The following is a 144179-nucleotide window of genomic DNA, read 5'->3' on the forward strand; positions in this document are numbered from 1 at the left end:
GGATTTAAACTGCTGGCCTTTCATCATTTAGTCATGTTCGACTCTTTCTGACCCCATTGACCAGAGCACACCAGGCACTCCTGTCTTCCACTGCCTCCCGCAGTTTGGTCAAACTCATGCTCGTAGCTTCGAGAACACTGTCCAACCATCTCGTCCTCTGTCGTCCCCTTCTCCTTGTGCCCTCCATCTTTCCCAACATCAGGGTCTTTTCCAGGGAGTCTTCTCTTCTCATGAGGTGGCCAAAGTATTGGAGCCTCAGCTTCACAATCTGTCCTTCCAATGAGCACTCAGGGCTGATTTCCTTAAGAATGGATATGTTTGATCTTCTTGCAGTCCATACGACTTTCAAGTATCTCCTCCATTACCATAATTCAAAATTCATCAATTCTTTGGTAATCAGCCTTCTTTATGGTCCAGCTCTCACTTCTATGCATCACTACTGGGAAAACCATAGCTTTTACTATACGGACCTTTGTTGGTAAGGTGATGTCTCTACTTTTTAAGATGCTGTCTAGGTTTGTCTTTGCTTTTCCCCCAAGAAGCAGGTGTCTTTTAATTTCGTGACTGCTGTCACCATCTGCAGTGGTCATGGAACCCAAGAAAGTAAAATCTCTCACTGCCTCCATTTCTTCCCCTTCTATTTGCCAGGAGGTGATGGGACCAGTGGCCATGATCTTCGTTTTTTTGATGTTGAGCCTCAGACCATATTTTGCGCTCTCCTCTTTCACCCTCATTAAAAGGTTCTTTAATTCCTCCTCACTTTCTGCCATCAAGGTTGTGTCATCTGCATATCTGAGGTTGTTGATATTTCTTCCGGCAATCTTAATTCCAGCTTGGGATTCATCCAGCCCAGCCTTTCGCATGATGTATTCTGCGTATAAATTAAATAAGCAGGGAGACAAAATACAGCCTTGTCGTACGCCTTTCCCAATTTTGAACCAATCAGTTGTTCCATATCCAGTTCTAACTGTAGCTTCTTGTCCCACATAGAGATTTCTCAGGAGACAGATGAGGTGATCAGGCACTCCCATTTCTTTAAGAACTTGCCATAGTTTGCTGTGGTCGACACAGTCAAAGGCTTTTGCATAGTCAATGAAGCAGAAGTAGATGTCTTTCTGGAACTCTCTAGCTTTCTCCATAATCCAGCGCATGTTTGCAATTTGGTCTCTGGTTCCTCTGCCTCTTCTAAATCCAGCTTGCACTTCTGGGAGTTCTCGATCCACATACTGTTTGAGCCTTCCTTGTAGAATTTTAAGCATAACCTTGCTAGCGTGTGAAATGAGTGCAATTGTGCTGTAGTTGGAGCATTCTTTGGCACTGCCCTTCTTTGGGATTGGGATGTAGACTGATCTTCTCCAATCCTCTGGCCACTGCTGAGTTTTCCAGACTTGCTGGCATATTGAGTGTAGTACCTTAAGAGCATCATCTTTTAAAATTTTAAATAGTTCAGCTGGAACATCATCACTTCCACTGGCCTTGTTATTAGCAGTGCTTTCTATTTTTTTTTAAAAGAATATTTATTAAGTTTTCCATTTTTTAAACAAACAAACAAAAACAGAACAAACAAAAGCATTAAAAAAAACATGCAGTTCATAAATCATACTTTTCAATAACAAATTTCTCAGACCTCCTCGTACTTCTCCTCGTATCCCAATTAAAATTATTTGTTCAGCAAATCCTTCACTTAAAGCATTACAGCTTATAACATTACCTTGTTTTTCAAACACTTTTTTCCCATCTATATTCCTTTATATCATTACAGCTAGAAACCACTCAATTTCAATCCAAAACCATTTAATTTTCCTTAATTTTGCAATATTTCTGTAAATAGTCCTTAAATTTCTCCCAATCTTCTTTCTAAGGCCCATTTGACTTCACTCTCCAGGATGTCTGGCTCAAGGTCAGTAACCACGCTACCTGGGGGTGTATGAAACATCCATATCTTTCTGGTATAATTCCTCTGTGTATTCTTGCCACCTCTTCTTGACGTCTTCTGCTTCTGTTAGGTCCTTACCACTTTTGTCCTTTATTATGGTTATCTTTGTACGAAACGTTCCTTTCATATCTCCAATTTTCTTGAACAGATCTCTGGTTTTTTTCCATTCTATTGAAGAAGGGGACAACAGAGGACGAGATGGCAGTGGAAGACAGAAGTGCCTGGCGTGCTCTGGTCCATGGGGTCACGAAGAGTCGGACATGACTAAACGACTAAACAACGACAACAATTGTTTTCCTCTATTTCTTTGCATTGCTCCTTTAAGAAGGCCCTCTTGTCTCTCCTTGCTATTCTTTGGAAATCTGCATTCAATTTCCTGTATCTTTCACTATCTCCCTTGCATTTTGCTTGCCTTCTCTCCCCTGCTATTTGTAAGACCTCGGTGGACAGCCACTTTGCTTTCTTGCATTTCTTTTTCATTGGGATGGTTTTCGTTGCTGCTCCAGCAAATCTAAATCCTTAAACCTGTTCCTCACTTCCACTGTGTATTCATAAGGGATTTGATTTAGATTGTATCTTACTGGCCCAGTGGTTTTTCCTATTTTCTCCAGTTTAAGCTTGAATTTTCCTATAAGAAGCTGATGATCTGAGCCACAGTCAGCTCCAGGTCTTGTTTTTGCTGACTGTATAGAGCTTCTCCATCTTTGGCTGCAGAGAATATATTCAATCTGATTTCTATGCTGCCCATCTGGTGATGTACATGTGTAGAGTCGTCTCTTGTGTTGTTGGAAAAGAGTGTTTGTGATGACCAGCTTGTTCTCTAGGCAGAACTCTATTAGCCTTTGCCCTGCTTCGTTTTGAACTCCAAGGCCAAATTTGCCAGTTGTTCCTTTTATCTCTTGATTCCCTACTTTAGCATTCCAATCCCCTATAATGAGAGGAACATCCTTCTTTGTGTCATTTCTAGAAAGTGTTGTAAGTCTTTGTAGAACTGGTCAATTTCAGTTTCTTCAGCACCAGTAGTTAGTGTATAAACTTGGATTACTGTGATGTTAAAAGGTCTGCATGGGGTTCGTATCAAGATCATTCTATCATTTTTGAGATTGCATCCCAGTACAGCTTTTACCACTCTTTTGTTGACTATGAGGGCCACTCCATTTCTTTTATGGGATTCTTGCCCACAGTAGTAGATATGATGGTCATTCAAACTGAATTCGCCCATTCCTGTCCATTTTAGTTCACTGATGCCCAGGATGTCAATATTTATTCTTGCCATCTCATTTTTGACCACATCCAGCTTACCAAGGTTCATGGTTCTTACATTCCAGGTTCCTATGCAATATTTTTCTTTACAGCATTGGACTTTTCTTTCGTTTCCAGGCATATCCCCAACTGAGCGACCTTTCGGCTTTGGCCCAGCCATTTCATCAGCTCTGAATCTACTTGTACTTGTCCTCCGCTCTTCCTCAGTAGCATGTAGGACGCCTTCCAACCAGAGGGGCTCATCTTCCAGCTTCATAACTTTTATATGTCTGTTGTCTTTGTCCATGGAGTTTTCTTGGCAGGGATACTGGAGTGGCTTGCCGGTTCCTGCTCCAGGTGGATCATGTTTAGTCAAAACTCTCCACTATGACCTGTCCATCTTGGATGGCCCTGCACAGCATAGCTCATAGCTTCTCTGAGTTGTTCAAGCCCCTTCACTATGGCAAGGCATTGATCCATGAAGGAGCTGCTCTAATTAGCTCATTTAAATACCCCAAATCATGGGACTGGTGGCACTTAACTGAGAGATACATGAGGTGAGGGGATTAAATAGGATTTGGAGAACCAATAGAAACTGTGTGAGGACACAGGCAAATCATTTTAAATGAACTCGTGTAAATAGTATAAATGAACTGTGCTTAAACCTTACCCTTCATTTATGATATAATGGTGGCAAAACAAAGTGAGACTTTAATTCTTTCTCCTTATTAGTTGTTCTTTGTTGTTGAGCTCAGGCCGCAGAATGATAATGTAGCATTTCGGGGCAAAGATGCAGCTCAGTAACCCAGCACTGGAGGCCAAGATGGAGAAGATCTCCACCATCACCATGTATTTCCCTTTGGTGCTCAGGTAGGTAGGGATAAAGCACAGCCAAACACTGCAAAACAGTAACATACTGAAAGTAATGAACTTGGCTTCATTGAAACTGTCAGGTAATTTGCGGGCCAGGAATGCTGACAGGAAACTGAAGAAAGCCAGGAGGCCCAAGTAGCCCAGGGCACAAGAAAAAAGGGTCACAGACCCTTCATTGCATTGCACAGTGATTTCTTTCATTAGTGAGTGCATGTCTAAATCTGGGAATGGAGGACTAGTGGCCAACCAGAGAGTGCAAAGACCTGCTTGAATGAAGGAGCAGGAAAGGACAATGAAGTTGGCCAATCTTTTCCCCACCCACTTCCTCAGTCTCGACCCTGGTTTGGTGGCCATGAAAGCTACAACTACGGTAATAGTTTTGGCCAACACACAAGAAACAGCCATGGAGAAGATGATGCCAAAAGCAGGTTGTCTGAGAAAGCAAGCCATTTCCCCTGGTTTGCCAATGAATAGCAAAGTAGATTGAAAGCAGAGCAGAAGAGAGATGAGGAGAGTGTAGGTGAGATCTCGGTTGTTGGCTTTGACAATTGGGGTATCTCTGTGTTTCACAAAAGCTAATAACACTAAAGTTGTGACAATGGAGAAAGAAAGAGCAATTGAGGCTAAGCTGATCCCCAATGGTTCTTCATAAGAAAGAAAGGTGATTGTTTTGGAGATGCATCCATTTTTGTTCCTGTTTGGATAGTGGTCTTCTGGGCATCTGAAACAGTCATTCATATCTGAAAAACAGAAACGGGTCACATTCCAAATGCAAGGCTGTTTGTGTGTGTGTTGTCCAACTCATTTCAGTTGATAGGAGGCAGGCATTGTACCAGAACTGTAGGTGTTAATCTCCTTCTAGAGTGCCCATATGTGTGCTGTTATAATGTATATATACTCAAAGGTAAGCTTGAGCATATAGACTGGCACCTTCCCCCTATCAATCTATATGAGTATGGGTAAAATATAAAGAATTATTAGAAACAAAGACACCCTGGTGGATTTCACCCTTAGAAGGTAAAAAAGAAAAACATGGAATTAAATTGGGCCACATTTAAGGATCTACCAAAAGAAAAGATAACTTTTAAATATTAATTTTAAAAATATTAAAATTTTACGAGGAAATAAGACATCATCTAACAGGGTAGATTCATTAACCAATGAGGTTGATGATACTCAGTCTACCCTGGAGTATCTAACTGGAGTGTGAGGTGAAAGACGAACAAGTTAAATAGGTAATGATTAGATGGGCTATGGATATAGCTCAAACTATCGAATTAGCATCATGGGAAAAGCTATAGAAAGAGAGTTGGAAATTTACGCCTTGTGAAGTGATAAAGGAAAATTTAATAGAGATGTTTTATGGATGGTATTTAACACCAACCAAAATATGTAAAATGTATAAAACAAAATCAAATCTGTGTTGGAGGTGTAACAAAGTAGAAGGGACACTCATACGTATGTGGTGGACATGTAATAAAATAAAAGGCTTCTGTGATACGGTATACGAAGAGCTAAAGAAAATGTGCAAACAAAATTTTGTTAAGAAAACAGAATCTTTTGTATTGGGGATATTAGACACAGCTATTGCCAGAGAAAATAAGAAAATATTCCTTCACGCTACAGGGGCTATGAGAACACTAACTGATAAAAATTGGAAAAAAGAAACAATACCAACAAAAAAAGAATGGCAAGACAAATTATTTGATTACATGGAACTGGCTAGATTGACAGAGGCAATTGCGGGCCAGACCAAACAAAAATATGAAAAGAATGGCAAAAATTCCAAAAAGATTATTTTAAAAAGCAGTGCCCTCAAATTAATACTTGGACTTGTTTCGATTAATTTCTGCAAAATAATTTATGGTACTTACCGGTAAGTTAAAAACAGAAAGAATAAGGGATAATATAAAAACTAAAAAGGAGACAGTTTACTAAAAATTGGAAAGAGAACCGTATTGAGGATGAAGGAAGTCAATTAGAAGAAAAGAAGAGTTGAAATATGGTGTGTGTGTGCATATATATATATATATATATATATATATATATATATATCGTGGACGAGTTGTTTTATATAAGTTTCTGTTGGTTATTATGTTTTATTTGTGTTTATTTCTTTTTTGTTTTGTTGCTTTTTGTTTGTTTTTTTGATGGGGCGTTATTGTTTTTATGTTTAGTTTGATAAGTGTGTTTGTATGGGTTGTGAAATAAACTCCATAAAAATATATATGAAGTGACTGACAAATTTAATAATAAAAAGATGAATAAATCCCAGTGCAGCACAGTGAAATTTATTTACCTGGGAACCAATGGTTGACCAGACATACATTCCTGGTACATCATCACTTCACTAGTTCCTATCTGTAACTTTCTGCATCTCCAGTTATAAAATTATAAGCTTTACAGAAGGATATAGCTGAGTAGGCATAATTATTCTAAAACTTTGAATTTCCCAGACTCAATCAATGAACACCATTTAAAAAATGAACCAAAAAATCCAGCCGCCTACATAACAGTAAAAGGAGGTACACATTCTTGACTCAAATTTTCCATGTGCTGTATCAGAGGGGAACTATCTTTCCTCCCTAACATGCCATCTGTTGAACTGTAACTGCATCTACTAATTATATTCACACTTTGTCCCTCCCCACCAAAAAATCCCCCAGAATTTTGTTAACATTTTCATGGTCATCATCATGAGCATCATGAGTTTTGTTGACATATGTCTGCCAACTTTGTAACAGTTTTGTTTTGGCCATATTAATATTCTTCTGTTTCAGATATTTTAAAATAGGTGTGCAACTAGATTGTTTTGACTATATTAAGGCTTACACTCAAATCAATGTAGAATGTATTGCATGAGACTCATTCGTTTTTCTAAATGTGAAACTGGTGGAGCTTACATTTTGAACCATGCCCAGTTTGAACTATGTGTGTTTGCTTAGTTGGATCCTCCTAACAGAGGGTCCATGTTGTGCTCGGCCCTGAAACTCTTCCCTAACCGGCTTGTGGGCAGGGCTTGCCCCGCTCCAAACCGGTGGTGCCACAGTTATGCCAATGGCCTGTAGCCAATAAGCAGCATGGCAAGGTTGGGGGTTGGGGGTATTTATTTGGCAGCGTGACATAGGGACCTTCTTTTGCTTTGCGCTGCCGAACACCCGTCCACCCACCCGTTAATTAGGTCGTGTTTGGCCTTGCTTTGGACTTCGGTTTGTCGCCTGTTTTGGAATGGGGGCCTGGTAGGAATTTTTTCCAATGTGGCAGATTGGCTGTGGCCACTTGGTTTTTGCCTACCTCTTAGCAATCAACACAACTTTGTAAGGTTTGGTGGTTAGGCATTGGTTTATGGGAATGTGGAGAGGGGAGATGTGGCCATCACCTGCCCCTCCAATGAATAGTGTATTCTCTTAAAGGAATCTGGGGGTCTGGATCTTGTCCGAAGCCCGGAGAGGGGTTAGCGCCATGCCAGGACCCTTGTGAACCCCAGGGGTGAGAACCAGTCAATATACACTGACGGAGAGCCCCCTGCTGGTTGTTTACTCTTCCAGACTTCCTGCAGGGTGGGGCAGGAGCCAGATATAGTTTGATACCAATGCCTAAGCCAATACCAGTCACATTTGTGTAGATTAATAAAGTTGTGGCCAAAATTTGTATAATGTATTGCTTGAGGCTCATTCATTTTTCAAAATGTTCTTTGGAAGATAATGCAAGTCAACAAAGAAACATTCCAAACAGCATGTAATCAAAGATTAATAAGTATATCTTAGGTCACAAAGAAGTTCTTTTATGAAAATAAAAATGAATTCTTTGTCACACACCATTCTGGTCTGAAATTTTCCCTTCTGGACATGGAGCACAATCATAGCAGCAAAATTTTTCCCCTTCCTTCCTTTTCTTCTGATGACCAGGGGAGCAGCAGTCGTTACACACTGAAATAGGCAACACCTACCCATAACCAAGAAAAAATTAATTTTTAAATCACAAATTATTTAATTTCCTTGTTTTATTTTTGCTTGTGAACTTGAAATCAACTCATCCCAGGAACTTTAAACATAATTTTAGAGTCCTAATCATTGATTTATCTGGCTCTTTATTATTACAGGCCAGGAATATTTTCAATTCCTACTTGGAAATGCAGAGGATTGAACCTGAGGGCTTTGTATATCAAAAGCATTTTGCTATACAAATGAGCTTTGGTTTCTGTTCAATGGAATAGAGAGAGAGAGCAGGGCCCACAGTAATACTCCAGGACTCATACCTTGTTAAAACCCTTGTGCCATGTTATCAAGTCCTCCTGAATGATGATTTTTCTTGATTCAAGAGCATCGTCATCCGCCTGTCCAACTTTCACTCGAAGGAAGGACTTGTTGGGGAATGTAACTATGTTCATGATGTCAAATGCACGCCCCATTTGCTTTTTCCCATTGAAGCTCAGAGTTTCTCCAACAGAGTTGTTGAATGTAATCTCAGGAAGATAAGAGTGGAGCTAATTGAGTCATAACAACAAGCCATAAATGGGTTAAAAATTGATATATGATCATATAGGCAGCGATTTAGAACATCCCTCGTTTTCAAATAAGGTTTAGGTATTATAAAGTGATCTAAATGATAGGAAACCAACACAATTCATACCCATTTAAGTTTAACCAATATAAATACCACAACACTGCTTTACAACACAATTTGACTTATACCACCATTTCATCTGAGTGTAGGTTCTGCCGGGTTTGTGGGTCATGTGAAATAACTGAAAGGGTTTGTCAGTGGGGATAATTTTGACCCTGCCTTGCATCACCTCAACAAGACCCCTCTTTTGTAACCTATCATACCCTTGGCTCAGCCAGTGAGGCAAAGATAACCTGGGGTGTAGAGAATAAAACATTGTATTTGCCCTTATCCCAGCAGATCTTGGGTTTAGATTGCTCCCTATGTGTGCAAAATTAGCTCTTGTTTCCTTGGATGATAATCTGGGTGGTCTCCTTTTGGACTACTAAAGCCATTGAATTAAGAAGAATTTGATTTCAACACATTACCTGCAAAGACGGTTGGTCTCGAAGTTTAAATTTCTTATCCCATACCATTGCTTTCTGCTTCAATCTGCTAGAGTACATGGCATGCAAAGCATGAGCCACAACATAGACAGCATTGTAGATACTGTAGCTTTGGCCAGTCATGCCCATCTCAAACTGAGTCGTAGGAAGGCTCTCCAGCCTCTCTTCCCCAGTACATGGTTCATTGCCTTCCACTGGCACACTGGAGTTTGGGAATGTACAGTCAAATGCTTCCTCCCAGAACTCTTGCAGAAAACCATCTCCTTCTGTTTTATCAGGTTTTAAATTCTGAAGAAATTCATTGAATTTTAGAACCTCTTTTGAGTGAATTGTGAAAGAAATTGCACCTTGAAAGAGCTCAAGATCCTTTACTATGAAATCAATTTGGGTTGTTATGATCCATACCTTCCTAAATGATGAGCTTTCCTTATTTTCAAACTCTCGTATAAATATAATACCTCTCATCCATAGCATGGTCAAAGATTCTCCAAAGAGTATACATGCACTGACTTTATAATCTGTTAAAGACAAATTAATATCCGAGAACACACCAAATGTACCACTCAGATTATCTATACGGCCTACTTGTGGTACTTTTTGGATGAAGGCTGAACAGATTCCATGTTCGGAAAGCAATGGTTCCAGGGTCTGCAAGAATTTTTCTCCACCGTCACCCTCTGCAACAAAAAATCCAACCCATGTCCATCCAAAATGCTTTAGTAAGTTGATGATCCCCATATACTGTTGGCTGTCATTGGGTACCATGTTGTAAAAAGAAAGGAACTGATCTGCATCACCCTCCTCAGGAGGAAAAGATCCATATGTGAGCTAAAAACAAATGGACAGAAATGATAGATTTATGTCAGGATAAAACTTAATTTTGAGTATGTGCCTTTTCATTCAACAAAGATAAGGGTTTAGGACAGTTCAATCCAAGGACTTTTCAAGCTTAATGTTCTATAGTTATTGTGAATTATTATTGTTGTTCTTCCTTTTATTATTATTATTTTCTGATAATTTTCCTTCATTCTGCATATGATTTCTGGGAATCTAGCATAGCTTGTAAGGATAGCTTCATTACTACTACTACTACTACTACTACTACTACTACTACTACTAAAATGAATATTCTAAATGGAACCCCATTCAGTAATCTGACTGCAATATTGATGTTTCATAGTTTTCTTCCTAGGAAGCCTCAGTGACAGCCTTATTGGCAAAGGAAGAATGTAAATTATAAAAATCCACATACCTCCCCCATTCATAGCTCCTACCTGTGGAATTTTGTAGCGGCCTATAGTATCGGCAATAAAGAAGGAGGTAACAGAGCTAAGGCCCCCAATGAGGGCTATGAGGGTTTTTTGAGTGTCACATATATAGTTGGGGACAAATCTACGTGATTTGAAAAGTAGGTCTAGAGTAGTCCGGTAGGTCATCATTGCATCGTAATAACTATCATAGATGTGGAATCCAAGGGTGAGATTAGGCAAGATCTTTTGATTCTTGTTGATTTCTTTTACAGCAAATGCCAAGGCCAGGGTATGCTGATAGAATTTTGTCACCATGCTGCAAATAAAGTTAAATTTTCAAAATTTCCAGTGGAAATTGGGGATTTCTTCACTGAGTCTGCCATTGTAAGTCTCAGAATGCAAGCGCTTAAGTGGCTTACTTCCACTAACTTGATTTAAATTAGATTTTTTAAAAGAAAAGAAAAGAAAAGAAAAGAAAAGAAAAGAAAAGAAAAGAAAGGACACTGTAACAGAAACCGTGAAGTATCTACTGCAAACTGCCAGGACAGGAAGGAGAGCTTCAGCTATGATAGAAGTTGAAAAGGTAAAGGTAAAGGTACCCCTGAGCATTAGGTCCAGTCGTGACCGACTCTGGGGTTGTGCGCTCATCTCACTCTACAGGCCAAGGGAGCTGGCGTTTGTCCGCAGACAGCTTTTGGGTCATGTGGCCAGCATGACTAAGCTGCTTCTGGTGAACCAGAGCAGCGCACGGAAATGCCGTTTACCTTCCCGCCAGAGCGGTACCTATTTATCTACTTGCACTTTTGACGTGCTTCCAAACTGCTAGGTTGGCAGGAGCAGGGACCGAGCAACGGGAGCTCACCCCGTCGCGGGGATTCGAACCGCCGACCATTTGATCAGCATGTCCTAGGCTCTGGGGTTTAACCCACAGTGCCACCCGCGTCCCAATTTAAATGAGACTCTAACATCATTGAAAACGATCCTGGGGACTAACACCAGTGCCCTGCCTCAGCTTTCTATAAATATACAGGAGTTAACGAAAATAACAGTCTCTGTTGTGGAGACAGTCAAACAATTGGATTCTTCCATATTAAGTCAGCATATGCCAAAGCAAATAAAGGATATTGTTTGATACTGTTAACGTTAACATCTATAAAGGATAGAATTTTACAAACTCACTTTACAAACAACCTACACCTTGAAGGAAACAGGATTACAATTCTGAAATAAATTCCATGAAGGATTTTTAAAGAAAGAGAAGGATTATTATGTCCGGCAACTGCTCTCAAAAATAAAGGATTGGTCTGTTAATCAGTCACTGTCAATATATATAATGTTATAGAATCTCCATACATGTGATTTTTTTAGTTGATTTAAATGCAGAAAATAACTTTTTCTCCCCACTTAAATCATATACAATACATTATCACACTTCAGCAAATCATTTTCAACACATTCCTAGAATCAAGAGATGTGCCCAGCAGTGCTCAGAAATGCCCCCAGCTCTGAACACTAGTTCCAAAGAACCAGCTTTGATTGAGTATACACATTTTAAATCTGCAATTATTTCTCTGAGTTCTGCTTAAAACCTAATGTGAGAATAATTGAATGAATGAATGAATGAATGAATACAATTCTGGTTGGAATATCCAGAAGGAATATCATTTACCTACATAGTCAAGAGGCATTGGTGTAGTGAATTGCCTGAATCACAAGAATTCTGAAGAAAGTACAAAAAGGAGCTTGACACAGCTGCCCTGGAAGCATTGGCTGAGGGACTGTAAAATTTGGTGGCCTTGGATATAAAATGTAACACGGTTGACCCTTGTCTCTGTTATTGTTAATATTGGTGTTAAAAGTTAAGAAAGATAAGGGAAAGTGATGAGATACAAAGTATCAAAGTGGGACAGCAAACCTATAAATTAAAGCATTTTCAGATGATGTAGTTTTTGTTTGCAGAATACCCCTTGGTGACTGTCTCCTTGTCCATTCCTCTGTTGCTTTACAGAATAGAAAGATTTTTAGTATGGGAGAACGAAAGTCTCTTTAATGTCTGTCTGCTTAGAAGACTCAGACAGTGACTGAGAATGAGAAGCACTCATGGTTGGCCCTATTGGCCCTATTTTAGGCAGAAAAGGTCACCAAAGCAGTTTATATACATCAGTGGTCAAAACTCACTACTTTAAGACTTAAAATCAGTAAGACATGATACGGAAGAAAAGGGGATTTGAAGGGATATGTGGGGAGACACTTACTATGGAAGTTTGAACATATTCTGTGAAGGCTCTTCTTTGAAGAAAACTTCATCAAATACATAAAAGATTTGAGAAGAAATCCCACCAATGATGAGGTCACCTGGCTGGTACCACTCATGGGGAACAGGAACAGGATAACTGGTTGGACACCTGCTAGTATTTGCTTTGTAGACAAAAGCCACTTGCAAAAGCAGCAACAGAAATAGATCAAGCATCCTTGCAGTGCAGCTTATTTCCTCTTCCCACAAGCCTCTTAAGAAGTGGATACTGGAAAACCACCTGAGTTTTGATTAATGGAACAAATTATAATAATTTGGATAATTGCATGGAGAGATAATAACCTTTTCAGAGTTTTAACGCATAGTGACACTTTTAAAAAATCATCATAATCATAATGACTCCATGTTACCTCTGCCCCTGAGTGGCCCACAAAGTGGCAATTGGCATGAAATCTTCTGTGGTAAGTGAAAATCAGTCAAAAAAATAAGAGTGAAGCCATTTGTGGATGCAATGCAACAAATCCATTTTTTATGTTAACATTATTGCCATACACTCAAATTTTTTTCCGTACGTACAATATTGGGATTATACAACTCGCTTGGACTTGCCCCCGTCCCACCCTGGTTTCCATATTTTACCTTCTTTTCTTGCATATAATTTTAATTTTATAATTTTAATTATACCTTCTATTTCATCTCCACATTTACTAATCTAATTCATTTTACTTCATAAATGCAAAATCAATCCTGCTAATGTTTCTAAATAGCTATAAAATTTTCCCATTCTTGTTTTAAAATTTCATCATCTTGATGTTTGATCTTCACAGTATAATCCATCATTTTGGTAATCCACTCTTATTTTGTTGGGACCTTGATTCCCATGTTGTGTTTTGAAGGGAGATGGTTCAATGTTTCCATGACATTCTCTAATCTTCAGATTAGAGAAATCTGTCAAATGGTTTTCAACAATCACCTCTCAAGATTTCCCACAGAGACCAGAAGAAAGAACCTTCATGTCTCTTCTGCAACCATCTGTCTTTTTCAAAATAATGTAGCAACCATAGTTTTTCCAATTTCCTCCTCCATTTTCATTCAGCCCATGGAAATGAGTTTTTAACATTTATAATGCAATGATGATAGAAAAGTTTGATTATTTTCATTATTGATGTGGAGAAATATTACGTCCCCCTCAATTGCTCTGTGCTTTGATCTGGACTAGTCAATGGGATGCAAAGCATGTGCCACAACATAGACAGCCTTGTAGATCTTCTGTCTGTGAACAGTCATGAGCTGTTCACACAGAGGTCCAGTAAAGCTTTCCAGCCTCTTCTCTCCAGTACACACTTTATTGTTTTGTAATATATGACACAATAAAAATGAAACATGTTTCATACAAATTACTAAAGAAAATACTACAAAGAGAGAGAAGGAGTAACAGGAATGCAAGAAAAAGAAGAAGGAGAAAAATAAGGAAAAAGAAAAAATAATATACATAAGTATATAAACCACATGTCTGAAATAATAATAATAATAATAATAATAATAATAATAATAATAATAATAATTTATTTATACCCCATCCTCCTCAGCCAAGACCGGCCTCAGGGCGGCTAACAACCAATAATAAAAACAAGTTGATTAAAATATAATTTAAAAAAGATTAAAATACAACATTAAAACATTAGGATGCAGCCTCTTCACAGGAGGAGAAAGGAAAAAGAAAGAAGGGGAGGGAATTAAACTGATTCTAAGCCAAAGGCCAGGTGGAACAACTCTGTCTTACAGGCGCTGCGGAAAGAAATCAGATCCCACAGGGCCCTGGTCTCATGAGATAGAGCATTCCACCAGGCCGGAGCCAGTGTTAAGAAGGCCCTGGCTCTGGCTGAGGCTGATCTAACTTCCTTAGGGCCCGGGACCTCTAGGGTGTTGCTATATATGGACCTTAAGGTTCTCCATGGGGCATATGGCTTCCATCACTTTTCCATCTTGATCATTGATTGACATACCAAGAAAGGAATCTTACTGGCTCTCATCTAGTAAGGCCTCCTCCTTTCTCAGCCTCCCACCCTGAGGAATAATACACAATAAATTTGTGACAGGATCCAGATGTGTCATCCAGAAGGGGGAGATTATACTATTGCAACAATTACCATGAAAGAAAGAGGTGGGACAAAAGAGAAGTCAGGGTGAAACATTGGGCCCTTTTCATTTGAAGTGTGCAAATTATTTTCACTGTGGTTAGCTGTTAACCACATATGTAAGTTGCACACTGCCACCTATTTCCATCAGCCCCACATCTTATGGGGGAAGAAGGCCTTCTTGACTATGGTTGCCATATTCCCCAAAGTGAAAAGTGAAAAGATTGTTGAACTTTGCTCAAAGTTATTCAGCTTTTTTGAGGGGTGGGAGCATATCCCCCTCAAAAAATGGGTTTTTGCCATGCATCTGGGTTTCCCCAAACATTTTGCCCAATGTATGACAGCCCTATTGTTGACCTAGCCCCTCTTGGGTTCCCACAGCTTTAAGAAGGTGTTACATGTCAGCTCCAAATGTGATCTGTACAGATGCCAGAACTCAGAAGAAAATAATAGGATCTCACCAAACACTTACCTCCAAAAGTACTGCCCATATCAGCCACATAAGAGGACAAGCCATAGAATAATGCAAACATACAATTGTAAAGTTGGACTTCCAAGAAGTCCAACATGCTGCAGTGCAGGTTTCTCAACTTAATATTGCCCAGGCAATATTATATTAATCACATATATTTAATTAAAGTCATCTACTAGTCTCTCCAGAAAGTTTCTGGGGTTCTTCCCATTTACCCTCTGCTGCTGCACCAATTGTCTGCATCACATAACTGTCACTAGAATAAATATTTTACTTCTAATTTAGGGACTCAAGATACAATTTACTGTGGGAGAATTCCCAGTTCCCAGTTTAATGCCCTTCTCAGCTTAATCACCCAAAGCAAATTCATGCATCTTAATATAGTTATTGAATGCCAACTGTAACATATACTTCCTTTCCTTCTGGCAACGTAAGTGTGGGGGAAATTAGGAAATCACATGTGATGGATCTCTGTAATATGTGGGTCTTAGTAAGGGAAATAAACTGCACTGATCCCCCTTCTACAATTGTAGAGAAGCAGAAATTAGACACAACCACAGCCATACCCAACCTTTGTCTCATTACACATTTGTCCCTTGTAGACAAACCCTTCATTGTCATTGAAAGGCCTAACTCCCTTCCAATTGGTCACCTGTTTCTAATGCATTTAAATGATATTTTGGTGTTGGTCTTTGTATTTAGTTACATATTATTATTATTATTATTATTATTATTTGCAAAAACCTCTTTGAATTGTGCTCGCACTTCTTTTCAAGATGTGTTTCATTTCATTTTTCTCATTTCAACAAGATTATCTTTTTTTATGAAGGAAGCTTTCTTGGGGCTTATAGCTTCCTTGACACTTGCATACTGTTGGCCCTGAACTGTGGCATGCAGTTCAATAAAACTGAAGTTCAAATATATTACTAAAAATCCAACAGATTATACAGAATCTGAGTTGAAGGAATCCTGAGGATCATCTAGTCTAGGCATAGGCAAACTCCGGCCCTCCAGATGTTTGGGCCTAAACATTTAATGGGTCGGAGTTTGCCTATGCCTGATCTAGTCCAACCCCTGCAGTGCAGGCCTGTGCAGCTCTCCTTTACATGAATCAAACCTGCAGCCTTGGCATTATCAGCACCACGCTCAAACCAACCGAGCTATCCGATTGCCTTATCCTCTGTGGAAGTCAAGGTGATGTACATGCTTCTCCCCATCCTCATTCTCAGTCATCCCAAGAACATAGAGCAGAGCTTTCTGAACTTTGTGTCGTAACATGTTAGTGATCAGCTGCAGTGTGTAGGTGTGTCACACAAAAGGTCCCCGCACACTCCTCCCAGGGCTAAAAAGGGGTTGTTTTAACATTCAGTTTGGAAGTAAAACTGAATTATTATGTTGGAAAATGATGCATGTTTAAAAAATGAGTCACCAAATCGAATGTTTGGAAAACTCTGATATTGAGTCTGCTTCATGACATGAGGATTCAAGCCACAGTCTGAATCACAACCATAATGGGTCAAAATGGGGACCACCCACATCCCATCCCAGATGTAGTCCTGAATACGTTTTGGGACATGGCTAATCTTTAATTTTGCTTTTAAAATAAATAATTCACATTCCACAATGTGGGTGTTCTTTTCAAATATTTTTAATGAATTTTAGTAACCAGAAACAGGCTACATAAAAAAACAAAAGAAAAGGAAATTAGTTTTTAAAGAAAAAGAGGGGGGAAGAATAAGCTGTCATTAATTGGCAGTAAAGAGATTTGTACATAGCTATGAGATATTCGAAGTCAATAATAAAACATATCAAGAAGAAAACAATGTGCTATCTGTAATTACAAAGGGTTTCATGTTTGAAAGAATAATTATTACAAATGTTTATTTAAAAAAAGGACTTAAAAGGCAACCTTGAACTAGTCTAAAGTGAAATACTCACATATAGCTGTGGTACATCACACTCCTCAAAAATCTGACTATCTGAATACAATGCATTCTCAGGAAATGGGTTTTTAGGTGTCCATTTACATAATGAGTCCATTTACATAATGAGTTAGGTGTCCATTTACATAATGGGAATATTTCTAATGGGTTGTCAGTCTCAAAAAATTTTTACCCCCACAAAGGGTAAAAAAAACCCCAGGAAAACCCTCTGAAACCTTGTAAAAGAAGGAAGAAAACTCTGCTTATTTGTTCACAGTACTAAACACAGGCCCAACAGTTTGGAGAGCTGAATCTACAGTGTATATAACAAGATTTGGGTACTAATTACTCACGGTAGAGTAAGTGAATTTTTTTGTATAAAAAGCAATTGGATACTGAGACTTGCGTGTATAAAATAAAATTAAACAAGTGGCAAAAAAGTAATCTCAAGTATGTTCGCTACTGTAATATATGGGGGGGGGGCATGTGGAGAGAATGTATGGTACTGAACTCTTACTTATCACCTAGGTAAAGGTTAAGGGACCCCTGACCATTAGGTCCAGTCATGAACGACTCTGGGGTTGCAGCGCTCATCTCGCTTTATTGGCCGAGGGAGTCGGCATATAGCTTCCGGGTCATGTGGCCAGCATGACTAAGCTGCTTCTGGCGAAGCAGAGCAGCGTACGGAAACGCCGTTTACCTTCCCGCCAGAGCGATACCTATTTATCTACTTGCACTTTTGACATGCTTTCAAATTGCTAGGTTGGCAGGAGCAGGGACTGAGCAACGGGAGCTCACCCCTTCGCGGGGATTTGAACCGCCGACCATCTGATTGGCATGTCCTAGGCTCTGTGGTTTAACCCACAGTGCCACCCGCGTCCCTTACTTATCACATATTTAAAATTTACCAGAGTGAGGGGAAAAACAATTGTTTAATACCTTTTTTTTATAAGTTGTTCTCTGTTGTTCAGCTCGGGCCTCAGAATAATGATGTAGCATTTAGGGGCAAAGATGCAGCCCAGTAACCCAGCACTAGAGGACAAGATAGAGAAGATCTCCACAGCCACCATGTGTTTCCCTTTGGTGCTCAGGTAGGCTGGAAAAAAAGACAGCCAAACACTGCAAAAGAGTAACATGCTGAAGGTAATGAACTTGGCTTCATTAAAACTGTCAGGTAACTTGCGGGCCGCAAATGCGGCAACAAAGCTGGCAATGGCCAAGAGGCCCATGTAGCCCAGCACACAATAAAACATGGTGACTGACCCTTCATTACACTGCACAATGATTTCTTCTGCTGAAGAATGTATGTCCAAATCTGGGAATGGGGGACATGTCATCAACCACACAGTACAGATAGTTGATTGAATAAGAGAACAGGGAATGACAACTGAGTAGGCCAGTCTTTTCCCTACCCACTTCCTCATGCTGGACCCTGGCTTGGTGGCCATGAAAGCTAGAACTACAGTGACAGTTTTGGCCAGCACACAAGAAATGGCTACAGAGAAGATGATGCCAAATGTTGGTTGCCGGAGGAGGCAGGAGACTTTGCTAGGTTCAGCCAGGAATAACAAGGAAGAGAGGAAGCAGAGCAGGAGAGAGACAAGCAGAGAGTAGGTGAGGTCTCGGTTGTTGGCTTTGACTATGGGAGTGTCTCTGTACTTAATGAATATTCCAAGCACCAAAGCTGTGATGAGGAAGAGAGAAAGGGCGACTGATGCTAAACTGATCCCTAAAGGTTCTTTATAAGAAAGGAAGGTTATAATTTTCTCAATGCAGGCAGTTTTGTTCTTGTTTGGATACTGAGCTTTTGGGCATTTGAAGCAGTTATCCATATCTGAAAAATAAACAAGGTCAAATTTCAGTATTGATTCAACAGTACTTTGTCTTCCATGTGACCACTTTGCTGACATGAATTTCAATCTATTGTATCCACGTGTTTTAGTGTTTATATAAGAATGCTTTGTTCTCACTTATTCTTAAGGTTATTATAAGTTGTCTGCTAAGTTGATAATATCTGAGTAGAAATCCTTCAAATGGTCTTTGGAATAAGTACATAAGATTCAATGACCCATCTCATCCAGCTTCCTGATCTCTCAGTGGACAATCAGATGTCTATGGAAATCCTGCAAGCAGGACCTGAGTGAAACAGAAATCTTTCCCGACCCTGACACTTCCCAGAAACTGGTATTTGGAAAAATACAGCCTTTGAGCATGAAGGCCTGGCAAAGTAATCTGAGTTCATAGCCACTGATAGCCTTATCCTACATGAGTTTGTCTAATCCTCCTTTGAAGCCTTCAAAATTTGTGCCCATCACTGACTCTTGAGGGAACAAATTCCATAGCTTTATCAAGTACTTCATGAAGAAGTTACGTTTCTTTTGCCCGTTCTGTATCATCCGACATTCAAATTCCTTAGATGCACCCAAGTCCTGAGGTTATGAGAACTTCTTTTTTATCTGATTTCTCAATGCCTTGCATTGTTTTATGCATTTTTATCATGTGCCCCAACTCACACAAACCCCTCCGGCCAGTGTCCTCATAGGATAAAAAATATGATTTCTACATAACTCACCGTCCTGGTTTGAAATTTCCCCTTCTGGACATGGAGCACAACCATAGCAGCAAAACTTTTCCCCTTCTTTCTTTTTCTTCTGATTCCCAGGGTGGCAGTGGTCATTACACAGAGAAATGGGAATCACCTATCCATAGCAGAAAAGCAGTTAAGGAGATCGGAGAAGCTAATTGCTTATTAGACTTCTCTTAATGAAGTTCACTACACAGCAAACAAAGGTTTCCCCAAATAGTGTCTGACTTCCCCAAGACTTCACCCCTCAGCATAAAAAAGGTTTAATATAAGTAGCTGCCATACACAGCTGCATTAACTATGAACCCCATTATTTGGGATCCCCTAAAAAATCTAAAAAATGAGTGCACAATTGCACTCATTTCACAAGCTCGCAAAGTTATGCTTAAAATTCTACAAGGCAGGCTTAAGCAGTATGTGGACCGAGAACTCCCAGAAGTGCAAGCTGGATTTCAAAGGGGCAGAGGAACCAGAGACCAAATTGCAAACATGCCCTGGATTATGGAGAAAGCTAGTTTCAGAAAGACATCTACTTCTGCTTCATTGACTATGCAAAAGCCTTTGACTAGGCGAAAGGCTGGGCTGGATGAATCCCAAGCCAGAATTAAGATCGCCGGAAGAAATATCAACAATCTCAGATATGCAGATGACACAACCTTGATGGCAGAAAATGAGGAGGAATTAAAGAACCTTTTAATGAGGATGAAAGAGGAGAGCACAAAATATGGTCTGAAGCTCAACATCAAAAAAATGAAGATCATGGCCACTGGGCCCATCACCTCCTGGCAAATAGAAGGGGAAGAAATGGAGGCAGTGAGAGATTTTACTTTCTTGTGCTCCATGATCACTGCAGATGGTGACAGCAGCCACGAAATTAAAAGACGCCTGCTCCTTGGGAGAAAGGCAATGGCAAACCTAGACAGCATCTTAAAAAGTAGAGACATCACCTTGCCAACAAAGGTCCGTATAGTTAAAGCCATGGTTTTCCCAATAATGATGTATGGAAGTGAGAGCTGGACCATAAAGAAGGCTGATCGTCGAAGAATTGATGCTTTTGAATTATGGTGCTGGAGGAGACTCTTGAGAGTCCCATGGACTGCAAGAAGATCAAACGTATCCATTCTTAAGGAAATCAGCCCTGAGTGCTCACTGGAAGGACAGATCGTGAAGCTGAGACTCCAATACTTTGGCCACCTCATGAGAAGAGAAGACTCCCTGGGAAAGACCCTGATGTTGGGAAAGATGGAGGGCACAAGGAGAAGGGGACGACAGAGGATGAGATGGTTGGACAGTGTTCTCGAAGCTACAAACATGAGTCTGACCAAACTGTGGGAGGCAGTGGAAGACAGGAGTGCCTGGCGTGCTCTGGTCCATGGGGTCACGAAGAGTCGGACACGACTAAACGACTAAACAACAACAACAAAAATCTATGACAAACTTTGCAATCATTTTGCAGAACAAACTCCACTTTTTGCGGTGCCCTCCTAACACTGCCTGAATTCCCCAACAAGGTGCTACACTGGTCACCCCAAAGGCAATACTGTCCAATCTACTTCAAACCTGTGCCAAAGTTTTGCATTCGTGGATTTGGGTGACCAGTAATGCCCCTGATTTGGCAGGTAAGCCTCACTGTTTGAGGGCTCACCAAAATGCAGTTTGTTCTGCAAAATGCTGCAAAACAATTGAAAAACAGCTCTCCAGGACTTCATTTTAACCCTGCCGGGAGATGCAAGGGATTGAACCGGGACCTTTCACCAGAAATATGGGATCTCTTACTGAGTTATTATCTCTATACGATAGAAAAAGAGATTAGCGAATGGGCGGCTATGAAGCAATTTCATTTGGATATGCCAAAGCTTTGCTTTTTTATATATGGAAGGAATAGTAAATATAAATTAAAAAAGTACTTCTACAGAAATTCAGGGTCCACTCTTCCCATGGTGAATTCAGACCTGATTAAAACCTCTGTGCCATACAAGCATATCTTCATGAATGATGAATGCTTCTCCTTCAAGAGCTTCAGGATCCACACATCCAACTTTCATTTGAAAGATAGACTTGTTTGGGAATGTGATCATGTTCGTGATGTCAAATCCACCTCTCATTTCCCTTTTATCATTAAAGGACATTGTTTCCCCTGCTGAGTTGTTAAATAAAATGTCTTGCAGAAAATAGTGGAGCTGATTCAAAGGGGGGAAAGGGAAAAAAGAAACATATATATACATATAGTGAAGACCAAATATAAAAAATGAGCTATTTCAGTCTAGTTGATGGAAAAGTTATAACAAAGCAACAGAAGGCTAAAATACATGCTAAACATACAGGAAAAGGGGCACTCACAAAATGTTATCACTTTAAAACTATCGCATTTCGTGATGTGTGGCTTTGGAGTAATTGGCTAACTGAAATACTATCTTGTTTGCATTGTGTTACTCCCTTATTTATGAATATTGCTTATGGATCCGCCCCTAACACAGAACAAGTATGAAAAAGGAGCTATTTTCATGTAGCAGATAGAAAAGTTACAAAATGGTATCACTCTAAAAATGTCCTATTTCATAAAGTTCGGGCTTAGGGTAATTGTCTCATTGAAATAATATTTTGCAACGTGTTACCTGCCAAGGCTGCAGGTCTTGATGTTCAAACATTTTGTCTCTCGCCATTGTTCTGTGCTTTGATCTGTATGAATAAATAGCATGTAAAGCATGAGCCACAACAAAGACAGCATTGTAGACATTGTAGCTGTGGCCAGTCATGCCCATTTCAAACAGATGCCCAGGAAGACTTTCTAACTTCTCCTCCCCTGTACATGTTTCACTAAGTTGCAGGTGGAGTTCTGGAAATGTACAGTCAAATGCTTGCTCCCAGAAGTCCTTGAGAAAACCATCTGCTGGGTTCCAGTAAGGTTTTATGATCTGAAGAAATTCATGGAAATTGAGAAGCTCTTTTGAGTGAATGGTGAAGGAAATGGCACCTTGAAAGAGATCAAGATCCCAAGACTTTTGAAAACTCAATAATACGAAATCAATCTGTGTTGTCATGATCCACACCTTTCTAAATGATGTGCTTTTCTTATTTTCAGGATCTCGTAGAAATATAACAGATCTCAGCCAGGTCAATGTCAGAGAGTCTCCATAGACAACGAATGTATTGGCTTTATCATTTGTGACATCCACATAATATTCATCGAGGATGTTGAAAATTTCAGCCACCAAATCAAAATGAGCTACTTTTTCCATTCTTCTTTTGAAGGCTGAACAGATTCCATGTTGGTGAAGCAACGGCTCCATAGTCTGCAAGAAATTTTCTCCTCCATTGTCATCTGTAACAAAGAGTCCAACCCACGTCCATCCAAAATGCTGAAGCAAGCTGATAATTGCCATATGCTGATGAGCTTCATTGGGCACCATGCGGTAAAGGGAAAGGAAGTGATCTATATCATTCTCCTCTGCGGGAAATGATCCATATGCAAGCTACAAGGAAAAGAACAGACATAATAAGGGTACCTAAGTATAAACAATTATTTTGAGCATGTGGGTCTTCATTCAAGAAATGTTTGTTGAAGCAATTTTGTGGTTTCCAGACAGTTAAACTGAAGGATGCTTCCAGCAGAATATTCTAGAGTTGTGGTGACATTTTCCAGTTTCTGGATATTTTATTTCATAAAGTATGTCTTGTCAGAAATGTCCCTTTGTTTCATTTGTAGAGTGCAATCCTATTGTGTAATTACTCTGTGGAAATTTAGGATTTGGGAGAAACCGCACTAGTTGGATTAACCCTAGATATATCTTTCCCATGTCAGATAGGCTGGCAAAATTCTTCAGTGCACCAGCAGAATGCTACTCTAGTTCAACTGTTGGAAATCATGTATAAGATGCACATAGCAGAGGAAGATATAACAGTTATCTTTGATCTGCATGGGTTGAAAACTGTGGTTCACATACTCAAAGTGCTGTATTTATGTGTGGCAGATATTTTGTGGATGCCACTGTATGTTGGTATGTTGGTGCCCTGTGCTCCTTCCAGGCAGTCTCTCCGGGGTCTCTTCTAAGTTGGAGAGTTGTCATGACCTATGACTGCTGCAATGGAATGCATGGCGGGGGACAGACTATTGCTTGAGCACAGACTATTTCCTTGGCAAGAGAACTACTATTGTCTAATTTAGAGCCACATTGGTTGGAGGATACATCTCCCTGTAGTCCTCAGAGTCAGATGATGATTACTGTGCAAAAATGTCTGGCTCTCCAGACTTGCAGAACTCAAATAGTACAAGATAAATTAGGGCCCTTTTATCAGTCATCCAGGCTCTCCAGGGAGGCAGAGCCTAAGGTCAACTTGGTAAGTCTTCAGGTGGTCCTGGCTCCTTGCAAAGACAACTTCACTTGCAGTTGATGGCTGGTACAGGATGGTTGTGTTGGAAGTGTCCAAGGTGCTGAATGCTCTCTGCTTTCACTGGTCTAGCAATCTCTACTGTTAAGGAGTAATCTATGTTTCTGATAGACATTCTAGCTTGTAATGCTTCAGCATCAGTCATATTCACATTCTGAATCTCAAAATCATTTTTGGAATGGTAATAGAAAAGTGAGATTTGTGAGATAAAAATTCATGTCCCCATGCATAAAACCTACCTGTGGAATTTTGTAGAGCCTTAAGGTATCAGCCATATGAAAAGAGGTATCAGAGGTAAGACCTCCGATTACGGCTATGAGGTTTTTCTGCGAGTCACATTTGTAGTTGGGAGCAAATCTATGCATTTTAAAGAGCAGGTTCAGAGCGTTACGATAAGTAATCCTTGCATCATAATAGCTGTCATAGATGTGGAACCCCAGTGTGACATTGGGCAAGATGTTGGGATTCTCATTTATCACTTTTACAGCAAATGCCAAGGCCAGGATGTGCTGGTAGAATTTTGTTATCATGCTGCAAATGAGATTAGCTTAAAATTTCAGAGGAGAATTCTACAATGCAAGAAGTAGACAAAACAAAGTGCCATTTCTGTCTCAAACAGATACATACTGAACTAACCTTGTCTTTTATGGTGGTTCTAAAATAATAAATATTAAACTCCTCAGCCCAAATAAAATATATATCATTCATCGTGCCATCTGTGTATTATGTCTTGTTTGACCTTTAATCTCAGTTGACTGCCCCCCTCAAAAGACAACAAAAATCTCCCCCTCTTTCTCTTTGTACTCAAACTCGCTATACAGGTGACCATTCTATGCATGTAGCCCAGGAAAGCAACAATATTTCAAATAAATTCATTCAAACATTCCCTGATTCATGATATATGTTTTAGGAAGATTAAACAGTCTGTGCCCCAAGACTAGGTACAGCAGTATCATCTCCATCCTCCTCTTGTTGGTCCTTATTACACATCCATTTGGTGCAATTAAAACTAAGCAAACGAACTACATCTACATATTGCTTTTCAAAATAGAAAGGATTCTCATTCTCACAAAGGACAAAGCCATCATTTACCGCCTGCCAGCTTAGTATGGTGCACAATACTAAATAAAGTACTGGGAAGGATTAATCCCAAAAATGAAGGGGGAGGGGGAGTCTCTTACTGTGGATTATCATCAAACAGATTCTGTGAAGGGTTTTCCTTGAATAAATCTTCAATGATGGAATAATAGAACTGAGAAGCTATCCCACCGATGATGAGGCTCCCTGACTGGTACCACTCATGTGGAACAGGAAATGTATCAATCCCAGGGCACCTCATAGTTGCTTTGCACACAACAGGAGGAAGCAGAAAAAGCAAAGTGAACGACCACAGCATACTTGTAGTCAAGCATCTGTGAAAACGTGGTTGCTCTTGTGCCCATCAGCACCTGCAGAATGACTTCAGCAAACTAGAGTGCATGGTGCCTGGCTCTGTTAATACAGCACAACAAGAAAGATAGGCACACCTTATTTTAGAATCAGAACAGTATAACCACATGCTTTGGCCGATAGGTGAGATTTCCAACACTCTGATTTCATGTCTGACCAATAATATAAAAAATATAGAATGGGAGGAAGAAAATTGAAAGTCATCCCTGCCTCTTACCACTACTCCTATCTATTGATTGTACAGAGTTTCATCAAATATAACCACTTTCATAGCTGTTCATTGTCAGCTTTCTAGTGCCTTCTGAAATGCTTCTGGAGTTCCGACCAAGTGAACAAATTATAGTGATTTGAATAATTGTAAAGTTATTAAAAGGTTTAATTTGCGTTCCAATGGATGTTCTTTTTTTTAACATGTTGAGTTGTGTGTTTATTCTCAAATCTTCCTATGGGCTTGTTCTACTCCTTAGTGGCACAAAAAGTGGCAATTAGCTTGAAGTCGTCCATGGTAAGTGAAGACCAGCAGGAAAGTAAAAGTGAATATGTTTTGTTTTGTGACTCAAAGCAGCAAATGTTAAAAGATAGGTCACTACTCAGTGCCCGTTTTACCACATGACCTGACAAGTATTATGTCTCTCCACAAAATTTTTGTGGCAAAAAATCAGGTGCATCGTACATAAGAGGGAAATTATACTATTGCAACAATAAACCTGAAATGAAATTATGTCAAGTCAGTGTGTTTGTGTAAACTGTGCAAATAATCTTTGATTTGATTGTGTTGGAACTTAGCTGCTAAAAACTCAGTCAAATTACACAGTCCCACCAAGACAGGGTTAGTTTGTCCACAGACAGTTTTTCCAGGTCATATGGCCAGCATGACTAAGCAGCATCTGGCAAAACCAGAGCTGTGCACGGAAACTCCATTTACCTTCCCGCCGGAGAGATACCTATTTATCTACTTGCACTTTGACGTGTTTTCGAACTGCTAGGTTGGCAGGAGCAGGGACCGAGCAACGGGAACATAAGCCATTGCGGGGATTCAAACTGCCGACCTTGCAATTGGAAAGCCCTAGGCTCAGTGGTTTAGACTACAGCGCCACCAGTGTCCCTTTAAGTCATTAAGAGTTGCTAAATACAAACGCAACGGGGGAGAAAGAAAGAATTCCAACTGTAAGGCTGAGGAGGGAACGTGTGGCCAGCTTAATAAGGCGTTATTTGCCCTCTCACTCAGCAGCCAGTTACCCACACAACTACAAAATGGGTGGAAATATTTTTTAATTCATCATTTTCTTTTCATTTTTAAATTTATTTTATTGAATGGTTGCCTTTTTCACAGGGGAAGCCACCTTACACTGAATCAGACCTAGCTGTCTTTCTAGCTCTGTATTTCCTTCTACTTAGTTGGCAGCAACACTCCAGGGCTTCAGATAAGGTCCCACCTAACCCTACCCTGGGATGCCAGGGACTGAACCTGGTGCCTTCTGCATTCAGAGCAGATGTTCTACCCCTGAATTATGGCCTTACAGTGGTGGGGGTGTAGCATACCAAAGAATGAGGAAGAGTCTGCCTGGAGCTCTCTGGCCTGAGCTCTAGGGGAAACAGCCATATACAGCCCCCCCCCCCCGCACCCTTTGCATTTGACTGTATATCCAAATCTCCATGTGCCAATGGAAGACAATAAAGTGTGTACTGGAGAGAAAAGGCTGGAGAGCACTTAGCGGCACCCATAGAGGAGGTGATGATGATTACGAATGAGGAAGTGGGAGAGATGGGGGGGGAGGGGAGATTCACATGGAGCAACACCATTATCCAAGAGGCTGGGTTCTATAGCCTCTCTCTGTAAAGTTTGAAATAAAAAAATACTCTAAGAAAGTCTAAACAATAACATAAATAAATATTTAAAAAAATCACTTTCAAAGCCGTTTATTGGCTGTTTTCTGGTGCCTTCTGGTGTCTTCTGAAATGCCTCTGGAGTTCTGACCTGGTGAACAAATCATAGTGATTTTGATCATTGTAGGGTAATTTAATAACATTTTAAAAGTTTTTGTTCCAAGGGGAGTCCTTTATAGCTGACATGTCACACCTTTTTAAAGTTGTGGGGCTGGCAGTGGTGCTACAATAGGGCTGCCGTACATCCGGCAAAATGTCAGAGCAAACTTTGAGCAAAAAGGTTGAATAAGTTTGGCTTCTAAAATAAATAATTCACATTCCAAAATGTGTTTGTCTTTTTCAAAAAAAATTTTTTATTAAACTTTAGTAACATGAAAAAGATACATAAAAACAAAACAAAAGAAAAAGAAATTAGCTTTTAAAGAAAAAAAGGGGGAGAGAATAAACTGTCACAATTGGCAATAAAGAAATTTGGATATAGCTATGTGATAGTCTAACTCAATAATAAAACATACAAAAAGAAAAGAATGTGCTGTCTGAAATTACAAAGGGTTTCATGTTGGAAGAAAAACAATTAAGAATGTTTTTTTTTAAAAAAAAAGTAACTTAAAGGGTAACTTTGAACTAAACTAAAGCCAAATACACACACACAACAGTGGTACTTAACACTCCTGAGCTATTTCATTTGTATCCTCACAAATATCACTATCCGAACACAATGCATTCCTAGAAAATCATTTGTTAGGTGGCCATTTGAATAACAAGTCAACAATTTCCATTAATTCCTATGGAAATATTTCCAATGTGTTCTCAGCCTCAAAATTTTGATGCCCCAAAGAGTGGAAAACCCAGGAAAACCCTCTAAAGACTTGTAAAAGGCAAACAATGAAAAAACTCTGCTTATTTGTTTACAGTATTAAACACAGTTCCAACGGTTTAGCTATCTGAATCTGTGGTGTATACAACAAGGTTTGGGTACTAATTACCCACGTTAGAGTAAGTGAATTTTCATATAAAAACTTTTGGATACTGGGACTTGCATGTATAAAATAAAATTAAACAAATGGCAAAAAGTACTTATGCTTCTGGAAGAGAGAGAGAGAGAGAGAGAGAGAGAGAGAGAGAGAGAGAGAGATATTTTGGTTTTCAACTCTTACCTATAACACATTTAATATTTACCAGAGTGTGTGGGGATGGTTTAATTCTTTTTTCTTATAAGTTGTTCCCTGTTGTTCAGTTCTGGCCTCAGAATAATGATGTAGCATTTAGGGGCAAAGATGCAGCCCAATAAGCCAGCACTGGAGGCCAAGATGGAGAAGATCTCCACAGCCACCATGTATTTTCCACTTGTGCTCAGGTAGGCTGGAAAAAAAGACAGCCAAACACTGCAAAAGAGCAACATGCTGAATGTAATGTATTTGGCTTCATTAAAACTGTCAGGTAACTTGCGGGCCGCAAATGCGGCAATGAAGCTGGCAATGGCCAGGAGGCCCATGTAGCCCAGGACACAGTAGAACATGGTGACCGAGCCTTCATTACATTGCACAATGATTTCTTCTGTTAAAGAGTGCATGTCCAAATCAGGGAATGGTGGACATGTCATTAACCACACAGTACAAATAATTGTTTGAATAAGAGAACAGGAAAGTACAATGGAATTTGTCAGTCTTTTTCTTATCCACTTTCTCATGCTAGACCCTGGCTTGGTGGCCAAGAAAGCTAGAACTACAGTGATAGTTTTGGCCAACACACAAGAAACGGCTACAGAGAAGATGATGCCAAAAGTTGGTTGTCGGAGGAGGCAGGAGACTGTGCTAGGTTCACCCAGAAATAACAATGAAGAAAGGAAGCAGAGCAGGAGAGAGACAAGGAGAGAGTAGGTGAGGTCCCGGTTGTTCGCTTTGACTATGGGAGTGTCTCTGTACTTAATGAATATTCCTAACACCAAAGCTGTGAGGAGGAAGAAAGAAAGGGCAACTGATGCTAAAGTGATCCCCAAAGGTTCTTCGTAAGAAAGGAAGGTCATTGTTTTCTCAATGCAGGCAGTTTTGTTCTTGGTTGGATACTGAGCTTTTGGGCATCTGAAGCAGTCATTCATATCTGAAAAATAAACAAGATCAAATTTCAGTATTGATTCAACAGTACTTTGTCTTCTATGTGAATGCTTCACTGACATGAAATTAAACCTATTATTTCCATGTGTTTTAGTGTTCAGATATAAATCCTTTATTTCACTTATTCTGAAAGCCATTATACTTATTCACTTCTTACTTTTCAACAGTATTTTGCCTTCTAATTTATTTCCTCTTTCATATAAGAACATAAGAGCCAGCTGGATCTGGCCAATCACCCATCTCATTCAGCTTCCTGATTTCACAGTGGCCAACCAGATACCTATGGGAAGCCTGCAAGCAGGACCTGAGTGAAACAGAAGTCTCCCCCGACCCCCACACTTCTCAGCAACTTGTATTTGGAAGAATTCAGCTTCTGTCCATGGAGGCACAGCAAAGCCATCAGAGATCATAGCCATTAATATTCTCCATGAGTTTGTCTAATCCTCCTTTGAAGGCTTCAAAAGCTGTGCCCACCATTGCCTCTTGAGGGAACAAATTCCATAGATTAATCCTGTAATTCATGAAGATGTTAGTTTTCTTTTACCTGTTTTGAATCATCCGACACTCACTTTCATCTGATGTCCCTAAGATCTTGTATTATGTTTACCCTATTTTCCAATGCATTGAATAATTTTATCAATTTTTTTATCATGTCGCTCCTTACTCCTTTTTGCACTAAAAGAACTCCCTCAAATGCTACCATCTAGCCTTACCAGTTTCCTCACAGGATGACAAATATGAGCGCTACATAACTCACCATCCTGGTTTGAAATTTCCCCTTCTGGACATGGAGCACAACCATAGCAGCAAAACTTTTCCCCTTCTTTCTTTTTCTTCTGATTCCCAGGGTGGCAGTGGTCATTACACAGAGAAAGGGGAATCACCTATCCATAGCAGAAAAGCAGTTTAGGAGATCAGAGAAACTAATTGCTTATTTGACTTCTATTAATGAAGTTCACTACACAGCAAACAAAGGTTTAATATAAAAAGTTGCGTTATGCAGCTGCATTAACTATGAGTCACATTACTTGGGATCCCCTCCAAACCTATTACGAAGTTTACAATCATTAAAAAACCCCACATTCCGAGGTGTCCCAAAATAGTGTCTGAGTTCCCCAAAATGGTGCTATACGGGTCACCCCAATTCAAACATTGTTCAATTCACACCAGACCTGTGCCAAAATATTGTATTAGTTGATTGGGGGTGACTGTAGGGCCCTCGGTTTGGCAGGTCAGCCACACAGTTTTAGGGCTCAACAAAATGCAAAGTTGGTTTTGCAAAATGCTGCAAAACAATTGAAAAACAGCTCACTTCGTTTTAACCCTGTCTGGAGATGCAATTGATTGAATCTGAGACCTTTTGCAAGCTTTATGTGTTCTATTACTGAGTTTTTGTCTCCATACATTATAAAAAGAAGTTACCGAATGGGCGTCTACTCCAATGCTTTGCTTTATGTATATGGAAGATATACAGTGGAACCTCAGGTTATAGACGCTTCAGGTTACAGACGCTTCAGGTTACAGCCTCTGCTAACCCAGAAATAGTACCTCAGGTTATGATCTTTGCTTCAGGATGAAAACATAAATTGAATGGTGGTTGCGGGAGGCCCCATTAGCTAAAGTGGTACCTCAGGTTAAGAACAGTTTCAGGTTAAGAACCTCCAGAATGAATTAAGTTCTTAAGGAGAAGTACCACTGTACAAAAATGTAGTGTTTTCCCCCCTTGACATTTCTAAGAGGCATCAATTTTGAATGTGCTAGGCAGCCACATTTTTCCTTAGCCATATCAAATGGAAACAACAGTTTTATACAAAATGGAGTTTCCGACATCTAAAGAAAACGTCATAAGAACAGTGAGTAACAGAAGGATTCCAAGGATGCAGACCTCATTAAAACCTCTGTGCCATACAAGCAAATCTTCATGAATGACAAATGCTTCTCCTTCAAGAGCATCAGGATCAACTCGTCCAACTTTCATTTGAAGGAAGGACTTGTTTGGGAATGTGATCATGTTTGTGATGTCAAATTCACCTCTCATTTCCCTTTTATCATTAAAGGACACTCTTTCTCCTTCTGAGTTGTTAAATAAAATGCCTTGCAGAAAATAGTGGAGCTGATTCAAAGAGAAAAAGGAAAAATAAGAAAAATATATATAATGAAGACCAATTCTAAACAATGTGCTATTTTCATATAGCAGATAGAAAAGTTATAACACAGCAACAGATAATAATTTAAACCCCATCCACCAGGCTGTGTTTCCCTAGGCACTCTGGGCAGCTTCCAGCAAAATATTAAAATACAATTTTATGATATTAAAATATTAAAATACGTGTTACCTGCCAAGGCTGCAGATCTTGAAGTTCAAACCTTTCGTCTCCTGCTCTGTACTTTGATCTGTATGAATAAATAGAGTGCAACGAATGAGCCACAACAAAGACAGCATTGTAGATACTGTAGCTGTGGCCAGTCATGCCCATTTCAAACAGAAACCCAGGAAGACACTCTAACTTTTCCTTCCCTGTACATGTTTCAGTATCTTGCATGAGCAGATCTGGAAATGTACATTCAAATGCTTGCTCCCAGAAGTCTTTGAGAAAACCATCTGCTGGGTTCCAGTAAGGTTTTATGATCTGAAGAAAGTCATTGAACTTGAGAAGCTCTTTTGAGTGAATGGTGAAGGAAATGGCACCTTCAAAGAGCCCAAGACCCCAAACCTTTTGATAACTCAGCAATACAAAATCAATTTGTGTGGTCATGATCCACACCTTTCTAAATGATGTGCTTTCCTTATTTGCAGGATCTCGTAGAAATATAACACATCTCAGCCAGGTCAATGTCTGAGAATCTCCATAGACAATGAATGCATTGGCTTTGTCATTTGTGAGACCCACATAATAACTTTCAAGTATGTCATAAAGTTCAATGAACATATCGGAATGAGCTGCTTTTTCCATTCTTTGTGTGAAGGCTGAACAGATCCCATGCTGGTAGAACAAGTGCTCCAGGGCCTGCAAGAATTTTTCTCCTCCTTCATCATCCGTAACAAAGAGTCCAACCCATGTCCATCCAAAATGCTGAAGCAAGCTGATAATTGCCATATACTGATGAGCTTCATTGGGCACCATGTGGTAAAAGGAAAGCAAGTGATCTATATCACTCTCCTCTGGCGGAAATGAGCCATATGCAAGCTAACAGGAAAAGAACAGACATTATAAAGATAAGTATAAAAAATTACTTTTAGCATTTGGCTGTTCATTCAAGAAATGTTTCTTGACACAATTGGTAGTTTTCCAGACAGTTAATTTGATGGATACTTCAAGTTTCAGGATGCTTCCAGTTTCTGGAGTTGTGGTGATACTTATCTATGGAAGACCTGTGGTTTGCATGTTTAAGGTGTTGTGTGTGTGCTTGTGGTGGTTGTTTTGTGGATGCCAGGGTACATGCTGGCTCTCTGGGGTCTCTTCAAAGGAGAATGATTTGACATGATCTATCAATGGGGCAATAGAGTGCATGGCAGGAAACTTAAAATGTATTATTTTCATGGCAGGAGAACTACCAACATCTCCTGGTAATTCAGAGCTACATTGGCGGGAGGATACATCTCCTTATAGCCATCTGAGTCAGATGTTGAATAACATACAGAACCTGTCTAGCCCTGCAGATGTCCAATTGTGCAAAATAAATTAGGACCCTTTAATCAGTTATCCAGGCTCTCCAAAGAGGTAGTCTATGGTGAGCTTTGTAAGTCTTCAGGTCAACCTGGCTCCTTGCAGAGACAACTTCTCTTGCAGTTGATGTGAGGCACCTGGTGTTGGAAATGTCCAAGGTGCTGAATGCTTGACTCAGACTTGCACTGGTGTAACAATCTCTACTGGTAAGGAGTAATCTACGTTTCTGATATACATTCCAGCTTGTAATGCTTAAACATCAGTCATATGCACTTTCTGAGTCTCAAAATTATTTTCAGAATGGAGAGAGAAGAGTGTGATTTGTGCGACAAATATGCATGTCCCTACTCATAAAACCTACCTGTGGAATCTTGTAGAGGCTTAAGGTATCAGCCATATGGAAGGAGGTATCAGAGCTAAGTCCTCCGATTATGGCTATGAGGTTTTTCTGCCAGTCACATTTGTAGTTCGGAGCAAATCTATGCATTTTAAAGAGCAGGTTCAGAGCGTTACGATAAGTAATCCTTGCATCATAATAGCTGTCATAGATGTGGAATCCCAGTGTGACATTGGGCAAGATGTTGGGATTCTCATTTATCACTTTTACAGCAAATGCCAGGGCCAGGATGTGCTGGTAGAATTTCGTTATCATGCTGCAAATGAGATTAGTTTAAAATTTCAGAGGAGAATTCTACAATGCAGAAAGTAGACAAAGCAAATTGCCTTGGATGTCTCAAACTGATACATATTGAACTACAACTTTGTTATCTTTTATGGTGGCTCTGAAATAATAAATATCAAACTCTTCCGCCTAAATGAAATTAATTACTCATCATGCCATTTCTATATTACTTTGACCATCTTTTAGTTAATCCTTGTATGATCTTTAATATTCAATCCCCCCTAAAAAAAGACTACAACAATGTCTACATCTTTCTCTTTCTACTCAAACTGGCCATGAAGACGACTATTCTATTCATCTAACCCAGGAATTCAATAATATTTCATTGAATTAGTTACAGTTACTACCATCCTTATACAAGGCAATTTCTGGTATTCATTTATTGGATTGAGGTACGATTCCAACAGATTCCATATGAAAAGCCCTTATCTCCTTGCGGAGATGGCAACACCAAATCATTTGTGCATGTCCTCCTGGCTTGCACTCTTTACAAAGGCCTGAGGAATGACATTATCACCCTCTTTTATTGTCTATTCCAGGCCGCCCACCCCTGCCACAGTCTCTTTTCTACTGGCAGATCAAGAGGAGCAGATGACAGCAAAGGTTGCAAGGTTTTTAGCTGGGGGATTTAAGAATAAGCTCCACTATTTGACTGCTGATTGAGGACTCTAAACTGTGTTTTATATAACTGACTTTTTATTTTGTTCTCTCTATACCACAGTATTCTTTTGTTGCTATAGCCGATGGCTGACACAAATAAAGTTTCATTCATTCATTCATTTCTACTCAAATGCAAGTCGAAATGAGTTCAATGGAAATAACTTCAAATATTTTTGTATAAGATTGCAGACTTGGTTTAGGTGCAATCAATCACTTTTAATATACCAGAAGTCACCTCTTAGATTGTTATGTAAGTCAGGCATAGAAAAATGGAGTGAAATGTTTTCTTTTACTCTCAGTTTTAAGGTTCTTTAGCTTTCCATCACAACTATCAAATATATTCAGTTCTAAACTTCATAGAAGAATAAACTAACTCCTCTAGACTTAACTTATCTTCACTTCTCTATCACTATACCATGGTCAGAAATGCATACAGAGCATATTGCTCTATATTTTACTAATTTAATGGCTGAGTTGTTAAACCCCCAAAACTCCACAGGGTTAAATGATTTTTGCAGCTTGCATTTGCAGTTCAAGGAAGATGGAGAAAACAAATGTTTTTGAATACAAATTCATGTCATTAAAGCATTTTAATTCAAACAAAAAATGGGAATTCTGGGTTTTAAAAAAGGTGAAGGTAAATGTATTAGAGTATTAGAATGGGTATTAGAATGAAGGAAACATCCATATTAGTGCATGCAAATAATTGCAAGTAGCATGATCGAAGAGCATATTTTGATGATTTATTCTTTGTACATCATGCTGTCTACAGCAAAGCTCATACCTTTTTCTCACTCATGCCTTGGGAAAGGAATTGATTTCCCATAAACTTGCTGCTGCTACAATCAGTTTAACAGACTCACAATACACACTACATTTTGTTAAAATTTCTAGATTTCTCTATTTCACTTATCAGCCAGTGCCAGGTGTCACTTTATAGATGAGTGATATATATTGAACCAGGTTTATATCTCACAAAGCAGACTCAAACAGTGTCTGATTCATGACATTTGTTGTAGGAAGATTAGACACTTTCAGATTAGGTGCCCCAAGAACATGTAAAGCACTAACCCCTCCATAACCCTCTTGTTGGTCCTTGTGGTGGAGTTAAAACAAGGTATACCTCCCACCCTTTCTCCACATTGTTTTTCAAAATTGAATGTATTATTATCACAGAGAGCAAAGCCATTATTTATTGCTAGTCAGCTTAGTAGAATACACAATACTATAAAAAAATGCTGGAATGATTAAGCCCAAAAATGAAAGGGGAGGGAGAGTCTCTTACTGTGGATCATCATCAAAAAGCTTATGTGAAGGGTTTTCCTTGAATAAATCTTCAGAGAAGGAATAATAGAACTGAGAAGCAATCCCACCAATGATGAGGCCACCTGACTGGTACCACTCATGTGGAACAGGAAATTGATCAGTCTCAGGGCAACTCATAGCTGCTTTGCACAAAGCAGGAGGCAGCAGAAAAAGCAAAGTGAATGACCACAGCATCCTTGTAGGCAAGCTTCTTTGCAATCTTGGATGCTCTTTGCCTATCAGTCCCTGCAGAATGACTTAAGCAAACTAGATTTCATGATACCTGTCTCTGTCAATAGAGCACAACAAGAGAGATAGGCACACCTTATTTAAAAAGCAAAGCAGTATAAACACATGCTTTGCATGCTAAGTGAGATTTCCAACACTCAGATTTCAAAACAGACCAATAATATGAAGAAAATACAAAATGGGAGAAAAGAAATTGAGAGCCCTGGCTGCTTCTTGCCACTATTTCTATCTCCTTATGATACAGAGGTACATTATTATAATACCTTTTATGGTTGTTTATTGACAGTTTTCTTATTTCTCTGGTGTTCTGACCAGGTGCACAAATTATGTTGATTTGGATAATTGTACAGTGACTTAATAACTTTTAAAATGTTTGAATTCCAATGAGGGTTTTTTTTTAATCATGTTGAGTTCTGTGTTTATTCTCAAATCTTCCTACATGCTACCTCTGCCCCTTTGTGGCACAAAAAAGTGGCATTTAGCTAAAAGTCTTCCATGATATGTGAGTAAGATAAGATAAGTGAATAAAATAAGAATGATTGGCACACCTTATTTTAGAATCAAAACAGTATAACCACATGCTTTGGCCAATAGGTGAGATTTCCAACACTCTGATTGCTAATCTAAGCAATATTATAAATATATATATATATAATGGGAGAAAGAAATGCCTTTAGAGTTCTGACCAGGTGCACAAATTATAGCGATTTGAACTATTGTAGGTTGAAAAAATAGTAAAAGATTTAGTTTTAGTTCCAAGGGTCATTTAAAAAAAAAAAACATGTTGAGTTGTGAGTTTATTCTCAAAAAGACCTACATATTACCTCTACCCATTAGAGGCACAAAAAGTGGCATTTAGCTTGACGTCTTCCATGATAAGTGGACACCAGCAAGAAAGTCAAAGTGAATCTATTTTGTTTTGTAACTCAAAGCAGCAAAAGTTGAAAGAAAGATCACTACCCAACGCCCGTTTCAGCACATGACCTGACAGCTATTATTTCTCTCCATAATAAATTTGCGACAAAGAAACAGATGCGTCATCCATGAGGAGAATTATACTATTGCAACATTAAACATGAAATAAAGGCATGTGACACAAGTGAAGTCAGGGAGTTTTTATGTAAATTGTTTAAATTATCTTCAATTTGATTGTGTTGGAATTCAGCTGCTAACCACTCAGTCAAGTCACACACTGCCACCTAGACAGGGTTGTATTTAAGGCCACCTATTTCCATCTGTTTTCACCTAAGGGGGCAGGGAGGCCTTGCTGGCCCACCCCATCATGGGGCCCCGCAACTCTAAGAAGGTGTTACATGTTAGCTCCAAAGGTAATCTGCATTCAGTCAACAGGCCACAGAACCCAGAAGAAAAGAATTGGGTCTGACCTTTCACTTTAAATGTGTATCAGACTGCTTACAGCCCCCTATACTATGCTGACCCTGCCCAATTCTATTTCTTCCTTTTTTTGTTAGACAACAATATCCACCATGACAAGCGGTTAACAAGAGAAGCCACCTTACACTGAAACAGATCTGTTTTTTCTTCTAGCTCTGTATTTCCTTCTCTTGAGTTGGCAGCAAAACTCCAAGGCCTCAGACAAGGTCCCACCTAACCCTACCTGGGGATTCCTGGGATTGAACCTGGGGCTTCTGCTTGCAGAGCAGATGTTCTACCACTGAATTATGGCCTTGCAGTGGTGGCTGGGGTAGCATACCAAAGAATAAGGAAGAGTCAGTCTGGAGCTCTCAAGGCAAAAATGGCCCTGAGCTCCAGGGAAACAGCCATATACAAGCTTTCCCCTCCCCTTTCCATTTGACTGTATATCCAAATCTTCATGTGCCAATGGAAGATAATAAAGTATGTTCTGCAGAGAGAGGCTGGAAAGCCTTCCTGTTACTCCTTCTCACTCATTGTAGTATTTTCTCTAGTAATTTGTATGAAACATGTTTCATTTTTATTGTGACATATATTGCAAAACAATAAAGTGTGTGCTGGAGAGAAGAGGATGGAAAGCCTTACTGGACTTCAGTTTGAACAGCTCATGACTGGCCACAGATAGAATATCTACAAGGCTGTCTATGTTGCGGCACATGCTTTGCATCCCATTTACTTTGTTGTTTAGTCGTTTAGTCGTGTCCGACTCTTCGTGACCCCATGGACCAGAGCACGCCAGGCACTTCTGTCTTCCACTGCCTCCCGCAGTTTGGTCAGACTCATGTTTGTAGCTTCGAAGACACTATCCAACCATCTCGTCCTCTGTCGTCCCCTTCTCCTTGTGCCCTCCATCTTTCCCAACATCAGGGTCTTTTCCAGGGAGTCTTCTCTTCTCATGAGGTGGCCAAAGTATTGGAGCCTCAGCTTCACGATCTGTCCTTCCAGTGAGCACTCAGGGCTGATTTCCTTAAGAATGGATACGTTTGATCTTCTTGCAGTCTATGGGACTCTCAAGAGTCTCCTCCAGCACCATAATTCAAAAGCATCAATTCTTCGGCGATCAGCCTTCTTTATGGTCCAGCTCTCACTTCTATACATCACTACTGGGAAAACCATAGCTTTTACTATACGGACTTTTGTTGGCAAGGTGATGTCTCTACTTTTTAAGATGCTGTCTAGGTTTGTCATTGCTTTCCTCCCAAGAAGCAGGCGTCTTTTAATTTCGTGGCTGCTGTCACCATCTGCAGTGATCACGGAGCCCAAGAAAGTAAAATCTCTCACTGCCTCCATTTCTTCCCCTTCTATTTGCCATTTACTAGTCCAGATCAAAGCACAGAGCAATAGAGGGGGATGAAAGTTTTGGATTTCAAGATCTGCAAGCTTGACGGTGATCTTATGGGGTGCTGCACTGCTATTAGAAACTCAGCTCTACATTTCTCCATAAAATCTGAATTTTTCCCGATTTCATCTTATGAAATGTCACAATTTCCCCCATGATTCTTTTTGGAGGGATTCACAGATATTTGTGCACATCAGTCATGAAAATCATTGTATTTTTCTATCATTGCATTATAAAGGTTAAAGTTTCCTTTCTAAGAGCTGAATAAAAATGAAGAAGGAAATTGTTTAAACTATGGTTGTACATTATATTGATAATGAGAGATGGTTGCAGAAGAGACATGAAGGCTGTTTCTTTTGGTCTCTGTGGTAATTTTTGAGAGGAGTTTGGTGAAAACCATTTGACAGAAAATTGAATCCATAAGTTCACTTACTCACTTTGGGAAGAGTATCTTTTAAGTATTCTGATCCCAAGCTGCACATTGTCAGGGAACTGCCATCGGAGCTAGAGGAGGAGGCAAGGCTCCCGAGCGATGCTGGAGAGGGGCCCAGCAGGAGGAGAGGCAGCCCATCTGCTGGGGAAGGCAATCAGCATAACACCAGGGGTGAAGGGGGGGCTGATGGGGGAATCGGCGAAGGGGCTCCAGGACTCCTCGCCAGAGACCAGCGGGGAGAGCACAGATCCTCCGCTGCCCACACCCACCCTGCGCAGAAGACTTTGGCGCAGGGAGAGTAGGAGGAGACTTGGCGTCAAAGAACTTCTGTGTTGGAAGAAGTTCAAGAAACACCCACTGACGGATTCTGCTAGTGACTGAGCAGCCACGAAGCGAATGGCTGTCCAGACAAGAAAGGTTTAACCAGGCAACCAAGCCCAGAGTGGCAGTAATTATGCACGAGCAACCCCTATAACCATTACACACCTTGACCTCATTTACAGGCGGTTCAGTTCTTTCATCAACAGTGCCATAACATGATGGTGAAATTCTGCCCCAGTCAGCAACTGAGCCAATGCATTTTGCACTAGCTGCAAAAGCCAGCCTCAGGGGCAGCCCCACAAAATGTGCATTGCAGGAGCAATTCATTCTGAAGGCTACCAGTGCAAATGAAACACTATCCGAAGGCCTTGAAAGCCTGGGAAAGCATGTGGAAGGAAGAGAAGGTCCCAACAAAATAAGAGTGGATTACCAAAATGATGGATTATGCTGAATGGGCAAAGATGACCGTGAAGATCAGACATCAAGTTGATAAAGTTTTTAAACAAGAATGGGACAATTTGGTTGAGTACCTTAAAATCCACTGTAGCTATTTAGAAACATTAGCAGGCTTGATATAATAATAATAATAATAATAATAATAATAATAATAATAATAATTTTTATTTATACCCCACCCTCCCCAGCCAAGGCCGGGCTCAGAGCAGCTTACAAGCAATAATACAAACAAGTTGAATAATTACAACTTAAAAACAAAATTAAAATACAACATTAAAATAATGAAACATTAAAATATTAAAATGTAGCCTCATCGCAGGAGGAGAAGGAAAAGAAAAAGGAAAGAGAAGGAGGGAATCACATTGGCTCCAAGCCAAAGGCCAGGTGGAACAACTCTGTCTTACAGGCCCTGCGGAAAGAAATAAGATCCTGCAGGGCCCTGGTCTCATGAGGCAGAGCGTTCCACCAGGCCGGAGCCAGAGTTGAAAAAGCCTTGGCTCTGGTTGAAGCCAATCTAACTTCTTTAGGGCCCGGGACCACTAGGGTGTTGCTATTTATGGACCTTGAGGCTTTCCGTGGGGCATACCGGGAAAGGCAGTCCAGTAGGTAAGAGGGTCCTAGGCCGTGAAGGGCTTTAAAAGTCAAAATCTGACCGTGTACTCCACCGGGAGCCAGTGCAGCTTGAAAAGCACTGGGTCAATATACTCCCATGGCAGAGACCCTGTGAGGAGCCTCGCTGCAGCATTCTGCACCCACTGGAGTTTCTGGGACAGGTTCAAGGGCAGCACCGCGTAGAGCGAATTACAGTAGTCAAGCCTGGAGGTGACCGTTGCATTGATCACTGTGGCCAGGTCGGGGCGGGAAAGGTAAGGGACCGACTGCTTGATGCAGCAAAGGTGGAAAAATGTCGCCTTGGCTGTTGCTGTAACCTGCGCCTCCATGGAAAGAGAGGCGTCAAGGATTACACCCAAACTCTTAACGCAAGGCAATGGCACTAATTGGGCCCCCGCAAGAGAAGGGAGTTGGTCCCTCATCCCCATGCCATCCCGACCCAGCCATAGGACCTCTGTCTTCGAAGGATTTAGTTTCAATTGGCTCCCATGAAACCATCCAGCCACAGCTTCCAAGCATCTGGTCAGTGTGTTCGGGGCCGAGTCGGTGTGGCCATCCATCAGCAGATAGAGCTGAGTGTCATCAGCATATTGGTGACAGCCTCTATCCAGTTGTCTACGGAGATCATCTGTTAGGGCAACCAGAGCCATCTCGGTCCCAAAACCAGGATGGAAACCGGACTGAAATGGGTCTAAAGCTGATGTTTCCTCCAGAAACCTACCAAGCTGTTCAGTAACCGCTCTCTCAATTACCTTACCCAGATATGGAAGATTTGAAACTGGGCGGTAATTGGATAGGTCTAAGGGATCTAGTGAAGTTTTCTTTAAGAGTGGACACACCACTGCTTCCTTCAGTTCCCCTGGGAATGTCCCCGTGTTAAGGGACAAATTGATAATTTCAACCAGGGGGGTCCGCACGACACCTGGTCACTCCCTAATCAGCCAAGACGGGCACGGATCAAGGAGGCAGGTGGTGGGCCTACCAACTTGGAGGAATCTATCCACATCAGCAGGGAGTATCCGATTGAAATGGTCCAAAAGTGAAGTGTTATATATAACATTTATGAAATAAAATGAATTAAAGTAGTAAATAAGGAGATGAAATAGAATGGATAATTATAATTATATGCAAGAAAAGAGGGTAAAATATGGGAACCAGGGTGGAACAGGGGGAAGTATGAGGGGTTTGTATAATCCCAGTTTTGTATATGTGGAAAATGTTTGGCATGTATGGAAATAATGTTAACATAAAAATCGGGGGGGGGGGTAAGAAAAAAGAAAGAAACCCTGAGAAAGCAATTGATTAATTCTTCTCTTGTTGATGAATCTGGGAGGGGAGTGGGGGGTTGTTTGGAGAAGAGTGTTGCCACAGATTTATTGTGAAGAGAAATGTTGGTTTCCCAGCCCTTTCATTTAACTAAAGTTTCACAAGTGGTCTTCGTTGTAAGATTTGTTGCTTTGCATCCACAAATGACTTCCTTCTTATTTTTTTGGCTGATTTTCACTTACCAATTGCCACTTTGTGGGCCACTCAGGGGCAGAGGCAACATGGAGTCATTATGATGATGATGGTGATTGTTAAAAAGTGTCACTATGAGTTAAAACTCTGAAAAAGTTATTATCTCTCCATGCAATTATCCAATTTATTATAATTTGTTCAATTAAGCAAAACTCATGAGACTTTCCAGTATCCACTTCTTAAGAGGCTTGTGGGAAGGGGAAATAAGCTGCACTGCAAGGATGCTTGATCTATTTCTGTTGCTGCTTTTGCAAGTGGCTTTTGTCTACAATGCAAATACTACCAGCTGTCCCACCAGTTATCCTGTTCCTGTTCCCCATGAGTGGTACCAGCCAGGTGACCTCATCATTGGTGGGATTTCTTCTCAGATCTTTTATGTATTTCTTGAAGTTTTCTTCAAAGAACAGCCTTCACAGAATATGTTCAAATTTCCATAGTAAGTGTCTCCCCACTTATCCCTTCAAATCCCTATTTCTTTCGTGTTATGTCTAACTGATTTCAAGTCTTTCTTAAAGTATTATGTACTGTACATAATTTAAGTGGATTGAGAAAGTTATTTTCAGCATTTAAATAAACTCAAAAAGATTAACAGACCAATCCTTTATTTTTGAGAGTAGTTGCTGGACATATATAATCCTTTTTCTTTAAAATTCTTCATGGAGTTTCTTTCAGAATTGTAATTCTATGTCCTTCAATGTGTAGGTTGCTTTTGAAGAGTTTGTAAAATTCTATCCTTTATAGCCCTTGACGTAAATTGTACCAAACCATGTCCTGACAGTTTTTTGCTTTGGCATTTTCTGAATTAATATGCAATACTGTCAATGAGGGAATCAAGTCTCCTCCATCTCAAGAAATTTGAACTTCTTATGCTAATCTCCATTTAAGTTGTCTTCTTCTTGTTCTTGGATTTCCGATATTTTTTTAGGAAGAATTCTTTTTGCGGCATTTCTAGAACCACTATTTGATATTTTGGTTTTTCTTTTTCACCTTTCAATGCTATAATATCCAGTTTTTTCTTAACTTGGTAATTCTTCTCACCCCATTTTTTGACTGTCTCCTCAACAGAGACTGTTCTTTTTCTTAACTCCTGTATATTTAATGAAAGCTGAGGCAGTGCACTGGTGTTGGTCCCAGGATCGTTTTCAATGCTGCCAGAGTCTCATTTAAATCAGTCTTCTTTCAGCTGCCATTAAAGCTAAAACTCATCTTTCTGTCTGGGCAGTTTGCAGTAAATACCTCACTTTTTTCCGTAACAGTGTACTTACTTTTTAAAAAGAATCTAATTTAATCAAGTTAGTGGAAGTCAGCCACTTACACTCTTGCATTCTGAGACTTACAATGACAGAGTCAATGAAGATGTCTGGCTGCATCTCGCCACTCTACCTGCCCATAACTGAGTCCTCTGACTCTATCCAGGTCAAGGAAAGGTGATTGCAACATACTTGGGTGATCTCAAGCCTACTCCAAAAACCATCAGAGTGTTTAAAGGAGCATATTGGCCACCTGGGACAAAGCTGCAGGGTGCATTTCTGGCTAAGCCAGAAACCCACAATTTCCACTTGAAATTTTGAAAATATAACTTTATTTGCAGCGTGGTGACAAAATTCTATCAGCATACCCTTGCCTTGGCATTTGCTGTAAAAGAAATCAACAAGAATCAAAAGATCTTGCCAAATCTCACCCTTGGATTCCACATCTATGATAGTTATTACGATGCAATGATGACCTATCGGACTACTCTGGACCTACTTTTCAAATCACGTAGATTTGTCCCCAACTATATATGTGACACTCAAAAAAACCTCGTAGCCATCATTGGAGGACTTAGCTCTGTTACCTCCTTTTTTATTGCCGACACCATAGGCCTCTACAAAATTCCACAGGTAGGAGCGATGAATGGGGGGGGGAGATATATGGATTTTCATATTTTACATTCTTCCATTGCCAATAAGGCTGTCACTGAGGTTCCCTAGGAAGAAGACTTAAACATCAATATAGCAGCAAGATTACTGGCTGGGATTCCTTTGGAATATTAGTTTTAATCGTAGCAGCAGCAGTAGCAGTAATAATAATAACAACAACAACAACAACAACAACAACAACAACAACAACAACAATAAAGCTTCACTGTAATGTAAAGGTAAAGGTAAAGGGACCCCTGATCATGAGGTCCAGTCGTGACTGACTCTGGGGTTGCGGTGCTCATCTCGCTTTATTGGCCGAGGGAGCCGGCGTACAGCTTCCGGGTCATGTGGCCAGCATGACTAAGCTGCTTCTGGCGAACCAGAGCAGCACACGGAAACGCCGTTTACCTTCCCACCAGAGAGGTACCTATTTATCTACTTGTACTTTGATGTGCTTTCAAACTGCTAGGTTGGCAGGAGCAGGGACTGAGCAACAGGAGCTCACCCCGTCACGGGGATTCGAACCGCCGACCGTTTGATTGGCAAGTCCTAGGCTCTGTGGTTTAACCCACAGCGCCACCCGCGTCCCTGATATCTTTGCAAATATTTGGATTGAACTGTCCTCAAACTCTACCTGTGATGAATGAACAGGTACATGCTCAAAATGAAGGTTTATCCTGACATAAATCTATCATGTCTGTACACTTCCGTTTAGCTCACATATGGAACTTTTCCCCCTGCGGAGGGTGATGCAGATCAGTTCATTTCCTTTTACCACATGGTACCCAATGACAGCCATCAGTATATGGGGATAATCAACTTACTGAAGTATTTTGGATGGACATGGGCTGGACTTCTTGTTGCAGAGGGTGACGATGGAGAGAACTTTGTGCGGACCCTGGAATCATTGCTTTCCGAGCATGGAATTTGTTCAGCCTTCAACCAAAAAATACCACAAATAGGCCGGATAGATAAGCTGAGTGAAACAACTGGTATGCTCAGGCATATTTCTCTCTCTTTAGCCAATGATAAAATCAGTGCATGTATACTCTTTGGAGAATCTTTGACCATTATATGGATGATATCTAGTATTTTTCTATATGAGTTTGAAAATAAGGAAAGCTCACCATTTAGGAAGGTATGGATCATAACAACCCAAATTGATTTCATAGTAAAGGATCTTGAGCTCTTTCAAGGTGCAATTTCTTTCACAATTCACTCAAAAGAGATTCTAAAATTCAATGAATATCTTCAGAATTTAAAACCTGATAAAACAGAAGGAGATGGTTTTCTGCAAGAGTTCTGGGAGGAAGCATTTGAATGTACATTCCCAAACTCCAGTGTGCCAGTGGAAGGCAATGAACCATGTACTGGGGAAGAGAGGCTGGAGAGCCTTCCTACGACTCAGTTTGAGATGGGCATGACTGGCCAAAGCTACAGTATCTACAATGCTGTCTATGTTGTGGCTCATGCTTTGCATGCCATGTACTCAAGCAGATCGAAGCAAAAAGGAATGGTCTGGGATAAGAAATTTGAACTTCAAGACCAACTGTCTTTGCAGGTAATGTGTTGAAATCAAAATTTTCTTTATCCAATGGATTGAATAGTCCAAGGTGGGGCTGCATCCAGTTTATCCTCCACAAATAGCTGATAAAACGGGATTATTAATTGTACTCACTGACAAACTTAGAATCATAGAATAGTATAGTAGGAAGGGATGCCAAGGTTCATCTAGTCCAACTCCCTGGGGCCTATAGGAAGGAAGTTGAGCAGTTGGGGGAGTGGTGCAGGAAAAACAAACTTACTCCTTAACTTAAAGAAAACAACAGAGATCATTGTGGACTTTAGGAAATGTAAATTGAATATTCAGCCACTTATTATTGAGGGGAAGTGCATGAAACAGGGCTCGGTGTTTCGATTTCTGGGAATGGAGTTGAGAGACGACCTAACCTGGGGAGAGAACAGCAAAGACCTGGTGAAGAGAGCACAGCAGAGGTTATATTTTCTGAGAATCCTCCGGAAAAACAATCTCTCAAAGGACCTGTTGATGGCATTTCACCATTGCACTGTGGAGAGCGCACTAACTTATGGTCTGTGTGTGTGGTTTGGGAGCTGCACGGCCAGGGAAGAAACAATGCTATCCAGGGTTGTAAAGACTGCAGAGAGAATAATTGGGTGCACTCTTCTCACCTTAGATCAAATCTATGCTGCCAGGTGCCATAAGAAAGCGGCAGAGATAGGGCAGGATAGTACACACCCTGGAAATGATCTTTTTCAGCTTCTGCCTTCTGGAAGAAGGTATAGGGTTATAAAGGCCAGGACTAGCCGCCTGAGAAACAATTTCTATGCAAATGCAATTCTGGTTCTAAACGCAGTATAAGGGGTCTCTATAGTATAGTGTATTTTAAAATGGGGTTTTAGAGTTTTTAGGAGTTTTTGAATGTTTTATGTAGTTTTGTAGTAGTTTATGTAGTTTTGTGGTAGTTTTATGTAGTTTTTATGTAGTTTTATGTAGTTTTTCAATTTCATTGTTCTGCATGGGACAGTGACAATAAAGATATTGTAATCGTAATCGTAATGTAGAGATGTATGTTGTGTATGTTCACATCATCTCATGTACGTTTTGCTTGACATTACAATATCATCCAGTTACCATCTCTTTAGGTGAATAAGAGCTAATTTTTCACACATAGGGAGCAATTCAAAGCCCAGATCATCTGGGACAAGAGCAGATACAATGGTATATGCCCTCCATCCCAGGTTCACTTTGCCTCACTGGCTGAGCTCAGGCTGTGATAGGTTACAAAAGAGGGGTCTTGCTGAGGTGATGGAAGGCAGGGTCAGAATTACTCCCATTGAAAAACCCTTTCAGTCCATTCACATGACCCACAAACCTGGCAGAACCTACACTGGGGGGAAATGTGGTAAAAGTCAAATTGTGTTGACCCCATCCCCTTAACATAATTTTTCTAAAACTACATATCCACAGTTTTCATCTCTCTGAATTATCCGTGGTCCAACCCCCCCCCATTTCTTTACAAGTTGTTTCTAAAGACAAGATAACCTTTTTATTTGCTCACAATGGTCTCCTAAGTAAATTATAATTTCCCCCTATTCTTTTTAAACGTCATTATCTTCTTGATTCCTGAGTCTCCCAGTCAGTTTTGCCATTTCAGCATAGTCCAGCAGTTTGGCTTGCCATTATTCCTTCCTCGGAACTGTTGGTTCTTTCCATCTTTGGGCTAGAAGCATTCTTGCAGCTGTTGTCGCATACATAAACAGTCTTCTCTTGTCTGTTGGGATATCGGAACCTGTAATTCCTAATAGAATGCTTCTGGTTTTTTACCAAATGGTATTTTAAACACACACACCCCCAATTCATTATATATCAATTCCTAAAAAGACTTTGTTATCTTGCATGTCCACCACATATGATAAAAAGTACACTCCTTTTCTTTACACTTCCAACAAATTTGAAGCTTGTTCTATACATTTTGGATAACTTAGTAGGAGTCAGATACCACCGGTATATCATTTTCAAGTAATTTTCTTTCGGCATACAACATGCTTTGAATTTCAAATCTGTTCTCCATAGCCTCTTCCAATCTGCCAGTTGTATGTTGTGTCCTAAGTCCTTTGCCCAGTTTATCATAGCCAATTTAACATGTTCATCCTTCATATGCCATTCTAGGAGCAAGGTATACATTTCTGACAGAGTCTTGATATTATTTTCTAGAAGTTCATTTTTGGAATCTTTATATCTCATAACTAAAACCTCTCTTTTTATCTATCTCGAAGATATCATTCAACTGAAAATACTGTAGCCAGTCTCTTACTAATTCCCTTATCTCTTCAATATCTTTTAATTTAACTGATTTTCCGCATTTTTAGCAGTTCTCTACAAGTTGGCCAATTACTTCTCATCTTCACTTTTCTCAAATTATTGCTTCCAAAGGGAAAAGCCCTTTTTATAGTTTTCCCATACCCTAAAAATCAACTTTCTTAATTTATGGTTCTGAAATGCTTTGTGGACCTATGCCTTTTCATACCATAGGCATGCATGCCATCCAAATCTATTATCTAAATCTAGAATGTCCCGGCATGATCCAGCCCCAGATCCAGCAGATACAAGGATGTTTTGTAATAAAGGTTCAGATCTGGCAGAGTGAAACCTCCTCTTTCTCTTGCATCTGTTAATAATTTACATTTAATCCTCGGTTTCTTCTCCAGCCAGATAAACCTAGATATGTCTTTTTGCCACTGCTCGAAGCATCCGACACTGCCTGTTACCGGGGCTGATTGAAATAAAATAACATTCTTGGCAGTACATTCATTTTTATCACTGACATTCTTCCCCCAAATGATAGGTCCTTTCTTCCCCATATCTCTAAATCTCTTTTTGTTTCTTTCCGTACTTTCTCATAATTGTCTTTATATAGATTAATATTCTTAGCTGTTAACTAAACTCCTAGGTATTTTACTTTTTTAATGTATAACTAAATCTGTTTTCTGTTATAATTCCCTTTTTCCTTGTTCCGTCATATCTTTAACCAAACCTTAGTCTTATTTAAATTTAATTTAAAGCTTGCAAGCTCTTATCTCCCTCGCCAAGGCCTCTAATCCTAAAATGAATAATAATGGTGAGAGGGGACATTCTTGCCTTGTCCCCATTGTTATTTTGGACTTTTCTGTTACAGCCTTATTAACAATCAACATGGCCTGTTGTTCAGAGTGAATTGCATCTAGTCCTCTCCCAAATAATTCCCCAAGATTCATTTTTTCTATCATTTTTTTTCATAACGGCCCAGGAAACACTGTCAAAGGTCTTTTCAGCATCTATAAACATTAAGGCCTCTTGTTTCTCATTTCTTGCTTCCAGATATTCAATAATGTCCATTATATTCCTTATATTATTCTTTATTTGGTGACCTAGTAGAAATCCGGCCTGGTCATGATGAATTATTTCAGCTAAGACACTTTTCAATCAATTGGCTAATATATTGGCAAATATCTCATAATCATTAATTAGTAAGGAAATTGGTCTATAATTTTTAACGGACAATAAGTCTGTGTCTTGCTCTTGGATTAAGACAATGTAGGCATCCTTCCAGGGACGCTGGTGGCGCTGTGGGTAAAACCTCAGCGCATAGGACTTGCCGATCGCATGGTTGGCGGTTCGAATCCCCGCGGCGGGGTGAGCTCCCGTTGCTCGGTCCCTGCTCCTGCCCACCTAGCAGTTCGAAAGCACTCTTAAGTGCAAGTAGATAAATAGGTACCGCTTTATAGCGGGAAGGTAAATGGCGTTTGCGTGGCTATTCCCTCCCCCTCCCACAGATGGAGTAAATAAAGACACAGGACACCAGAATTTAGGTTAATGGGCGAAAAATGGCCACAACTTTATTGATTACAGGAAAGAGCGGTATTGGCTTAGGCATTGGCCCTAACAGACTATCCGGTTCTAACCGGGAAGGGTTAAACACCAGCAGGGGGAGCCCCCGAGATGCACATCCCTAGGCGCTCCCCGAGGGGTTACCGCTCGGGAGCGCGCTTTAGGCCCTAGCCTCCGTAGGTTTCGGACGAGGCGACGCCCCTCGGAGTCCTTTAACGAACTACCCTTCAAGAAGTGGGGGAGGTGATGGCGTTCCTCCCCCCCGATCTCATTTGCATAACAATACCCCGGCCAATGCCTAACCGCCAAGACCAAGAAGTTGTGACGTTTGCTACGAGGTAGGCGAAAAAACCAAGTGGCTTCAAAATTCCAGCCAATTAGCCAAATGGAAAAACTCCTACCAGGCCCCTTGCGGCGACCAGCCAAAGCCCATAGCAAAGTCTGAATGCTAAACCTAAAGGGCGGGTGGGTGGGAAAACACAGCTGCTGCGAAGGAGGAAAAGGGGCGAGCCAAGGGCTGCCCCGACCTTAAGTGCCCCTAGGTCGGCCCGCCCCTGCTGCCAGCCGATTGGCTGAGGCTGCAGGAGATGAATAATAAAAGGGAATCCCTGGTTCCCGCGGGGCTGGCACCAGCCCCGCAAGAGTGCGTGTGGGCGGGGTCATGAGCCCGCAACACCCCCCCCTCCTAAATTCGGGAGTGGCTTTCCGTGTCCTGCTCTGGTGCAGGATCACCAGAGCAGCTTCATCATGCTGGCCATGTGACCCGAAAGTGTCTCTGGACAGCGCTGGCCCCCGGCCTCTTAAGCGAGATGGGCGCGCAACCCCAGAGTCGGACATGACTGGCCTGTACGGGCAGGGGTACCTTTACCTTTACTTTAGGCATCCTTCCAAATATCTAGTACTTTGCTTAACTTTAAGATTTCATTCATTACTTCTGTTAATGGTTGTACCAGAAAGTCCTTTTTTTTTAACCAATATTTTTCTGAGAGCCCATCAGGCCCTGGCATTTTACCAGTCTTGGCTTGCACCTCAATTGCCGTTATCAGCTCGTTTAATTGAATCATTTTCTCTTTAGATATTTGTGGAATTTTATTTTTTTCTAGATATTCTTGTATTTTCTCTTTATTTTCAGGGTCTGCTCTGTATAATTTTGCATGGTATTTTAAAAATTGTTTCCTTATGTCTTTCGGATTATCCAATATCTTACCCTCTATACTCAGCTTGCTTATCACTTGCAAGCCCTATCTTCCCCTCAGTTGCCAAGCCAGTAGTTTTCCTGGATTGTTTGCATATTAAAAATAATAAAAAATAAAAAACTTCCATTCAATCTCTTGATTGACTTTCATTGAATACTGTGATTACTACATTTTTATTGCTTGCTTTATGGAACTTTTTCCAGGTTTTTAAACTAGTTCTTTCTCATTTCTAATTAGTTCATCTAAAGCATGAAAATATTTAGGGGTTAATATGACTGCTAAAAACTTGAACTTATTTAAAGATAACTATGAGAAATGTTGGTCAGAGTTGAAAAAAGATCTAGAAATATGGTCAAATTTGAAGCTTTCCTTGTTAGGCCGAATTGCTGCTATAAAGATGAATGTATTGCCAAGAATGTTGCTTTTGTTTCAATCACTACAGATTTTAGACAAAATGGACTGTTTCAAGAAGTGGCAGAAAGATATCTCTAGATTTGTCTGGCAGGGCAAGAAGCCCAGAATAAAATTTAAAATATTAACTGATGCAAAGGAAAGAGGTGGATTTGCCCTGCCAGACTTTAAACTTTATTATGAATCAGCAGCATTCTGCTGGTTGAAAGAATGGCTGCTTCTTGAGAACACTGACATTTTGGATTTGGAAGGTTTTAATAATGTTTTTGGGTGGCATGCATATTTGTGGTATGACAAGGTTAAAGCTCATAAAGCATTCAAGAATCATATTGTCAGAAAAGCATTGTTTAATGTCTGGATAAGATACAAAGATTTACTTGAGAATAAAACCCCAAGGTGGTTGTCACCAATGGAAGCAAAGGCTCAGAAAAAGCTCAATATGGAGGCCAAATGGCCAAAATATTGGGAAATTTTGGAACAGGATGGAGATAAATTGAAATTGCAGAGTTTTGACAAATTAAAAGATAAAGTGCGAGACTGGCTTCATTACTATCAAATAAGGGAAGCTTATAATCTGGACAAAAAAACCGGCTTCCAGGTGGAGAAATCAAAATTGGAAACAGAATTGTTAGAGCCAAAAACAAAGACACTTTCAAGAATGTATAACTTGCTGTTGAAATGGAATACCCAAGATGAAACGGTTAAATCTGCTATGATTAAATGGGCACAGGATGTTGGACATAACGTTATGTTTGCTGACTGGGAACGGTTGTGGACCACTGGCATGAAATTTACGGCACGTAATGCCCTAAGAGAGAATATTATGAAAATGATATACAGATGGTACATGACACCAGTCAAGCTAGCAAAAATCTACCATTTGCCCAATAATAAATGTTGGAAATGTAAAGAGTCAGAAGGTACATTCTTTCACCTGTGGTGACGTGCCCAAGGATAAAGGCTTTCTGGGAAATGATATATAATGAAATGAAAAAGGTATTTAAATATACCTTCTTGAAGAAACCAGAGGCCTTTCTTCTGGGCATAGTCAGCCAACAGGTGTTAAAGAAGGATAGAACTTTCTTTATGTATGCAACAACAGCAGCAAGAATACTCGTGGCAAAATATTGGAAGACACAAGATTTACCCACCCTGGAAGAATGGCAGATGAAAGTGATGGACTATATGGAACTGGCGGAAATGACTGGCAGAATTCGTGACCGGGGAGAAGAGCTGGTGGAAGAAGACTGGAAGAAATTTAAAGACTACTTACAGAAATACTGTAAAATCCATGAATGTTAAAATGATGTTGGACTGGACCTAAGTGGACTTAGTAATAAGAGTATGTAAAGAGTATGTAAAAATGGTTTGATAATTGGTTAAGGTATAAAGATGTAAATTTGATGAAAAACCGAGTTAAATGTTATGAAGAAAAAGGGGTAAAGATTTGCTGAACTAATGATATGATTGGGAATACAAAAAAGGGAGGTGTGAGGAGGTCAAAGAAACAAGCTAATGAGAATTTTGGAAAATGTGAAAATTGATTTGGTTTTTAATTATTTTTCATTTGTGTTGTTATGTGTTTGAGTGTTTTACTGTTGTATTTTTTGTAATTCTTTATTGTATTTTTTTTGTTATGATTATTTTTGTTCTGTTAGTTAAAACTTTAATAAATATCTTTTTTTAAAAAATAATAATAATTAGTTCATCTAAAATCTTCTTCTCAATTAGCTCCACTCTTATCTTTCTGGCATTACATTCAACAACTCGGTTGGAGAAACTCTGAGCTTCAATGGGAAAAAGCAAATGGGAGGTTTATTTGACATCATGAACATAGTTACATTCCCCAACAAGTCCTTCCTTCGAGTGAAAGTTGGACAAGTGGGTGATGATGCTCTTGAATCAAGAAAAATCATCATTCATGAGGACATGATAACATGGCACAAGGGTTTTAACCAGGTATGGATCCAGGGGTATTACTGTGGTCCCTGCTCTCTCTCTCTATTCCATTGAACAGAATACAAAGCTCATTTGTATAGCAAAATGTTTGATAAACAAATCCCTCAGGTTCAATCATCTGCATTTCCAAGTAGGAATTGATAATATCACTGGCCTGTAATAATAAAGAGCCAGATAAATCAATGATTAGGCCTCTAAGATTATATTTAAAGTTCCCGGGATGAGTTGATTTCAAGTTCACAAGCAAATGTAAACAAATAAATTAAATAAAATGTAATTTTTTAAAAAAATCTTTCTTGATTATGGGTAGATGATGCCTATTTCTGTGTGTAATGACTGCTGCTCCCCTGGTCTTCAGAAGAAAAGGAAGGAAGGAGAAAAATTCTGCTGCTATGATTGTGCTCCATGTCCAGAAGGGAAGATTTCAGACCGGAATGGTTTGTGACAAAGAATTCATTTTTATTTTCATAAGAGAAATGTTTTGGGGCCTAAAATATACTTATTAATGTCGGATTGCATGCTGTTTGCAATGTTTCTTTGTTGACGCATTATATATCAAAGGGCATTTTGAAAAAATGAATGAGTCTCATGCAATACATTCTACATTGATTGGAGTTTAAGCCCTAAAAGAGTCGAAACGATCGTTCTCCCATTCAAGTCAGTGAGAGCACACAAGGGTATTTGCAACCCCTTTAAACTGTTAAAATAGGGGTTTAAATCCCATAGACTTTCAAGGAATAGCATTCCAAATAGTGTTTCTGAACTGCTGAGTTTCTGGGAGGCAGAGGAACTATATGAATTACATTTGGAATTTGACTTGTTTCTGTTTTTCAGATATGGATGACTGTTTCAGATGCCCAGAAGACCAATATCCAAACAGGAACAAACATGGTTGCATCTCCAAAACAATCACCTTTCTTTCTTATGAAGAACCATTGGGGATCAGCTTAGCCTCAATTGCTCTTTCTTTCTCCATTGTCACAACTTTTGTGCTTTTAATTTTTGTGAAGCACAGAGATACACCCATTGTCAAAGCCAACAATCGAGATCTCACCTGCACTCTCCTCATCTCTCTACTGCTCTGCTTTCAATCTTCTTTGCTATTCCTTGGCAAACCAGGAGAAGTGGCCTGCCTTCTCAGACAACCTGCTTTTGGCATCATCTTCTCCATGGCTGTTTCTTGTGTGTTGGCAAAAACTATTACTGTAATTGTAGCTTTCATGGCCACCAAACCAGGGTCCAGCATGAGGAAGTGGGTGGGGAAAAGACTGGCCAACTCCATTGTCTTTTCCTGCTCTCTCATTCAAGCAAGTATTTGCACTCTCTGGTTGGCCACTAGTCCTCCATTCCCAGATTTAGACATGCACTCACTAATAGAAGAAATCACTGTGCGATGCAATGAAGGGTCTGTGACCCTGTTTTCCTGTGTTTTGGGCTACTTGGGCCTCCTGGCTTTCTTCAGCTTCCTGGCAGCATTCCTCGCCCGCAAATTACCTGACAGTTTCAATGAAGCCAAGTTCATTACGTTCAGTATGTTGCTGTTTTGCAGTGTCTGGCTGTGCTTTGTCCCTACCTATCTGAGCACCAAAGGGAAATACATGGTGATGGTGGAGATCTTCTCCATCTTGGCCTCCAGTGCTGGGTTATTGGGCTGCATCTTTGTCCCAAAATGCTACATTATCTTGCTGAGGCCTGAGCTCAACAACAAAGAACAACTAATAAGGAGAAAGAATTAATGTATCACTTAGTTTTGCCACCAATATATTATAAATGAAGGGTATGGGTTAAGCACAGTTCATTTATACTATTTACACGAGTTCATTTAAAATATTTTGCCTGTCTCCTCATGCAGTTTCTGTTATTTCTTCAAATCCTATTTAGTCCCCTCACCTCATATATCTCTCAGTTAAGTGCCACCAGTCCCACGAAGGATTTGGGGTATTTAAATGTGCTAATCAGAGAAGAGCAGGTGTTTTGTATGAAATGAGAATCTGGTGTATTAAAGCATAATAAAGCTTCCATTTACTTAGCATAGCCTAATAAAAACAGTAAGCAAAACAGTAAGGAACCCTCGTACTTACGGGACCACCTCTCCTGGTATGTCCCACAGAGGTACCCTAATGTCCATGAATAATAATAGCTTAAACGTCCCAGGCCCCAAGAAAGCCAGACTTCCCTAAACCAGGGCCAGGGTTTTTTCAGTGATGGCTCTGACCTGGTGGAATGCTCTCTCCATGACACTAGGGCCCTGCTGGACTTCATCTCCTTCCACAGGGTCTATAAGACAGAGCTATTCCTCCTGGCCTTCAATTTAAATTAGCCTGATTTGTTCCCTTTAGGATCAATGGTACTTTGAAAGTCATGACTAACTTGCTTCATTGGTTTAAATGAGAACTAACTTTAAGGAACTTACAGTGCATTCTTAAAAATAAACACCAGAAGCTGCCTTATACTGAGTCAGACCATTGATTGATCTTGCTCAGTATTGGAAACAGAAATAGGTAGCAGATCTCTAGAGTTTCAAGCAGGGAGACTTTCCCAGATCTACCTGGAATTGTCACCTGGGACCTTGTAGATGAAAAACTGATGGTCCACCAAACTGCCAAAGAGCAACAATCCATCCAGGACTGTCTACCAAGAAGTCAATGGTTTTCATTTCCTGGTAGGTTTAGGACTGGAGCTTTCATGGTCCAGAGCTCCCTTACCATGAATATGCAGTGGTTGAACACAGAAAGATCGCTGAGAGTTTTTAAAATCTAGTCAATTGAAAAGGAAAAGTAAGAGATTAACAATAGTTTTTTTTTAATTAATATGCAGAATTAAAAGTAAGTGCTGTTGGGGCTATATGATTTTTTTAAAATATGAGTTACAGAAACGATCGATTTTGTGATATGTTGATTCCACACATTGCAGATTTTACACTAGAAATTCTGAATATCTAACTTCATTTGTAGTGACAAAATTCTACCAGCACACCCTTTCCTTGGCTTTTGCTATAAAAGAGATAAATGACAGCCCCAAGATCTTGCCCAATCTCACCCTTGGATTCCACATCTATGACAGTTATTACGATGCAAGGATGACCTATCGGACAACTCTGGACCTACTTTTCAAATCACATAGATTTGTCCCCAAAGACTCTCCTCCCTGAAAGAGAGGGGAGTGGTTGTGGGCGGGAGCCCGAGCACCGCCCAGCAGGGGGCGTTGCCCCCTGCCTCCAGCTCACCTGGCTGGCGCTCACGCCCCCCCGATGGCCACCCAACCAGGTGCCACGGAGGGGGCGTGTTCAGCAGCCTTTTGCTGCAGTGCCAGCCTCTCCCTGGCCTCATTCCTCATTGTCGTCCCGTCGCGAGTCACCCACCCTCCACTCCCTTTTAGTTAGGGATTAGGTCATTGGCCTTGCTATGGACCTTAGGTTGGTCGCCCTGGTTGACCGGAGGGCCTGGTAGGAGTTTTTCCATTTGGCATTAGGCTTTTTGGTTTTTTCACCTACCTCGTAGCAATCGTCACAACTTTTGTGGTATTGGTGGGTAGGGTAGGCATTGGAATAATGTGTTGTGTGTCGAAGTGCTAGGTGTGGCCATCGCCTATGCCTTCAATTTTTAGGGGTATTCCGTTAAAGGAATCTGGCGGTCGTGTATTCTGTCCGATGCCTGCTTGGCGGGAGGCCATGGCATGACCCTCGGTGACAGCAGGGGTGAGCCTATAGTTGGATTAGCATCAACAGGCTCCACCTACTGGTGAATAAACCCACTTGTTTCGATCCAATGCCTAAGCCAATACCTTTTCATTGCTGTAATCAATAAAGTTGTGGCCTTTTCTAGCCCATCAACCTTATATCACTTCTCCTTGTGTCTTAATTTCACTTCGCGGGGGTCGGGTCCTCGAACCACAACTACAAATGTGACATTCAAAAAAACCTTATAGCCATCATTGGGGGACTTAGCTTTGATACCTCCCTCTCTATGGCTGACACCATAGGCCTCTACAAGATACCACAGGTAGGACCGATGAATGGGCTTTTCACAATTTATATTTTTTTCTATTAATAATAACCCAGACTGGACATTTGACACTCCTGGACATCCTATTTGGAACGGCAATTGGCGTAAAATGAAGCAGCCATATTACTGACTGGGATTCCATTTAATAGGATGTTGATTATGAAGATGATGACAATAATAATGCTTCAGAAATAGGCTGTTTACTGAGGTGCTAGCCTTGCAAGCCAGCGCTAAATTATATATATATATATATATATATATATATATATATATATATGGTGAAGGAAAATATTCAGATTTTTAACAATAGAAAAAAATTATCTAGGAGAGTCCTCGGGTTGAACTGTCCTTGAACCTATGAATGGCTCTGACTTAATCTTTGTTGAATGAGCAGGCACAGGATCAAAATGAAGGTTCATCCATAGGTAACTCTATAATATTTGTACACTTCCTTTTAGCTCACATATGGGTCATTTCCTCCAGGGGAGAGTGATGCAGACCAGTTCCTTTCCTTTTACTACATGGTTCCCAATGACAGCCATCAGTATATGGGGATCATCAGCTTATTAAAGCATTTTGGATGGAAATGGATTGGACTTTTTGTTTTGGAAGGTGACGGTGGAGAAAATTTCTTGCAGACTCTGGAACCATTGCTTTCTAGGCATGGAATCTGTTCATCCTTCACACATAAAATACCACACGTAGCCAATATAGATAAGCTGAGTGAAACACTTGATGTGCTCTTGGATATTTATCTCTCTTTAACAGATGATAAAGTCAGTGCATGTATAATCTTTGGAGAATCTTTAACCCTTATATGGATGGGAGCTGTACTAGTTCTAGGAGATTCTGAAAAGAAGGGAAGCTCATCATTTAGAAAGGTGTGGATCATAACAACCCAGATTGATTTCATATTAGTGGCTTTCCAAAAGCTTTTAGATCTTCAGACCTTTCAAGGTTCCATTTCCTTCACAATTCATTCAAAAGAGCCTCCAGGGTTCAATGAATTTCTTCAGAGCATTAAGCCTGTTAAAATAGAAGGAGATGGTTTTCTTAGGGACTTCTGGGAGCAAGCATTTGACTGTACATTCCCAAACCCCAGTTTGACAACGGAAGCCAATGAATCATGTACTGGGGATGAGGGGCTAATGAGCCTTCCTGGACCTCAGTTTGAAATGGGGATGACTGGCCACAGCTACAGTATCTACAATGCTGTCTATGTTGTGGCTCATGCTTTGCATGTCATTTACTCAACGAGAGCAAAGCAGAGAGCAATGGCCCGAGATAAAAAATCTGAACATCAGAATCTGCAACCTTTCAAGGTAAAGTGTTGAAATCAAATTCTTCTTAATTCAATGGCTTTAGTAGTCCAAAAGGAGACTTCACCCAAATTATCATCCACAAGTACAATTTATTCCCGGAGAAACCTAGAATCATGGAACCATAGAATTGCATAGTGGGAAGGGATTCTAAGGCTTAACTTTACTAAACCATACTTGCAAATTTAATGCTTTTTACCCCTTTATGGCCAGTTTGAGTAGAAAGAGAAAGATGTAGACATTGTTGTAGTCTTTTTTTAAGGGGGGAGTGAATATTAAAGGATTAACTAAAAGATGGTCAAAGTAATATAGAAATGGCATGATGGGTAATTAATTTCATTTAGGCGGAAGAGTTTGATATTTATTATTTCAGAGACACCATAAAAGATAACAAAGTTGTAGTTCAATATGTATCAGTTTGAGACAGCCAAGGCAATTTGCTTTGTCTACTTCCTGCATTGTAAAATTCTCCTCTGAAATTTTAAACTAATCTCATTTGCAGCATGATAACAAAATTCTACCAGCACATCCTGGCCTTGGCATTTGCTGTAAAAGTGATAAATGAGAATCCCAACATCTTGCCCAATGTCACACTGGGGTTCCACATCTATGACAGCTATTATGATGCAAGGATTACTTATCGTAACGCTCTGAACCTGCTCTTTAAAATGCATAGATTTGCTCCGAGCTACAAATGTGACTCGCAGAAAAACCTCATAGCCATAATCGGAGGACTTAGCTCTGATACGTCCTTCCATATGGCTGATACCTTAAGCCTCTACAAGATTCCACAGGTAGGTTTTATGAGTAGGGACATGCATATTTGTCGCACAAATCACACTCTTCCCTCTCCATTCTGAAAATAATTTTGAGACTCAGAAAGTGAATATGACTGATGTTTAAGCATTACAAGCTGGAATGTATATCAGAAACGTAGATTACTCCTTACCAGTAGAGATTGTTACACCAGTGCAAGTCTGAGTCAAGCATTCAGCACCTTGGACATTTCCAACACCATGTGCCTCACATCAACTGCAAGAGAAGTTGTCTCTGCAAGGAGCCAGGTTGACCTGAAGACTTACAAAGCTCACCATAGACTTTACCTCTTTGGAGAGCCTGGATAACTGATTAAAGGGTCCTAATTTATTTTGCACAATTGGACATCTGCAGGGCTAGACAGGTTCTGTATGTTATTCAACATCTGACTCAGATGGCTATAAGGAGATGTATCCTCCCGCCAATGTAGCTCTGAATTACCAGGAGATGTTGGTAGTTCTCCTGCCATGAAAATAATACATTTTAAGTTTCCTGCCATGCACTCTCTTGCCCCATTGATAGATCATGTCAAATCATTCTCCTTTGAAGAGACCCCAGAGAGCCAGCATGTACCCTGGCATCCACAAAACAACCACCACAAACACACACACAACACCTTAAACATGCAAACCACAGGTCTTCCATAGATAAGTATCACCACAACTCCAGAAACTGGAAGCATCCTGAAACTTGAAGTATCCATCAAATTAACTGTCTGGAAAACTACCAATTGTGTCAAGAAACATTTCTTGAATGAACAGCCAAATGCTAAAAGTAATTTTTTATACTTATCTTTATAATGTCTGTTCTTTTGCTGTTAGCTTGCATATGGCTCATTTCCGCCAGAGGAGAATGATATAGATCACTTGCTTTCCTTTTACCACATGGTGCCCAATGAAGCTCATCAGTATATGGCAATTATCAGCTTGCTTCAGCATTTTAGATGGACATGGGTTGGACTCTTTGTTACGGATGATGAAGGAGGAGAAAAATTCCTGCAGGCCCTGGAGCACTTGTTCTACCAGCATGGGATCTGTTCAGCCTTCACACAAAGAATGGAAAAAGCAGCTCATTCCGATATGTTCATTGAACTTTATGACATACTTGAAAGTTATTATGTGGGTCTCACAAATGACAAAGCCAATGCATTCATTGTCTATGGAGATTCTCAGACATTGACCTGGCTGAGATGTGTTATATTTCTACGAGATCCTGCAAATAAGGAAAGCACATCATTTAGAAAGGTGTGGATCATGACCACACAAATTGATTTTGTATTGCTGAGTTATCAAAAGGTTTGGGGTCTTGAGCTCTTTGAAGGTGCCATTTCCTTCACCATTCACTCAAAAGAGCTTCTCAAGTTCAATGAATTTCTTCAGATCATAAAACCTTACTGGAACCCAGCAGATGGTTTTCTCAAAGACTTCTGGGAGCAAGCATTTGACTGTACATTTCCAGATCTGCTGATGCAAGATACTGAAACATGTACAGGGAAGGAAAAGTTAGAGTGTCTTCCCGGGTTTCTGTTTGAAATGGGCATGACTGGCCACAGCTACAGTATCTACAATGCTGTCTTTGTTGTGGCTCATTCGTTGCACTCTATTTATTCATACAGATCAAAGTACAGAGCAGGAGACGAAAGGTTTGAACTTCAAGATCTGCAGCCTTGGCAGGTAACACGTATTTTAATATTTTAATATCATATAAAATTGTATTTTAATTTTTTGCTGGAAGCTGCCCAGAGTGGCTAGGGAAACACAGCCAGGTGGATGGGGTATAAATTATTATCTGTTGCTGTGTTATAACTTTTCTATCTGCTATATGAAAATAGCACATTGTTTAGAATTGGTCTTCAATATATATATATTTCTTATTTTTCCTTTTTCTCTTTGAATCAGCTCCACTATTTTCTGCAAGGCATTTTATTTAACAACTCAGAAGGAGAAGGAGTGTCCTTTAATGATAAAAGGGAAATGAGAGGTGGATTTGACATCAGAAACATGATCACATTCCCAAACAAGTCCTTCCTTCAAATGAAAGTTGGACGAGTTGATCCTGATGCTCTTGAAGGAGAAGCATTTGTCATTCATGAAGATTTGCTTGTATGGCACAGAGGTTTTAATGAGGTCTGCATCCTTGGAATCCTTCTGTTACTCGCTGTTCTTATGACGTTTTCTTTAGATGTCGGAAATTCCATTTTGTATAAAACTGTTGTTTCCATTTGATATGGCTAAGGAAAAATGTGGCTGCCTAGCACATTCAAAATTGATGCCTCTTAGAAATGTCAAGGGGGGAAACACTACATTTTTGTACAGTGGTACTTCTCCTTAAGAACTTAATTCATTCTGGAGGTTCTTAACCTGAAACTGTTCTTAACCTGAGGTACCACTTTAGCTAATGGGGCCTCCCGCAGCCACCATTCAATTTATGTTTTCATCCTGAAGCAAAGATCATAACCTGAGGTACTATTTCTGGGTTAGCAGAGGCTGTAACCTGAAGCGTCTGTAACCTGAAGCGTTTGTAACCTGAGGTACCACTGTATATCTTCCATATACATAAAGCAAAGCATTGGAGTAGACGCCCATTCGGTAACTTCTTTTTATAATGTATGGAGACAAAAACTCAGTAATAGAACACATAAAGCTTGCAAAAGGTCTCAGATTCAATCAATTGCATCTCCAGACAGGGTTAAAACGAAGTGAGCTGTTTTTCAATTGTTTTGCAGCATTTTGCAAAACCAACTTTGCATTTTGTTGAGCCCTAAAACTGTGTGGCTGACCTGCGAAACCAAGGGCCCTACAGTCACCCCCAATCAACTAATACAAAATTTTGGCACAGGTCTGGTGTGAATTGAACAATGTTTGAATTGGGGTGACCCGTATAGCACCATTTTGGGGAACTCAGACACTATTTTGGGACACCTCGGAATGTGGGGTTTTTTAATGATTGTAAACTTCGCAATAGGTTTGGAGGGGATCCCAAATAATGTGACTCATAGTTAATGCAGCTGCATAACGCAACTTTTTATATTAAACCTTTGTTTGCTGTGTAGTGAACTTCATTAATAGAAGTCAAATAAGCAATTAGCTTCTCCGATCTCCTTAACTGCTTTTCTGCTATGGATAGGTGATTCCCCTTTCTCTGTGTAATGACCACTGCCACCCTGGGAATCAGAAGAAAAAGAAAGAAGGGGAAAAGTTTTGCTGCTATGGTTGTGCTCCATGTCCAGAAGGGGAAATTTCAAACCAGGATGGTGAGTTATGTAGCACTCATATTTGTCATCCTGTGAGGAAACTGGTAAGGCTAGATGGTAGCATTTGAGGGAGTTCTTTTAGTGCAAAAAGGAGTAAGGAGCGACATGATAAAAAAATTGACAAAATTGTTCAATGCATTGGAAAATAGGGTAAACATAATACAAGATCTTAGGGACATCAGATGAAAGTGAGTGTCGGATGATTCAAAACAGGTAAAAGAAAACTAACATCTTCATGAATTACAGGATTAATCTATGGAATTTGTTCCCTCAAGAGGCAATGGTGGGCACAGCTTTTGAAGCCTTCAAAGGAGGATTAGACAAACTCATGGAGAATATTAATGGCTATGATCTCTGATGGCTTTGCTGTGCCTCCATGGACAGAAGCTGAATTCTTCCAAATACAAGTTGCTGAGAAGTGTGGGGATCGTGGGAGACTTCTGTTTCACTCAGGTCCTGCTTGCAGGCTTCCCATAGGTATCTGGTTGGCCACTGTGAAATCAGGAAGCTGAATGAGATGGGTGATTGGCCAGATCCAGCTGGCTCTTATGTTCTTATATGAAAGAGGAAATAAATTAGAAGGCAAAATACTGTTGAAAAGTAAGAAGTGAATAAGTATAATGGCTTTCAGAATAAGTGAAATAAAGGATTTATATCTGAACACTAAAACACATGGAAATAATAGGTTTAATTTCATGTCAGTGAAGCATTCACATAGAAGACAAAGTACTGTTGAATCAATACTGAAATTTGACCTTGTTTATTTTTCAGATATGAATGACTGCTTCAGATGCCCAAAAGCTCAGTATCCAACCAAGAACAAAACTGCCTGCATTGAGAAAACAATGACCTTCCTTTCTTACGAAGAACCTTTGGGGATCACTTTAGCATCAGTTGCCCTTTCTTTCTTCCTCCTCACAGCTTTGGTGTTAGGAATATTCATTAAGTACGGAGACACTCCCATAGTCAAAGCGAACAACCGGGACCTCACCTGCTCTCTCCTTGTCTCTCTCCTGCTCTGCTTCCTTTCTTCATTTTTATTTCTGGGTGAACCTAGCACAGTCTCCTGCCTCCTCCGACAACCAACTTTTGGCGTCATCTTCTCTGTAGCCGTTTCTTGTGTGTTGGCCAAAACTATCACTGTAGTTCTAGCTTTCTTGGCCACCAAGCCAGGGTCCAGCATGAGAAAGTGGATAAGAAAAAGACTGACAAATTCCATTGTATTTTCCTGTTCTCTTATTCAAACAATTATTTGTACTGTGTGGTTAATGACATGTCCACCATTCCCTGATTTGGACGTGCACTCTTTAACAGAAGAAATCATTGTGCAATGTAATGAAGGCTCGGTCACCATGTTCTACTGTGTCCTGGGCTACATGGGCCTCCTGGCCATTGCCAGCTTCATTGCCGCATTTGCGGCCCGCAAGTTACCTGACAGTTTTAATGAAGCCAAATTCATTACATTCAGCATGTTGCTCTTTTGCAGTGTTTGGCTGTCTTTTTTTCCAGCCTACCTGAGCACAAGTGGAAAATACATGGTGGCTGTGGAGATCTTCTCCATCTTGGCCTCCAGTGCTGGCTTATTGGGCTGCATCTTTGCCCCTAAATGCTACATCATTATTCTGAGGCCAGAACTGAACAACAGGGAACAACTTATAAGAAAAAAGAATTAAACCATCCCCCCACACTCTGGTAAATATTAAATGTGTTATAGGTAAGAGTTGAAAACCAAAATCTCTCTCTCTCTCTCTCTCTCTCTCTCTCTCTCTCTCTTCCAGAAGCATAAGTACTTTTTGCCATTTGTTTAATTTTATTTTATACATGCAAGTCCCAGTATCCAAAAGTTTTTATACGAAAATTCACTTACTCTAACGTGGGTAATTAGTACCCAAACCTTGTTGTATACACCACAGATTCAGATAGCCAAACCGTTGGAACTGTGTTTAATACTGTAAACAAATAAGCAGAGTTTCTTCATTGTTTGCCTTTTACAAGTCTTTAGAGGGTTTTCCTGGGTTTTTTACTCTTTGGGGCATCAAAATTTTGAGGCTGAGAACACATTGGAAATATTTCCATAGGAATTAATGGAAATGGTTGACTTGTTATTCAAATGGCCACCTAACAAATGATTTTCTAGGAATGCATTGTGTTCGGATAGTGATATTTCTGAGGATACAAATGAAATAGCTCAGGAATGTTAAGTACCACAGTTGTGTGTGTGTATTTGGCTTTAGTCTAGTTCAAAGTTACCCTTTAAGTTACTTTTTTTTATTAAAAAAAACATTCTTAATTGTTTTTCTTCCAACATGAAACCCTTTGTAATTTCAGGCAGCAAATTCTTTTCTTCTTTGTATGTTTTATTATTGAGTTAGACTATCACATAGCTATATCCAAATTTTTTTATTGCCAATTGTGACAGTTTATTCTCTCCCCCCTTTTTTTCTTTAAAAGCTAATTTCTTTTTCTTTTGTTTTGTTTTTATGTATCTTTTTCATGTTACTAAAGTTTAATAAAAAAATTTTTTTGAAAAAGACAAACACATTTTGGAATGTGAATTATTTATTTTAGAAGCCAAACTTATTCAACCTTTTTGCTCAAAGTTTGCTCTGACATTTTGCCGGATGTACGGCAGCCCTATTGCACCACCACTGGCAGCCCCACAACTTTAAAAAGGTGTGACATGTCAGCTATAAAGGACTCCCCTTGGAACAAAAACTTTTAAAATGTTATTAAATTACCCTACAATGACCAAAATCACTATGATTTGTTCACCAGGTCAGAACTCCAGAGGCATTTCAGAAGGCACCAGAAGGCACCAGAAAACAGCCAATAAACGGCTTTGAAAGTGATTTTTTAAATATTTATTTAGGTATGTTATTGTTTAGACTTTCTTAGAGTATTTTTTTATTTCAAACTTTACAGAGAGAGGCTATAGAACCCAGCCTCTTGGATAATGGTGTTGCTCCATGTGAATCTCCCCTCCCCCCCATCTCTCCCACTTCCTCATTCGTGATCATCATCACCTCCTCTATGGGTGCCGCTAAGTGCTCTCCAGCCTTTTCTCTCCAGTACACACTTTATTGTCTTCCATTGGCACATGGAGATTTGGATATACAGTCAAATGCAAAGGGTGCGGGGGGGCTGTATATGGCTGTTTCCCCTAGAGCTCAGGCCAGAGAGCTCCAGGCAGACTCTTCCTCATTCTTTGGTATGCTACACCCCCACCACTGTAAGGCCATAATTCAGGGGTAGAACATCTGCTCTGAATGCAGAAGGCACCAGGTTCAGTCCCTGGCATCCCAGGGTAGGGTTAGGTGGGACCTTATCTGAGGCCCTGGAGTGTTGCTGCCAACTAAGTAGAAGGAAATACAGAGCTAGAAAGACAGCTAGGTCTGATTCAGTGTAAGGTGGCTTCCCCTGTGAAAAAGGCAACCATTCAATAAAATAAATTTAAAAATGAAAAGAAAATAATGAATTAAAAAATATTTCCACCCATTTTGTAGTTGTGTGGGTAACTGGCTGCTGAGTGAGAGGGCAAATAACGCCTTATTAAGCTGGCCACACGTTCCCTCCTCAGCCTTACAGTTGGAATTCTTTCTTTCTCCTCCGTTGCGTTTGTATTTAGCAACTCTTAATGACTTAAAGGGACACTGGTGGCGCTGTAGTCTAAACCACTGAGCCTAGGGCTTTCCAATTGGAAGGTCGGCAGTTTGAATCCCCACGATGGCGTATGTTCCCGTTGCTCGGTCCCTGCTCCTGCCAACCTAGCAGTTCGAAAACACGTCAAAGTGCAAGTAGATAAATAGGTATCTCTCCGACGGGAAGGTAAATGGAATTTCCGTGCACAGCTCTGGTTTCGCCAGATGCTGCTTAGTCATGCTGGCCACATGACCTGGAAAAACTGTCTGCGGACAAACTAACCCTGTCTTGGTGGGACTGTGTAATTTGACTGAGTTTTTAGCAGCTAAGTTCCAACACAATCAAATCAAGATTATTTGCACAGTTTACACAAACACCCTGACTTGACATAATTTCATTTCAGGTTTATTGTTGCAATAGTATAATTTTCCTCTTATGTACGATGCATCTGATTTTTTGCCACAAAATTTTTGTGGAGAGACACAATACTTGTCAGGTCATGTGGTAAAACGGGCACTGAGTAGTGACCTATCTTTCAACATTTGCTGCTTTGAGTCACAAAACAAAACATATTCACTTTTACTTTCCTGCTGGTCTTCACTTACCATGGACGACTTCAAGCTAATTGCCACTTTTTGTGCCACTAAGGAGTAGAACAAGCCCATAGGAAGATTTGAGAATAAACACACAACTCAACATGTTAAAAAAAAGAACATCCATTGGAATGCAAATTAAACCTTTTAATAACTTTACAATTATTCAAATCACTATAATTTGTTCACCTGGTCGGAACTCCAGAAGCATTTCAGAAGGCACTAGAAAGCTGTCAATGAACAGCTATGAAAGTGGTTATATCTGACGAAACTCTGTACAATGAATAGATAGAAGTAGTGGCAAGAGGCAGGGATGACTTTCAATTTTCTTTCTCCCATTTTATATTTTTTTATAGACATGAAATCAGAGTGTGGGAAATCTCCCCTATTGGCCAAAGTATGTGGTTATACTGTTCTGATTCTAAAATAAGGTGTGCCTATATCTCTTGTTGTGCTGTATTGACAGAGCCAGGCATCATGCACTCTAGTTTGCAGAAGTCATTCTGCAGCTGCTGATGGGCACAAGAGCAACCACGTTTTCAGAGATGCTTGACTACAAGAATGCTGTGGTCGTTCACTTTGCTTTTTCTGCTGCCTCCTGTTGTGTGCAAAGCAGCTATGAGGTGCCCTGGGATTGATACATTTCCTGTTCCACATGAGTGCTACCAGTCAGGGAGCCTCATCATCGGTGGGATAGCTTCTCAGTTCTATTATCCCATCATTGAAGATTTATTCAAGGAAAACCCTTCACAGAATCTGTTTGATGATAATCCACAGTAAGAGACTCTCCCTCCCCCTTCATTTTTGGGATTAATCCTTCCCAGTACTTTATTTAGTATTGTGCACCCTACTAAACTGGCAGGCGGTAAATGATGGCTTTGTCCTTTTTGAGAATGAGAATCCTTTCTATTTTGAAAAGCAATATGTAGCTTTCGTATGCTTGGTTTTAATTGCACCAAATGGATGTGTAATAAGGACCAACAAGAGGAGGATGGAGATGATACAGCTGTACCTAGTATTGGGGCACAGACTGTTAAATCTTCCTAGAACATACATTGTGAATCCGGGACTGTTTGAGGGAATTTCTTTGATATGTTGTTGCTTTCCTGGGCTACATGCATAGAATGGTCACCTGTATAGCCAGTTTGAGTACAAAGAGAGAGAGGGGGAGATTGTTGTTGTCTTTTGAGGGGGGCAGGCAACTGAGATTAAAGGTCAAACAAGACATAATACACAGATGGCACGATGAATGATATATATTTTATTTGGTCTGAGGAGTTTAATATTTATTATTTTAGAACCACCATAAAAGACAAGGTTAGTTCAGTATGTATCTGTTTGAGACAGAAATGGCACTTTGTTTTGTCTACTTCCTGCATTGTAAAATTCTCCTCTGAAATTTTAAACTAACCTCATTTGCAGCATGATAACAAAATTCTACCAGCACATCCTGGCCCTGGCATTTGCTGTAAAAGTGATAAATGAGAATCCCAACATCTTGCCCAATGTCACACTGGGTTTCCACATCTACGACAGCTATTATGATGCAAGGATGACCTATCGTAACACTTTGGACCTGCTCTTTAAAATGCATAGATTTGCTCCAAACTACAAATGTGACTCTCAGAAAAACCTCATAGCCGTAATCGGAGGTCTTACCTCTGATACCTCTTTTCATATGGCTGATACCTTAAGGCTCTACAAAATTCCACAGGTAGGTTTTATGCATGGGGACATGAATTTTTATCTCACAAATCTCACTTTTCTATTACCATTCCAAAAATGATTTTGAAATTCAGAATGTGAATATGACTGATGCTGAAGCATTACAAGCTAGAATGTCTATCAGAAACATAGATTACTCCTTAACAGTAGAGATTGCTAGACCAGTGAAAGCAGAGAGCATTCAGCACCTTGGACACTTCCAACACAACCATCCTGTACCAGCCATCAACTGCAAGTGAAGTTGTCTTTGCAAGGAGCCAGGACCACCTGAAGACTTACCAAGTTGACCTTAGGCTCTGCCTCCCTGGAGAGCCTGGATGACTGATAAAAGGGCCCTAATTTATCTTGTACTATTTGAGTTCTGCAAGTCTGGAGAGCCAGACATTTTTGCACAGTAATCATCATCTGACTCTGAGGACTACAGGGAGATGTATCCTCCAACCAATGTGGCTCTAAATTAGACAATGGTAGTTCTCTTGCCAAGGAAATAGTCTGTGCTCAAGCAATAGTCTGTCCCCCGCCATGCATTCCATTGCAGCAGTCATAGGTCATGACAATTCTCCAACTTAGCAGAGACCCCGGAGAGACTGCCTGGAAGGAGCACAGGGCACCAACATACCAACATACACTGGCATCCACAAAATATCTGCCACACATAAATACAGCACTTTGAGTATGTGAACCACAGTTTTCAACCCATGCCGATCGAAGATAACTGTTATATCTTCCTCTGCTTTGTGCATCTTATACATGATTTCCAACAGTTGAACTAGATTAGCATTCTGCTAGTGCACTGAAGAATTTTGCCAGCCTATCTGACATGGGAAAGATATATCTAGGGTTAATCCAACTAGTGCGGTTTCTCCCAAATCCTAAATTTCCACAGAGTAATTACACAATAGGATTGCACTCTACAAATGAAACAAAGGGACATTTCTGACAAGACATACTTTATGAAATAAAATATCCAGAAACTGGAAAATGTCGCCACAACTCTAGAATATTCTGCTGGAAGCATCCTTCAGTTTAACTGTCTGGAAACCACAAAATTGCTTCAACAAACATTTCTTGAATGAAGACCCACATGCTCAAAATAATTGTTTATACTTAGGTACCCTTATTATGTCTGTTGCTTTTCCTTGTAGCTTGCATATGGATCATTTCCCGCAGAGGAGAATGATATAGATCACTTCCTTTCCTTTTACCGCATGGTGCCCAATGAAGCTCATCAGCATATGGCAATTATCAGCTTGCTTCAGCATTTTGGATGGACGTGGGTTGGACTCTTTGTTACAGATGACAATGGAGGAGAAAATTTCTTGCAGACTATGGAGCCGTTGCTTCACCAACATGGAATCTGTTCAGCCTTCAAAAGAAGAATGGAAAAAGTAGCTCATTTTGATTTGGTGGCTGAAATTTTCAACATCCTCGATGAATATTATGTGGATGTCACAAATGATAAAGCCAATACATTCGTTGTCTATGGAGACTCTCTGACATTGACCTGGCTGAGATCTGTTATATTTCTACGAGATCCTGAAAATAAGAAAAGCACATCATTTAGAAAGGTGTGGATCATGACAACACAGATTGATTTCGTATTATTGAGTTTTCAAAAGTCTTGGGATCTTGATCTCTTTCAAGGTGCCATTTCCTTCACCATTCACTCAAAAGAGCTTCTCAAGTTCCATGAATTTCTTCAGATCATAAAACCTTACTGGAACCCAGCAGATGGTTTTCTCAAGGACTTCTGGGAGCAAGCATTTGACTGTACATTTCCAGAACTCCACCTGCAACTTAGTGAAACATGTACAGGGGAGGAGAAGTTAGAAAGTCTTCCTGGGCATCTGTTTGAAATGGGCATGACTGGCCACAGCTACAATGTCTACAATGCTGTCTTTGTTGTGGCTCATGCTTTACATGCTATTTATTCATACAGATCAAAGCACAGAACAATGGCAAGAGACAAAATGTTTGAACATCAAGACCTGCAGCCTTGGCAGGTAACATGTTGCAAAATATTATTTCAATGAGACAATTACCCAAAGCCCGAACTTTATGAAATAGGACATTTTTAGAGTGATACCATTTTGTAACTTTTCTATCTGCTACATGAAAATAGCTCCTTTTTCATACTTGTTCTGTGTTAGGGGCGGATCCATAAGCAATATTCATAAATCAGGGAGTAACACAATGCAAACAAGATAGTATTTCAGTTACCCAATTACTCCAAAGCCACACATCACGAAATGCGATAGTTTTAAAGTGATAACATTTTGCGAGTGCCCCTTTTCCTGTATGTTTAGCATGTATTTTAGCCTTCTGTGGCTTTGTTATAACTTTTCCATCAACTAGACTGAAATAGCTCATTTTTTATATTTGGTCTTCACTATATGTATATATATGTTTCTTTTTCCCCTTTCCCCCCTTTGAATCAGCTCCACTATTTTCTGGAAGACATTTTATTTAACAACTCAGCAGGGGAAACAATGTCCTTTAATGATAAAAGGGAAATGAGAGGTGGATTTGACATCACGAACATGATCACATTCCCAAACAAGTCTATCTTTCAAATGAAAGTTGGATGTGTGGATCCTGAAGCTCTTGAAGGAGAAGCATTCATCATTCATGAAGATATGCTTGTATGGCACAGAGGTTTTAATCAGGTCTGAATTCACCATGGGAAGAGTGGACCCTGAATTTCTGTAGAAGTACTTTTTTAATTTATATTTACTTTACCTTCCATATATAAAAAAGCAAAGCTTTGGCATATCCAAATGAAATTGCTTCATAGCCGCCCATTCGCTAATCTCTTTTTCTATCGTATAGAGATAATAACTCAGTAAGAGATCCCATATTTCTGGTGAAAGGTCCCAGTTCAATCCCTTGCATCTCCCGGCAGGGTTAAAATGAAGTCCTGGAGAGCTGTTTTTCAATTGTTTTGCAGCATTTTGCAGAACAAACTGCATTTTGGTGAGCCCTCAAACAGTGAGGCTTACCTGCCAAATCAGGGGCATTACTGGTCACCCAAATCCACGAATGCAAAACTTTGGCACAGGTTTGGAGTAGATTGGACAGTATTGCATTTGGGGTGACCAGTGTAGCACCTTGTTGGGGAATTCAGACAGTGTTAGGAGGGCACTGCAAAAAGTGGAGTTTGTTCTGCAAAATGATTGCAAAGTTTGTCATAGATTTTTGTTGTTGTTGTTTAGTCGTTTAGTCGTGTCTGACTCTTCGTGACCCCATGGACCAGAGCACGCCAGGCACTCCTGTCTTCCACTGCCTCCCACAGCTTGGTCAGACTCATGTTTGTAGCTTCGAGAACATTGTCCAACCATCTCATCCTCTGTCGTCCCCTTCTCCTTGTGCCCTCCATCTTTCCCAACATCAGGGACTTTCCCAGGGAGTCTTCTCTTCTCATGAGGTAGCCAAAGTATTGGAGCCTCAGCTTCACGATCTGTCCTTCCAGTGAGCACTCAGGGCTGATTTCCTTAAGAATGGATACGTTTGATCTTCTTGCAGTCCATGGGACTCTCAAGAGTCTCCTCCAGCACCATAATTCAAAAGTATCAATTCTTCGACGATCAGCCTTCTTTATGGTCCAGCTCTCACTTCCATACATCACTACTGGGAAAACCATGGCTTTAACTATACGGACCTTTGTTGGCAAGTTGATGTCTCTGCTTTTTAAGATGCTGTCTAGGTTTGCCATCGCCTTTCTCCCAAGGAGCAGGCATCTTTTAATTTCGTGGCTGCTGTCACCATCTGCAGTGATCATGGAGCACAAGAAAGTAAAATCTCTCACTGCCTCCATTTCTTCCACTTCTATTTGCCAGGAGGTGATGGGCCCAGTGGCCATGATCTTCATTTTTTTGATGTTGAGCTTCAGACCATATTTTGTGCTCTCCTCTTTCATCCTCATTAAAAGGTTCTTTATTTCCTCTTTCTGAAACTCTCTAGCTTTCTCCATAATCCAGGGCATGTTTGCAATATGGTCTCTGGTTCCTCTGCCCCTTCGAAATCCACCTTGTACTTCTGGGAGTTTTCGGTCCACATACTGCTTAAGCCTGCCTTGTAGAATTTTAAGCATAACTTTGCGAGCGTGTGAAATGAGTGCAATTGTGCACTCATTTTTTAGGGGATCCCAAATAATGGGGTTCATAGTTAATGCAGCTGTGTATGGCAGCTACTTATATTAAACCTTTTTTATGCTGAGGGGTGAAGTCTTGGGGAAGTCAGACACTATTTGGGGAAACCTCGGAATGTGGGGTTTTTTCATAATTGCAAAGTTTGTCATAGGTTTGCAGGGGATCCCAAACAATGTGACCCATAGTTAACGCAGCTGCATAATGCAGTTTTTTTATATTAAACCTTTGTTTGCTGTGTAGTGAACTTCATTAAGAGAAGTCAAATAAGCAATTAGCTTCTCCGATCTCCTTAACTGCTTTTCTGCTATGGATAGGTGATTCCCATTTCTCTGTGTAATGACCACTGCCACCCTGGGAATCAGAAGAAAAAGAAAGAAGGGGAAAAGTTTTGCTGCTATGGTTGTGCTCCATGTCCAGAGGGGGAAATTTCAAACCAGGATGGTGAGTTATGTAGAAATCATATTTTTTATCCTATGAGGACACTGGCCGGAGGGGTTTGTGTGAGTTGGGAAACATGATAAAAATGCATAAAACAATGCAAGGCATTGAGAAATCAGATAAAAAAGAAGTTCTCATAACCTCAGGACTTGGGTGCATCTAAGGAATTTGAATGTTGGATGAGACAGAACGGGCAAAAGAAAAGTAACTTCTTCATGAAGTACTTGATAAAGCTATGGAATTTGTTCCCTCAAGAGTCAGTGATGGGCACAAATTTTGAAGGCTTCAAAGGAGGATTAGACAAACTCATGTCGGATAAGGCTATCAGTGGCTATGAACTCAGATTACTTTGCCAGGCCTTCATGCTCAAAGGCTGTATTTTTCCAAATAGCAGTTTCTGGGAAGTGTCGGGGTCGGGAAAAAATTCTGTTTCACTCAGGTCCTGCTTGCAGGATTTCCATAGACATCTGATTGTCCACTGAGAGATCAGGAACCTGGATGAGATGGGTCATTGAATCTTATGTACTTATTCCAAAGACCATTTGAAGGATTTCTACTCAGATATTATCAACTTAGCAGACAACTTATAATAACCTTAAGAATAAGTGAGAACAAAGCATTCTTATATAAACACTAAAACACGTGGATACAATAGATTGAAATTCATGTCAGCAAAGTGGTCACATGGAAGACAAAGTACTGTTGAATCAATACTGAAATTTGACCTTGTTTATTTTTCAGATATGGATGACTGCTTCAAATGCCCAAAAGCTCAGTATCCAAACAAGAACAAAACTGCCTGCATTGAGAAAATTATAACCTTCCTTTCTTATAAAGAACCTTTAGGGAACAGTTTAGCATCAGTCGCCCTTTCTCTCTTCCTCATCACAGCTTTGGTGCTTGGAATATTCATTAAGTACAGAGACACTCCCATAGTCAAAGCCAACAACCGAGACCTCACCTACTCTCTGCTTGTCTCTCTCCTGCTCTGCTTCCTCTCTTCCTTGTTATTCCTGGCTGAACCTAGCAAAGTCTCCTGCCTCCTCCGGCAACCAACATTTGGCATCATCTTCTCTGTAGCCGTTTCTTGTGTGCTGGCCAAAACTGTCACTGTAGTTCTAGCTTTCATGGCCACCAAGCCAGGGTCCAGCATGAGGAAGTGGGTAGGGAAAAGACTGGCCTACTCAGTTGTCATTCCCTGTTCTCTTATTCAATCAACTATCTGTACTGTGTGGTTGATGACATGTCCCCCATTCCCAGATTTGGACATACATTCTTCAGCAGAAGAAATCATTGTGCAGTGTAATGAAGGGTCAGTCACCATGTTTTATTGTGTGCTGGGCTACATGGGCCTCTTGGCCATTGCCAGCTTTGTTGCCGCATTTGCGGCCCGCAAGTTACCTGACAGTTTTAATGAAGCCAAATTCATTACATTCAGCATGTTGCGCTTTTGCAGTGTTTGGCTGTCTTTTTTTCCAGCCTACCTGAGCACCAAAGGGAAACACATGGTGGCTTTGGAGATCTTCTCTATCTTGTCCTCTAGTGCTGGGTTACTGGGCTGCATCTTTGCCCCTAAATACTACATCATTATTCTGAGGCCCGAGCTGAACAACAGAGTACACTGTAGATTCAGCTCTCCAAACTGTTGGGCCTGTGTTTAGTACTGTGAACAAATAAGCAGAGTTTTCTTCCTTCTTTTACAAGGTTTCAGAGGGTTTTCCTGGGTTTTTTTTACCCTTTGTGGGGTGTCAAAATTTTGAGACTGACAACACATTAGAAATATTCCCATTGGAATTCATGGAAATTGTTGACTCATTATGTAAATGGACACCTAAAAACCCATTTCCTGAGAATGCATTGTATTCAGATAGTGAGATTTTTGAGGAGTGTGATGTACCACAGCTATATGTGAGTATTTCACTTTAGACTAGTTCAAGGTTGCCTTTTAAGTCCTTTTTTTAAATAAACATTTGTAATAATTATTCTTTCAAACATGAAACCCTTTGTAATTACAGATAGCACATTGTTTTCTTCTTGATATGTTTTATTATTGACTTCGAATATCTCATAGCTATATACAAATCTCTTTATTGCCAATTAATGACAGCTTATTCTTTCCCCCTCTTTTTCTTTAAAAACTAATTTCCTTTTCTTTTGTTTTTTTATGTAGCCTGTTTCTGGTTACTAAAATTCATTAAAAATATTTGAAAAGAACACCCACACTGTGGAATGTGAATTATTTATTTTAAAAGCAAAATTAAAGATTAGCCATGTACCAAAACGTATTCAGGACTACATCTGGGATGGGATGTGGGTGGTCCCCATTTTGACCCATTATTGTTGTGATTCAGACTGTGGCTTGAATCCTCATGTCATGAAGCAGACTCAATATCAGAGTTTTCCAAACATTCGATTTGGTGACTCATTTTTTAAACATGCATCATTTTCCAACATAATAATTCAGTTTTACTTCCAAACTGAATGTTAAAACAACCCCTTTTTAGCCCTGGGAGGAGTGTGTGGTGACCATTTGTGTGACACACCTACACACTGCAGCTGATCACTAACATGTTACGACACAAAGTTCAGAAAGCTCTGCTCTATGTTCTTGGGATGACTGTTTTCCTAAAATGAGGATGGGGAGAAGCATGTACATCACCTTGACTTCCACAGAGGATAAGGCAGTCGGATAGCTCGGTTGGTTTGAGCGTGGTGCTGATAATGCCAAGGCTGCAGGTTTGATTCATGTAAAGGAGAGCTGCACAGGCCTGCATTGCAGGGGTTGGACTAGGTCAGGCATAGGCAAACTCCGACCCATTAAATGTTTAGGCCCAAACATCTGGAGGGCCGGAGTTTGCCTATGCCTAGACTAGATGATCCTCAGGATTCCTTCAACTCAGATTCTGTATAATCTGTTGGATTTTTAGTAATATATTTGAACTTCAGTTTTATTGAACTGCATGCCACAGTTCAGGGCCAACAGTATGCAAGTGTCAAGGAAGCTATAAGCCCCAAGAAAGCTTCCTTCAGAAAAAAAGATAATCTTGTTGAAATGAGAAAAATGAAATGAAACACATCTTGAAAAGAAATGCGAGTACAATTCAAAGAGGTTTTTGCAAATAATAATAATAATAATAATAATAATAATATGTAACTAAATACAAAGACCAACACCAAAATATCATTTAAATGCATTAGAAACAGGTGACCAATTGGAAGGGAGTTAGGCCTTTCAATGACAATGAAGGGTTTGTCTACAAGGGACAAATGCGTAATGAGACAAAGGTTGGGTATGGCTGTGGTTGTGTCTAATTTCTGCTTCTCTACAATTGTAGAAGGGGGATCAGTGCAGTTTATTTCCCTTACTAAGACCCACATATTACAGAGATCCATCACATGTGATTTGCTAATTTCCCCCACACTTACGTTGCCAGAAGGAAAGGAAGTTGGCATTCAATGCCTATATTAAGATGCATGAATTTGCTTTGGGTGATTAAGCTGAGAAGGCCATTAAACTGGGAACTGGGAATTCTCCCACAGCAAATTGTATCTTGAGTCCCTAAATTAGAAGTAAAATATTTATTCTAGTGACAGTTATGTGATGCAGACAATTGGTGCAGCAGCAGAGGGTAAATGGGAAGAACCCCAGAAACTTTCTGGAGAGACTAGTAGATGACTTTAATTAAATATATGTGATTAATATAATATTGCCTGGGCAATATTAAGTTGAGAAACCTGCATTGCAGCATGTTGGACTTCTTGGAAGTCCAACTTTACAATTGTATGTTTGCATTATTCTATGGCTTGTCCTCTTATGTGGCTGATATGGGCAGTACTTTTGGAGGTAAGTGTTTGGTGAGATCCTATTATTTTCTTCTGAGTTCTGGCATCTGTACAGATCACATTTGGAGCTGACCTGTAACACCTTCTTAAAGCTGTGGGAACCCAAGAGGGGCTAGGTCAACAATAGGGCTGTCATACATTGGGCAAAATGTTTGGGGAAACCCAGATGCATGGCAAAAACCCATTTTTGAGGGGGATATGCTCCCACCCCTCAAAAAAGCTGAATAACTTTGAGCAAAGTTCAACAATCTTTTCACTTTTCACTTTGGGGAATATGGCAACCATAGTCAAGAAGGCCTTCTTCCCCCATAAGATGTGGGGCTGATGGAAATAGGTGGCAGTGTGCAACTTACATATGTGGTTAACAGCTAACCACAGTGAAAATAATTTGCACACTTCAAATGAAAAGGGCCCAATGTTTCACCCTGACTTCTCTTTTGTCCCACCTCTTTCTTTCATGGTAATTGTTGCAATAGTATAATTTCCCCCTTCTGGATGACACATCTGGATCCTGTCACAAATTTATTGTGTATTATTCCTCAGGGTGGGAGGCTGAGAAAGGAGGAGGCTTTACTAGATGAGAGCCAGTAAGATTCCTTTCTTGGTATGTCAATCAATGATCAAGATAGAAAAGTGATGGAAGCTATGTGCCCCATGGAGAACCTTAAGGTCCATATATAGCAACACCCTAGAGGTCCCGGGCACTAAGGAAGTTAGATCAGCCTCAACCAGAGCCAGGGCCTTCTTAACACTGGCTCCGGCCTGGTGGAACGCTCTGTCTCATGAGACCAGGGCCCTGCGGGATCTGATTTCTTTCCGCAGAGCCTGTAAGACAGAGTTGTTCCACCTGGCCTTTGGCTTAGAATCAGTTTAATTCCCTCCCCCTCTTTCTTTTTCCTTTCTCCTCCTGTGAAGAGGCTGCATCCTAATGTTTTAATGTTGTATTTTAATCTTTTTTAAATTGTATTTTAATCAACTTGTTTTTATTATTGGTTGTTAGCCGCCCTGAGGCCGGTCCTGGCTGGGGAGGATGGGGTATAAATAAATAAATAAATAAATAAATTATTATTATTATTATTATTATTATTATTATTATTATTATTATTATTATTTCAGACATGTGGTTTATATACTTATGTATATTATTTTTTCTTTTTCCTTATTTTTCTCCTTCTTCTTTTTCTTGCATTCCTGTTACTCCTTCTCTCTCTTTGTAGTATTTTCTTTAGTAATTTGTATGAAACATGTTTCATTTTTATTGTGTCATATATTACAAAACAATAAAGTGTGTACTGGAGAGAAGAGGCTGGAAAGCTTTACTGGACCTCTGTGTGAACAGCTCATGACTGTTCACAGACAGAAGATCTACAAGGCTGTCTATGTTGTGGCACATGCTGTGCATCCCATTGACTAGTCCAGATCAAAGCACAGAGCAATTGAGGGGGACGAAAGTTTTGGATTTCAAGATCTGCAAGCTTTGCAGTAATTTTAAGGGGTGCTGCACTGCTATTAGAAACTTAGCTCTACTTTTCACCCTATCATCTGAATTTTTCCACTTTTCATCTCATGAAATGCCACAATTTCCCCCATGATTATATTTGTAGGGGTTCAGAAATATTTCTCCACATCAATAATGAAAATAATCATACTTTTCTATCATCATTGCATTATAAATGTTAAAAACTCATTTCCATGGGCTGAATGAAAATGGAGGAGGAAATTGGAAAAACTATGGTTGCTGCATTATTTTGAAAAAGACAGATGGTTGCAGAAGAGACATGAAGGTTCTTTCTTCTGGTCTCTGTGGGAAATCTTGAGAGGTGATTGTTGAAAACCATTTGACAGATTTCTCTAATCTGAAGATTTCTGTCATGAAAACATTGAACCATCTCCCTTCAAAACACATGGGAATCAAGGTCCCAACAAAATAAGAGTGGATTACCAAAATGATGGATTATACTGTGAAGATCAAACATCAAGATGATGAAATTTTAAACCAAGAATGGGAAAATTTGATAGCTATTTAGAAACATTAGCAGGATTGATATTGCATTTATGAAGTAAAATGAATTAGATTAGTAAATGAGGAGATGAAATAGAAGGTATAATTAAAATTGTATGCAAGAAAAGAAGGTAAAATATGGAAACCAGGGTGGGACGGGGGCAAGTCCAAGCGAGTTGTATAATCCCAATATTGTACGTATGGAAAAAAATTTGAGTGTATGGCAATAATGTTAACATAAAAAACGGATTTGTTGCATTGCATCCACAAATGGCTTCACTCTTATTTTTTTGACTGATTTTCACTTACCACAGAAGATTTCATGCCAATTGCCACTTTGTGGGCCACTCAGGGGCAGAGGTAACATGGAGTCATTATGATTATGATGATTTTTTAAAAGTGTCACTATGTGTTAAAACTCTGAAAAGGTTATTATCTCTCCATGCAATTATCCAAATTATTATAATTTGTTCCATTAATCAAAACTCAGGTGGTTTTCCAGTATCCACTTCTTAAGAGGCTTGTGGGAAGAGGAAATAAGCTGCACTGCAAGGATGCTTGATCTATTTCTGTTGCTGCTTTTGCAAGTGGCTTTTGTGTACAAAGCAAATACTACCAGGTGTCCAACCAGTTATCCTGTTCCTGTTCCTCATGAGTGGTACCAGCCAGGTGACCTCATCATTGGTGGGATTTCTTCTCAAATCTTTTATGTATTTGATGAAGTTTTCTTCAAAGAAGAGCCTTCACAGAATATGTTCAAACTTCCATAGTAAGTGTCTCCCCACATATCCCTTCAAATCCCCATTTCTTTAGTTTCATGTCTTACTGATTTTAAGTCTTAAAGTAGTGAGTTTTGACCACTGATGTATATAAACTGCTTTGGTGATCTTTTCTGCCTAAAATTGGGCCAGTAGGGCCAACCATGAGTGCTTCTCATTCTCAGTCACTGTCTGAGTCTTCTAAGCAGACAGACATTAAAGAGAGTTTCGTTCTCCCATACTAAAAATCTTTCTATTCTGTAAAGCAACAGAGGAATGGACAAGGAGACAGTCACCAAGGGGTATTCTGCAAACAAAAACTACATCATCTGAAAATGCTTTAATTTATAGGTTTGCTGTCCCACTTTGATACTTTGTATCTCATCACTTTCCCTTATGTTTCTTAACTTTTAACACCAATATTAACAATAACAGAGACAAGGGTCAACCTTGTCAGATTTTATATCCAAGGCCACCAAATTTTACAGTCCCTCAGCCAATGCTTCCAGGGCAGCTGTGTCAAGCTCCTTTTTGTACTTTCTTCAGAATTCTTGTGATTCAGGCAATTCAGTACACCAATGCCTCTTGACTATGTAGGTAAATGATATTCCTTCTGGATATTCCAACCAGAATTGTATTCATTCATTCATTCATTCATTCATTCATTCATTCAATTATTCTCACATTAGGTTTTAAGCAGAACTCAGAGAAATAATTGCAGATTTAAAATGTGTATACGCAATCAAAGCTGGTTCTTTGGAACTAGTGTTCAGAGCTGGGGGCATTTCTGAGCACTGCTGGGCACATCTCTTGATTCTAGGAATGTGTTGAAGTGTGATAATGTATTGTACATGATTTAAGTGGGGAGAAAAAGTTATTTTCTGCATTTAAATCAACTAAAAAAATCACATGTATGGAGATTCTATAACATTATATATATTATATATATTGACAGTGACTGATTAACAGACCAATCCTTTATTTTTGAGAGCAGTTGCCGGACATAATAATCCTTCTCTTTCTTTAAAAATCCTTCATGGAATTTATTTCAGAACTGTAATCCTGTGTCCTTCAAGGTGTAGGTTGTTTGTAAAGTGGGTTTGTAAAATTCTATCCTTTATAGCTGTTAACGTTAACAGTATCAAACAATATCCTTTATTTGCTTTGGCATATGCTGACTTAATATGGAAGAATCCAATTGTTTGACTGTCTCCTCAACAGAGACTGTTATTTTCGTTAACTCCTGTATATTTATAGAAAGCTGAGGCAGGGCACTGGTGTTAGTCCCCAGGATCGTTTTCAATGATGTTAGAGTCTCATTTAAATTGGGACGTAGGTGGCACTGTGGGTTAAACCCCAGAGCCTAGGACTTGCCGATCAGAAGCTCAGTGGTTTGAATCCCCGCGACGGGGTGAGCTCCCGTTGCTCGGTCCCTGCCAATCTAGCAGTTTGAAAGCACGCCAAAAGTGCAAGTTGATAAATAGGTACCGCTCTGGTGGGAAGGTAAACGGCATTTCTGTGCCCTGCTCTGGTTCACCAGAAGCAGCTTAGTCATGCTGGCCACATGAATCGGAAGCTGTCTGCGGACAAACGCCAGCTCCCTTGGCCTGTAGAGTGAGATGAGTGCACAACCCCAGAGTCGGTCACGACTGGACCTAATGGTCAGGGGTACCTTTACCTTTACCTTTTCAACTTCTATCACAGCTGAAGCTCTCCTTCCTGTCCTGGCAGTTTGCAGTAGATACTTCATGGTTTCTGTTACAGTGTCCTTTCTTTTCTTTTCTTTTTTTAAAAAAAATCTAATTTAAATCAAGTTAGTGGAAGTAAGCAACTTAAGCGCTTGCATTCTGAGACTTACAATGGCAGACTCAGTGAAGAAATCCCCAATTTCCACTGGAAATTTTGAAAATTTAACTTTATTTGCAGCATGGTGACAAAATTCTATCAGCATACCCTGGCCTTGGCATTTGCTGTAAAAGAAATCAACAAGAATCAAAAGATCTTGCCTAATCTCACCCTTGGATTCCACATCTATGATAGTTATTATGATGCAATGATGACCTACCGGACTACTCTGGACCTACTTTTCAAATCACGTAGATTTGTCCCCAACTATATATGTGACACTCAAAAAAACCTCATAGCCATCATTGGGGGCCTTAGCTCTGTTACCTCCTTCTTTATTGCCGATACTATAGGCCGCTACAAAATTCCACAGGTAGGAGCTATGAATGGGGGAGGTATGTGGATTTTCATAATTTACATTCTTCCTTTGCCAATAAGGCTGTCACTGAGGCTTCCTAGGAAGAAAACTATGAAACATCAATATTGCAGTCAGATTACTGAATGGGGTTCCATTTAGAATATTCATTTTAGTAGTAGTAGTAGTAGTAGTAGTAGTAGTAGTAGTAGTAGTAATGAAGCTATCCTTTACAAGCTATGCTAGATTCCCAGAAATCATATGCAGAATGAAGGAAAATTATCAGAAAATAATAATAATAAAAGGAAGAACAACAATAATAATTCACAATAACTATAGAACATTAAGCTTGAAAAGTCCTTGGATTGAACTGTCCTAAACCCTTATCTTTGTTGAATGAAAAGGCACATACTCAAAATTAAATTTTATCCTGACATAAATCTATCATTTCTGTTCCTTTCTTTTTAGCTCACATATGGATCTTTTCCTCCTGAGGAGAGTGATGCAGATCAGTTTCTTTCTTTTTACAACATGGTACCCAATGACAGAAACCAGTATATCGGGATCATCAGCTTACTAAAGCATTTTGGATGGACATGGGTTGGATTTTTTGTTGCAGAGGGTCATGGTGGAGAAAAATTCTTGCAGACCCTGGAACCATTGCTTTCTGAGCATGGAATCTGTTCAGCCTTCATCCAAAAAGTACCACGAGTAGGTCATATAGATAACCTGAGTGATACATTTGGTTTGTTCTCGGATTTTAATTTGTCTTTAACAGATGATAAAGTCAGTGCATGTATACTCTTTGGAGAATCGTTGACCATTATATGGATGAGAGGTATTATATTTCTACGAGATTTTGAAAATAAGGAAGGTTCATCATTTAGGAAGGTATGGATCATAACAACCCAGATTGATTTCATATTAAAGGATCTTGAGCTCTTTCAAGGTGCAATTTCTTTCATAATTCACTCAAAAGAGGTTCTAAAATTCAATGAATTTCTTCAGAATTTAAAACCTGATAAAACAGAAGGAGATGGTTTTCTGCAAGAGTTCTGGGAGGAAGCATTTGACTGTACATTCCCAAACTCCAGTATGCCAGTGGAAGGCAATGAACCGTGTACTGGGGAAGAGAGGCTGGAGAGCCTTCCTGCCCCTCAGTTAGAGGAGAAGTTAGAAAGTCTTCCTGGGCATCTGTTTGAAATGGGCATGACTGGCCACAGCTACAGTATCTACAATGCTGTCTACGTTGTGGCTCATGCTTTGCATGGCATGTACTCAAGCAGATTGAAGCAGAAAGCAATGGTCTGGGATAAGAAATTTGAACTTCAAGACCAGCAGTCTTTGGAGGTAATGTGTTGAAATCAAAATCTTCTTTATCCAATGTATTGAATAGTCTAAGGTGGGGCTTCATCCAATTTATCCTCCACAAGTAGCTGATGAAATGGGATTATTCATCTTATTCACTGACAAATTTAGAATCATAGAATAGTACAGTTGGAAGGGATCCCAAGGTTCAGTCCACTCCCTGCCATGCAGAGATGTAGGTTGTGTATGTTCACATCATCTCGTGTACATTTTGCTTGAAATTACCATCTGTTTAGGGAACAAGAGCTAATTTTCCACACATAGGGAGCAATCCAAACCCAAGATCTGCTGGGATAAGGGCAGATACAATGCTGTATTCTCTCCATCCCAGGTTATCTTTGCCTTAGCTGGCTGAGCCAAGGGTATGATAGGTTATAAAAGAGGGGTCTTGCTGAGGTGGAGCAAGACAGGGTCAGAATTATCCCCACTGAAAAACCCTTTCAGTTCATTCACATGACCCACAAACCCGGCAGAACCTACACTGGGGGGAAATGGTGGTATAAGTCAAATTTTGTTGTAAAGAAGTTTTGCGGTATTTATATTGGTTAAACTTAAATAGGTATGAATTATGTTGGTTTCCTATTGTTTAGATTACTTTATAATACCTAAACCATATTTGAAAACGAGGGACTTTCCACATCACTGCCTTATGTTTTGATCATATATCAATTTTTAACCCATTTATGGCTTGTTGTTATGATTCAATTAGCTCCACTCTTATCTTCCTGAGATTACGTTCAACAACTCTGTCGGAGAAACCATGAGCTTCAATGGGAAAAAGCAAATGGGGGGTGCATTTGACATCATGAACATAGTTACATTCCCAAACAAGTCCTTCCTTCGAGTGAAAGTTGGACAGGTGGATGACGATGCTCTTGAAGCAAGAAAAATTATCATTCAGGAGGACATGATAACATGGCACAAGGGTTTTAACCAGGTATGGATCCAGGGGTATTACTGTGGGCCCTGCTCTCTCTCTCTATTCCATTGAACAGAATCCAAAGCTCATTTGTATATCAAAACGCTTGATATGCAAAGCCCTCAGGTTCAATCCTCTGCATTTCCAAGTAGGAATTGAAAATATCCCTGGCCTGTAATAATAAAGAGCCAGATAAATCAATGATTAGGCCTCTAAGATTATATTTAAAGTTCCTGGGATGGGTTGATTTCAAGTTCACAAGCAAAAATAAAACAAGGAAATTAAATAATTTGCAATTTAAAAAATAATTCTTTCTTGGTTGTGGGTAGGTGGTGCCTATTTCTGTGTGTAACGACTACTGCTCCCCTGGTCATCAGAAGAAAAGGAAGGAAGGGGAAAAATTTTGCTGCTATGATTGTGCTCCATGTCCAGAAGGGAAAATTTCAGACCAGAATGGTGTGTGACAAAGAATTCATTTTTATTTTCATAAGAGAACTTCTTTGTGGCCTAAGATATACTCATTAATCTTTGATTACATGCTGTTTGGAATGTTTCTTTGTGGACTTGCATTATCTTCCTAAGGACTTTTTGAAAAATGAAAGAGTTTCAAGCAATACATTCTACATTGTTTTGAGTGTAAGCTTTAAAATAGTCAAAATGATCTAGTTGCAGAACTATTTTATAATATCTTAGCTGCCTATGCTGACCCACTGAGATTTACTTTTAAGCAAACACACATAGTTCAAACTGTGCGTGGTTCGAAATGTAAGTTCCACCAATTTCACATTTAGAAAAATGAATGAGTCTCATGCTGGGATTATACATTATACATTGATTTGTGTGTAAGTCTTAAAATAGTCAAACCAATCTAGTTGCACACCTATTTTAAAATATCTTAAACAGAAGAATATTAAAATGGCCTAAACAAAACTATTACAAAGTCAGCAGACATATGTCAACAAAACTCATGATGCTCATGATGATGACCATGAAAATGTTAACAAAATTCTGGGGGGGGGGTTGGGGGGGAGGACAAAGTGTGAATATCATTAGTAGATGCAGTTACAGTTCAACAGATGGCATGTTAGGGAGGAAAGATAGTTCCCCTCTGATACAGCACATGGAAAATTTGAGTCAAGAATGTGTACCTCCTTTTACTGTTATGTAGGCAGCTGGATTTTTTGGTTCATTTTTTAAATGGTGTTCATTGATTGAGTCTGGGAAATTCAAAGTTTTAGAATAATTATGCCTACTCAGCTATATCCTTCTGTAAAGCTTATAATTTTATAACTGGAGATGCAGAAAGTTACAGATAGGAACTAGTGAAGTGATGCTGTACCAGGAATGTATGTCTGGTCAACCATTGGTTCCCAGGTAAATAAATGTCACTGTGCTGCACTGGGATTTATTCATTTGTTTATTATTAAATTTGTCAGTCACTTTATATATATCTTTATGGAGTTTATTTTACTACCCATACAAACACACTTATCAAACTAAACATAAAAATAATAATGCCCAGTCAAAAAACAAACAAACAGCAACAGAACAAAAGACAAAAAGATACAAATAAAACATAATAACCAATGGAAACTTATAGAAAACAACTCGTCCACGATATAGTTTTTATATTATTCCTTATTCTTTCTATATTATGTATTTCTATATTATACCTTATTCTATGGTATTTAAGTACCATAAATTATTTTGCAGAAATTATTAGAAACAAGTCCAAGTATTAATTTGAGGGCACTGCTTTTTAAGATAATCTTTTCATTTTTGCCATTCTTTTTGATATTTTTGTTTGGGCTGGCCCCCAATTGTTTCTGTCAACCTAGCCAATTCCATATAATCAAATAATTTGTCTTGCCATTCTTTTTTTGTCGGTATTGTTTCTTTTTTCCAATTTTTATCAATTAGTGTTCTCACAGCCCCTGTAACGTAAAGGGATATTTTCTTATTTTCTCTGGCAATATCTGTGTCTAATATCCCCAATAAAAAAGATTCTATTTTCTTTAGCTCTTCGTATACCGTATCACAGAAGCCTTTTATTTTATTACATGTCCACCACATATGTATGAGTGTCCCCTCTACTTTGATACACCTCCAACACAGATTTGATTTTGTTTTATACATTTTACATATTTTGGTTGGTGTTAAATATCATCCATAAAACATCTCTTAAATTTTCCTTTATCTCTTCACAAGCCGTAAATTTCCAACTCTCTCTCCATAGCTTTTCCCGTGATGCTAATTCGATAGTTTTACCTATATCTATAGCCCATCTAATCATTACCTATTTAACCTGTTCATCTTTCACCTCCCACTCCAGTTTTGTTTCATAAATTTTAGAAATTACTTTTGTCTTATTTTGTAGTAGCTCTTTATCTAGTAATGGGATTTCCTTTGCAAAGCCTCTTTTCTTGTCAGCCTTGAACACCTCATTTAGTTGATGATACTAAATCTACCCTGTTAGATGATGTCTTATTTCATCGCAATCGTTTAATATCAGCCTGTTATCTTTTTCTTTTAGTAGATCCTTAAATGTAGCCCAATTTAATTCCATGTTTTTCTTTTTTACCTTCTAAGGGTGAAATCCACCAGGGTGTCTTTGTTTCTAATCATTATTTATATTTTACCCATACTCATATAGATTGATGAGGGTAAGGTGCCAGTCTATATGTTCAAGCTTACCTTTGCGTATATATACATTATAACAGCACACATATGGGCACTCTAGAAGGAGATTAACACCTACCGTTCTGGTATAGTGCCTGCCTCCTATCAACTGAACTGAGTTGGACAACATACACACTAACAGCCTTACTGTGCTTTAAAAGTTTAACACAAACATTTATTTGTGACCTGGCAACTTACCCGGGGGTTACATTCATGGAATCACACCTACAGCCCAAATTGTGTATAGTTAAAAGACACAGGATTCAAGCGTGGGGGTGATGGCCAAAGTTCTTTTTTGCAGATGCCCGCACACTTTCTTCTCATTTTCCACCCCCTTATCTTTTAAAATTTTGTTTGCCATGTGTGTGAAGCAAAATGCACCTGAGTTAAATGTACGTAGATTGGGGACTTATTTTAACACTAACACTAAATAATTTTTATATTACTCCAGTTCATTAAGAATGATCAGGCTAAACGGTCACATGGGAGGCAGGGGACGTATATGAATTGCATTTGGAATGTGACCCTTTTTTTCCCTTCCAGATATGAATGACTGTTTCAGATGCCCAGAAGACCAATATCCAAACAGAAACAAACATGGATGCATCTCCAAAACGATCACCTTTCTTTCTTATGAAGAACCATTGGGGATCAGCTTAGCCTCAGTTGCTCTTTCTTTCTCCATTGTCACAACTTTAGTGTTATTAGCTTTTGTGAAGCACAGAGACACCCCAATTGTCAAAGCCAACAACCGAGATCTCACCTACACTCTCCTCATCTCTCTACTGCTCTGCTTTCAGTCTTCTTTGTTATTCCTTGGCAAGCCAGGGGAAATGGCTTGCCTTCTCAGACAACCTGCTTTTGCCATCATCTTCTCCATGGCTGTTTCTTGTGTGTTGGCCAAAACTATTACTGTAGTTGTAGCTTTCATGGCCACCAAACCAGGGTCCAGCATGAGGAAGTGGGTGGGGAAAAGACTGGCCAACTCCATTGTCCTTTCCTGCTGCCTCATTCAAGCAAGTGTTTGCACTCTCTGTTTGGCCACTACTCCTCCATTCCCAGATTTAGACATGCACTCACTAATAGAAGAAATCACTGTGCAATGCAATGAAGGGTCTGTGACTATGTTTTCCTGTGTTTTGGGCTACTTGGGCCTCCTCGCTTTCTTCAGCTTCCTGTCAGCATTCCTCGCCCGCAAATTACCTGACAGTTTCAATGAAGCCAAATTCATTACTTTCAGTATGTTGCTGTTTTGCAGTGTTTGGCTGTGCTTTGTCCCTACCTATCTGAGCACCAAAGGGAAATACACAGTGATGGTGGAGATCTTCTCCATCTTGGCATCCAGTGCTGGCTTACTGGGCTGCATCTTTGCCCCAAAATGCTACATTATCATTCTGAGGCCTGAGCTCAACAACAAAGAACAACTAATAAGGAGAAAGAATTAAAGTCTCACTTTGTTTTGCCACCATTATATCCCAAATGAAGGCTAAGGTTTAAGTACAGTTCATTTATACTATTTACACGAGTTCATTTAAAATGATTTGCCTGTCTCCTCACACAATTTCTGTTGGTTCTCCAAATCCTATTTAGTCCCCTCACCTCATATATCTCTCAGTTAAGTGCCACCAGTCCTGTGAAGGATTTGGGGTACTTAAATGAGCTAATTAGAGTTGAGTGGGTGTTTTCTATGAAGTGAGAGCCTGGTACACTAAAGTGAAATAAAGCTTTCATTTAATTAGCATAGCCTTAAAAAAGTAAGCAAAACAATATCAATAGAAAATGATGAAAAGGAAAAAGAATGGAGGAATCAGAGGAAAGCTGAGCTCCATACCAGGTCAACAGAGAAGTAGTGCCTGGCAAGAGTAATGTCTTCTGATCATTTGCTATATGGAGTCAAGCTACAGATTACATAGAGATGCTTCCTTTGGTTTATTGAGACCTGGTTTTGATCTGACAAAACATTCTAGTCCCAAATTACAGATTCACAAGACAAGTCATACTAGAGGAATCCTTGCTCAAAGGAAGAGGAAATAGTTGTACTGCTGCAAAGAACAGAAATTTATCATCTTGAAAATGGTAGAGGGTGACAAAAGAGACATGAAAATTGTTTCTTTATGCCTCTGTGGAATGAGTGAATGGGAGCTTGTTGAGATCCACTTGATTGCCCTGCATTTGACTTCCCTCTGCCCTCTCTAAGGGAAACATCTATCTATCTCACGTCAAACACGGAATGAGAAATACAGCTCTCCCCTTTCAATATCATCACATTAAAGTTTGGAGTTTTGATTCCCATATTCCTAGTTCAGCATTCTGAGTTTTGATTGCCTGGTTTAAATGAGCTTCTGCCATGGATGCTTCTTTAAGTACAAAGGAATATAACCTTATATCGATATCAGGAAACAGGCCATGAACTCCAACAGTTTGATTTCCTGATCTTCAAGTTGCTAAAGTAGGATATGGAAGCCATAAGGTTATAAGATAATAAGACCATCAACTCAGTCATGAAGGGATTCCCACAGATAATGTGGGGTATCAGGTACAAGGAATGAATTAACTGTAATACACATAAGAACCTAAACACAGGAACTTGCCTTATACCATGATTTGGTTTGGAGTAGGAGATATAATGTTTCCTTCCCCTGTCCCCTTCCTGGTGGAATGTTTAATTAAGATGTTTTCTCCAAATGAATGACCCAGATAAATTTATGATTTATTTTGGATGAATATGCTGTCAGTTAATCCAGGGTGAGTCAGCTTGATGCCTGTCCTGGTGTCCTGTTGATTATTTTTCACTGTCCTGGAAGTTTAGTTTGGGGTGCTGCAGTTTTCCATTTTCCATGTGTCTCCAGTGCTAGTTAGCATCTACAAAAAGTGGTCGTTTGGAGATTTGGGTTAATGTGTCATAAAAACTCTGATGGTACCTAGCTGCATTTCTAAGCAACATCTAAATATTAAAAAGCTATTGAACCCCTGGTTGACTTGGACGTGGGTTAGATGGGGGCCAGCAAGCTACGTTTGCTTTCTGCCAATCTGAAGAAAATGCTAAAGTACAGAATGCATCACTTGATGAGATGGTATTTGCAGAATGTTATCTCCTGCAGAATGCAGTGATCAGTAGGATACAGACGGTGAAATACAATCATTTGGGATTGTGGTTCCAAAATATATATGGCTATGCATAGCCATACATTGAACTCATTAGCAGCCATTGCAATTCTTTCAGCAACACCATAACATTATTGTTGAATTCTGCCCTAGTCAGCTGTCCAGCAACTGCATTTTACACTAGGTGCACTTGGTCAGAACAGTTGGTTCTCTCCATCTTTGGGCTAGTAGCATCCTTGCTGCTGCTGCATACATTCCTGGTCTTTTAGGATATTGGAACCTGTAATTCATAATAGAAATGCTTCTGGTTTTTTAACAAACGTTAATTTAAACATCCCGCCCCCCATTCATTGTATATCAGTTCCCAAAAAGACTTTGTTATCTTGCATCACCACCACATATAATAAAAGGTACCCTCCTTTTCTTTACATTTCCTACAAATATTGGAACTTGTTCTATACATTTTGGATAAATGCTTCCCTAAACAGGAATGCCTTCAGATGTCTTCTAAAATACGATGTCATGTATGCCATTCTAGGAGCAAGTTATACATTTTTGAAAGAGTTTTAATATTATTTTCCAGAAGTTATTTTTGGAAGCCTGATATTTCATAACTCAAACCTCTCCGTTTGTCTGTCTTGAAGATATCAGTTATTTACTTCATTTTTGAAGTGCTCTTCATGAGACTAGGAATTAAAAAGGCATTGTTTTCCATTCCTCCCTGTAATTGTCACTTGAAGTGCTGGTTTTGTTCTGCTAAACTTTGTCTTCCACCAAAAACTAAATTCTTCATCTGGCTATCCACTGGGGTAAATTCATGTAACATATGTAATTTACTTTGAAAATGTAAAGTATGTTGCCATTTCATTTCAATGTACAGGAAAATGCAATACAAATGGGTGGGCAGGGTATGAAATAAATTCCTTTCTGGACATAGGAGGAATGAATAAACATTGGTGATTATAGTGATTTTGATAATTGTAGTTTGATTAAATAACGTTTTAATTTTTTTTGTTCCAAGCAAATCCTGTAATAGAATTCAAGTACAGTAGTACCTCGGGTTACATACGCTTCAGGTTACAGACTCCGCTAACCCAGAAATAGTACCTTGGGTTAAGAACTGTGCTTCAGGATGAGAACAGAAATCACGGTCTGGCGGGGCGGTGGCAGTCGGAGGCCCCATTAGCTAAAGTGGTGCTTCAGGTTAAGAACAATTTCAGATTAAGAATGGACCTCTGGAACGAATTAAGTACTTAACCCGAGGTACTACTGTAACACTGTACATCTCAATGCAATTCTCAAACAGGAGAAATATGCATTTGCGCCACTAGGAGGCACTGCAGGGAAAAACTTCCAGTTCAGTTTACTTGTGTACCTCGGACCTCCTACAGTTGAGTAATTGTTGGTACACAAGAGGTGATAGTTTCTGTCCTCCTCTCAGGCTTTAACTGACAGGTAAGAGGGTAAATCTGTCTGACATATTAGTTTCTCTTTTGCAACCCTTAAATGATTCCTATTAATATTCTCCACCATCACAGCATAATGTTTACCTGTAGTCTGGTCAGTAAATTGATTTTTCTTTTCCTCCTCTCAGTAAAATCGTAAAACCAACACCTAGAGTTTGGAAACATTTCCACAGTGCGATTTCTGCTGAGAGCAAAGCTGCAATTTGCAAATATTGTGAGAATAAATATTCTTTTCCAAATGTTGCAAGGATGACAAAACACATTCTTGCCTGCCAGAGGTGCCCTAAAGACATTAAAAAATACTTTATGGAATTAAATGAAGAGGACCCAAATGAAAATGCAAGTAGCTTTTCCTTCCAGAGTTCTAATTCCAGAAACACGATTTCTGCTGCTTCTGGATCATTACAAAGTGTTTCTTCACCAACAGCATCTTCAAGTAAAGAAGTGTTGCAAACCACTGCCTCAAAAAATTGCACCATACCTTCATTTATAGATAAAATGACACTTGAAAATCAGGAGTAAAGTGATCATGCACTTGTAAGAGCAATATATGCTTCTGGATCAACATTGTCAAAGACTGAAAATGCACATTGGCAGGAAGCTTTTAAATTATTATGACCATCATATCATTTGCCAAGCAGACATTCACTGAGTAAGCCTCTTTTGGAGTCAGAATATGAGCATGTGATGGAATCTGTACAAGGAAAAATCAATGAAGCACTATGTCTTTCAAATCCACTCCACTTCCCAGTGGGGAGGAGTTGCGGTGGACCGCATGGCCACCTAATCCCCACCGGGAGCGGGGGACCTTGACCCCGTTGCCTGGGGGATCCAGGCCACGTCAGAGCCCGGTCAGCCAACCCGCTGGCTGGGGGGCATGGCCAGGGCCGTTTAAACGGAGGAGCGAACCAAAGGACTTCCTCTTTGGCTCGCTTCCTCAATCACCCACCCTCCCTCCCTATTTTGCAGGTTAGGCAATGGCCTTGCTATGGACTTCGGTTGGTCACCTTGGTTGTCTGAGGGGCCTGGTAGGAATTTTTCCTCTTGGCAAATTGGCACTGGCCACTTGGTTTTCACCTACCTCGTAGCAATCGTCACAACTTTGTTAGGGTTGCAGTTAGGCATTGTTTGACCTGGTGTGGGGGAGGGGAGGTGTGGCCATCACCTGCCCCTCCATGCTTAAGGGTATTCCGTTAAAGGAATCTGGGGGTGTTGTTCTAGTCTGAAGCCCGGCTGGGGGGCTAAGGCCTTGACACGACCCCAACGGGAACACCAGGGGGAGCTTGAGTTGGTCTGCATTGACAGGGCTCCCCCTAATGGTGGCTTACCCTTACTGGGGACTTCCTGCACAATGGGCAAGAGTCAGATATAGTCAGGTCCAATCAATGCCTAAGCCAATACCGCTCACATTCTGTAATTTCAATAAATTTGTGGCCAAAATTTGCCCAATAACATAAACCTAATATCCGTGTCCTTGTGTGAGTTGTTTCCAACGAGGGGGTGGCTGCGGGGTCTCGACACACAATACTTACAGATGGATGGACAAATGTTCAGGGAGAAGGAATCATTAACTTTGTGATAACAACACCTCAACTAGTCTTTTATAGAAGCATTGAAACTGGAGAGAACAGACATACTGAAGAGTATATCAGCAGTGAAATATGTGCAGTTTTAGAGAAAACTGAGAGTGGTAAAGTATTTGCTTTGCTGACTGACAATGCAAGTAATAGGAAAACTGCATCGGAAATTACAGTGGACAAGTATTCACATATTACCGCAATAGGATGTGCATCTCATGAACTAAACTTACTTCTTAGTGACTTCATGAAACAGGACACCCTTCAAAGGATTTACAGAAGAGCTAAAGAAGTTATCAAATATGTAAAAGCTACTCATGTTGTCACCGCAGTCTTCAAGAAGAAGCAAGCAGGGAAAAATGCACAGAATAAAATCGTGATACTGAAGCTCTGTAGTAAAACACGTTGGGGTGGAGTGGTGATCCCCTTTGAAAGTTTACTAAGAAACAAAGAAGCTCTGCAAGCAACGGTAATGATTTTGTTGCTATCTGATACATGCTGCTGCAAATCTACAGGATCCAAGATTCAAAGGCAGTTGTGTGAGTAGAGATGGGAAGGCCTGGAAAAAAACTGGAAAAATTGGGGGGGGGGTAGTTTTCACCCTGGGTTTTCCAAAGCCTTTTTTTTTTTTTCTGGGGAAAATGAAAAAAAAAAGTGTGGGGAATATTCAAACTATATCAAACTCTTTTTTTTCCTGGGAGGGGGAACAGCTTTTTTTAAAAATGGGGGGGGGAACCTGCTCTCTCCCAATTTTTCTGTTTATCCCCCAGGCCTTCCCATCTCTAGGTATGAGTGATGAGAATATAGCTGGTGCATTTGACAAACAAGTTGCACGCTTAGGACCTGATGTTGGAAAAGTACTTTCAAAAGCTGCAGAATATAGATTTGGGCCACGAGTGCATTCTGGGATTCTGCAAAATATCCCTCCTGCAACATGGTGGCAAAGTCCTGCACCACACAACCTTTGATGCTTCTCGCATCTCGCTTACTGCAGATTCCTGCCTCTTCTGCTGCATGTGAAAGAATCTGTTCGATGTTTTCATACCAAATCAAGAAACAAACTGACCTGTGAAAGGGTAGAAAAGCTGGTTTCAATCTGTGCAAACCTAAAGCTTTTAGAAGTCCATGAGAAAAATGACAAAGAGGAGGGGGAAGTAGAAACAGAAAATGTTAGCAGTAATAGAGTAATAAGGGCTGCGCAATCATGTGGCAAAACTGGAGTTGGGCAGTGACCTTTCATTCAAGATTTGCTGCTTTGAGTCACAAAACAAAATGGACTCACTTTGACTTTCCTGCTAGTGTTCACTTAAAATGGAAGACTTCACGCTAATTGCCACTTATTGTTCCACCGAGGGGCAGAGGAAGCACGTAGGAAGATTTGAGAATAAACACAGAACTCGGCATAATAGGGGAGGGGGGGAAACACCACACCTCATTGGAACAAAAACTTGTAAAAAGTTATTATGTCACCATACAGTTATCCAAATCACTATAATTTCTGCACCTCATCAGAACACCAGAGGCATAAGTAAACTGTCAATAAACAGCCAGGAAAGGGATTATAATAATGAACCTCTGAACTATGAGGAGATAGGAGTAGTAGCAAGAGGCAGCCAGGCTCTCAATTTTCTTTCTCTCATTTTGTATTTTCTTCATATTATTTGTCTGACTTGAAATCAGAGTGTTGGAAATCTCACCTATCTGCCAAAGCATGTTTTTATACTGCTTTGATTTTAAAATAAGGTGTGCCAATCTTTCTTGTTGTGCTCTGTTGACAGAGCCAGGTTTCACGCTATCTAGTTTGCTTAAGTCATTTTGTAGGTACTGATAGGCAAAGAGCACCCAAGTTTGCAGAGAAGCTTGTTTTAAAGGATGCTGTGGTCATTCACTTTGATTTTTATTTTGCCTCATGTTTTGTGCAAAGCAGCTATGAGGTGCCCTGGGACTGATATATTTCCTGTTCCACATGAGTGGTACCAGTCAGGTGGTCTCATCATCGGTGGGATAGCTTCTCAGTTCCATTATTCCATCATGGAAGAAGGCTTCATGGAAAACCCTTCACAGAATCTGTTTAATCATGATCCACAGTAAGAGTTTCTCTCCCTTTTCATTTTTGCGATTAATCCTTCCAGTATTATTATTATTATTATTTTAGTATTGCGTATTCTCCTAAAGTTACTCGTAGTAAATAATGGCTTTGCTCTATGTGATAATGAGAATACTCTCTATTTTGAAAAGTAATGTGGAGAAAGGGAGGGAGACTTTGTATGCCTAGTTTTAACTCTACCAACAAAGACAAGCAAGAGGGGGATGGAAGGGTTACTGCTGTGCATGTTCTTGGGGCACCTAATCTGAAAGTGTGTAATCTTCCTAGAACAAATGCCATGAACCAGACACCGTTTGAGTCTGCATTGTGAGATATTGACCTCATGGTTTGAGAATTCCTTTGTGAGATATCAACATGTTTCAATATATTTCATTCATCTATGAAGCGACACCTGGCACTGGCTCATAAGTGAAATAGAGAAATCTAGTAATTTTAACAAAATTCAGTGTGTGTTGTGAGTCTGTTAAACTGATTGTAGCAGCAGCAAGTTGATGGGAAATTAATTCCTTTCCCAAGCCACAGGTGATAAAAAAAGGTATGAGCTTTGCTGTAGTTAGCATGAGGTATAAATAATAAACCTTCCACTACAAAAGTTCTAAGAGCATGCTACTTGCACTTATTTGCATGCACTAATATGGATGTTTCCTTCATTCTAATACTCAAAATTCCAATTTTTGGTTGGAATTAAAATACTTCAATAACATGAATTTGTATTCCAAAATTTTTGTCTTCTCCATCTTCCTTGAACTGCAAATGAAAGCTTGAAAAATAACTGAAACCTGTGGAGATTTTGTGGCTTAACAACACAGCCATTAAATTAATGAACTATAGAGCAATAAATTCTATATGCATTTCTGACCATGGTATAGCGATAGAGAAGTGAATATAAGTCTAGAGGAGTTAGTTTATTATTCTATGTAGTTTAGAATTGAATGTATTTGATAATGGTGATGGAAAGCTGAAGAACCTTAAAACTTTGATTAAGAGAAAACATTCCATTTATTTTTTTCTATGTCTGTCTTACATAGCAATGTAATAGGTATCTTCGGGTATATTAAAAGTGAATGATTGTGCCTAAACGAAGACTGCAATCTAATACAAAATACTGGGAAGTTATTCCCATTGAAGTCACCTTCATGGCCAGTTTGAGTACAAAGAAAAAGAGGTGGACATTGTAGTCTTTTTTGGGGAGGTAAGAGATATTAAAGGTCAAAAAAAGCTAACTAAAAGATGGTCAAAGTAATATAGAAATGAAATGGTGAGTGATGCATTTTATTTGGGCTGAAGAGTTTGATATTTATTATTTTAGAAAAAGGAAAAAAGTTAACAAGGCTATACGTCAATATGTATCAGTTAGAGATAGAAATGGCAATTTGTTTCATCTACTTCCTGCATCGTAGAATTCTTCTCTGAAATTTTAAACTAACCTCATTTGCGGCATGATGACAAAATTCTACCAGCACATCCTTGCCTTGGCATTTGCGGTAAAAGAGATAAATGAGAATCCCAACCTCTTGCCCAATGTCACACTGGGCTTCCACATCTACGACAGCTATTACAATGCAAGGATTACATATCGTAACACTCTGGACCTGCTCTTTGAAATGCGTAGATTTGCTCCCAACTACAAATGTGACTCGCAGAGAAACCTCATAGCCATAATTGGAGGACTTAGCTCTGATACCTCCTTCGATATGGCTGATACCTTAAGCCTCTACAAAATTCCACAGGTAGGTTTTATGAGTAGGGACATGCATATTTGTCCCAAAAATCACACTCATCTCTTCCCATTCTGAAAGTGGTCTTAATATTCTGGAAGTGAATATGACTTATGCTGAAGCATTACCAGCTAGAATGTCTATCTACGTAGATTACTCCTTACCCGTAGAAATTGCTACACCAATGAAAGTCTGAGACAAGCAGGCAGCAGGCAGCACCTTGGACACTTCCAACACCAACACCCTGCACCACCCATCAACAGCAAGAGAAGTTGTCTCTGCAAGGAGCCAGGACCACCTGAAGACTTAGAAAGCTGAGCATAGACTTTGCCTCCTTGGAGAGCCTTGGCAACTGATTAAAGGGTCCTAATTTATTTTGCACTATTGGACATCTGCATGGTGATAGTTCTCCTGCCACGAAAATAGTACATTTTAAGGCAAGTCTACTGCCATGCACTCTATTGTCCCATTCATATATCTTGACAAATCAATCTCCTTTGAAGGGTCCCCAGAGAGCCTACTTGCAAGGAGCGCATGATTTCCTACCACTCATGTACCCTGGCATCCACACAACACCCCCCAAAAACACACACACAACACCTTAAACATGCACCCCACAGCTCTTCAATACTTAAGTATCACCACAACTCTAGAAAATGGAAGCATCCTGAAACTGGAAGCATCCATCAATTTAACTGACTGGAAAACCACCAAATGTGTCAACAAACATTTGTTGAATGAACAGCCAAATGTTAAAAGTAATAGTTTATACTTATCTTCTTTTCCCCTTGTTAGCTTGCATATGGCTCATTTCCGCAAGAGGAGAGTGATATAGATCACTTGCTTTCCTTTTACCGCATGGTGCCCAATGAAGCTCATCAATATATGGAGATTATCAGCTTGCTTCAGCATTTTGGATGGACATGGGTTGGACTCTTTGTTATGGATGATGAAGGAGGAGAAAAATTCTTGCAGGCCTTGGAGCCCATGCTTTACCAGCATGGGATCTGTTCAGCCTTCACACAAAGAATGGAAAAAGTAGCTCATTTTGATAAGTTGGATGAACTTTTTGACATACTCGAAAGTTATTATGTGTGTCTCACAAATGACAAAGCCAATGCATTCATTGTCTATGGAGATTCTCAGACATTGACCTGGCTGAAATTTCTTATATTTCTACGAGATCCTGCAAATAAGGAAATCACATCAATTAGAAAGGTGTGGATAATGACAACACAAATTGATTTGTATTATTGAATTATCAAAAGTCCTGGGATCTTGAGCTCTTTCAAGGTGCCATTTCCTTCACCATTCACTCAAAAGAGCTTCTCAAGTTCAATGAATTTCTTCAGATCATAAAACCTTACTGGAACCCAGCAGATGGTTTTCTCAAAGACTTCTGGGAGCAAGCATTTGACTGTACATTTCCAGATCTGCTCATGCAAGATACTGAGCCATGTACAGGGAAGGAAAAGTTGGAGTGTCTTCCTGGGCATCTGTTTGAAATGGGCATGACTGGCCACAGCTACAGTATCTACAATGCTGTCTTTGTTGTGGCTCATGCTTTGCATGCCATTTATTCATACAGATCAAAGCACAGAGCAATGGTGGGAGGCAAAAGCTTTGAACTTCAAGATCTGCAGCCTTGGCAGGTAACATGTTGCAATCAAAATATTATTTCAGTGAGCCAATTACTCCAAGGTCAGACATCAAGAGATAACAATTTATCCTATATATTTGTATACAGAATATATCTATCTATTGCTTTGTTATAACTTTTCCATATGCTATATGAAAATAGCTCATTGTTGATACTTGGTCTTCATTATATATAAATTACTTCTTTTTCCTTTTTCTCTTTGAATCAGCTCCACTATTTTCTGCAAGGCATTTTATTTAACAACTCAGCAGGAGAAACAATGTCCTTTAATGAAAAAAGGGAACTGAGAGGTGGATTTGACATCACAAACATGATCACATTCCCTAACAAGTCCTTCCTTCAGGTGAAAGTTGGATGTGTTGATCCTGATGCTCTTGAAGGAAAAACATTCATTTTTCATGAAGATATGATTGTGTGGCACAGAGGTTTTAATCAGGTCTGAATTCTAGGATTCCTTCTGGTCCCCACTGTTCTTATGATGTGTTCTTTCGGTGTCGGAAATTCTGTTGCCAAGGAAAAATGTGGCTGCCAAGCACATCGAAAATTGATTCTACTTAGAAATGCCAATGAAGAATCCCCAGTACATTTTTTGTATAGCTATATCTTCAATATACATAAAGCAAAGCCTTGGAGTATATAAATGAAATACTACATAGGAGCCCATTCGGTAATCTCTTTTTTTATTGTATGGAGACAATAACTCGGTAATAGAAAACATATTGCTGGGTAAAGTCCCAGGTTCAATCCATTGCATCTCCAGGCAGGGTTAAAAATGAAATCCTGGTTTGTTGTTTGGACCAAGAACCATACTTGGCACAAGACAGCTGTCTCAACAATGAACCCTCAAATTTGGGACTCCCTGCTAACCTATGCCAAAGTTTTTCAATTGTTTTGCAGCATTTTGCAGAACAAACTGCATTTGGGAGAGGCCTCAAACCGTCTGGCTGACCTGCCAAACTTGGGGCCCTACCAGTCACCCCAATCCACTAATGAAAAACCTTGGCACAGGTTTGGAGTGAATTGATCAATATTGGATTTGGGGTGACCAGAATAGCACCATGTTGGGGAAGTCAGACACTATTTGGGGGAACCTCAGAATGTGGGTTTTTTCCCTGCAAAAAGTTTTCAATAGGTTAGGAGGGGATCCCAAATAATGGGATTCATAGTTAACACAGCTGCATAATGCAGCTCTTTCATGCAGTGGTACCTCGGGTTACAGACACTTTAGGTTACAGACTCCGCTCAACCAGAAATATTACCTCGGGTTAAGAACTTTGCTTCAGGATGAGAACAGAAATCGTGCAGCACCGGCAGCAGGAGGCCCCATTAGCTATAGTGGTGCTTCAGGGTAAGAACAGTTTCAGGTTAAGAACAGATCTCCAGAACGAATTAAGTTCTTAACCCGAGGTACCACTGTATTAAACTTATTTTGCTGAGTGGTGAACTTCATTTATAGAAGTCAAATAAAGAACCAGTTTCTTTGCTCTCCTAAACTGCTTTTCTGCTATGGATAGGTGATTCCCATTTCTCTGTGTAATGACCACTGCCAACCAGGCAATCAGAAGAAAAAGAAAGAAGGGGGAAAGTTTTGCTGCTATGGCTGTGCTCCATGTTCAGAAGGGGAAATTTCAAACCAGGATGGTAAGTTATGTAGCACTCATATTTTTCATCCTACAGGGACAATGGCAAGGCTAGACATTTGAGGGGGATATTTTAGAGCAAAAAGGAACATGAGAGAAAAAATGGATAAAATTGTTCAATGGATGGGGAGAGTAGGATAAAAATGACACTAGATCTCAGGGATATCAAAGGAAATTGAGTGTTGGATAATTTAGAACAGGCATAAGAAAATTAAGCTCTTCAACAAGTACATGATTGCTGGTAAGCTGTGGAATTTGTTCCCTCAAGAGGCAGTTATGGGCATAAATTTTGAAGGCCTCAAAGGAAGATTAGACAAACTCATGTAGAATATCAATGGCTATGATCTCTGATGGCTTTCCTGTGCCTCCATGGACAGAAGCTGAATTCTTCCAAATATGAGTTGCTGGGAACTGCAGGGGTTTGGGGGAGACTTCTGTTTCACCCAGGTCCTGCTTGCAGGCTTCCCATAGGTATCTGGTTGGCCACTGTGAAATCAGGAAGCTGGATGAGACGAGTCATTGGCCTGATCCAGCAGGCTCTGATGTTCTTATCCAAAAGAGGAAATAAATAAGAAGGCAAAATACTGTTGAAATGTAAGAAGGGAATCAGTATAATGACTTTCACAATTGTTTAGTCGTTTAGTCATGTCCGACTCTTCGTGACCCCATGGACCAGAGCACGCCAGGCACCTCTGTCCTCCACTACCTCCCGCAGTTTGGTCAAACTCATGCTGGTAACCTCGAAAACACTATCCAACCATCTCGTCCTCTGTCGCCCCCTTCTCCTTGTGCTCTCCATCTTTCCCAGCATCAGTGTCTTCTCCAGGGAGTCTTCTCTTCTCATGAGGTGGCCAAAGTACTGGAGCCTCAGCTTCACGATCTGTCCTTCCAGTGAGCACTCAGGGCTGATTTCATTAAAAATGGATGCGTTTGATCTTCTTGCAGTCCATGGGACTCTCAAGAGTCTTCTCCAGCACCATAATTCAAAAGCATCAATTCTTCGGCGATCAGCCTTCTTTATGGTCCAGCTCTCACTTCCATACATCACTACTGGGAAAACCATGGCTTTAACTATACGGACCTTTGTTGGCAAGGTGACGTCTTTACTTCTCAAGATGCTGTCTAGGCCTGTCATTGCCCTTCTCCCAAGAAGCAGGCGTCTTTTAATTTCGTGGCTGCTGTCACCATCTGCAGTGATCATGGAGCCCAAGAAAGTAAAATCTCTCACTGCCTCCATTTCTTCCCCTTCTATTTGCCAGGAGGTGATGGGACCAGTGGCCATGATCTTCGTTTTTTTGATGTTGAGCCTCAGACCATATTTTGCGCTCTCCTCTTTCACCCTCATTAAAAGGTTCTTTAATTCCTCCTCACTTTCTGCCATCAAGGTTGTGTCATCTGCATATCTGAGGTTGTTGATATTTCTTCCGGCAATCTTAATTCCAGTTTGGGATTCATCCAGCCCAGCCTTTCGCATGATGTATTCTGCATATAAATTAAATAAGCAGGGAGATAAAATACAGCCTTGTCGTACTCCTTTCCCAATTTTGAACCAATCAGTTGTTCCATATCCAGTTCTAACTATAGCTTCTTGTCCCACATAGAGATTTCTCAGGAGACAGATGAGGTGATCAGGCACTCCCATTTCTTTAAGAACTTGCCATAGTTTGCTGTGGTCGACACAGTCAAAGGCTTTTGCATAGTCAATGAAGCAGAAGTAGATGTCTTTCTGGAACTCTCTAGCTTTCTCCATAATCCAGCGCATGTTTGCAATTTGGTCTCTGGTTCCTCTGCCTCTTCTAAATCCAGCTTGCACTTCTGGGAGTTCTCGATCCACATACTGTTTGAGCCTTCCTTGTAGAATTTTAAGCATAACCTTGCTAGCGTGTGAAATGAGTGCAATTGTGCGGTAGTTGGAGCATTCTTTGGCACTGCCCTTCTTTGGGATTGGGAAGTAGACTGATCTTCTCCAATCTTCTGGCCACTGCTGAGTTTTCCAAATTTGCTGGCATATTGAGTGTAGCACCTTAAGAGCATCATCTTTTAAAATTTTAAATAGTTCAGCTGGAATACCATCACTTCCACTGGCCTTGTTATTTGCAGTGCTTTCTAAGGCCCATTTGACTTCACTTTCCAGGATGTCTGGCTCAAGGTCAGCAACCACACTACCTGGGGTGTACGAGACATCCATATCTTTCTGGTATAATTCCTCTGTGTATTCTTGCCACCTCTTCTTGATGTCTTCTGCTTCTGTTAGGTCCTTACCACTTTTGTCCTTTATTATGGTAATCTTTGTACGAAATGTTCCTTTCATATCTCCAATTTTCTTGAACAGATCTCTGGTTCTTCCCATTCTGTTGTTTTCCTCTATTTGTTTGCATTGCTCGTTTAAGAAGGCCTTCTTGTCTCTCCTTGCTATTCTTTGGAAATCTGCATTCAATTTCCTGTATCTTTCACTATCTCCCTCGCATTTTGCTTGCCTTCTCTCCTCCGCTATTTGTAAGGCCTCGTTGGACAGCCACTTTGCTTTCTTGCATTTCCTTTTCATTGGGATGGTTTTCGTTGCTGCCTCTTGTACAATGTTACGAGCCTCCATCCATAGTTCTTCAGGCACTCTGTCCACCAAATCTAAATCCTTAAACCTGTTCGTCACTTCCACTGTGTATTCATAAGGGATTTGACTTAGATTGTATCTTACCAGCCCAGTGGTTTTTCCTACTTTCTTCAGTTTAAGCTTGAATTTTGCTATAAGAAGCTGATGATCTGAGCCACAGTCAGCTCCAGGTCTTGTTTTTGCTGACTGTATAGAGCTTCTCCATCTTTGGCTGCAGAGAATATAATCAATCTGATTTCGATGTTGCCCATCTGGTGATGTCCATGTGTAGAGTCGTCTTTTGTGTTGTTGGAAAAGCGTGTTTGTGATGACCAGCTTGTTCTCTTGACAGAACTCTATTAGCCTTTGCCCTGCTTCGTTTTGATCTCCAAGGCCAAACTTGCCAGTTGTTCCTTTTATCTCTTGCCTCCCTACTTTAGCATTCCAATCCCCTATAATGAGAAGAACATCCTTCTTTGGTGTCACTTCTATAAGGTGTTGTAAGTCTTCATAGAATTGGTCAATTTCAGTTTCTTCAGCACCAGTAGTTGGTGCATAAACTTGGATTACTGTGATGTTAAAAGGTCTGCCTTGGATTCGTATCGAGATCATTCTATCATTTTTGAGATTGCATCCCAGTACAGCTTTCGCCACTCTTTTGTTGACTATGAGGGCCACTCCATTTCTTTTACGGGTTTCTTGCCCACAGTAGTAGATGTGATGGTCATCCGAACTGAATTCGCCCATTCCCGTCCATTTTAGTTCACTGATGCCCAGGATGTCAATATTTATTCTTGCCATCTCATTTTTGACCACCTCCACCTTACCTAGGTTCATGGTTCTTACATTCCAGGTTCCTATGCAATATTTTTCTTTACAGCATTGGACTTTCCTTTCACTTCCAGGCATATCCGCAACGGAGCGTCCTTTCGGCTTTGGCCCAGCCGCTTCATCAGCTCTGGATCTACTTGTACTTGCCCTCCGCTCTTCCCCAGTAGCATGTTGGACGCCTTCCGACCTGAGGGGCTCATCTTCCAGCGTCATAACTTTTATATGCCTGTTGTCTTTGTCCATGGAGTTTTCTTGGCAAGGATACTGGAGTGGCTTGCCGGTTCCTCCTCCAGGTGGATCACGTTTGGTCAAAACTCTCCACTATGACCTGTTCATCTTGTGTGCCCTGCTCGGCGTAGTTCATAGCTTCTCTGAGTTCTTCAAGCCCCTTCGCCACGGCAAGGCTTTCACAATAGGTAAGATCAAAGTGTTTATACCTGAACATTAAAACACATGGAACCAATAGGTTTAATTTTATGTCAGTGAAGCAGTCACATAGAAGACAAAGTACTGCTCAACCAGTATTGAAATTTGACCTTGTTTATTTTTCAGATATAAATGACTGCTTCAGATGCCCAAAAGCTCAGTATCCGAATAAGAACAAAACTGCCTGCACTGAGAAAATGATGAGCTTCCTTTCTTATAAAGAACCTTTAGGGATTAGTTTAGCATCAGTTGCCCTTTCATTCTTCCTCATCACAGCTTTGGTGCTAGGAATAGTCATTAAGTACAGAGATACTCCCATAGTCAAGGCCAACAATCGGGACCTCACCTACTCTCTCCTTGTCTCTCTCCTGCTCTGCTTCCTCTCTTCATTGTTATTTCTGGGTGAACCTAGCACAGTCTCCTGCCTCCTCCGGCAAACAACTTTTGGCATCATCTTCTCTGTAGCTGTTTCTTGTGTGTTGGCCAAAACTGTCACTGTAGTTCTAGCTTTCATGGCCACCAAGCCAGGGTCCAGCATAAGGAAGTGGGTAGGGAAAAGACTGGCCTACTCAGTTGTGCTTCCCTGTTCTTTTATTCAATCAACTATCTGTACTGTACTGTACTGTACAATAGTATAATTTGCCTCTTCTTGATGACACATCTGTTTTTGCCACAAATTTATTCTGTAGATAGATAGGAGCTGCCCAGTCATGTGACAAAACTGGAGTTGGACTTTTATTTCAAGATTTTCTGCTTTGAGTCACAAAACTAAATGGATTCACTTTGACTTTCCTGCTGGTGTTCACTTAAAATGGAAGACTTCAAGCTAATTGCCACTTTTTGTGCCACAAAGGGGCAAAGGCAGCACGTAGACAGATGTGAAAATAAACACAGAACTCAGCATGATGCAAAAAACCAAACCAAAACACCTCATTGGAACTAAAACTTTTCAAAAGTTATTAAGTCATTGTACAATTATCCAAATCACTATAATTTCTCCACCTTGTCAGAACACCAGAGGCATAAGTAAACTGTCAATAAACATCCATGAAAGGGATTATAATAATGAACCTCTGTACCATGAGGAAATAGGAGTAGTATCAAAGGCAGCCATGGCTCCCAGTTTTCCTCCTCTCCTTTTGTATTTTTGTCAGATTATTGGTCTGTCTTGAAATCTGAGTGTTGGAAATCTCACCTAGCATCCAAAGTATGTGTTTTTACTGCTTTGATTTTAAAATAAGGTGTGCCAATCTCTCTTGTTGTGCTCTATTGACAGAACCAGGTATCATGCAATCAAGTTTGCTTAAGTCATTTTGCAGGTACTGATAGGCAAAGAGCATCCAAGATTACTGAGAAGCTTGTCTACTAGGATGCTGTGGTCATTCACTTTGCTTTTTCTGCTGCCTCCTATTGTGTGCAAAGAAGCTATGAGGTGCCCTGAGACTGATGCATTTCATGTTCCACATGAGTGGTACCAGTCAGGTGGCTTCATCATCGGTGGGATTGCTTCTCAAATCTATTATATCTTCTCTGAAGATTTATTCAAGGACAACCCATCACATAATCTTTTTGATGATGATCCACAGTAAGAGACTCTCCCTCCCCTTTCATTTTTGGGATTAATTCTTCCAGTATTTTTTTTTTAGTATTGTGTATTCTACTAAACTGACTAGCAATAAATAATGGCTTTGCTCTTTGTAATAATAATACTTTCTATTTTGAAAAGCAATGTGGAGAAAGGGAGGGAGACTTTGTATGCCTTGTTTTAATTCCACCAACAAGGACCAACAAGAGGGGGTTGGAAGGGTTACTGCTGTGCATGTTCTTGTGGGACATAATCTGAAAGTGTCTAATCGTCCTAGAACAAATGCCATGAATCAGACACTGTTTTGAGTCTCCTTTGTGAAATATTGACCTCATGGTTTGAGAATTGCTTTGTGACATATAAACCTGGTTCAATATATTTCATTCATCTGTGAAGTGACACCTGGCACTGGCTGATAAGTGAAATAGAGAAATCTAGAAATTTTAACAAAATGTAGTGTGTGTTGGGAGTCTGTTAAACTGATTGTAGGAGAAGTAAGTTGATGGGAGATTAATTCCTTTCCCAAGGCATGGGTGATAAAAAGAAGATATGAACTTTGCTGTAGATAGCATGAGGTTTAATAATAAACCATTAAAAAAAAGCTCTTGGAGCATGCTACTTGCAATTATTTGAATGCACTAATACAGATGTTTCCTTCATTCCAATACTCAAAATTCCCATTTTTTGTTTGAATTAAGATGCTTCAATGACATAAACTTGTATTCAAAAACTTTTCTCTTTTTATCTTCCTTGAACTGCAAATGCAAGCTGCAAAAATCATTGAACCCTGTGGAATATGCTGTGTATGCATTTCTGACCATGGTATAGTGATAGAGAAGTGAAGATAAGTCTAAAGGAGTTAGTTTATTCTTCTATGAAGTTTAGAAATGAATATATTTGATAGTGTTGATGGAAAGCTGAAGAACCTTCAAATTGTGATTAAAAGAAAACATTTCACCCCATTTTTCTATGCCTGTCTTACACAGCAATCTAAGAGGTGACTTCTGGTATATTAGAAATGCATGATTGCACCTAAAACAAGTCTCCAATCTTATACAAAAATACTTGGAAGTTATTCGCATTGAACACATTTCACTTGCATTTGAGTAGAAATGTATAGGATCACACTGGGGTAGGTTGGATCTGATTAGTTCTTTTTAAAAAACCAATGTTGCTTTTAAAGTAATCACTAGCTTCTCTCAGTTTAGCTTGTTTATTTAACTGAAAACTATTTTTAAAGCAAATGCATACTGTAATCCAATAAATGAATACCAGAAACTGCCTTGTATAAGGATGGTAGTAACTGTAACTAATTCAATGAAATATTGTTGAATTCCTGGGTTAGATGAATAGAATAGTCTCCTTCATGGCCAGTTTGAGTATAAAGGGAAAGATGTAGACATTGTTGTAGTCTTTTTTTTGGGGGGGGAGAATATTAAAAATCAAAGAAGTACTAACTAAAAGATGGTCAAAGTAATATAGAAGTGGCATGATGGTAATTCATTTTATTTAGGCTGAAGAGTTTGATATTTGTTATTTTAGAGCCACCATAAAAGATAACAATGTTTAGTTCAATATGTATCAGTTTGAGACAGACAAAGCAATTTGTTTTGTCTGCTTGCTGCATTGTAGAATTTTCCTCTGAAATTTCAAACTAACCTCATTTGCAGCATGATAACAAAATTCTACCAGCACATCCTGGCCTTGGCATTTGCTGTAAAAGTGATAAATGAGAATCCCAACCTCTTGCCCAATGTCACACTGGGCTTCCACATCTATGACAGCTATAATGATGCAAGGATGACCTATCGTAACACCATGGACCTGCTCTTTAAAATGCATAGATTTGCTCCCAACTACAAATGTGACTTGCAGAGAAACCTCATAGCCATCATTGGAGGACTTAGCTCTGATACCTCCTTCCATATGGCTGACACCTTAAGCCTCTACAAGATTCCACAGGTAGGTTTTATGAGTAGGGACATGAATTTTTGTTCCACAAATCACACACTTCTCTTACCATTCTGAAAGTGGTCCTAATATTGAGACGGTGAATATGACGGATGCTGAAGCATTACAAGCTGAAATGTCTATCAGAAACATAGATTACTCCTTACCAGTAGAAATTTCTACACCAGTGAAAGTCTGAGTCAAGCAGGCAGCAGGCAGCACCTTGGACACTTCCAACACCAACACCCTATGGCACACATCAACTGCAAGAGAAGTTGTCTCTGCAAGGAGCCAGGACCACCTGAAGATTTAGAAAGCTGAGTATAGACTTTGCCACTTTGGAGAGCCTGGATAACTGATTAAAGGTCCTAATTTATTTTGCACTATTGGGCATCTGCAGGGCTAGAGAGTTTCTGTATGTTGCTCATCGTCTTGACTCAGATGTCTATAGGGAGATGTATCCTCCAGCCAATGTAGCTCTGAATTAGATAGTGGTAGTTCCCCTGCCATGAAAATAGTCCATTTTAAGACAGGTCTTCTGTCTTGCACTCTATTGTCCCATTGATAGGTCGTGACAACTCATTCTCCTCTTCTTTGAAGAGACCCCAGCGATTCTGCCTGGATGTAGTTCAAGATCCCACCATGCATGTACCCTGGCATCCACAACAACACATCCACCACAAACACACACACACACAGCACCTTGAACATGCAAACCACAGTTCTTCAATACTTCAGTATCACCCCAGCTCAAATTAAATTTCAACTGGAAGCATCTTTCAACTCAAATGTCTGAAACACTAGTAATTGTTTCAACAAACATTTGTTGAGTAAACAGCCACATGCTAAAGGTAATTCTTTATATTTATCTTTATAATTTCTGTGCCCCCCCATTAGCTTGCATATGGCTCATTTCCACAAAAGGAGAGTGATATAGATCACTTCCTTTCCTTTTACCGCATGGTGCCCAATGAAGCCCATCAGTATATGGCGATAATCAACTTGCTTCAGCATTTTGGATGGACATGGGTTGGACTCTTTGTCACGGATGATGATGGAGGAGAAAATTTCTTGCAGGCCCTGGAGCCTCTGTTTTACCAGCATGGGATCTGTTCAGCCTTCACAAAAAGAATGCAGAAAACATATCATTTCGAAATGATGCATGATGTTTTTGACATATTCAAAAGTTATTATGTGGGTCTCACAAATGATAAAGCCAATGCATTCATCGTCTATGGAGATTCTCTGTCACTGAGCTGGCTAAGATTTCTTATATTTCTACGAGATCCTGAAAATAAGGAAAGCTCAACATTTAGAAAGGTGTGGATCATGACAACACAAATTGATTTCATACTATTGAGTTATCAAAAGTTTTTGGATCTTGAGCCTTTTGAAGGTGCCATTTCCTTTACCATTCACTCAAAAGACCTTCTCGAGTTCAATGAATTTCTTCAGATCATAAAACCTTACTGGAACACAGCAGATGGTTTTCTCAAGGTCTTCTGGGAGCAAGCATTTGACTGTACATTTCCAGATCTGATCATGCAAGTTAATGAAACCTGTACAGGGGAGGAGAAGTTAGAGTATCTTCCTGGGCACCTGTTTGAAATGGACATGACTAGCCACAGCTACAATATCTACAATGCTGTCTTTGTTGTGGCTCATGCTTTGCATGCTATTTATTCATACAGATCAAAGCACAGAGCACTGGGGGGAGAAAAAAAGCTTGAACTTCAAGATCTGCAGCCTTGGCAGGTAATCTGTTGCAAACAATATATTATTTCAGTCAGTCGATTTCTCCAAGGCCGGACGTCAAGAGATTTTGTTAGTGCCCCCTTTCCTGTACAGAATAGATCCATCTATTACTTTGTTATAACTTTTCCATATGCTATATGAGAATACAATGGTACCTCGGGTTAAGAACTTAATTCATTCCCGAGGTCCATTCTTAATCTGAAACTGTTCTTAACCTGAAGCACCACTTTAGCTAATGGGACCTCCCGCTGCTGCTGCACTGCTGCCACATGATTTCTGTTCTCATCCTGAAGCAAATTTCTTAACCCAAGGTACTATTTCTGGCTTAGAAGAGTGTGTAACCTGAAGCATCTGTAACCCGAGGTGCCACTGTATCTGATTCCTGATACTTGGTCTTCATTATGTATATGTTCCTTCTGTTCCCTTTTTCTTTTTGAATCAGCTCCACTATTTTCTGCAAGGCACTTTATTTAACAACTCAGCAGGAGAAGCAATGTCCTTTAATGAAAAAAGGGAACTGAGAGGTGGATTTGACATCACAAACATGATCACATTCCCAAACAAGTCCTTCCTTCAAATGAAAGTTGGACAAGTTGACCCTGATGCTCTTGAAGAAGAAGCATTCATCATTCATGAAGATTTGCTTGCATGGCACAGAGGATTTAATCAGGTCTGCATTCTAGGAATCCTTCAGGTCCCCACTGTTCTTATGATGTGTTCTTTGCGTGTCAGGAATTGCATTTTGTTTAAAACTGTGTTTTTTTTCCTATCTGATATGGCCAAGGAAAAATGTGGCTGCCTAGCACATTCAAAATTGGCATCACCTAGAAATGCCAAGAGAAAAAAAAACCAGTACATTTTTGTATAGCTATATTTTCCATATATGTGTATAAAGCAAAGCTTTGGAGTATATAAATGAAATTAATGCACAGGAGCCCATTTGGTAACTTCTTTTCCTCTTGCATTGAGACAATAACTCAGTAATAGAACACATACTGTTTGCAAAAGGTCTCAGGTTCAATACCTTGAATCTCCAGGCAGGGCTAAAAGGAATTCCTGCTGAGAGGTTTTTCAACTATTTTGCAGAATAAATTTAACATTTTGGAGAGCCCTCAAACTGTGTGGCTGACCTGCCAAACTTGGGGCCCTACCAGTCACCCCAATCCATGAATTCAGAAGTTTGGCACAGGTTTGGAGAGAATTGAACAATATTGGATTTGGGGGGAGCAGTATAGCACCATGGTGGGGAAGTCAGACACTGTAAAAAGGGGAGTTTGTGCTGCAAAATGATTGCAAAGTTTGTCATAGGTTTCAATGGGATTCCAAATAATGGGATCCATAGACAACAAAGTTGTGTAAGGCAGCTATTTATATTGAACCTTTTTCCCCCTGAGTGGTGAACTTCATTAATAGAAGACAACTAAACAATCAGTTTCTCTGATCTCCTAAAATACTTTTCTGCTATGGATAGGTGACTCCCCTTTCTCTGTGTAATGACCACTGCCACCCTGGGAATCAGAAGGGAAAAAAAGAAGGGGAAAAGTTTTGCTGCTACGGCTGTGCTCCATGTTCAGAAGGGGAAATTTCAAACCAGTATGGTAAGTTATGCAGCACTCATATTTTTCATCCTACAGGGACAATGGCAAGGCTAGATGGTAGCATTTGAGGGGGTTCTTTTACTGCAAAAGGAGTAAGGAGCAACATGATAAAAATAGGATAAATATAACATTAGAGTTTGGGGCATATGAGGAAATTGAGTGCTGGATGATTCAGAACAGGCAAAAGAAAATTAACTTCTTCATAAAGTACATGATTAAGCTATGGAATTTGTTACCTCAAGAGGCAGTGATGGGCACAAATTTTGAAGGCTTTAAAGAAGGATTCGACAAACTCATGGAGGATTAAGGCTATCCATGGCTATGACCTCTGGTGGCTTTGCTGTGCCTCCATCATCAGAGACTGAAGTCTTCAAATACCAGTTGCTGGAAAGTGTGGAGATTGGGGGAGACTTCTGTTTGACTCAGGTCCTGCTTGTAGGCTTCCCATAGGCATCTGGTTGGCCACTGTGAAATCAGGAAGCTGGATGAAATGGGTGACTGTCCTGATGTAGCAGGTGATTATGTTCTTATGTGAAAAAGAAAGGCAGTTAGAAGGATATCAACACAGATATCATCAACTTTGCACACTAATGATTTTAATAAGCCTAAAAATACACTGAACGTGAAGGCCTCTCCCTGCAAGGCCGTTTCAAATGTGCAGGCAGCTCCCTTACCAACTGGCCTAGGGGACGAGGTCCAGACTCAGCAGTCCTGCTAAAGAGGCCCCTCATGAGGCTGGAAGACCATCACCCTGCTATTGTTTTATTGTTTTATTGTTTTATTGATTTAATATGATGTAAACAACTTTGAGATTTTTATTAAAAATATAAAGCGGAATATAAATTTAAAAACCAAAAAACCAAAATAAAAAACACTCATATATGAACACTTAAAACACATGGAAGAAATAGGTTGAATTTCATGTGAGCAAAGAAGTAATATGGAAGGCAAAATATGCTTGAAACGTAATAACTGAATCAGTATAATAGCTTTCAGAATAAAGAGATCAAAACATTTATATCTGAAAACTAAAACACATGGATCCAATAGGTGTAATTTTATGTAAGTGAAGAAGACAAAAATTTGTTCAATCAGTATTGAAATTTGACCTTGTTTATTTTTCAGATATGACTAATTGCTTCAGATGCCCAAAAGCTCAGTATCCGACCAAGAACAAAACTGCCTGCATTGAGAAAACGATGACCTTCCTTTCTTATGAAGAACCTTTAGGGATCAGTTTGGCATCATTTGCCCTTTCTTTCTTCTTCATCACAGCTTTGGTGCTAGGAACATTCATTAAGTACAGAGACACTCCCATAGTTAAAGCCAACAACCGGGACCTCACCTACTCTCTCCTTGTCTCTCTCCTGCTCTGCTTCCTCTCTTCCTTGTTATTTCTGGGTGAACCTAGCACAGTCTCCTGCCTCCTCCGGCAACCAACGTTTGGCATCATCTTCTCAATGGCCATTTCTTGTGTGCTGGCCAAAACTATCACTGTAGTTCTAGCTTTCATGGCCACCAAGCCAGGGTCCAGCATGAGGAAGTGGGTAGGGAAAAGACTGGCCTACTCAGTTGTGCTTCCCTGTTCTCTTATTCAATCAACTATCTGTACTGTGTGGTTGATGACATCTCCCCCATTCCCTGATCTGGACATGCACTCTTTAGCAGAAGAAATCATTGTGCAATGTAATGAAGGGTCAGTCACCATGTTTTATTGTGTCCTGGGCTACATGGGCCTCTTGGCCATTGCCAGCTTCGTTGCTGCATTTGCAGCCCGCAAGTTACCTGACAGTTTTAATGAAGCCAAGTTCATTACCTTCAGCATGTTGCTCTTTTGCAGTGTTTGGCTGTCTTTTTTTCCAGCCTACCTGAGCACAAGTGGAAAGAGCATGGTGGCTGTGGAGATCTTCTCCATCTTGGCCTCCAGTGCTGGGTTATTGGGCTGCATCTTTGCCCCTAAATGCTACATCATTGTTCTGAGGCCTGAACTGAACAACAGGGATCAACTTATAAGAAGAAATAATTAAATAATAGTTTTGGTTTCACCTTATTCTGGAAAAAAAATATATGGAACATAAGGGTTTAAATTCTTTATTTTTTATTTTTCTGTCTATTATTACTAATATTTGTTTAAAATGATCTATCTGTCTTGGTGCATCATTTCCTTTTTTATATATATAAAATATTTATTAAAGTTTTACAAAAAGAAAAAAGAAACATACAAATAAAAAACAGTTCCATCTTTCCATTACATTCTTTCATTTACTTAATTCCCGGACCTCCTCTAACCTCCCTTTTTGTATTCCAGTTTAATTTGTCAGTTCAGCAAATCCTTCCCCTCTTTGCTTATCCTAATCTTTAATCCTAAAATAACGTAACATTAGATTTTTGCTTATTAATAGTCCATTTTTTCATACTCCTTATAGCATTATAGCTAAAAAAAACCACATAACTTTTAATCCAACATCATTCTAACATTCATTAATTTTACAATATTTCTGTAAATAGTCTTTAAATTTCTTCCAATCTTCTTCCACCGACTCTTCTCCCTGGTCTCGGATTCTGCCGGTCATTTCTGCCAATTCCATATAGTCCATCACCTTCATCTGCCATTCTTCCAGGGTGGGTAGGTCTTGTGTCTTCCAATACTTTGTGATAAGTATTCTTGCTGCTGTTGTGGCATACATAAAAAAAGTTCTGTCCTTCTTTGGCACCTGTTGGCCGACTATGCCCAGAAGAAAGGCCTCTGGTTTCTTCAAGAAGGTATATTTAAATACCTTTTTCAATTCATTATATTCAATTCAATTATATTCAATTCATTTCAATTCTCCCAGAAAACCTTAATCCTTGGGCACGTCCACCAAAGGTGAAAGAATGTACCTTTTGTTTCTTTACATTTCCAACATTTGTTATCAGGCAAATGATAAATTTTTGCCAGTTTGACTGGGGTCATGTACCACCTGTATATCATTTTCATAATATTCTCTCTTAAGGCATTGCATGCCATAAACTTCATACCTGTGGTCCATAACTGTTCCCAGTCAGCGAACATAATATTATGTCCAACATCTTGTGCCCACTTAATCATAGCAGATTTCACCGTTTCATCCTGAGTATTCCATTTCAACAGCAAGTTATACATCCTTGACAAAATCTTCGTTTTGGGCTCTAACAGTTCTGTTTCCAATTTTGATTTTTCCACCTGGAATCCAATTTTTTTGTCCTGATTATATGCCTCCATTATTTGGTAATAATGAAGCCAATCTCGCACTTTATTCTTTAGTTTTTCATAACTCTGCAATTTCAATTTGTCTCCTACTTGTTCCAAAATTTCCCAATATTTCGGCCATTTGGTCTCCATATTGAGTTTTCTCAAGGCCTTTGCTTCCATTGGTGATAACCACCTTGGGGTTTTATTTTCAAATAAATCTTTATATCTTATCCAGACATTAAATAGTGCTTTCCTGACAATATGATTTTTAAATGCTTTATGTGCTTTGACCTTATCATACCACAGATATGCATGCCAACCAAATACATTGTTAAAACCTTCCAAATCCAAAATGTCTGTATTCTCAAGGAGTAGCCATTCTTTCAACCAGCAGAAAGCTGCTGATTCATAATACAGTTTAAGGTCTGGCAGGGCAAATCCACCTCTTTCCTTTGCATCCGTTAAAATCTTAAAATTTATTCTGGGCTTCTTGCCCTGCCAGACAAATCTAGAAATATCTCTCTGCCACTTCTTGAAACAGTCCATCTTGTCTACAATTTGCAATACTTGAAACAAAAATAACATTCTTGGCAATACATTCATCTTTATCGCAGCAATACGGCCTAGCAGTGAAAGCTTCAAGTTTGACCAAAGTTCTAAGTCTTTTTTCACTTCCGCCCAACATTTTTCATAATTATCTTTAAATAAATTCACGTTTTTGGCTGTCATGTTAATCCCCAAGTATTTCACTTTTTTAACCACTGTTAAACCTGTCTCATTCCGAAACCTCTCTCTTTCATTCTCTGTTAATTTTTCCCCAAAAACCTTTGTTTTTAGTTTGTTCAATTTGAATCCAGCAACCTGACCAAAATCTTGAATCAGTTCCAAAACTCTTTTGGTACTAGATTCTGGCTCCTGTAATGTCAATACTAAATCGTCTGCAAATGCTCTCAATTTATACTGTTTAGCTCCGACTTGTATACCTTTAACCAACTGGTCTCTTCTAATCATATTCAGCAAAACCTCCAGGACTGATATAAAAAGCAATGGGGAAATTGGGCAACCTTGTCGTGTCCCTTTCTCTATCTTAAATTCCTCCGTCACCTCATTATTAACAATTAACTTGGCCTTTTGTTCAGAGTAAATTGCACTTATACCGTTTCCAAATCCTTCTCCCACCCCCATCCCCTGTAGATTTTTCTTCATAAAACTCCAAGAAATATTGTCAAAGGCTTTCTCTGCATCTACAAATATTAAAACTGCTTTGGTGTTAGTATTCACTTCTAACTTTTCCAGAATGTTAATTATATTCCTCAAATTATCAGACAAATGTCTACTCGGAAGAAAGCCTGCTTGGTCTTTATGAATCTCTTCCATCAACACTTTTTTTAATCTCTTAGCCAAAATATCTGCAAAAATTTTGTCCACATTAAGTAGTGATATGGGGCGGTAGTTCTTAAGCTGAGTTTTTTCAGTTTCTGTTTTCGGTATAAGTGTAATATATGTTTCTTTCCACGATTCTGGTACCTTTTTCCCTTCCAGTATTTCATTACAGACTTCTTTTAAAGGTTGTACTAACCATTGTTTTAAAGTTCTGTAATATCTTGAAGTCAGTCCATCTGGTCCTGGAGATTTGCCCAATTGCATGTTCTGAATGGCATCTTCTATTTCCTGTTCAGATATTTTACAGTTCAACATTAATTTACTTTCTTGAGGAATTTTTTGTAATCCATTTATCTTCAAAAATCGATCTGTGTCAACTTCTTTCTGTGGCCCTTGTGTGTATAATTGTTTGAAGTACCTCTGGAAACATTTTTTAATCTTGGCTGGGTTCTGTATGTTCCTTCCTTCCACTTCTAGGTTTGTAATAGTATTTAATTTTTGTCTTTTTTTCATTTGCCACGCTAGCAACTTCCCACATTTATTAGCTGATTCAAATGTCTTTTGTCTCATTTGTTTAATTTTCCATTCTATTTCCTGATTCATCATTTTCATATATTGTACTTGGTATAGCTTTATTTCTTTCAGAATCTCTTGCGACTTTGGTTTTGCTCTCAATTTCTTCTCACTATCTTTTATTTTTTCCAATATTTTATCTTTCTTTTCATTTTGGCTTCTTTTCTTTATTGCATTCTGTTGTATCAAGAACCCTCTCATAATGGCTTTACTTGCGTCCCAGATAACTCTTTTTTCAACATCAGTGTTCATATTTATCTCAAAATAGTCTCTCATAGTTTTTTGGGCCTTCTTAATCACGTTTTCATCTCTACATAAGGTGTCATTCATCCTCCATCTAAAAGAACCAGTGGAAATCAGTTTCATCTCCATCTTCACAGGATTATGGTCAGAGCAAGTTCTTGGACAGATTTCCGCCTTCTTTATCTTTGGAGCCATTCCACTAGTTACCCATATTTGATCGATTATGGTCCATGTCATTTTGGCTTCAGAAAAGAAAGTTCCCTCTCTAGCCAGGGAATTTATTCTCCAAATATCAACTAAATCCAAATGGTCGTCATCTCAAAAAAGGTTTTCGGTAGTCTACCATCCTTGGTGATCACTTGTCTTTGTGCCTTATCCATGTTTGTTGATACTACTCCGTTCATGTCTCCCATCAAGATCAAATTATAGTCCATATAGTCCATTAAAGTCTCATGCAACTTTTTGAAGAATTCAGATTTCCCCTCGTTTGGTGCATAAATTCCTACTATCAGGAATTTTTCTCCTTGAATTTGAATTTTAATTGCCACATATCTTCCTTGGTCATCTTTAAAAATAAATTTCGGTGATAATCTCTCCTTTGCATAGATCACTACTCCTCTTTTTTAAACTTTGTCAGATGAAATAAACTCTTGTCCCAATCTTTTATTAATCAGTACTTTTCTATGTAACCTAATCACATGTGTTTCCTGTAGGCAAATCAAGTCCAATTGTTCTCTTTTCAATAAATGAAAAACATTTTTCCTTTTCTGGGGGGAATTTAGACCATTACAATTCCAGCTTAATAGTTGCAGAGCCATAGTGTAGTTACTTTGTTTTTCCTCCAACAGCACCAAGTATCTGTTCTTGATCTGTCGGTGGCGTCACTTTCTCTGAACCAGGTAATCCAAAAGATAAGTTTGCTATGTCTAGTATTCCACTTTCCCGTGCTCTTGGCTCTTTCCCTATTTCCACTTCTTTCTGCAAATCTTCTCCATGGTCTCTCAAAAATCTATCTTTGTTGTCCAGTGATCTTATTTTTATCTTCCTTCCTTTGTATTTAAAGGACAAGCCTTGAGGGAACTCCCACCTAAAAAGGATTCTGTTACTTCTCAGCAAAGCGACCAGCTCTCCGTAGTTAGACCTGAAGTCCAAAAGATGTTTCGGAATATCCTTAAAAATCTCAACACTTGACTGATAAATTTCCAAGGTCTTTTGGTAGTGCAAATTCAAGATTTTATCTCTCTCCTCTTTAGTTCGAAAAGTAATAAGACAGTCTCTCACTTTATTCTTCTTTCCTCCTTTTCCAAGCCTGAATGCACTTACTATCTTGAATTCTTCCTTTCCCGAATCTAGTTGCCAAAAGTCTATAAATTCCTTAGTAAGAAAATCAGCCAAATTGTCCTTCTCAAGTTCAGGTACAGCTCTGATCCTCAGATTAGTTTGTTTCTCCTTCAATTCCACCATGGAAAGCATCAAACCGTAGTCGTCCAGTCGTCTGTGTATCGGTGGTATCTTCTCTTCAGTGGCAGTTGCTATCTCCTTTGCTTCCTCAGCAGTCTTTCGAATCTGAGTAGATTCTTGAAGCAATTTCTCAATAGCCTGTGTATTGGTGTTCACCTGCTGTCCCAAATTATTTATGCTCGTAGTATTCTAGTCAATTTTTGCTGATGCTTCAGCTACTTGTTTATTTGTTTCAGCCACCTGTATATTTGTTTCAGCTTACTTGCCTGGTTAAATTTTCCAATGATTCATTAATTTTCCCTAATGCCAAAGCTAAAACCTCCTCAGATGACATTCCTTTTGACTTTGCTTGTGCTGGTACAGCCCCTGGTGGTCCAGATACCCCAGAGGCCCCAGATGCTGATGCTCTTCTTTGTGACCCAATGTCCGTGCGAATTCTGCCAGACCTCAATATTTTCTCTTGAGTCAAATCTATCTTTTCTTTCCCGTCTGCCATACCACTCCAGATAAGTCCAAGGTCGCTCCCACAGCTGGGCTTTGTTATGGAGTGGAAAATTCCCTGGCTCAATTATTTTTGTAACAATGTCCAACTTCCTCTAGGGGGACACAGTTGCAGTCAGACTTGTAACTTTGAAAAATAACATTTTTAAGTCCCCCAGTTTATCAAAAAAGACGACTGTATCAATTCCAACTATTTTAAAGTTACTCTAAAACCAGAAGTCAGCCAGAAACACTGTATCTTTTTTGCAGAGTTAGCTGTCAAAAGCAATTTATTACGTGCCTTTGACAATGCAGCATTCATTTTCAATGCAGTCCGTTCCCAGGATCTAAGCAGTGGATTTTACCTTCCTTTCCCCACTTTCTTTACAGGGAAGTAAAGTTCAAATCTTTTCCCCTCCTTTCCTGCAATCCAGAGGGGAAATCTTCTGTCTGACGTTCGGATTTTGACCCTTTTAAAAGTTACTTTCAAAGTTCTAGCTCACAGTCTCTTTGCTTTATTATATATACAAGAAACGGGAAGCAGACTTCCTGTTTATACTTCCCCGTTTCAGTGCCGAATTTACTAATTTCCTTTCCTTTATAATCCAATTTAATCCTACTCATGGGTAGTTGTTTCTTGCAGCCAAATTGTCCAGGAAAAAGTCAGCGCTCTCCGATAACGGCTGTGCAGCTTCGCTCCGCGGAAGAAGCAGTCACTCACAGCACCGCGCCGCTCTCCCCGCTTTACTCCGGAGCCCAAAAAAAGGGTTCCTTTGCAGTTTGGGGGGGCGCTGAAGGTGCCCGCTGAGTCCCACGCTCACAGGCTTCACCCGCCATTGATTTTTGAATGGGTCCCCGCTTCGCCGCAGCGGTCAGACCCGATCCCACGGAGCTGGTCCCTCGGAGATCAGAGGGAATCCGCCATTATCGCTGGCGCTAACCCGGAAGTCCCTGTCTTGGTGCATCATTTCCATTGCTGCTCCAAGTCCTGTTCTATTTTTCTGGATTTGTTAACCAGCCTCATATCACCAACATACTTAAATCTAATTAGTGCATGAATTAAGTCTAATTAATGCATTAATATCATAGAATAAGCTGTTCTTCAAGGTTTTGCTCACCGTGGAACAAAGTAGGTAATCAAGATTTTGTTCCCCTTCAGTCTACCTGAGAAACTCCATGTGTGAAAAGGTTTGAGCTGGTTAGTTTGTGGCTGTCTCTAGCCAGTCTTAAATTTCTATACCAATAATTGGGGAACTTTCACCACTTTGTAACTAAGTTGTACTGCCTATTTTCTTAAGCATTGTATTTGACCTTTGAAGAATTTTTAAGTAAACTCTTTCTAACTTACCAAATTTATGCTCATTTCCCTACACTGGGGGAAGTGGAAAACTTTGGAACTCACTTTAAAGGGCACATTTTAAGCTTTTACTGCCTGTATTTCCATGCTATACTTTGCTGCATAATTTGTTTACTTAGGGACATGCATGGCTTTTGAACTTGCAGCCCACCATTAGCAGCCAGCTGTTCATTCACCAGGATGGATCATGGTTGACCAGGTATAAGATGGCCAGAGTGCCAAGTTCAGCCCTGGAGGCCTTGGGGCTACCCCTTAAGGCAGGCTTCCTCAAAGATGGAACATCAGCCCTCCAGATGTTTTTGGCCTACAGCTCCCATAATCCCTAGCTAGCAGGGATGATGGAACCGGCTTGTTTGGCAGAATCTGCATCTCAGTCATCCATTGAGACCCTGCTTGCTTGGCTTGCACCACAACATGGTTCAACAGTGGCTGACTCCCATGGAATAGGTTTGGGGCGGTCTAAACCCAGCAGATTCGTTCCATCAAAATGGGTCGTCTGGAATTATTATTATTATTATTATTATTATTATTTATACCCCATCCATCTGGCTGGGTTTCCCCAGCCACTCTGGGTAGCTTCCAACCAAACACTAAAATGCAATAACCTATTAAACATTAAAAGCTTCCCTAAACAGGGCTGCCTTCAGAGGTCTTCTAAAAGTTTGGCTGTTATTTTTCTCTTTGACATCTGGTGGAAGGGCATTCCACAGGGCAGGTGCCACTACCGAGAAGGCCCTCAGAATAAGGAATTCTGAGACCCAATGTCATGCCTGCTGCTGTCAATAAAGATTTCAACTGATTATATCCACCCACTGTTGTACAATCTGCTTATTCTGTTGCTCTCATGGGTCACATAATGCACCTGCCTGGGCAATATTAAGTTGGGATTCCTGCCTTGCAGAGACCCTTGAGGTCCATTAAACTTTACAGTTCTATGATTCTGTGGCATGTGGCTCTTATGTGGCTGATAAGGACAGTATTTTAGCAGCTAGTTGTTTGGTGAGCACCCTTAGATACCTTTAAAGAGAAATGTGAGACCCAGTTATGTTCTTCTCGGTTCTAAGACCTGCTCATTGAGTACAGATCACAACTGGAACTAACATGTAACACCTTCTTAGAGTTGTGGGGCCCCAAGAAGGGGTGGGTCCACAAGGGCTCCTTCCCCCCTTAGGTGTGGGGCTGATGGAAGTAGATGAAGTTAAATCCAATTTCTGCTAGGTGGCAGTGAGTGGCTTGCCGGAATGGTTAACAGCAAAAGAGTTTGAGAAAAATCACACTGAAAAGAATTTGCTCAATTTAAATAAACCCAGTCCTATGTTTCACCCTTACTTCACTTGTGTCATGCCTCTTTATTTCATAGCTTTTGTCACAAGAGTATACTTTTCCTCTCCTTGATGACACATCTGTTTTTGCCACAAATTTATTCTGTAGATAGATAACAGCTGCCCAGTCATGTGGCAAAACTGGAGTCGGACAGTGACTTTTATTTCAAGATTTGCTACTTTGAGTCACAAAACAAAATGGATTCATTTTGACTTTCCTACTGGTGTTCAGTTACCATGGAAGACTTTAAGCTAATTGCCAATTTTGTGCCACCAAGGGACAGAGGCAGCACGTAGGAAGATCTGAGAATAAACACACAACTCAACATGATGCAAAAAACCAAACCAACACACCTCATTGGAACTAAAACTTTTCAAAAGTTATTAAGTCACCGTACAATTATCCAAATCACTATACTTTCTCCACCCTTCAGAACACCAGAGGCATAAGTAAACTGTCAATAAACATCCATGAAAGGGATTATAATAATGAACCTTTGTACCATGAGAAAATAGGAGCAGTCTCAAGAGGCAGCCATGGCTCCCAGTTTTCCTCCTCTCCTTTTGTATTTTTGTCAGATTATTGGTCTGTCTTGAAATCTGAGTGTTGGAAATCTCACCTTGCATCCAAAGCATGTGTTTATACTGTTTTTATTTTAAAATAAGGTGTGCCTATCTCTCTTGTTGTGTTGTATTGACAAAGCCAGGAATCATGCAATGTAGTTTGCTTAAGTCATTCTGCAGGTACTGATAGGCAAAGAGCATCCAAGATTGCTGAGAAGCTTGTCTACTAGGATGCTGTGGTCATTCACTTTGCTTTTTCTGCTGCCTCCTGTTGTATGCAAAGCAGCTATGAGATGCCCTGAGACTGATACATTTCCTGTTCCGCATGAGTGGTACCAGTCAGGTGGCCTCATCATTGGTGGGATAGCTTCTCAGTTCTATTATTCCTTCTTAGAAGATTTCTTCAAGGACAACCCTTCACAGAATCTGTTTGATGATAATCCACAGTAAGAGACTCCCCCTCCCCCTTCATTTTTGGGATTAATCCTTCCCAGTACTTTATTTAGTATTGTACATCCTACTAAGCTGGCAGGCAGTAAATGATGGCTTTGTCTTTTGTGATCATGAGAATGCTTTCTATTTGGAAAAGAAATATGGAGATGTGGTTAGTATGCTTGGTTTTAATTGCACCAAATGGATGTGTATTAAGGACCAAGAAGAGGAGAATGCAGATGATACTGCTGTACCTAGTCTTGGGGCACAGACTCTGTTTAATCTTCCTAGAACATATTTCATGAATCAGATACTGTTTGAGAGAATTTCATTGAAATATTGTTGCTTTTCTGAGCTAGATGCAAAGAATGGTCACCTGCATAGCCAGTTTGAGTAAAAGAGAAAGAGGTGGAGATTATTGTTGTCTTTTTTGGGTGGGAGGCCACTGAGATTAAAAGTCAAACAAGACATAATACAAAGATGGCATGATGAATCATATATTTTATTTGGGCTGAAGAGTATGATGTTTATTATTTTAAGACCACCATAAAAGATAAAAAGGTTGTAGTTCAATATGTATCAGTTTAAGACAGAAGTGGCAATTTGTTTTGTCTACTTCCTGCATTGTAGAATTCTCCTCTGAAATTTTAAACTAACCTCATTTGCAGCATGATAACAAAATTCTACCAGCACATCCTGGCCCTGGCATTTGCTGTAAAAGTGATAAATGAGAATCCCAACCTATTGCCCAATGTCACACTGGGATTCCACATCTATGACAGCTATTATGATGCAAGGATAACCTATCGTAACACTCTGGACTTGCTCTTCAAAATGCATAGATTTGTTCCAAACTACAAATGTGACTCGCAGAAAAACCTCATAGCCATAATCGGAGGACTTAGCTCTGATACCTCCTTCCATATGGCTGATACCCTAAGCCTCTACAAGATTCCACAGGTAGGTTTTATGAGTTGGGTCATGAATTTTTTTCTCACAAATCACACTCTTCTCTTCCCATTCTGAAAATGATTTTGAGATTCAGAAAGTGAAGATGACTGATGGTTATGCATTACGAGCTGGAATGTCTATCAGAAATGTAGATTACTCCTTACCAGTAGAAATTGCTACACCAGTGAAAGTCTGAGTCAAGGAGACAGCATGCAGTGCATTGGACACTTCCAACACCAACACCCTGTACATCTGCAAGTGAAGTTGTCTCTGCAAGGAGCCTGGACCACCTGAGGACTTAGAAAGCTGACCTTAGGCTCTACCTCCCTGGATAACCTGGATGACTGATGAAAGGTTGCTAACTTATTTTGTAATATTTGAGTTCTACAAGAATGGAGAGACAGAGGTTTTGTATGGTACTCATCATCTGACTCAGAGGACTATGTAGGATGTATTCTCCAATCGGTGTGGCCCTGAATTAGCCCTGAATTTCCTGCCAAGGAAATAGTCTGTTCTCAAGAAATTCCCCAGCCATGCATTCCATTGCAGCAGACAAAGGTCATGACAATTCATGCTCTCCTTCTTTGGAGAGACCCCACAAAGCCTGGCTGGAAGGAGCACAGGACACCAACATCCCACCATGCATGGACGTACAATGGCATCCAAAAAATATCCACCACACAAACACAACACCTTGAACAGGGAACCACAGTTCCTCAATCCAGTTGCAGGGTAACTGTGATACTTCCCTGTGCTGTGTGCATCTCATTCATGATTCCAAACAGTTGAACGAGAGTAGCATTCTGCTGGTGCATTGGTGGAATTTTGCCAGCATATCAGACATGGCAAAGATATATCTGGGGTTAATCCAAGTAGTACAGCTTCTCCCAAATCCTAAATCTCCACAGACAGAGGAATTCAAGATTAGGATTGCACTCTTCAAATGAAACAAAGGGACATGTCTGACAAGACATAAATACTTTATGAAATAAAATATCCAGAAATCGGAAAATATCACCACATCTCTAAAAATTTCAGCTGGACGAATCATTCAGTTTAACCATCTAAAAATTTCTTCAACAAACATTTGTTGAATGAACAGCCAAATGATCAAAAAGGTTATTTAGACTTACATACCTTTATAATGTCTGCACTTTTCCTTGTAGCTTACATATGGCTCATTTCCACAAAAGGAGAGTGATATAGGTCACTTGCTTGCCTTTTACCGCATGGTGCCCAATGAAGCTCATCAGTATATGGCAATTATCAGCTTGCTTCACCATTTTGGATGGACATGGATTGGACTCTTTGTTACAGATGACAATGGAGGAGAAAATTTCTTGCAGACTATGGAGCCATTGCTTCACCAACATGGAATCTGTTCAGCCTTCACACGAAGAATGGAAAAAGTAGCTCATTTTGATTTGGGAGGTGAAATTTTCAACATGCTCAATGAATATTATGTGGATGTCACAAATGATAAAGTCAATGCATTCATCATCTATGGAGATTCTCTGACACTGAGCTGGCTAAGATTTCTTCTATTTATACAAGATCCTGAAAATAAGGAAATCACATCATTTAGAAAGGTGTGGATCATGACAACACAAATTGATTTCATATTACTGAGTTATCAAAAGTCTTGGGATCTTGAGCCCTTTCAAGGTGCCATTTCCTTTACCATTCAATCAAAAGAGCTTCTTGGCTTCAATGAATTTCTTCAGATCATAAAACCTTACTGGAACCAGGCAGATGGTTTTCTCAAGGACTTCTGGGAGCAAGCATTTGACTGTACATTTCCAGATCTGATCATACAAATTAATGAAACCTGTACAGGGGAGGAGAAGTTAAAGTGTCTTCCTCGGCATCAATTTGAAATGGGCATGATTGGCCACAGCTACAATATCTACAATGCTGTCTTTGTTGTCGCTCATGCTTTGCATGCTATTTATTCATTCAGATCAAAGCACAGAACAATGGCAAGAGACAAAAGGTTTCAACTTCAAGATCTGCAGCCTTGGCAGGTAACATATTGCAAACAATATATTATTTCCATGAGCCAATTACCCCAAGTCTGAACTTCATGACACAGGACATTTTTAAAGCGATATCATTTTGTAACATTTCTATCTGCTATATGAAAATAGCTCATTTTTAATACTTGGTCTGTGTTAGGTGCAGATTCATAAGCAATATTCATATAAAAGGGAGTAACATAATGCAAACAAAACATTATTTCAGTTAGCCAATTACTCCAAAGCCACAAATCATGAAATATGATATTTTTAAAGTGATAACATTTTGTGAGCACCCGTTTTCCTGTATATTTAGCATGTACAGAATTTTAACCTTCTACTGCAATGTTATAATTTTTCTATGCACTGAATTGAAATTGCTCATTTTTTATATTTGGCCTTCAGTATATATTTTTCTTTTTTTCTTTTCCCCCCTTGTTCTCTTTGAATCAGCTCCACTATTTTCTGCAAGGCATTTCGTTTAACAACTCAGCAGGGCAAACAATGTCCTTTAATGAAAAAAGGGAAATGGGAGGCGGATTTGACATTACGAACATGATCACATTCCCAAACAAGTCTTTCCTTCAAGTGAAAGTTGGACGTGTTAATCCTGATGCTCTTGAAGGAGAAGTATTCATCATTCATGAAGATATGATTGTGTGGCACAGAGGTTTTAATGAGGTCTGCATCCTTGGAATCCGTCTGGTTCCCACTGTTCTTAAGACATGTTCTTTGGGTGTTAGAAATTCCCATCTTTAAAATTGCTATTTCTATCTGATAGGGCAGAGGGGAAAAATTGGCTCTCTGGCACATTCAATGCAACTTTAAAGGTAAAGGTGCCACTGACCATTAGGTCCAGTCGTGGATGACTCTGGGGTTGTGCACTCTTCTCACTCTATAGGCCGAGGGAGCCGGCGTTTCTCCGCAGACAGCTTCTGGGTCATGTAGCCAGCATGACTAAGCCACTTCTAGAGAACCAGAGTGCTGCACATGGAAACCCTGTTTACCTTCCTGCCAGAGCGGAACCTATTTATCTACTTGCACTTGATGTGCTTTCGAACTACTACGTGGGCAGGAGCTGGGACCGAACAACGGGAGCGCACCCCGTAGCAAGGATTCGGATTGCCGACCTTCTGATCAGCAAGCCCTAGGCTCTGTGGTTTAGACCACAGTGCCACCCGCATCCCTATGACAACTTTAGGGTTGTCATATTTCAACTGTTTAGCATTTTTTTTAGGAAGACCCGTAAACTAATGAATTGGGGTTTTTTTTAATAAAACCCCCCAAAACACATTTTTTCTGTTTACTTGCCTAAGACCCAGGAGAAACCACCGCCTTCCAGAAAGTCCCCCCCCCCCTGACATAACTTCCACCTTTGAAATCCCTGTAATGTCCAGGAAAACCGGGAGGTATGGCAGCCCTATGTAACTTTGAACTGCTAAATTTAGGATTTATATTTACAGTGCCTTGCATATATATAAAGCAAAGCTCTGGAATATCCACATGAAATTTCTTCAGATTCCCCCATTTGTCAACCTCTTTATCAATAGCTTAGTAACAACACATGTGCTGCTGGGAAAAGGTCCCTTTGATCTCCAGGCAGGGTTAGAAAGGAAATACTGCTGAAATTTTTGGACCAAAAGTCAGACTTGGCATAAGGTAGCTATGTGAACTATGAAAAACATTGGGATCCCCTCCTAACCTATGCCAAAGTTTTTCAATTGTATTACAGCATTTCATAAGTCAAATGGTGAAGTTTGACTTATGAAATGCTGTAATACATTTGCAAAACTTTGGCATAGGTTACCCCCAATCCATGATTGCAAAACTTTGGCACAGTTTTGAAGTGTTTTGGACAGTGCTGGATTTTGAGTGGTGTTAACTAGGAACCAAGATTGACATATCAGTTACTCTGTCCCACCACCCCACTGCCCCCCAGAGATATGCTATAAACACTGCAAAACTATCGCAAGACTATAGCACAAGGGGGAGTAATTTTGGCAATATTGCATTTGGGATAACCAATAGAGCACTGTGCTGGGAATATCAGCAATACAGTTTTGAGGGCACTGCAAAATTTAAGGTTTCTGCTGCAAAATAATTGCAATTTTTATCATAGGTTTGGAGGGGATCTCAAATAATGGTATTTTACGGCTGTATAGGACAATTCTCTTAAAAAGAACTGTGCTGAGTAGGGAACTAAACACATTTTCTCCTATCCTCTGAAACTGCTTTCCTGCTATGGATAGGTGATTCCCCTTTCTCTGTGTAATGACCACTGCCACCCTGGGAATCAGAAGAAAAAGAAAGAAGGGGAAAAGTTTTGCTGCTATGGTTGTGCTCCATGTTCAGAAGGGGAAATTTCAAACCAGGATGGTAAGTTATGTAGTACTCATATTTTTCATCCTATGAGGACACTGGCAAGAATAGACAGTAGCATTTGAGGGGGTTATTATAGATCAAAAAGTGGGTAAGGGGCAAGATAATGACAATGTATAAATCTAGGCATTGAGAAATCAGATAACGGAATTGAGAAAACAATTCAATGGGGCATTGAAAAAATCAGATAATGGGGGGGGGGGAATACCCGTCTCTAATACCATGAGAGCTCAGGGGCATCTTATGAAATTGAATGTTGGATGATTCAGAACAAACAGAAGAAAATTATCTTCTTCATGCAGCACATGATTAAAGTATGAAATTTCCGCCCACAAGAGGCCAGGATAGACATGGACATGGAAGGCTTTAAAAGAATTTTAAAAGAATTTTAGACACTCAGGGAGGAGAAGTCTATCAATGGTTATGAACTCTGCTATGCCTCCATGGTCAGAAGCTGTAACATTCCAAATACCAGTTTCTGGGAAATGTGAGGGGTCAAGGGAGACTTCTGTTTCACCCACGGCCTGCTTGCAGGATTCCCATAAGCACCTCTTTTGGCCACAGAGAGAAAAGGAAGCTGAATGAGATGGGTCATTGGCCTGATTAAGCTGACTCTTATGTTCTTATCCAAAAAAGAAATACAATGTCAGTGAAGCAGTCACATAAAAGACAAAGTACTGTTCAGTCAGTATTGAAATTAGACCTTGTTTATTTTTCAGATATGAATGACTGCTTCAGATGCCCAAAAGCTCAGTATCCAAACAAGAACAAAACTGCCTGCATTGAGAAAATGATAACCTTCCTTTCTTATGAAGAACCTTTAGGGATTAGTTTAGCATCAGTTGCCCTTTCTTTCTTCCTCATCACAGCTTTGGTGCTAGGAACATTCATTAAGTGCAGAGACACTCCCATAGTCAAAGCCAACAACCAGGACCTCACCTACTCTCTCCTTGTCTCTCTCCTGCTCTGCTTCCTTTCTTCATTGTTATTTCTGGGTGAACCTAGCACAGTTTCCTGCCTCCTCCGGCAACCAACTTTTGGCATCATCTTCTCTGTAGCCATTTCTTGTGTGTTGGCCAAAACTATCACTGTGATTCTAGCTTTCATGGCCACCAAGCCAGGGTCAAGCATGAGGAAGTGGATAAGGAAAAAAATGACAAATTCCATTGTCTTTTCCTGTTCTCTTATTCAAGCAACAATTTGTACCGCATGGTTGATGACATCTCCACCCTTTTCTGATTTGGACATGCACTCTTTAACAGAAGAAATCATTGTGCAATGTAATGAAGGGTCAGTCACCATGTTCTACTGTGTCTTGGGCTATATGGGCCTCTTGGCCATTGCCAGCTTCGTTGCCGCATTTGCAGCCCGCAAATTGCCGGACAGTTTTAATGAAGCCAAATTCATTACTTTCAGCATGTTGCTCTTTTGCAGCGTTTGGCTGTCTTTTATTCCAGCCTACCTGAGCACAAGTGGAAAATACATGGTGGCTGTGGAGATCTTCTCCATCTTGGCCTCCAGTGCTGGGTTATTAGGCTGCATCTTTGCCCCTAAATGCTACATCATTATTCTGAGGCCAGAACTGAACAACAGGGAGCAACTTATAAGAAAAAAGAATTAAACAGGTTTTTTTCCCCCTTCACTCTGGTAAATTTTAAATATGTGATAGTTAAGAGTTGAAGACAAAATACTCACTCACTCTCTCTCTATATATATATTCCAGTAGCAAACGTACTTGAGATCACTTTTTTGCCATTTGTTTATTTATATTTTCTATACACAGGACCCACTATCCAAATGCCTTTTATATGAAAAATCACTTATTCTAACATGAGTAATTAGTACCAAACCTTGTTATATGAACCACAGGCTCAGATATCCCAAAGGTTGGTCGTGTGTTTAGTACTGTAAAGAAACAAGCTGACTTTCCTTCCATGTTTGCCTTTTGGAAGGCTTCAGAGTGTTTTCATGGGGTTTTCACACTTTGAGGGTCAACATTTTGAGGTCCAGAACACATTAGAATGTTCTCATAGGTATTAATGGAAACTGTTGGCTCCTTAGGGAAACACTCACCTAACAAACAATTTTCTGAGAATGTATTTTGTTCAAATAGTGTGATCTGTAAGTAGACAAATACAATAGCTTAGGAGTGTCAGATATCACAGCTATACCTGAGTTCCCTGTGGAACAGCCTCCCTTCAGCTGTAAAGGAGTTTAGCACTACACAACTTTTAGAATACATCTGATTGCGGCCCTGTATCGTGAAGTTTTTAATGCTTGTTGTTTTTATTATGATTTGAGATATGCTGTAAGCTGTCCAGAGTGGCCGGGAAAATCCAGCAAGATGGGTGGTTTATAAATAAAATAATGGTGGTGGTGGTGGTGGTTGTGATGATGATGATGATGATGATGATAAGGCTTTAGACCAGTTCAAGGTTACTTTTAAACTTCTTTTTTGGAATAAACATTTGTAATTGGGTTGATATAGATCATGAAACCTTTTGGAATTACATATGCAGAGAAATGTGAGACCCAATTATTTTCTTCTTGGTTCTGGGGCCTATACATTGAGTACAGATCACCTTTGGAACTACCATGTAGCACCTTCTTAGAGCTGTGGGGCCCCAAGAAGGTGTGGGTCAAGAAGGCCTCCCTCTCCCCTTTGGTGTGGGTCTGATGGAAGTAGGTGAAGTTAAATCCAACCCCTTCTAGGTGGCAGTGTGTGCTTTGCCAGAATTGTTAACAGCTGAGTTTGAGCAAAATCACACTGAAGAGAATTAGTACAATTTAAATAAACACACTTCACTTGTGTCACACCTCTTTATTTTATGGCTACTGTCACAATAGTATAGTTTCCCTCATCTTGATGACACATCTGGATTTTGCCACAAATTTATCACATAGAAAAATAAGAGCTGCCAAGTCATGTGGCAAAACTGGAGTTGGACAGTCACCTTTCATTCAAGATTTGCTGCCTTGAGTTACAAAACAAAATAGACTCACTTTGACTTTCCTGCTGATGCTTTCACATACCATGGAACACTTCAGGCTAATTGCCCCTTTCTGTGCCACAAAGGGGCATAGGCAGCGCATAGGGCGTTGTAGGCAGATTTGAGAATAAACACCGAACACAACATGTTGCAATAAAAGAAAAAAACACCAACCCTCATTGGAACTAAAACTTTTCAAAAGTTATTAAGTCACTGTACAATTATCCAAATCACTATAATTTGTCCACCTGGTCAGAACACCAGAGGCATAAGAAAACTGTCAATAAACAGCCATGAAAGGGATTATAATGATGAATCTCTGTATCATGAGGAGATAGGAATAGTATCTAGAGGTAGTCTTGGCTCCCAATTTTCTTTCTACCATTTTGTATTTTCATCATATTATTGGTCTGCCTTGAAATCTGAGTGTTGAGCACTCAGAAATCTCACCTAGCATCCAAAGCATGTGTTTATACTGCTTTGATTTTTAAATAAGGTGTGCCAATCTCTCTTGTTGTGCTCTATTGACAGAGCCAGGTATCATGCCATCTAGTTTGCTTAACTCATTCTGCAGGGACTGATAGGCAAAGAGCATCCAAGATTGCAAAGAGGCTTGCCTACAAGGATGCTGTGGTCATTCACTTTGCTTTTTCTGCTGCCTCCTGTTGTGTGCAAAGCAGCTATGAGGTGCCCTGAGACTGATCAATTTCCTGTTCCACATGAGTGGTACCAGTCAGGTGGCCTCATCATTGGTGGGATTGCCTCTCAGTTCTATTATTCCATCATTGAAGAATGCTTCATTGAAAATCCTTCACAGAATCTGTTTGATAATAATCCACAGTAAGAGACTCTCCCTCCTCTTTCATTTTTGGGATTAATCCTTCCAGTGTTGTTGTTTTTTAAAAAAAATAATTGTGTATTTTCCTAAAATGACTGGCAGAAAATAATTGCTTTGCCCTCTGTGATAATAATACATTCAGTTTTGAAAGGCAGTTTGGAGAAAAGGAAGGAGACTTTGTATGCCTTGTTTTAATTCCACCAACAAGGACCAGCAGGAGGGGGGGGATGGAAGGGTTCCTGCTTTGCATGTTCTTGGGGCACCTAATCTGCAAGTGTCTAATCTTCCTAGAAGAAATGCCATGAATCAGACACTGTTTGAGTCTCCTTTGTGAGATATTGACCTCATGGTTTGAGAAGTGCTTTGTGAGATATAAACCTGTTTCAATATATTTCATTCATCTATGAAGTGACACCTGGTACTGGCTGATAAGTGAAATCTAGAAATTTTAACAAAATATAGTGTGTGTTGGGAGTCTGTTAAACTGATTGTAGCAACAGTAAGTTGATGGGAGATTAATTCCTTTCCCAAGCCTTGGGTGATTAAAAAAAGGTATGAGCTTTGCTCTCGTTAGCATGAAGTATAAATAATAAATCATCAAAAAATACTATTAGAGAGTGCTACTTGCAATTAGCACTGAGCGGGTGGCGCTGTGGGTAAAACCTTAGCGCCTAGGACTTGCCGATCGTCAGGTCGGCGGTTCGAATCCCCGCGGCGGGGTGCACTCCCGTTGCTCGGTCCCAGCGCCTGCCAACCTAGCAGTTCGAAAGCACCCCTGGGTGCAAGTAGATAAATAGGGACCGCTTACTAGAGGGAAGGTAAACGGCGTTTCCGTGTGCTGCGCTGGCTCGCCAGATGCAGCTTGTCGCGCTGGCCACGTGACCCAGAAGTGTCTTCGGACAGCGCTGGCCCCCGGCCTCTTAAGTGAGATGGGTGCGCAACCCCAGAGTCGGACACGACTGGCCCGTATGGGCAGGGGTACCTTTACCTTTACCTTTTACTTGCAATTATTTGCATGCACTAATATGGATGTTTCCTTCATTCTAATACGCAAAATTCAATGAAATATTGTTGCTTTCCTGGGCTAGATGCAAAGAATAATCACCTTCATGGCCATTTTTAGTACAAAGAGAAAGAGTTGGATGTTGTTGCAGTCATTTTTTGGGAGGGAGAGGTGGATATTAAAGACCAAACAAGAGCTAACTAAATGGTGATAAAAGAAATGTCATGATGAGTAATACATTTTATATGGGCTGAAGAGTTTGATATTTATTATTTTAGAATCACCATACATAATAAGGTTATCATTGAATATGTATAATTTTGAGACAGAAATGGCAATTTGTTTTGTCTACTTGCTGCATCGTAGAATTCAACTCTGAAATTTTAAACTAACCTCATTTGCAGCATGATTACAAAATTCTACCAGCACATCCTGGCCCTGGCATTTGCTGTAAAAGTGATAAATGAGAATCCCAACCTCTTGCCCAATGTCACACTTGGGTTCCACATCTATGACAGCTATTATGATGCAAGGATGACCTATCGTAACACCATGGACCTGCTCTTTAAAATGCATAGATTTGCTCCCAACTATAAATGTGACTCGCAGAAAAACCTCATTGCCATAATCGGAGGACTTAGCTCTGATACCTCCTTCCATATGGCTGATACCTTAAGCCTCTACAAGATTCCACAGGTAGGTTTTATCAGTAAAAGGTAAACGGTACCCCTGACTTAGGATCAGTCTCGGATGAGTCTGGGGTTGCATGCTCATCTCGCTCTATAGGCCGAGTGAGCCGGCGTTTGTCCACAGACAGCTTCCAGGTCGTGTGGCCAGCATGACTAAACTGCTTCTGGAGAACCAGAGCACCACACGGAAATGCCGTTTACCTTCCTGCCGGAGTAGTACCTATTTATCTACTTGCAGTTTGACATGCTTTCAAACTGCTAGGTGGGCAGGAGCAGGGACTGAACAATGGGAGCTCACCCTGTTGTGGAGATTTGAACTGCCGACCTTCTGATTGGCAAGCCCTAGGCTCTGTGGTTTGGACCACAGTGCCACCTGCATCCAGATTCTGATTAGTTCTTAGGTTTTATGAGTAGGGTCATGAATTTTTGTTCACACTCTTATCATTCTGAAAGTGATTTTGAGATTCAGAAAGTAAACATGACTGATGCTGAAGCATTGCAAGCTGGAATGTCTGTCAAAAATGTAGATTACTCCTTACCAGTAGATATTGCTACACCAGTGAAAGTCTGAGTCAAACAGGCAGCAGGTAGCACCTTGGACACTTCCAATACCACCAACCTGTTCCACACAACAACTGCAAGAGAAGTTGTCTCTGCAAGGAGGCCAGGTTGACCTGAAGACTTACAAAGCTGACCATAGGCCCTGCCTCCTTGAGGAGTCTGGGTAACGGATTAAAGGGCCCTAATTTATTTTGCAATATTGGTCATTTGCAGGGCTAGAGAGGTTTTGTATAATACTGATAATGTCTGTTCTTTTCCTGTTAGCTTGCATATGGCTCATTCCCCCAAGAGGAGAGTGATATAGATAACTTCCTTTCCTTTTACCGCATGGTGCCCAATGAAGTGCATCAGTATATGGCAATTATCAGCTTGCTCCAGCATTTTGGATGGACATGGATTGGACTCTTTGTTACAGATGATGATGGAGGAGAAAATTTCCTGCAGGCCCTGGAGCCCATGCTTTACCAGCATGGGATCTGTTCAGCCTTCACACAAAGAATGGAAAAAATAGCTCGTTTTGATATGGTGGGTGAAATTTTTGATATGCTTGATAGGTATTATGTGGGTGTCACAAATGATAAAGCCAATGCATTCATTGTCTATGGAGATTCTCTGACATTGAGCTGGCTGAGATCTGTTATGTATCTACGAGATCCTGAAAATAAGGAAAGTGCATCATTTAGAAAGGTGTGGATCATGACAACCCAGATTGATTTCATATTATTGAGTTTTCAAAAGTCTTGGGATCTTGAGCTCTTTGAAGGTGCCATTTCCTTCACCATACACTCCAAAAAGCTTCTCAAGTTCAATGAATTTCTTCAGATCATAAAACCTTACTGGAATTCAGGTGATGGTTTTCTCAAGGACTTCTGGGAGCAAGCATTTGACTGTCCATTTCCAGATCTGCTCATGCAAGATACTGAAACATGTACAGGGGAGGAGAAGTTAGAATGTCTTCCTGGGCATCTGTTTGAAATGGACATGACTGGCCACAGCTACAGTATCCACAACGCTGTCTATGTTGTCGCTCATGCTTTGCATGCTATTTATTCATACAGATCAAAGCAAAGAGCAATGGTGGGAGGCAAAAGGTTTGAACTTCAAGATCTGCAGCCTTGGCAGGTAACATGCTGCAAACAAAATATTATTTCAGTGAGTCAATTTCTCTGAGGCAAGACATCACGTGATAATATTTTGAGATTGTGATTATTTCCTATATATTTAGTATGTACAGAATTTTAGCCTTCTATTGCTTTGTTATAACGTTTCCATCTGCTATATGAATATAGCCCATTGTTGATATTTGGCCTTCATTCTAGATATATATATTCCTTCTTTTCCCTTTTTCTGTTTGAATCAGCTGCACCATTTTCTGCAAGGCATTTCATTCAACAACTCAGCAGGAGAAACATTGTCTTTTGATGATAAAAGGGAACTGAGAGGTGGATATGACATCACGAACATGATCACATTCCCAAACAAATCCTTCCTTCAAATGAAAGTTGGACAAGTTGATCCTGATGCTCTTGAAGGAGAAGCATTCATCATTCATGAAGATATGCTTGTATGGCACAGAGGTTTTAATCAGGTCTGAATTCAAGGAATCCTTCTTTTCCTCACTGTCCTTATGATGTGTTCTAATAGGTGTCAGAAATTCTATTGCTTCTATCTGATATGGCCAAGAAAAAATATGGCTGCCTAGCAAATTCAGAATTGATGCCACTTAGAAATGCCAAGGAATAAAACCAGGACATTTTTGTATAACTATATCTTCCATATACATAAAGCAAAGCCTTTGGAGTATATAAATGAAATTATTATATAGGCGCCCATTTGGTAACCTCTTTTCATAATGTATGGAAACAATAACTCAGTAATAGAACACATACGGCATGCACAAGTTCCCAGGTTAAATCCATTGCATCTCCAGGCAGGGTTTAAATGAAGTCCTGTTGATATGTGTTTCAATTGTTTTGCAGCATTTTGCAGAACAAACAAAACATTTTGGAGAGCCCTCGAACTGTATGGCTGACCTGACAAACTTAATGCCCTACTGGTCCCCCCTCTCCATAAATGCAAAACTTTGGCACAGGTTTGGTGTGAATTGAAGAATATTGGATTGGGGGTGACCAGCATTGCACCTTGTTGGGGAAGCCTGACAATATTTTGGGACACCACAAAATATGGTTTTTTGCTGTAAATGATAGCAGAGTTTGTCATAGGTTTGGAGGGAATCCCAAATAATGTGATTCATAGTTAACACAACTGCATAATGCAGCTCTTTTATATTAAACCTTTATTTGCTGAGTAGTGAATTTCATAAATAGAAGTCAAATAAACAATCAGTTTTTCCGATCTTCTGAACTGTTTCCTCCTATGGATAGGTGACTCCCCTTTCTCTGTGTAATGACCACTGCCACCCTGGGAATCAGAAGAAAAAGAAAGAAGGGGAAAAGTTTTGCTGCTATGGTTGTGCTCCTTGTTCAGAAGGGGAAATTTCAAACCAGAATGGTAAGTCATGAAGCGCTCATATTTTTCTTCCTCTAAGGACAATAGCAAGGCTAGATGGTAGCATTTCAGGGGGTTATTTTAGAGCAAAAAGCAAGTAAGGAGCAACATGATAAAAATGACTAAAATTCTTCAATGCATGGGAAAATAGGATAAACAGAACACTAGAGCTCGGAAGCATGTTTGGAAATTGAGTGCTGGATGATTCAGAACAGGCTAATGAAAATTAACTGCTTCATGAAGTTTCTGATTTAACCATGGAATTCACTCCTACAAGATGCAGTGGGAAGCAATCACTTGAAAGCCTTTAAAGGAGGATAAGACAAAGTCATGGAGGACAAGGCTATCAATGGCAATGACCTCTGATGGCTTTGCTGTGCCTCCATCATCAGAGACTGAAATCTTCCAAATACCAGTTGCTGGAAAGTGTGGGCATTGGGGGAGACTTCTGTTTAACTCAGGTCCTGCTTGCAGGCATCCCATAGGCATCTGGTTGGCCACTGTGAAATCAGGAAGCTAGATGAAATGGGTCACTGTCCTGATGTAGCAGGTGATTATGTTATTATGTGAAAAAGAAAGGCAGTTAGTAGGATTTCAACACACATATAATAAACTTAGCACACAAATGATTTTAATAAGCCTAAAAATACACTGAGTTTAAAACACTCATATATGAACACTGTGACACATGGAAGGCAAAATACGGTTGAAAATTATAATAGCTTTTAGAATAAGTGAGATCAAAGTATTTATATCGGAACACTAAAATACATGCATTCCAATAGGTATAATTTAATTTCAGTGAAGCAGTCACATAGCAGACAAAGTACTGTTCAATCAGCATTTGAATTTGACCTTGTTTATTTTTCAGATATGAATGACTGCTTCAGATGCCCCAAAACTCAGTATCCTAACAAGAACAAAACTGCCTGCATTGAAAAAACGATGACCTTCCTTTCTTATGAAGAACCTTTAGGGATCAGTTTAGCATTGGTTGCCCTTTCTTTCTTCTTCATCACAGCTTTGGTGCTAGGAACATTCATTAAGTACAGAGACACTCCCATAGTTAAAGCCAACAACCGGGACCTCACCTACTCTCTCCTTGTCTCTCTCTTGCTCTGCTTCCTCTCTTCCTTGTTATTTCTGGGTGAATCTAGCACAGTCTCCTGCCTCCTCCGGCAACCAACGTTTGGCATCATCTTCTCTGTAGCCGTTTCTTGTGTGTTGGCCAAAACTATCACTGTAGTTGTAGCTTTCATGGCCACCAAGCCAGGGTCCAGCATGAGGAAGTGGGTAGGGAAAAGACTGGCCTACTCAGTTGTGCTTCCCTGTTCTCTTATTCAATCAACTACCTGTACTGTGTGGTTGATGACATCTCCCCCCTTCCCTGATCTGGACATGCACTCTTTAGCAGAAGAAATCATTGTGCAATGTAATGAAGGGTCAGTCACCATGTTTTATTGTGTCCTGGGCTACATGGGCCTCTTGGCCATTGCCAGCTTCGTTGCTGCATTTGCAGCCCGCAAGTTACCTGACAGTTTTAATGAAGCCAAGTTCATTACCTTCAGCATGTTGCTCTTTTGCAGTGTTTGGCTGTCTTTTTTTCCAGCCTACCTGAGCACAAGTGGAAAGAGCATGGTGGCTGTGGAGATCTTCTCCATCTTGGCCTCCAGTGCTGGGTTATTGGGCTGCATCTTTGCCCCTAAATGCTACATCATTATTCTGAGGCCAGAACTGAACAACAGGGAGCAACTTATAAGAAAAAAGAATTAAACAGGTTTTTCCCCCTTCACTCTGGTAAATTTTAAATATGTGATAGTTAAGAGTTGAAGACAAAATACTCTCTCTCTCTCTCTCTCTCTATATATATATATATATTCCAGTAGCAAACGTACTTGAGATCACTTTTTTGCCATTTGTTTGTTTATATTTTCTATACACAGGCCCCACTATCCAAATGCCTTTTATATGAAAAATCTCTTATTCTAACATGAGTAATTAGTACCCAAACCTTGTTATATGCACCACAGGCTCAGATATCCCAAAGGTTGGTCGTGTGTTTAGTACTGTAAAGAAACAAGGTGATCTTCCTTCCATGTTTGCCTTTTGGAAGGCTTCAGAGTGTTTTCATGGGGTTTTCACACTTTGAGGGTCAACATTTTGAGGTCAAAAACACATTAGAATGTTCTAATAGGTATTAATGGAAACTGTTGGCTCCTTAAGGAAACACTCACCTAACAAACAATTTTCTGAGAATGTATTTTGTTCAAATAGTGTGATCTGTAAGTAGACAAATACAACAGCTTAGGAGTGTCAGATATCACAGCTATACCTGAGTTCCCTGTGGAACAGCCTCCCTTCAGCTGCAAAGGAGTTAAGAACTACACAACTTTTAGAATACATCTGATTGCAGCCCTGTATTGGGAAGTTTTTAATGCTTGTTGTTTTTATTATGATTTGAGATATGCTGTAAGCTGTCCAGAGTGGCCGGGAAAACCCAGCAAGATGGGTGGTTTATAAACAAAATAATGGTGGTGGTGGTGGTGATGATGATGATGATGATAAGGCTTTAGACCAGTTCAAGGTTACTTTTAAACTTCTTTTTTGGAATAAACATTTGTAATTGGGTTGATATAGATCATGAAACCTTTTGGAATTACAGATGCAGAGAAATGTGAGACCCAATTATTTTCTTCTTGCTTCTGGGGCCTATACGTTGAGTACAGATCACCTTTGGAACTACCATGTAGCACCTTCTTAGAGCTGTGGGGCCCCAAGAAGGTGTGGGTCAACAAGGCCTCCCTCCCCCTTTAGGTGTGGGTCTGATGGAAGTAGGTGAAGTTAAATCCAACCCCTTCTAGGTGGCAGTGTGTGCTTTGCCAGAATTGTTAACAGCTGAGTTTGAGCAAAATCACACTGAAGAGAATTAGTACTGAAGGAATGGGTTTCCCAAATCCCAAAGCTGACTGTGCAGGCAGTTTTAAACTGCACCAAAATCCCTATTTTTCCTTAGCTAAAATGCATAAACTTGAGCCGTTGAGCAAATGCATAACAAGAACACAGCTCTCTCCTTTATCAGTTTGTGACGTCAAGGATGACCCTGACTGTACCAGCAGAACAGAGAAAACACGTTTGTGCCTTATCTTATGTTCTGACCACAAAGATGCACAGACCCAAGTCTGAGAAAAATGCCAGAGTGTGTTCTCAGAAATAGTGACCTCTGGCTCCAAGATAAGAGTAGGAACAGGAATATCCTTTTATGGTCAGGAGTGCAGGAAGGAAATCCCTTTTATGGTTAAGAGTGCCAGAGCAGGAACATCTGTGATGTCAACCTGCGTGTACAAGCTGACGTGGCTGGGGAAGGGGGAGAGGGTGCCTGGAGAATATATATACTGCATGAAACATCTCATTTCTTTCGACTTCCTGTGGACTCACCACCCAAGTGCCTTCTGCTATCCGGAGAGCAGAATAAACTCTTTCTTGGAATCAACCTCGGTGTCATTTGACTTCCTCCTTCCTGTCCCGGAGCAACGCAGACCCAATCAGTGAACTCCAATAAGGCTACAGTACCATTTAAATAAACACACTTCACTTGTGTCGCACCTCTTTATTTCATGGTTATTGTCACAATAGTATAGTTTCCCTCATCTTGATGGCACATCTGGATTTTGCCACAAATTTATCATGTAGAGAAATAAGAGCTACCAAGTCATGTGGCAAAACTGGAGTTGGAAAGTCACCTTTCTTTCAAGATTTGCTGCTTTGAGTCACAATACAAAATAGACTCACTTTGACTTTCCTACTGATGTTTTCACATACCATGGAACACTTCAAGCTGATTCCCACTTTTTGTGCCACAAAGGGGAAGAGGCAGAGCATAGGGCATCGTAGGCAGATTTGAGAATAAACACCGTACTCAACATGTTGCAATAAAGGAAAAAAACTCCAACCCTCATTGGAACTAAAACTTTTCAAAAGTTATTAAGTCACCGTACAATTATCCAAATCACTATAATTTGTCCACCTGGTCAGAACACCAGAGGCATAAGAAAACTGTCAATAAACAGCCATGAAAGGGATTATAATGATGAATCTCTGTATCATGAGGAGATAGGAATAGTATCAAGAGCTAGCCATGGCTCCCAATTTTCTTTCTCCCATTTTGTATTTTCATCATATTATTGGTCTCCCTTGAAATCTGAGTGTTGAGCACTGGAAATCTCACCTAGCATCCAAAGCATGTGTTTATACTGCTTTGATTTTTAAATAAGGTGTGCCAATCTCTCTTGTTGTGCTCTATTGACAGAGCCAGGTATCATGCCGTCTAGTTTGCTTAACTCATTCTGCAGGGACTGATAGGCAAAGAGCATCCAAGATTGCAGAGAGGCTTGCCTGCAAGGATGCTGTGGTCATTCACTTTGCTTTTTCTGCTGACTCCTGCTTTGTGCAAAGCAGCTATGAGGTGCCCTGAGACTGATACATTTCCTGTTCCACATGAGTGGTACCAGTCAGGTGGCCTCATCATTGGTGGGATAGCTTCTCAGTTCTATTATTCCATCTTTGAAGAATGCTTCATTGAAAATCCTTCACAGAATCTGTTTGATAATAATCCACAGTAAGAGACTCTCCCTCCTCCTTCATTTTTTGGATTAGTCCTTCCAGTGTTTGTTTGTTTGTTTAGTATTGTGTATTCTCCTAAAATGACTGGCAGTAAATAATTGCTTTGCTCTCTGTGATAATAGGGTTACTGCTGTGCATGTTCTTGGGGCACCTAATCTGAAAGTGTCCAATCTTCCTAGAAAAGATGCCATGAATCAGACACTGTTTTGAGTCTCCTTTGTGAAATATTGACCTCATGGTTTGAGAATTGCTTTGTGACATATAAACCTGTTTCAATATATTTCATTCATCTATGAAGTGACACCTGGCACTGGCTGATAAGTGAAATCTAGAAATTTTAACAAAATATAGTGTGTGTTGGGAGTCTGTTAAACTGATTGTAGCAACAGTAAGTTGATGGGAGATTAATTCCTTTCCCAAGCCTTGGGTGATTAAAAAAAAGGTATGAGCTTTGCTCTTGTTAGCATGAAGTATAAATAATAAATCATCAAAAAATACTATTAGAGCATGCTAATTGCAATTATTTACATGCACTAATATGGATGTTTTCTTCATTCTAATATGCAAAATTCCTATTTTTTGTTTCAATTAAAATAATTCAATGACATGAACTTGTATTCCAAAACTTTTGTCTTTCCAATTCCTTGAACTCCAAATGCAAGCTTCAGAAATGATTGAACCCTGTGGAGATGTTATGGCTTAAGAACACAGTCATTAAATTAATGAAATATAGAGCAATATGCTCTGTATTCATTTCTGACCATGGTATAGTGATAGAGAAGTGAAGATAAGTCTAAAGGAGTTAGTTTATTCTTCTATGAGGTTTAGAATTGAATATATTTGATAGTGGTGATGGAAAGAACCTTAAAAGTGTGATGAAGAGAAAACATTTCACCGCATTTTTCTATACCTGTCTTACATAGAAGAGGTGACTTCTGTGATATTAGAAGTGAATGTTTGCACCTAAATCAAGTCTGCAATCTTATACAAAAAATCTTGGAAGTATTTGCACTTGCATTTGAGTAGAAATGTATTGGATCACACTGTGGTATGTCGGTTCTGATTAGTTCTTTTTAATAACAATATTGCTTTTAAAGTAATCATTAACTTTTCTTATTTTAACTTGTTTATTAAACTGATAACTATTTTTAAAGCAAATGCATAGTGCAATCCTATAAATGACTACCAGAAACTGCCTTGTATAAGGATGGTAGTAACTGCAAATAATTCAATGAAATATTGTTGCTTTCCTGGTCTAGATGCATAGAATAATCAGCTTCATGTCCATTTGGAGTAGAAAGAGAAAGAGTTGGATGTTGTTGCAGTCTTTTGGCGGGCGGTGGGGGGTGGATAGTAAAGACCAAACAGGAGCTAACTAAATGGTGGTAAAAGTAATATAGAAATGGCATGATGAGTAATACATTTTATTAGGGCTGAAGAGCTTGATATTTATTATTTTAAGACCACCATAAAAGATAAGAAGGTTATCATTGAATATGTATAAGTTTGAGACAGAACGGCAATTTGTTTTGTCTACTTGCTGCATTATAGAATTCTCCTCTGAAATTTTAAACTAACCTCATTTGCAGCATGATAACAAAATTCTACCAGCACATCCTGGCCTTGGCATTTGCTGTAAAAGTGATAAATGAGAATCCCAACCTCTTGCCCAATGTCACACTTGGGTTCCACATCTATGACAGCTATTATGATGCAAGGATGACCTATCGTAACACCATGGACCTGCTCTTTAAAATGCATAGATTTGCTCCCAACTATAAATGTGACTCGCAGAAAAACCTTATTGCCATAATCGGAGGTCTTAGCTCTGATACCTCCTTCCATATGGCTGATACCTTAAGCCTCTACAAGATTCCACAGGTAGGTTTTATCAGTAAAAGATAAAAGGTGCCCCTGACTTAGGATCAGTCTCGGATGAGTCTGGGATTGCATGCTCATCTCGCTCTATAGGCCGAGCGAGCCGGTGTTTGTCCACAGACAGCTTCCAGGTCATGTGGCCAGCATCACTAAGCTGCTTCTGGTGCACCAGAGCACCACATGGAAATGCCATTTACCTTCCTGCCGGAGCAGTACCTATTTATCTACTTGCAGTTTGACATGCTTTTGAACTGCTAGGTGGGCAGGAGCAGGGACTGAACAATGGGAGCTCACCCTGTTGTGGAGATTTGAACTGCCGACCTTCTGATTGGCAAGCCCTAGGCTCTGTGGTTTGGACCACAGTGCCACCTGCATCCAGGTTCTGATTAGTTCTTAAGTTTTATGAGTAGGGTCATGAATTTTTGTTCACACACTCATCATTCTCAAGGTGATTTTGAGATTCAGAAACTAAACATGACTGATGCTGAAGCATTTCAAGCTGGAATGTCTGTCAAAAATGTAGATTACTCCTTACCAGTAGATATTGCTACACCAGTGAAAGTCTGAGTCAAACAGGCAGCAGGCAGCACCTTGGACACTTCCAATACCACCAACCTGTTCCACACAACAACTGCAAGAGAAGTTGTCTCTGCAAGGAGGCCAGGTTGACCTGAAGACCTACAAAGCTGACCATAGCCCCTGCCTCCTTGGAGAGTCTGGGTAACGGATTAAAGGGCCCTAATTTATTTTGCAATATTGGTCATTTGCAGGGCTAGAGAGCTTTTGTATAATACTGATAATGTCTGTTCTTTTGCTGTTAGCTTGCATATGGCTCATTCCCCCAAGAGGAGAGTGATATAGATAACTTCCTTTCCTTTTACCGCATGGTGCCCAATGAAGTGCATCAGTATATGGCGATTATCAGCTTGCTCCAGCATTTTGGATGGACATGGATTGGACTCTTTGTTACAAATGATGATGGAGGAGAAAATTTCCTGCAGGCCCTGGAACCCATGCTTTACCAGTATGGGATCTGTTCAGCCCTCACACAAAGAATGGAAAAAGTAGCTCATTTTGATAAGTTGGATGAACTTTTTGACATACTCGAAAGTTATTATGTGTGTCTCACAAATGACAAAGCCAATGCATTCATTGTCTATGGAGATTCTCTGACATTGACCTGGCTGAGATCTGTTATGTATCTACGAGATCCTGAAAATAAGGAAATAGCATCATTTAGAAAGGTTTGGATCATGACAACACCAATTGATTTCGTATTATTGAATTTTCAAAAGTCTTGGGATCTTGAGCTCTTTGAAGGTGCCATTTCCTTCACCATACACTCCAAAAAGCTTCTCAAGTTCAATGAATTTCTTCAGATCATAAAACCTTACTGGAATTCAGGTGATGGTTTTCTCAAGGACTTCTGGGAGCAAGCATTTGACTGTCCATTTCCAGATCTGCTCATGCAAGATACTGAAACATGTACAGGGGAGGAGAAGTTAGAGTGTCTTCCTGGGCATGTGTTTGAAATGGACATGACTGGCCACAGCTACAGTATCCACAACGCTGTCTATGTTGTCGCTCATGCTTTGCATGTTATTTATTCATACAGATCAAAGCAAAGAGCAATGGTTGGAGGCAAAAGGTTTGAACTTCAAGATCTGCAGCCCTGGCAGGTAACCTGCTGCAAACAAAATATTATTTCAGTGAGTGAATTTCTCTGAGGCAAGACATCATGTGATAACATTTTGTGATTGTGATTATTTCCTATATATTTTGTATGTACAGAATTTTTGCCTTCTGTTGCTTTGTCATAACTTTTCCATAAATTTAGCCCATTGTTGATATTTGGCCTTCATTCTAGATATATATATTCCTTCTTTTCCCTTTTCTGTTTGAATCAGCTGCA

At 39.9% G+C, this 144179-nt stretch overlaps 9 protein-coding genes across 9 annotated transcripts in view; 7 read left to right on the forward strand and 2 right to left on the reverse strand.

The window, feature by feature from the left end:
* Window positions 1-3889: 3889 nt before the first annotated feature.
* Window positions 3890-4789, reverse strand: LOC128399200 (vomeronasal type-2 receptor 26-like). Its single transcript, XM_053360446.1, has one exon. The coding sequence runs from the start codon at window positions 4787-4789 to the stop codon at window positions 3890-3892; it is 900 nt and encodes a 299-aa protein (XP_053216421.1).
* A 23856-nt stretch (window positions 4790-28645) lies between these two features.
* LOC128399201 (vomeronasal type-2 receptor 26-like) lies at window positions 28646-33881 on the reverse strand. The gene is made up of 5 exons (XM_053360448.1): window positions 33591-33881; window positions 31898-32749; window positions 31471-31674; window positions 30319-30445; window positions 28646-29547 (listed from the first exon to the last, which is right to left on the reverse strand). Exons 1-5 carry the CDS (start codon window positions 33879-33881, stop codon window positions 28646-28648), a joined length of 2376 nt encoding a protein of 791 aa, XP_053216423.1.
* An 8578-nt stretch (window positions 33882-42459) lies between these two features.
* On the forward strand, window positions 42460-54833 carry LOC128399202 (vomeronasal type-2 receptor 26-like). The gene is made up of 5 exons (XM_053360449.1): window positions 42460-42674; window positions 43830-44121; window positions 52870-53097; window positions 53408-53534; window positions 53932-54833. The coding sequence occupies exons 1-5, from the start codon at window positions 42460-42462 to the stop codon at window positions 54831-54833; spliced, it is 1764 nt and encodes a 587-aa protein (XP_053216424.1).
* Window positions 54834-57062: 2229 nt separating this feature from the next.
* On the forward strand, window positions 57063-64162 carry LOC128399203 (vomeronasal type-2 receptor 26-like). The gene is made up of 7 exons (XM_053360450.1): window positions 57063-57098; window positions 57560-58269; window positions 58923-59214; window positions 60058-60909; window positions 61135-61338; window positions 62363-62489; window positions 63261-64162. Exons 1-7 carry the CDS (start codon window positions 57063-57065, stop codon window positions 64160-64162), a joined length of 3123 nt encoding a protein of 1040 aa, XP_053216425.1.
* A 3177-nt stretch (window positions 64163-67339) lies between these two features.
* Window positions 67340-74693, forward strand: LOC128399204 (vomeronasal type-2 receptor 26-like). Its single transcript, XM_053360451.1, has 6 exons — window positions 67340-67497; window positions 68144-68435; window positions 69592-70449; window positions 70885-71088; window positions 72909-73035; window positions 73774-74693. Exons 1-6 carry the CDS (start codon window positions 67340-67342, stop codon window positions 74691-74693), a joined length of 2559 nt encoding a protein of 852 aa, XP_053216426.1.
* A 21805-nt stretch (window positions 74694-96498) lies between these two features.
* On the forward strand, window positions 96499-112836 carry LOC128399205 (vomeronasal type-2 receptor 26-like). The gene is made up of 10 exons (XM_053360452.1): window positions 96499-96786; window positions 97570-97992; window positions 98643-98870; window positions 99949-100075; window positions 104048-104222; window positions 107177-107468; window positions 108354-109211; window positions 109654-109881; window positions 110683-110809; window positions 111935-112836. Exons 1-10 carry the CDS (start codon window positions 96499-96501, stop codon window positions 112834-112836), a joined length of 3648 nt encoding a protein of 1215 aa, XP_053216427.1.
* An 8855-nt stretch (window positions 112837-121691) lies between these two features.
* LOC128399206 (vomeronasal type-2 receptor 26-like) lies at window positions 121692-128801 on the forward strand. Its single transcript, XM_053360453.1, has 6 exons — window positions 121692-121849; window positions 122504-122795; window positions 123953-124375; window positions 125255-125482; window positions 127051-127177; window positions 127900-128801. Exons 1-6 carry the CDS (start codon window positions 121692-121694, stop codon window positions 128799-128801), a joined length of 2130 nt encoding a protein of 709 aa, XP_053216428.1.
* A 2051-nt stretch (window positions 128802-130852) lies between these two features.
* LOC128399207 (vomeronasal type-2 receptor 26-like) lies at window positions 130853-137542 on the forward strand. The gene is made up of 6 exons (XM_053360455.1): window positions 130853-131010; window positions 132416-132707; window positions 133526-134383; window positions 134622-134825; window positions 135646-135772; window positions 136641-137542. The coding sequence occupies exons 1-6, from the start codon at window positions 130853-130855 to the stop codon at window positions 137540-137542; spliced, it is 2541 nt and encodes an 846-aa protein (XP_053216430.1).
* A 4437-nt stretch (window positions 137543-141979) lies between these two features.
* The window catches only part of LOC128399208 (vomeronasal type-2 receptor 26-like), a 5181-nt gene continuing 2981 nt past the window's right edge, over window positions 141980-144179 (forward strand). Inside the window, exons 1-3 of the mRNA XM_053360456.1 lie at window positions 141980-142270; window positions 143089-143946; window positions 144175-144179. The exon at window positions 144175-144179 is cut by the window's right edge and continues 199 nt beyond it. Coding sequence (XP_053216431.1) covers window positions 141980-142270; window positions 143089-143946; window positions 144175-144179 — 1154 coding nt within the window. The remainder of the gene's footprint in view (window positions 142271-143088; window positions 143947-144174) is intronic.

This window comes from Podarcis raffonei, chromosome 13 (assembly GCF_027172205.1).
Source record: "Podarcis raffonei isolate rPodRaf1 chromosome 13, rPodRaf1.pri, whole genome shotgun sequence".
In the NCBI taxonomy this organism is placed as follows: Eukaryota; Metazoa; Chordata; class Lepidosauria; order Squamata; family Lacertidae; genus Podarcis; species Podarcis raffonei.

Coding starts and splice junctions, on each gene's coding strand:
- LOC128399200 (XM_053360446.1), bottom strand. CDS start 4,789: ATGAATGACTGTTTCAGATGCCCAGAAGACCACTATCCAAACAGGAAC.
- LOC128399201 (XM_053360448.1), bottom strand. CDS start 33,881: ATGATAACGAAATTCTACCAGCACATCCTGGCCCTGGCATTTGCTGTA. Junction 31,675..31,897: donor AAGATCTGCAGCCTTGGCAG/GTAACACGTATT, acceptor TCTTTGAATCAG/CTCCACTATTTTCTGCAAGG. Junction 30,446..31,470: donor TCATTCATGAAGATTTGCTT/GTATGGCACAGA, acceptor TGCTATGGATAG/GTGATTCCCCTTTCTCTGTG.
- LOC128399202 (XM_053360449.1), top strand. CDS start 42,460: ATGCTTGATCTATTTCTGTTGCTGCTTTTGCAAGTGGCTTTTGTCTAC. Junction 42,675..43,829: donor AATATGTTCAAATTTCCATA/GTAAGTGTCTCC, acceptor CTTTATTTGCAG/CGTGGTGACAAAATTCTATC. Junction 44,122..52,869: donor GCCTCTACAAAATTCCACAG/GTAGGAGCGATG, acceptor CTTCTCAATTAG/CTCCACTCTTATCTTTCTGG.
- LOC128399203 (XM_053360450.1), top strand. CDS start 57,063: ATGGCTGACACCATAGGCCTCTACAAGATACCACAG. Junction 57,099..57,559: donor GCCTCTACAAGATACCACAG/GTAGGACCGATG, acceptor ACTTCCTTTTAG/CTCACATATGGGTCATTTCC. Junction 58,270..58,922: donor ATGAGCCTTCCTGGACCTCA/GTTTGAAATGGG, acceptor TCTCATTTGCAG/CATGATAACAAAATTCTACC.
- LOC128399204 (XM_053360451.1), top strand. CDS start 67,340: ATGAGGTGCCCTGGGATTGATACATTTCCTGTTCCACATGAGTGCTAC. Junction 70,450..70,884: donor AAGACCTGCAGCCTTGGCAG/GTAACATGTTGC, acceptor CCTTTGAATCAG/CTCCACTATTTTCTGGAAGA. Junction 71,089..72,908: donor TCATTCATGAAGATATGCTT/GTATGGCACAGA, acceptor TGCTATGGATAG/GTGATTCCCATTTCTCTGTG.
- LOC128399205 (XM_053360452.1), top strand. CDS start 96,499: ATGACAAAATTCTACCAGCACATCCTTGCCTTGGCATTTGCGGTAAAA. Junction 96,787..97,569: donor GCCTCTACAAAATTCCACAG/GTAGGTTTTATG, acceptor TCCCCTTGTTAG/CTTGCATATGGCTCATTTCC. Junction 104,223..107,176: donor GTGCTAGGAATAGTCATTAA/GTACAGAGATAC, acceptor CCTCATTTGCAG/CATGATAACAAAATTCTACC.
- LOC128399206 (XM_053360453.1), top strand. CDS start 121,692: ATGAGATGCCCTGAGACTGATACATTTCCTGTTCCGCATGAGTGGTAC. Junction 121,850..122,503: donor CTGTTTGATGATAATCCACA/GTAAGAGACTCC, acceptor CCTCATTTGCAG/CATGATAACAAAATTCTACC. Junction 125,483..127,050: donor GGCACAGAGGTTTTAATGAG/GTCTGCATCCTT, acceptor TGCTATGGATAG/GTGATTCCCCTTTCTCTGTG.
- LOC128399207 (XM_053360455.1), top strand. CDS start 130,853: ATGAGGTGCCCTGAGACTGATCAATTTCCTGTTCCACATGAGTGGTAC. Junction 134,384..134,621: donor AAGATCTGCAGCCTTGGCAG/GTAACATGCTGC, acceptor TGTTTGAATCAG/CTGCACCATTTTCTGCAAGG. Junction 135,773..136,640: donor GGAAATTTCAAACCAGAATG/GTAAGTCATGAA, acceptor TTTATTTTTCAG/ATATGAATGACTGCTTCAGA.